Source organism: Callorhinchus milii, unplaced genomic scaffold (assembly GCF_018977255.1).
Source record: "Callorhinchus milii isolate IMCB2004 unplaced genomic scaffold, IMCB_Cmil_1.0 Scaffold4, whole genome shotgun sequence".
Classification (NCBI taxonomy): Eukaryota; Metazoa; Chordata; class Chondrichthyes; order Chimaeriformes; family Callorhinchidae; genus Callorhinchus; species Callorhinchus milii.
In genome coordinates this window covers 15,466,770-15,602,932 of record NW_024704745.1, presented here as the reverse complement: position 1 = coordinate 15,602,932, position 136,163 = coordinate 15,466,770, and the positions used below count along the sequence as shown (strand labels likewise).

General features: G+C 42.3%; 6 protein-coding genes across 8 annotated transcripts; 4 read left to right on the top strand and 2 right to left on the bottom strand.

Annotated features, from left to right (window-relative positions):
• The first annotated feature begins 1,565 nt into the window (after nucleotides 1-1,565).
• arl11 (ADP-ribosylation factor-like 11) lies at nucleotides 1,566-3,144 on the top strand. Its single transcript, XM_007884877.1, has 2 exons — nucleotides 1,566-1,584; nucleotides 2,170-3,144. The coding sequence occupies exon 2, from the start codon at nucleotides 2,171-2,173 to the stop codon at nucleotides 2,876-2,878; it is 708 nt and encodes a 235-aa protein (XP_007883068.1). The 5' UTR covers nucleotides 1,566-1,584; nucleotide 2,170; the 3' UTR covers nucleotides 2,879-3,144.
• Nucleotides 3,145-3,202: 58 nt separating this feature from the next.
• Nucleotides 3,203-11,208, bottom strand: ebpl (EBP like). The gene is made up of 4 exons (XM_042334742.1): nucleotides 10,986-11,208; nucleotides 7,630-7,699; nucleotides 6,420-6,558; nucleotides 3,203-5,323 (listed from the first exon to the last, which is right to left on the bottom strand). Exons 1-4 carry the CDS (start codon nucleotides 11,172-11,174, stop codon nucleotides 5,083-5,085), a joined length of 639 nt encoding a protein of 212 aa, XP_042190676.1. The 5' UTR covers nucleotides 11,175-11,208; the 3' UTR covers nucleotides 3,203-5,082.
• A 5,324-nt stretch (nucleotides 11,209-16,532) lies between these two features.
• Nucleotides 16,533-46,408, top strand: kpna3 (karyopherin alpha 3 (importin alpha 4)). The gene is made up of 17 exons (XM_042334299.1): nucleotides 16,533-16,676; nucleotides 20,139-20,183; nucleotides 24,238-24,327; nucleotides 26,103-26,132; nucleotides 28,026-28,078; nucleotides 28,809-28,904; nucleotides 29,756-29,841; nucleotides 34,393-34,479; nucleotides 34,677-34,846; nucleotides 36,884-36,928; nucleotides 39,366-39,497; nucleotides 40,761-40,889; nucleotides 41,256-41,360; nucleotides 41,674-41,745; nucleotides 42,521-42,683; nucleotides 43,928-44,022; nucleotides 44,361-46,408. Exons 1-17 carry the CDS (start codon nucleotides 16,608-16,610, stop codon nucleotides 44,457-44,459), a joined length of 1,566 nt encoding a protein of 521 aa, XP_042190233.1. The 5' UTR covers nucleotides 16,533-16,607; the 3' UTR covers nucleotides 44,460-46,408.
• Nucleotides 46,409-55,344: 8,936 nt separating this feature from the next.
• On the bottom strand, nucleotides 55,345-62,242 carry LOC103190104 (SPRY domain-containing protein 7). Its single transcript, XM_042334334.1, has 5 exons — nucleotides 62,091-62,242; nucleotides 58,978-59,094; nucleotides 58,298-58,464; nucleotides 57,766-57,868; nucleotides 55,345-56,186 (listed from the first exon to the last, which is right to left on the bottom strand). Exons 1-5 carry the CDS (start codon nucleotides 62,194-62,196, stop codon nucleotides 56,089-56,091), a joined length of 591 nt encoding a protein of 196 aa, XP_042190268.1. The 5' UTR covers nucleotides 62,197-62,242; the 3' UTR covers nucleotides 55,345-56,088.
• Nucleotides 62,243-64,754: 2,512 nt separating this feature from the next.
• trim13 (tripartite motif containing 13) lies at nucleotides 64,755-82,447 on the top strand. Of its 3 annotated transcripts, XM_042334358.1 has the most exons (3): nucleotides 64,755-64,842; nucleotides 72,729-72,855; nucleotides 79,451-82,447. In XM_042334358.1, exon 3 carries the CDS (start codon nucleotides 79,460-79,462, stop codon nucleotides 80,681-80,683), a length of 1,224 nt encoding a protein of 407 aa, XP_042190292.1. In that variant the 5' UTR covers nucleotides 64,755-64,842; nucleotides 72,729-72,855; nucleotides 79,451-79,459; the 3' UTR covers nucleotides 80,684-82,447. The 3 variants fall into 3 exon arrangements, with proteins under 3 accessions (XP_042190292.1, XP_042190291.1, XP_042190293.1); XM_042334357.1 differs by lacking the exon at nucleotides 72,729-72,855; XM_042334359.1 differs by lacking the exons at nucleotides 64,755-64,842; nucleotides 72,729-72,855 and adding an exon at nucleotides 64,899-65,062.
• A 4,026-nt stretch (nucleotides 82,448-86,473) lies between these two features.
• Nucleotides 86,474-91,092, top strand: LOC103190105 (putative potassium channel regulatory protein). Its single transcript, XM_007910759.2, is given in 3 exon segments — nucleotides 86,474-86,834; nucleotides 86,836-87,059; nucleotides 90,582-91,092. Coding segments are annotated over 3 exon segments (825 nt in total). The 5' UTR covers nucleotides 86,474-86,489; the 3' UTR covers nucleotides 90,838-91,092.
• Nucleotides 91,093-136,163: the final 45,071 nt, after the last annotated feature.

The following is a 136,163-nucleotide window of genomic DNA, read 5'->3' as shown; positions in this document are numbered from 1 at the left end:
TGGGGGCCAGTGTTTTGGGGCCAGTGTTTTGGGGCCAGTGTTTTGGGGGGCCATGTTTTGGGGGGCCAGTGTTTTGGGGGGCCAGTGTTTGGGGAGCCAGTGTTTTGGGGGCCGTGTTTTGGGGCCAGTGTTTGGGGGCCAGTGTTTTGGTGGGCCAGTGTTTTGGGGCCAGTGTTTTGGTGGGCCAGTGTTTTGGTGGCCAGTGTTTTGGGGGCCAGTGTTTTGAGGGGGCCAGTGTTTTGGGGCCAGTGTTTGGGGGCCAGTGTTTTGGGGGGCCAGTGTTTGGGGGGCCAGTGTTTGGGGGCCAGTGTTTTGGGGGCCATGTTTTGGGGGCCAGTGTTTTGGGGGCTAGTGTTTGGGGCTAGTGTTTTGGGGGCCAGTGTTTGGGGGCCAGTGTTTGGGGCTCGTGTTTTGGGGGCTCGTGTTTTGGGGGCCAGTGTTTTGGGGGCCAGTGTTTTGGGGGCCAGTGTTTGGGGGCCTGTTTGGGGCCAGTGTTTTGGGGGCCAGTGTTTTGGGTGCCAGTGTTTTGGGGGCCAGTGTTTTGGGGGGCCAGTGTTTTGGGGGGCCAGTGTTTTGGGGGGCCAGTGTTTTGGGGGACCAGTGTTTTGGGGGGCCAGTGTTTTGGTGGCCAGTGTTTTGGGGGCCAGTGTTTTGGGGGCCAGTGTTTTGGGGGCCAGTGTTTTGGGGGGCCAGTGTTTTGGGGGCCAGTGTTTTGGGGGCCAGTGTTTTGGGGGGCCAGTGTTTTGGGGGGCCAGTGTTTTGGGGGCCAGTGTTTGGGGGACCAGTGTTTTGGGGACCAGTGTTTTGGGGGACCAGTTTTTGGGGGACCAGTGTTTTGGGGGCCAGTTTTGGGGGGCCTGTGTTTTGGGGGGGGGCCAGTGTTTTGGGGGGCCAGTGTTTTGGGGGCCAGTGTTTTGGGGGCCAGTGTTTTGGGGGCCTGTGTTTTGGGGGCCTGTGTTTTGGGGGGCCAGTGTTTTGGGGGGCCAGTGTTTTGGGGGGGCCAGTGTTTTGGGGGGGCCAGTGTTTTGGGGGGGCCAGTGTTTTGGGGGGGCCAGTGTTTTGGTGGCCAATATTTTTGGGGCCAGTGTTGGGTTCGGTTTTGGCGACAAATATATTTTTTAATTTTTGGCAAAACGCTGTTTCCTGTCGATCAGAGGCACACAGCACCTGCTGTGCCGAGGCCAGGAGCTGGGGCTTTAGACTGGGGCCGTCTGAGAGATAAACAGATAATAATGATAATAATAATCCTTTGCATTTGATATAGCGCTTTTCACGTCGCGAGGACGTCCCAAAGCGCTTCACAGAACACACTGTAAAGTGAATTGACCGTATATTTGTGGGCGAACGCGGCAGCCAATTGCGCACAGCAATGTCCCACAAACTCTTGTAGATTGAAAATGACCAATTTGTTATTGGTTTTTTTTGGAGGGATTATTATTAGGCTCTGTGTGGAGTAAGGAAACTTGCCCAAGGTTTCGCCCTGTGCCTGGAATTGAACTCAGGTCCCTCACTTGCAAAGCGAGTGCTCTAACCACTGAGCTACAGGACTCGGTTTCACAGGGAGGGAGCAGCTGGAGGCTCAGAGTGAGTGTCTCAGGAACTCCCTTCCTCACTCCTTTCGCCTTGCCCACCCCCCCCACCCCCACCTCGCTTGTGGGAATGTCCTGTCGTGGCTCAGACAGGGTTTATGTGAATGTAGTGTCACTGATTGACTGACTGACTGACCGGAGCTGCACCAGTGAGCAACACTGTCCATCCATTCAACTGCAATGTTCAGCTGAATGCCATGAATGGAAAGGATCTTTCAGCAAACCATTCAACCTCCTTAAAAGACTTGGCGTCCTTTTGTTGTGCAAAGTCTCTGATTCCAATAAATTCGCCATTTCTGATCCCCCCCCCATTCCCCAATTCTGAGCGTTTTGTTTTCCACTGGAAATCGTAAATGGGTGGGTGTCCTGAATGACATCGCCGTATGTACCACAGTGTTAATACCGGGACAATGATCAGTCAAACTTCCTGCTTCTGCATAACATAACACTCCTGTGGTTAAAAAGAAATAAGTGGGAACCAGCGCCCAGACACGTAAGCCACGTCCTTCCAGGTAGAGAGGCTGCAGAGGGAGAAACAGGCTGCAGTGTTTTCCTCTCGTCTTAAAAGGATTCATTTCAGGATGGGATGTGTTGCTTTCAAAGCCCGTCCCCGAAGCCAATCCAGGATCCTGATGCTGGGACTGGATTACGCCGGGAAGTCCACACTTTTGTACAGGTTAAAGCTGAATGAGAGGATGCAAACTTCTCCCACGGTGGGGTTTAACGTGGAGACGATGGGGGCCGGGAAGAAGGACTCGGCCACTATCTGGGACGTGGGTGGCCAGGACCAGTTACGAGCTCATTGGAAGGATTACTTGGAGGGCACCGACGGTCTGATCTTCGTGGTGGACGGTTCAGATCGGACCCGCCTGGGGGTTGCCGGAAAGGAGCTCAGGCGCGTCCTGAACCACACGCACCTGACCGGTGTCCCCTTCCTGGTGATTGCCAACAAGCAGGACCTGCCCCGGACCGTGGCGCTGCAGGAGATCATGGACACACTGCGGCTGAAGCGCTGGCACGACAGGGAATGGGACATCAGAGCTTGCAGCGCTCACACCGGGGAGGGGATCGCACAGACCAGGCAGGCTGTAGCTGCACTTGTCAAGAGAGCGCAACTCAAGAAAAGGGGCCTCGGTTCTCCCAGTCTCGTAGGGACCGAACACAAGAGAGAGGCACCGGCAGGGGCTGACTGTCCATCTGGGAATGGATCACCATCTGCATCTGAAATACGCCCGTGTCCACCCACTGCCACTCACACACGACACCGGCAATGCTGCACTCAGGACTGAGTGGCGTTCAGCACATCCAGACTCGTGTCATTCAAGACTCGTTTCCTGCAATATGGGACAATCATGTCAATCGTTGCTTTTTGTTTTCTCTCTCACTCCTGCTTCACTGAAATGCTTCCCATACAATACCAGACTTGACGAAAATGCAAAAGGTTTAAGATTCGTTTGGACAAAAGTTCACCTCCGGCCTAATGCTTTCTTTACAGTGCGTACACCATATGCTGTGAAGGTACAGAAATGTTTCATTGCATATTGTTATTTGAAGCACGACTTTCCCAGCGAGCAATTAAAGAAATTCGAAATAATTAAAACGCCTCCACTTTCTGTTTTAGACGAATAAAGTTCATTAACATAATCCTTTAAGAGCCATCATGGAAGCATACTTCATTAGTTCAGCAATGAAAATGTATTTGATAAACATAAATGTTTTTTTGGCGTGGGCTGACACGTGTGGAAACCCATCACCGCTAAAGAGTGTCCACACCAGACTATATTACAGCATGTAGGCAAACACAGCAGCAATGTATGCACAGCAAGTTTCCACAAACAGTCATAAAATGAAGAACAAATTGCTACCAATCCTCTGGACTGCACTTCTCCACTGTACACCCAGGAACTCAGAGCAACGAAGAACTATTTGAACACACACGTAGAATGATTACAACAAAAAACAGACAATGTAAATCTGAGATTTCATGGGAAAAAGTCCTTTGCCATCAACACTGCATTTCTGGACCCAATCTGCAGAATTATTACGATACAATATTTACTATTATATTCAATTGCCTGTACACTCAAGACAAAGTGGTGGATTCTGTTCCTGGATCATCATGGTTCAGTGGCAATTCTGTGCAGCGAGTGAGTTCCACAATCTACCTGACCTCTGTGTGAAGTAGTTCCTCCTAAAATCTCTTTTAGATCCCACAGTTGCTAACTCATACTTCAGAATTTAATTGAACATCATATATTCTCAGATAACCATGTTATGAGATGTTTACATTGAGATGATATATGGAGACGCAACTCCCATGAAACCAGCAGAATTGTTAGAAGAATTAATTATTAACTTGAACAATCTGATTATTGCTTCATTATAAAATCACTGAACTCAATTGCACAATCAAAGAATACACGGGAAACATTACACAAAACCTTCAGTAATTTAGTTACAGATTTTATCACACCTCATACCCAAGATTAGTTAATACAGTAAAATTCACATAAGTCATATCAGTGGGAGCATAACATTTAATATGACTTACTATATGTCTGAGTTGCAGACAAACTGTATAAGTCATAGAAACGGTTTCTCCCTGGTTACCTTATCAAAACTCATAATTTTAAACATTTCATTAAGTTTTTACAATTTATAAATATTGTTATGGACTCAGCATCAACAGCCATTTGTGGCAATGCATTTCATATTCTGCTAATCCTGTGTGAAAAAAGTTTTCTAATGTCACCCTTAATGGCCTTAACGTACATTAAAGTCTTGCTTGGGATATTATCTATAATGCTAGACAAGTTCTGGAGAAAGTACTCACTCAGAAAGAGGCAACAGGCACTGCTTCCATGGGAGAGGGAGTGGAGGCACAAGTGAAAATATTAGTAAAATGGTGTATCATGAATCCACTCTGTGTACTATTTTAATTGAAGTGAATCATACAGGTTTAATCCTTGTGATATCCAAATGCTGGAAGTATTTAAGTGAATTTTACATCTAACTTACAATTAAAACAAACCACGAATGATAGCCTCCCACCTATTCTCTCCAGTTATTTACTTATTTAACAATAATTATTTGCTAATTTAATACAGAAAAATGTTGCAGCCCCATGTCATGATTGAGATGAGTACATCCCCTACCTTTGACATTTTGATTTTTCAAGATATTCAGTACTGCTTATAGATGAATCTAACTCTAATTATCTAATGTTAGATTTTTTTGAGTTGTAAGCTATAAAATGTTGTAGATATTTAGTTTAGTTTATTTTTTATTTTATTTAAATTAAATTACACAAGAAATCTAAGTGTTGGGAATGCATGATTGATCTCAAATGTTCAATCCTCTTTTTGGCCATTTCTATGAACTAGCAAATACGTTAGTCAAGTTTATTTTTCCCATTGGTCCTAATATTAAAGATGCACATCATCGCACAAATCATTCCTGGTAAAGATTCACTTGCTTTCCAGTATGCCATTCCTCAGTCTAATTTTTTCACTGCATCATTTTTCTTTTGGTGCATTTCCTTTAGGGCTAACCACGATTGCCACAGTAACAGCCCTGGCACTATTACCCAAACGCTGTTAAAGAAAACCAAGTAGACCCAGAGGTACAGCCAGTTGCTGGTGTTCAGGTTGGGGCTCCCAATGAGCCAATCAGGACAGAAGGTCATCCAGCCGCCATAGAGCTCACAAACACACAACGTGATCTGCACAAAGTGCCTAAAACATAAGAAAGGATTCATTGTGTTAATATGCAGAATTGAATGAGTTTGTCGGTCTTCAACAATTCATTTTGTTAATAATATTTCTGGTGCTACTCAAATTTTAACCATTATTAGCTGTGCGTAAAAAAAGTGCTTTGATGTGCCGTTTAATTACCTTTTTTTTTGCTGTCTCCTATCTGTGCTATCATTCTCTTTCGAAAAGACTCCTGATAACTCGTCACTCCAAGGGAAAAGGCCTCAGTGACAAGTTATCCAGAGTGGCAAGTTAGGCCGATGTATAAATGTTACATATGGCCAAGATGGTGATTTAAGTGACGGTGACAAATTAAGCCAGGGTTGAGTTATCAGGAGTTTGTGGTATTTTGCTTGGAGAACATGAAAAGAGAAATATTCAGGTAAGATTTTCCAGCACTAGCTTTGTGGGTCTGATGTGGCAATATTGTAAATTGTATAGTTCATACCTCAAGAGGAGGTAAACTTGTTTGATTAAAAAAAAATCCAGTCTCAAATAGGATTTGTAGAAGGAAAAATCCTTCTCTTGGGAATCAGAATGTGCCAGAATTAGCTCCTCACAGCTCTTCAAGAGTTTTCTGGCAGGGAATTGGATACATACTTGAAAAGACGGGGAAGGCTATGGGGTAAGAGCAGAAGAGTGGGCTCATTGGACAGCTAATTGGATAGCTCTTTCAAAGAGCATGATTAACCGAATAACCTCCTTCTGTGTTGCACGATTCTATATGAATCTATGTCTTGGTCACCCCACATCTGTTGGCAGTTTATCTAGTTTTGGTGAGTAGTTGAGGTCTCCATCTATTAACAATATGCCTTCCATTTGTGGAGCCAATGACTAGAGGATTGCTGTTGGGCAATTAGGAGTATCCGCATTCATTTCTTCTGCATTCATTGCACGTTAACATATACATTCTCTCCTACATTGATGAACAGAAAACATTTCCTTTGAAACTTTTTCTTTTTGCAGTGCAAATGATTGAAAAGCAAACTTATCCTAAGTACCAGATACTATTTCTTTTTATGAGTTTATACTCTGCTTAAAGGCGGAATTTCAATTAATAAAATTCCAGTCTGCTTACCTGTAATATTTATCTTTGACAATGGCATATATGAGAATCAATGCTAAAAACCCACACAACACAACAGTGAGGATTTCTAGTGATACAATTGTGGGATCGGAATAAAGCCATCTTGCATCTGCGTTTCCATACTCTTTCCCTGGAAAAATATAGATATTAAAAGGAACAAGATTGACGTCAGCCGGTTTCCCTTCCAATATTGGTGACATGGAATTTAAGTGTACCCATTTATCGTGCTCATTACAGTAATAATGAGGCATAACTGGACACATTTATTGAAAAGATAAAAATCAATTGATGAATTAATAAGAAATACAAAAGCTACATAAAAATCTGTACATTTAAGAAATATATCCAATTTAATTAACAGCTCCTTGGTCCTTACACTTCAGGAACCATTGATGTGCGAGCATTTCAGAGACAGCAGGATGTCTCTTTGTCATTCACTTGTGATAAATGGGCATTGCTGTCTGCAAAGTGGCTGCCACATACACCTAAACAATACATATTTACTACACTCAATAGTAAGTCTGTGAAGAGATCTCAAAGATGTGATGGGGCCACTATATCAAAACATTATTCTTTTAGTATTACAAACAAATAATAAAACAGCAATAACAAGTTTACATTTAAACTTGTTATTTAAGTTTACATTTAAACTTGTTATTTTGTGAAAAGTGTTTGTATAAATATAACATTGTTCACATAATAAGAAGTTTGGGATGACAATTCCGAGTGCTTTAAGTCAACTGAGCGTCTGAGATAGGGGTGGTGGGGGTTTGGGGAACTGAGGAATAAGAGGAAGGAACAATGAGTGACCAAAAGTGTGGTCAAAAGGCTCTTAAAGACAGACTTCAAAGGTGGAGAGGGAGAGGACAAGCCAAAGGGAATCTGAAATGGAGTTTCAGAGAGTGGGGCAGAATGGTTGAAGGCTTGTCCACTAATGGTGGGGCAGGTTAGACAGGGGACATGAAGTAGGTGGTGTTTACTGAACAGAAGGAGCAGCTGCAGCAGTTATCAGGAGGTCACAGAGTCAGGGTGGGACGAGGCCATAGTAGGAAATTTCTGAATATTAACTATAATAATTTAAGAGCTAGATGCTCAAATGATCACATTAACCCAGACTGAAGAACAAGATAATCTCACCATAAAAACAATAGTCATCATAGATGTGCAGCAGATTTATTACCGGAAAGTTTTCAAAACTTACATAGAACAGCAAGGATGTTATCATATTGTGCCACTGTCCCAAACAAGGACATACAAACAAACGGACCCTCCTGCAAAATAAAAATAATATTAATTAATTGTTAATTGTTGTTAATTAATTAACTGTCAAGTGCTCCGGGATGCTACCCTGCGTGAGGGGCGCTATACAAATGCAAGTTGTTGTATATGCATTCTTTCTTCCAGATGGTCCCTCTGATTGCACATCATCCATCTTTTGTGAATTAAATCATCAGGTTACAAAATTACTGGGGGGTGGGGGGGGGGGGGGGAAGGAAAGTTAAGAAATTCTCACCAGGAGCTTTTCTAGGAACACACTTTTCAAGGATATATTTAGCCTTCTTTTATGTAATATCTCAATTTGGTTGTTTGAATTTATGGATTTCAATAGAACTTGTTGTAATTAACTCTGCATGAGCCCTGACCAGCAGGGGAGGCCGAGGCTTGGTTTAGGAGGACCAAGCTCTTGACCCCCCCCATCGCGCCCCACCCCCCCCCTCCCACCCGGCCCCCAGACCAAAGGAGCACTGCAACTGGTGGACCTGGTAGGACTAACTCAGGACTGGGTAAGATGAAGGCAACCCAAGCACCTGGGAAGATTAACCAAAGATGTACCAAATAAAATGGTACCGTACACTAATGGGGAGAAATTACCACCTGCTGAGAAGCTTTCTGGATTTTTTGGTCAGGCATGTTTGACACATGCTGACACCCATCACCTTGCTTAACCCAGACTGAGAATACCATGTATCCCACCTCCACACAGAAATCCCAGAGATAGACTGTTGGAATGGAATGCATCTCTCCCTGGAGGGATGCATCCTGCTTACGTAATTCCGGAAAGGATTAGGCACAGGTTGGCAAGAACGAAGGCTCGGGGGACCCCAGAGCGTGCGTTGCCGGGGTACACTTCATTCTTGAATGCATTCTTTTCTTGAATGTCTCACATTCTTTAAGGTCTTGCCCCTCCCTACCTCCGTGACCGGATAAAGCTTACCCATCTTATCTACCCCACCCCTCCCACCACCATCCACTACCTTTAAAGCCTACTACAGTGAGCCAACAGTAAACCTGTGGAACAGGCTCCCTCGGGAGACGGGTGAAGCAGGAAGTGCTGATTCCTTCAAACACAGATCAGGGACGGTTTTCTTTTAGGGAAGTAACATTTACGGGACGTAGTGCATGGGTAGTTCGGGACATAGATGCACCCGACCACCAGGAAGGTGGAAGGCCAACGCGAATGGACGTTGTCTTTCACGTAGCATTTCTTACGTTCTTACGTTAAAGCCTCTTTTGTTCCTTCCTCGGTTCCCCCCCACCCCCCACCCCCCCACCCCTCCCAACTCCCAACCCCAACTCAGGGTCCCAGTCAGCCTTGGGACATCTTTCCAAAGCCTCCCATAAATAACCATCGACTCTTGCACAGCTTCATCCTCAAGGCTCTCACGCATCCTCTCAGTTGGACCCCCCATTGCACCGTCTGTTGCAGGTTTGGTTTCCCCCAAAGTCCGGGACGGTGATTGCATCCCTTTTACGGTGATAACGCGTTCACCGATTTCTGGGGCGATTCCCTCGGCTGTGTCCGAGGATTAAACTCCCGCAGCAAAGCAGCGTGAAATGTCAGCGTCCTCGGTGTTCAACCGGCGCCCCGGGGCAGGGCAGGGACTGGGGACAGGGCAGGGACTGGGGGCAGGGCAAGGACTGGGGGAGGGCAGGGACTGGGGGCAGGGACTGGGGGCAGAGACTGGGGGCAGAGACTGGGGCAGGGGCTGGGGGCAGGGCAGGGGGCAGGGCAGGGGCTGGGGCAGGGCAGGGGCTGGGGCAGGGCAGGGGCTGGGGGCAGGGGCTGGGGGCAGGGCAGGGACTGGGGGCAGGGGCTGGGGGCAGGGCAGGGGCTGGGGCAGGGCAGGGGCTGGGGGCAGGGGCTGGGGGCAGGGGCTGGGGCTGGGGGCAGGGGCTGGGGGCTGGGCTGGGGGCAGGGCAGGGGCTGGGGCAGGGCAGGGGCTGGGGGCAGGGGCTGGGGGCAGGGGCTGGGGGCAGGGGCTGGGGAGAGGGCAGGGGCTGGGGAGAGGGCAGGGGCTGGGGAGAGGGCAGGGACTGGGGGCAGGGGCTGGGGGCAGGGCAGGGGGGGAGGGCAGGGACTGGGGGCAGGGGCTGGGGGCAGGGCAGGGGCTGGGGCAGGGGCTGGGGAGAGGGCAGGGGCTGGGGCAGGGCAGGGGCTGGGGCAGGGCAGGGACTGGGGGCAGGGCAGGGGCTGGGGCAGGGCAGGGACTGGGGGCAGGGGCTGGGGCAGGGCAGGGACTGGGGGCAGGGGCTGGGGCAGGGACTGGGGGCAGGGACTGGGGGCAGGGGCTGGGGCAGGGCAGGGACTGGGGGCAGGGGCTGGGGCAGGGCAGGGACTGGGGGCAGGGGCTGGGGGCAGGGGCTGGGGCAGGGCAGGGGCTGGGGCAGGGGCTGGGGGCAGGGGCTGGGGCAGGGCAGGGACTGGGGGCAGGGGCTGGGGGCAGGGGCTGGGGGCAGGGGCTGGGGCAGGGGCTGGGGCAGGGCAGGGGCAGGGCAGGGGCTGGGGGCAGGGGCTGGGGGCAGGGCAGGGGCAGGGCAGGGACTGGGGGCAGGGGCAGGGACTGGGGGCAGGGACTGGGGGCAGGGGCTGGGGCAGGGCAGGGGCTGGGGCAGGGGCTGGGGAGAGGGCAGGGGCTGGGGCAGGGCAGGGACTGGGGGCAGGGACTGGGGCAGGGCAGGGGCTGGGGGCAGGGGCTGGGGCAGGGCAGGGGCTGGGGCAGGGCAGGGACTGGGGCAGGGGCTGGGGGCTGGGGCAGGGCAGGGGCTGGGGGCAGGGGCTGGGGCAGGGCAGGGGCAGGGCAGGGGCTGGGGGCAGGGGCTGGGGGCAGGGCAGGGGCAGGGCAGGGACTGGGGGCAGGGGCAGGGACTGGGGGCAGGGACTGGGGCAGGGGCTGGGGGCAGGGCAGGGGCTGGGGCAGGGGCTGGGGAGAGGCAGGGGCTGGGGCAGGGCAGGGACTGGGGGCAGGGGCTGGGGCTGGGGGCAGGGGCTGGGGGCAGGGCTGGGGCTGGGGCAGGGGCTGGGGCAGGGCAGGGGCTGGGGCAGGGGCTGGGGCTGGGGGCAGGGGCTGGGGGCAGGGCTGGGGCAGGGCAGGGGCTGGGGGCAGGGCTGGGGCAGGGCAGGGGCTGGGGGCAGGGACTGGGGGCAGGGCAGGGGCAGGGGCTGGGGCAGGGCTGGGGCTGGGGGCTGGGGCAGGGCAGGGGCTGGGGGCAGGGGCTGGGGGCAGGGGCAGGGCAGAGACTGGGGGGAGGGCAATGCACCGTCTGCAGGGAACTTACAAGGGTGAAGTGCACGATCGCATCGTAGCAGAGCCACACCAGGGCGGCCCTGTCCGGGGCTGAGCAGCGCCTCCCGACCCTCCGCGCCACAGCCGCACCGAGTAACAGCTGAGCAGCGCAGCCCAACAGCGGCCACACACACCCGGCACCCGGCACCGGCCCCGGCACCGGCCCCGCCGGGCTGCTCATCCCTGCCCACCGCACCGCACCGCACTGCACTGCCCACCGCACCGCACTGTACCGCACTGCACTGCCCACTGTACCGCACTGCACTGCCCACCGCACCGCACCGCACTGCACTGCCCACCGCACCGCACTGTACCGCACTGCACCGCACTGCCCACTGTACCGCACTGCACTGCACCGCACTGCCCACCGCACCGCACTGCACTGCACCGCACTGCCCACTGTACCGCACCGCACCGCACCGCACCGCACCGCACTGCCCACCGCACCGCACTGCCCACCGCACCGCACTGCCCACCGCACCGCACTGCCCACCGCACCGCACTGCCCACCGCACCGCACTGCCCACCGCACCGCACGGCCCACTGTACCGCACTGCACCGCACTGCCCACTGTACCGCACTGCACTGCACCGCACTGCACTGCCCACTGCACTGTACTACACTGCACTGCCCACTGTACCGCACTGCACTACACTGTACTACACTGTACTGCTCACTGTACTGCACTGCACTACACTGTACTACACTGTACTACACTGCACTGCCCACTGTACCGCACTGCACTACACTGTAATAATAATAATAATAATAATCCTTGCATTTGATATAGCGCTTTTCACGTCGGGAGGACGTCCCAAAGCGCTTCACAGAACACACTGTAATGACTGTATATTTGTGGGCGAACGCGGCAGCCAATTGCGCACAGCAATGTCCCACAAAGTGTCGTAGATTGAAAATGACCAATTTATTATTGTTTTTGGTTTTGGAGGGATTATTATTAGGCTCTGTGTGGAGTAAGGAAACTTGCCCAAGGTTTGGCCCTCTGCCTGGAATTGAACTCAGGTCTCTCACTTGCAAAGCGAGTGCTCTAACCACTGAGCTACAGGACTCCACACTGCACTGCTCACTGTACCGCACCGCACTGTACTGTACTGCACTGCCCACTGCACCACACTGCACTACACTGTACTGCTCACTGTACCGCACTGCACTACACTGTACTGCCCACTGTACCGCACTGCACCGCACTGCACTGTACTACATTGCCCACTGCACCTGCACTGCACTACACTCTACTACACTGCACTGCCCACTGCACCGCACTGCACTACACTGTACTGTACTACACTGCCTGCCCACTGCACTACACTGTACTGTACTACAATGCCCACTGCACCGCACTGCACTACTATACTACACTGCCCACTGTACTGTACTGCCCACTGTACTGTACTACACTGCACTGCCCACTGTACTGCACTGCCCACTACTGCACTGCCTACTGCACCGCACTGCACTGTACTGCACTGCCCACTGTATTGCACTGCACTACACTGCACTGCCCACTGCACTGCACTGTACTACACTGCACTGCTCACTGCACTGTACTACATTGTACTATACTACACTGTCCACTGTACTGCACTGCACTGTACTGTATTGTACTACACTGTACTACACTACCCACTGCATTGCAGTACACTGCCTATTGCACCGTACTGTACTACCTACATGGTACTGTACTACACTGCCCACTGTACTGCACTGTACTACACTGCTCACTGCACTGCACTACACTGTACTTCACTGCCCACTGTACTGCACTACACTGCCCACTGTACTGAACTACACTGCCCACTGTACTGAACTACACTGCCCACTGTACTGTACTGCACTGTACTACACTGCACTGCCCACTGTACCGCACTGCACCGCACTGTACTGTACCGCACTGCACCGCAATGTACTGTACTGTATTACGCTGCCCACTGCCCTGTACTACACTGCCCACTGCACTACACTGCCCACTGCACTACACTGTACTAAACTGCCCACTGCACTAAACTGTACTACACTGCCCACTGCTCCGCTGCACTGCCCAGCTCTCTACATTACACTGCCCACTGTACTGCACTGCTCTGCTGTACTGCATGTGCGCCAGACACCAACTGCTGTCTGCAATCAATTCCCTCAGTGGTCACTGAGCCAAACAACAGCCACACACTGTTGCATTGGTTGGGTTAGTGCATCTCTTGCCACATCATTGCCCACATCAACGCCCCTCTGAAAATACTTTAATATCGATGTGACCTGCATCAGGATCTCGCCCCTCTCTACCTCTGCGACCTGCTAAAAGCTAACCTACCTGGTCCCACACCTTTGAAGCCCGTCTTTTCAACTGCACCCGCCTTCCTCAGCTTCCCTCCCTCCCGCCCTCCCCCCCCACACCCACCTCAGGCTCCCCAGTCAGCTCTGTCAAGAGCTTTGATACATCCTTCCAAAGTGAAAGCCTTCATCTGGGGAAAGAGCGGCGGAGTTGGTAGATCTCTCAAAGAGCTGTCACGGGAAGGATGGGCCGAATGGCCTTCTTCTGTGCTGTAAGATTCTTTGATTTACATAAACGTGTTGTTATTACTATGTGCTTTCATTTTTAAAAAATTTAGCCTCCAATCTGGTATCTTGTCAAACTCTAAGGGGACTGGGAAAGGCAGAAGACATGAGACAAAGAATAATTTGTGCACCTTTTTTAAAGCAAAATTTACCACTGCCTTTCAGAGAGCTGGGGGCAGAAGCACAGGACGGAGGACAAAAAATAATAATACTTGCATTTGTTATAGCGCCTTATCACGTTCTTGTCACATCTCAAAGCGCTTCACAGCATATACTGGAGTCCTGCAGCTCAGTGGTTAGAGCACTCGCTTTGCAAGTGAGAGACCTGAGTTCAATTCCAGGCAGAGGGCCAAACCTTGGGCAAGTTTCCTTACTCCACACAGAGCCTAATAATAATCCCTCCAAAACCAAAAACAATAATAAATTGGTCATTTTTAATCCATGACTGTTTGTGGGACATTGCTGTGCGCAATTGGCTGCCGCGTTTGCCCACAAATATACAGTCAATTCACTTTACAGTATATTCTGTGAAGCGCTTTGGGACGTCTAGAAGACGTGAAAAGCGCTATATCAAATACAAGGATTATTATTATTATTATTATTATTACTGCAAAGTGAATTGACTGTATATTTTGTGGACAAAATGCAGCAGCCAGGTTGTGCCCAGCAGTGTCCCACAAACTGTCGTGGATTGAGTGAATTATTATTTTACTAATAGTAAGGTTATTTTTTCACAATAAATGAATTCCCTGGATTCAAACACTACTTCCTGTTACCACTCTCACACATAAAAAGAAGACAGTGTGGCGTGCAGCAGAAGCTTGTTTGAACTTCAAAACTGTCGAGGTGCAAGAATCGTGGAAGATGCAACAAAATCGGAGCTGCCCGATATTTGTGACTTTTTTTTGTCTTGTTGCATTACGAGGGAGAATGATTGGTTATTTTATCTATTGGATATTTATTGTTTATTGTTTATCTATCACAGAACAAGTCGATTTCAAGATCCTCTCACTGGTCTACAAATCGCTGACGGCTCCCTACCTTTCTTGACCTACTTTTTCCCCACTCCACTACCCGCTGTCTCCACTCGGCTGGCTCTGGCCTCCTGCTCCATGATCGACAGCCGACAGCGACTACACCTCAAAGCTCTGGAACTCTACCCCATCCCTCCACCCTGCCCCCCTTCTCCTTTCCTTTTAGATCACGACTGAAGACCTTACTCTTCGTCCGTGCTTACCGTCACCTCCTCCCTCCCCCCCCCTTCGGAGGGGTCAGGCTGCATCACTGTAAAGCGCTCCGCGTGAAGGGCGCTATATAAATGCAAGTTGTTGTTGTTTAACGCTACAACTTTCTTCCATCCAGCGACACTTGACATTTACCCTGTTGGGGAGTATAAGTCACTGCTGTGTCTGTTTCTGGCAGAGGGGAGTGATTCCTGGACCCTCTCATGTCGTTGATGTTTGAATAGATGATTCCCGTAAATATCTTCACTCCTGCGGATCTGAACTCCTCGAACTCCCTGGGCTCTCCCTCAGAATCACCGGACAAGTGCGCAATCTAGGCATCCGGTTTGACCCCCAGCTGTCCTTCCTCCCCCACGTCCAGTCCCTGACCAGCACCGCCTTCCTCCATCTCCGCCACATTGGCCGACTCCGACCGTACCTTACCCCAAATGCGGCCGAAACCCTCGTGTGTATGCGTTTGTCTCCTCCCGCTCGGGATGCTCCAACGCGCTCCTCGCCGATCTCCCCAGCTCCACTATTCAAAAGTCCCAGGTCATTCAGAGCTCGCACGCTGACCCGGATCAAACTCCGTGCCCACATCTCACCAGGGTTCTGGCCCAGGCTCCACCGGCTCCCCGTCACCAACCGGATCGACGTCACGGTCCTCACACTCGTGTTCAAATCCCTTCACTCCCTGGCGCCCCCCTACCTCTCCGACCTCCACCACGGCGTGGACTGGCACCGGCCGCCTGCTCGTCGCTCGTCCGCCATCCGAGGCCGCGCTTTCAGCCAGTGCACCCCGAAACCCCGTCCACTCCCACCCCCACACCCCACCCCGTCCACCCCCACCACCCCACCCCGTCCACCCCACCGCCCCACCCCGTCCACCCCCACCCCGTCCACCCCACCGCCCCACCCCGTCCACCCCACATCCCGTCCACCCCCACCGCCCTCCCCGTCCACCCCCACACCCGTCCACCCCCACCGCCCCACCCCGTCCACCCCACCGCCCCACCCCGTCCACCTCCACCCCCACCGTCCACCCCCACCCCTCCACCGCCACCCTGTCCACCCCACGCCCCACCCCGTCCACCCCACCGCCCACCCCGTCCACCTCCACCGCCCACCCCGTCCACCTCCACCGCCCACCCCGTCCACCTCCACCGCCCCACCCCGTCCACCCCCACACCCCGTCCACCTCCACCGCCCCCCCGTCCACCTCCACCGCCCACCCCGTCCACCTCCACCGCCCCACCCCGTCCACCCCGTCCACCTCCACCGCCCACCCCGTCCACCCCACCACCTCCACCGTCCACCCTGTCCACCCCACCGCCCCACCCGTCCACCCCACACCCGTCCACCCCACCGCCCCTCCCGTCCACCCCACACCCCGTCCACCCCCACCGCCCTCCCCGTCCACCCCACACCCCGTCCACCCCACCGCCCCACCCCGTCCACCCCCACCGCCCCACCCGTCCACCCCCACCACCTCCACCGGCCACCCTGTCCACCCCCACCGCCCCACCCCGTCCACCTCCACCGCCCCACCCCGTCCACCTGTTGGTGTTGTCGTCGTCGTCGTCGTCACCGTGGCTGGTTTGGTTACGGTGCACAGGTGCGGTCGGGGCGGTGCAGGAACGCCGCCTGACGGTCACATTCGGAATTGCAGCCGGTGATTGTCTGTGTGTCTGTGTGTGTGTGTCGCACCCCAGCGGGTGGGCGGTGGCACTGCAGTCCCCGTGACTACCGCTCGCCGCCTGGAGGCGGGCGGGTGGCGCTGCAGCCGGCGGTGCGCGGAACCTTCTCGGAGGCGGACGGACATGGCCGACAGTAGCGGCTCCGAGAATCATCGCATCAAAAGCTTCAAGAACAAGGGCCGCGATGTGGAGGTGAGTGAGTGAGTGAGCGAGTGAGTGAGTGAGCGGCGGCCGCCGGGAGGGGCCGGACCGGGAGGGGAGGGGAGGACTCGGGGTCGCGGCCCCCCCCACCCCCCGGGGCTGGAGTGAGTGAGTGAGTGAGTGAGGTCGGGGCCGGGATCGGAGCTGCTCCGCCCCGGACACGCGGCCCGGAGTCACCGCGGGCCCGAGGCTGCGGCTGGGCCTCGGCCTGTGACCCGCCCCCGGGGGGGGGGGCGGCGGCGGCGGTGTTTATTCAGTGGAAAAAAAGAGGGGCCGCCGGAACCACACAGACACAGACCAACCCCCCACCCCCCCCCCGGGTGTGTCAGGGGTGGGGGGGGGGGGGTGTCAGGGGTGGGGGGGGGGTGTCAGGGGTGGGGGGGGAGGGCTCTGGGGTGGGGGGGGTGTCAAGGGTGGGGGGGGAGGGCTCTGGGGTGGGGTGGGGGAGGGTGGGGGGGGGTCAGGGGTGGGGGGGGGTGTCAGGGGTGGGGGGGGGAGTGCTCTGGGGTGGGGTGGGGGGAGGGTGGGGGGGGTCAGGGGTGGGGGGGTGTGTCAGGGGTGGGGGGGAGGGCTCTGGGGTGGGGTGGGGGGGGGGTCAGGGGTGGGGGGGGGAGGGCTCTGGGGTGGGGTGGGGGGGATCAGGGGTGGGGGGGGAGGGCTCTGGGTGGGGTGGGGGAGGGTGGGGGGGGGTCAGGGGTGGGGGGGGTGTGTCAGGGGTGGGGCGGGGGAGGGCTCTGGGGTGGGGCGGGGGAGGGCTCTGGGGTGGGGGGGGGTGTCAGGGGTGGGGGGAGGGCTCTGGGGTGGGGGGGGGTGTCAGTGGTGGGGGAGGGCTCTGGGGTGGAGGAGGGTGTGCCCTGGGGTTGGGGGGTGGGCCCTGGGGTTGGGGGGTGTGCCCTGGGGTTGGGGGGTGGGCCCTGGGGTTGGGGGTGGGCCCTGGGGTTGGGGGTGGGCCCTGGGTTGGGGGTGGGCCCTGGGGTTGGGGGGTGGGCCCTGGGTTGGGGGTGGGCCCTGGGTTGGGGGGTGCTCTGGGGTGGTTCCCTAGGGATGGGGGAGGGGGGGCTGCTCTAGGATGGGGGGGTGTGTGTCGGGTGGGTGGGGGGGAGTGTGCTCTGGGGGGGGGGGTTTGCTTTAGGGTGGGGGTGGTTGCACCCTGGGGTGGGGGTGTTCTGTGGGGTGGAGGGGGTGCACTCTGGGGTGGGGGTGCGTGTGTGGCCTGGGGTGGGGGTGCGTGTGTGGCCTGGGGTGGGGGTGCGTGTGTGGCCTGGGGTGGGGGTGCGTGTGTGGCCTGGGGTGGGGGTGCGTGTGTGGCCTGGGGTGGGGGTGCGTGTGTGGCCTGGGTGGGGGTGCGTGTGTGGCCTGGGGTGGGGGTGCGTGTGTGGCCTGGGGTGGGGTGCTCTGGGGTGGGGTTGGTGGGCGCTCTGTGGGGGGTGTGGTCTGTGCGCTCAGGGGAGTGGTGGGGGGTGTGTGGTGCGCTCGGGTGGGGGCGGTTGAGTAGTGCGCTGGGATATGTGGTGCACTTGGGGGGGGGTTTGTGTGCGCTCGGGGCGGGGGATGTGCTGGGGGGGTTGTGTGATGCGCTCGGGGCGGGGGATGTGCTGGGGGGGGTTGTGTGTGGTCCTCTTGGGGGGGTGTGGTGCGCTTGTTGGGGAGCTGTTGCTCTGCGGTGAGGCTGTGTGCTCCGGGGTGTGTGCTCTAGGATAGGGGGAGGTGTGCTCTGGGGTGGGGGGGTTGGTGCTCTGGGGTGGGTGGGTTGGTGCTCTGGGGTGGGGGTGTTGGTGCTCTGGGGTGGGTGGGGGTGTGCTCTGGGGTGGGGGGGGGGTGTGCTCTGGGGTGGGGGGGGGTGTGCTCTGGGGTGGGGGGGGTTGGTGATCTGGGGTGGGGGGGGTTGGTGATCTGGGGTGGGGGGGTTTGGTGATCTGGGGTGGTGGGGGTGTGTGCTCTGGGGTGGGGGGTGGTGTGTGTTCTGGGGTGGTGGGGGTGTGCTCTGGGGTGGGGGGGGTTGGTGCTCTGGGGTGGGGGGGTGTGTGCTCTGGAGTGGGGGGTGGTGTGTGTTCTGGGGTGGTGGGGGTGTGCTCTGGGGTGGGGGGCTGTGTGCTCTGGGGTGGGGGGGGTGTGTGCTCTGGGGTAGCGGGGGTGTGCTCTGGGGTAGCGGGGGTGTGCTCGGTGGTGGGGGGGTGTCTGCTCTGGGGTGGGGGCTGTGCTCTGGTGGTGTGTGCCCTCCAGGTGGTGCTCTGGAGGGTGGTGGTGCTTGAGGGGGGGCGCGCGGGTTGGGCGCTCAGGTTTGTGTTGGGGCGTTCGGGAATGGGGTGGGGGGGCGCTCCTGGCTGGTGAGGCTCGGGGGATGGAGGGCCCTCAGGTGGACGGGGGTCGCCCCCCAGGAGAGGGGCGTGGTGTCCGGTGTGTGCTCGTGGAGGGTGGTGTCCGGTGTGTGCCCGTGGGGGGTGGTGTCCGGTGTGTGCTCGTGGAGGGTGGTGTCCGGTGTGTGCCCGTGGGGGGTGGTGTCCGGTGTGTGCTCGTGGAGGGTGGTGTCCGGTGTGTGCCCGGGGCAGGGGGGCACCTGGTGTGTGCCTGGAGGATTGGTGGGGGGGACGCGTGATGGTTGTCTGTCATGTGCCCTGGGGTGGGGTGGTGTCTGGTGTGTGCCGGGGGGGGGGAATGTTTGGTGTGGTGCGTACCCTGGGGGTGGGGGAGGTGTGCTCTGGTGGTGTGTTTGCTCGGGGGTGGGCCGGGGGGGTGTGGGGGGTGGGGGGTAGAGTGGGGATTGTGCCTGGGGTGTGTGCTCTGGGGGTGTACCTGGTGTGTGCTCGGTGGGGGTGGGGGACACCTATTATAGTAATTTTTACATTTGATCTAATCCCTGGTTAATGCTCTGGTGATCGTCACTCGGGTCGTCTCTGCTGATTGCTCCAGGGTTATGGCTGTGTGATTAGATATCGGCAGAGCTCAGTCAGTCACGCTCTTGCCTCTGAATCAGAAGGTTTCGAGTTCAAGCTACACGTTGGGATTTTGAATTCGGTTTAAGATGGCATTTGAAGTCACCGCTGGGGTGCACTGCACCGTCAGCGTTGCCGTCGTTTGGACGAGACTTTAAACCATCTGGCTGTTTACTTGGACCTTTAAGATCCCGTGGCACTCATCGAAAAGAGAAGGAGGTTTCTCCCGGTGTTCTGGCCAATAACCCCACAGATAAAACTGGTCATTCACTGTTTGTGGGACATGTAGCTTAGATTACCATCACTGTAGGGTGGAAGAGAGCATTGTTTTACCAATGCACTTCCATGGTTGATCAGATGATTTTGTAACGGTTCCTGTGAGGTTTATAGTATTGGAGGATTGGAGAGACCACTTCCCCAATGAGTATTAATGAGTATTTGGTGTCGTAGTGCATTACTGTAAGAACTGCTAGTTGACTGCAGCTGATTATTAATGCAGATGACGCCTGTTCTTTTTCAGACTATGAGAAGACACAGAAATGAAGTGACTGTTGAACTGAGAAAGGTAACGACAACTGTTTTTGCTCATGTTTGCTGCTGCATCACTGAGAGTTAAAATCATCGTAAAAGTGTGGTAACTAACTGGTGTAAATCAGACAGAGCGCTTTTAATATTTTTTGATGACATTTATCAGGTATCATGTGAATGTATATGGTTAGGAACTTATTCAGTACTCCGGAAATGTCAGTACTGGTTTTAGTGACAATTATTTCTGTTATGCCAATTACCTGAATTTTATAGCTCAAATGAATGTTATCGTACAATTCGAATGGGTGGTATTTGATTAAGTGCATGTCAAGCGATGTCCTCAGTACAACCGTTATAAATGGGGACCAGTAAAATGAGGAAAATAATCATTGGTTTCTGTTTGTCTTGGCGTGGCTTGAATTATTTTCCTATATCCCACTGCTGGCTTGTCAGCAGGTCCACATGCTTGATTAAACAATAAAAACATTTTTAGGTCATTCCATTTATTTTGCCGTCATTTCTCTCCCTCCCCTCTCCACATCCCCCTCCTCCGCCCCCACATGGCTCAATTGGTAACGATGGTTCAAAGTGTGAAACCGAGTCAGACAAAGGTTTGTGATTAGTTAGCAGATCTCAGCTTCGGTAGTTGTAGGGACCTTATAATTTGCCTCAGCTCCCTGGTCTATAGAGAGGAAAGTTGATCCACAAATTGTGCCTCTGTACACTATCCAGTGACTAATGTTGGAAAATGTATGCATGGATGTAGACTGAGGAAAGGATGAGCTTTTGCAATGCAGTGGAACAGTCTGTCAACATTTGCTCCTTTCTCCTTGGGGAAGTATCTGTCCTCTGCATGTTTCATCTCAGGAACTCTGTGATTTGGGGGCGAGAGGATTTCGGCTGCATCGGTACATAAACATGTTGTGCCAATGTATCACCAGAAACCGTTACACCAGTATTAAGTAATACCAGGTGTCTGACAGGTAAGTATCTGGTCTCCTCTTGACTCCTTATATTGGCACAACTGGGGTTCTATACTCTCTGTGTGGATGCTCACGGACCAGTAATCGCATCTTGCAGTGATGACGTGAACATATTGGGCTGCCAATGTGCTTAAGCAATTTGCAATTCTTCATTTTTTAACATAAAGATTTGTGTTCTTTATGTATGGGATGCACTTCGAATCACTTCAAGAACTCAAGACCAACTATGTTTCAGTTCTACTTCAATAACATACCCCAACCCCAGCTCAGACAGTAATGACTTATCAAGAGTGATAGTAATAATCTTTGCATTTAATATAGCACCTTATCAAGTCTTCGAGACGTCTCAAAACACTTCACAAAATATACTGTAAAGTGAATTGACTGTATATTTTTTGGTACTGAGAAGAAGATGGACTGAGATCCAAGAGTATCACATGTGGGGCTTTTACAACCAGCAGAAAGAGGGGATTCAAGTTAATCCTTGCCATAGGATGTATTTTTATTGCGCTCCCAACGTGTAGCTTGAACTCAATGTAATTTTTGAAGTTCTGCATATTGTTTGAAGGGAGAAACCTCTCTTTTCCCTTATTCGATTATGACCATAGGTGTAGTCAAAAAGGTAGGGTTTTTGCAATATAATACAAATTTACATTTAAATTGTGCCTTTCATTTTGGGAGGACATCCCAACGTGCTTAACAATCCTAGTTTAGCACTCAAGCTGTGGGTGGGGTTGGTGGGGAGGGAAAAGATGAGCAAAAGTCTGTTCAGAGGTAGTTCTTGAGACAGACGTTGAAAGAGGTGAGGGAGGGAGTGGGATGGAAGGACTCCTGGAAGGAGTTCCAGAGTGTGGGGTCAGAGAGTGGGGAAGCCCGAAAGCTACCTTTACCCACTCTCGTGCAAATTATAAATCCCCTGCCCTCTATTGACACTTCCCATTCCGCCCACCAAATACCTTATTATGGGGGTAGAACACAGAGCTGAATAATGGGGGGGAAAAACTGCACTTGGTCTTTGTTTCCCAACTCAATCCTTATTGCTTATTACCCTTAGCTTCAAAGAGCAAAGAACTCTCTGTCAACAGCAGGAAATGTGGCACATCAGTCAAGGCTAGGTTCTAACTCTTGACCCCTTTATTCAGATTTCCTGCATTTAACTACTGCAGCAGCTACCACAGATTTGTCTTGTTTGTCAGTTCCTTATTATTGCTTTGAATTCTTCGTTTTCCTAATGCGCTGTGATTCAGTTGGCTGGGGGGTGGGGGCTGGAGGGGTGGTAGAACAGGTTGCATGTGGATCTCACCAACTGCTGTTCAGTAATAGTGAATTCAATAATCATTAAAATGGAGCAATGTATCCACTTCATTTCTAGTTGCCCACTGTGAGCGTTGGATTCAAGGGAGACTGAGGCACAGCAGATGAATCTCATTATTTGTGTTCAAAGGGGATGTGTTATCACGAGTAGACTTTGAGATTGGCTTTTCTTTGCAACAAAATTAGATTAAACCTTCTATTAGTTAAGAGAACAAAGAGTCATGGCTTCAAAATAAGAAAGGCAAATAGAAGGGAATGTTCTGTAATGGGATGACAAGCATGTGGAGTAAACCACCAGCACTCGTAGTATAACAAGGAACCCTAGGTCGGACTTCATTATAACCTGGAGTCCCGTAGCTCAGTGGTTAGAGCCCTTGTCTCGCAGGCTAAACGACCTGGGTTCGATTCCTGGCAGGACAAAATGTTGGACAAGTTTCCTTACTACACCTACCTCTGTTTACAGTAAGTAAGAACCCGGTTGTTAGTCGATTGCGGATCGCTTTTCCAGGGGTAATAATCCCTCCAATAAAAAATAATAATTTGGTTACTCAATCCACGACCGTTTGTGATTCATTGCTGTGCACAATTGGCTGCCGTGTTTTGCCCACAAAATATTTAGTTTACAGTATATTCTGTGAAGTGTTTTGAGACGTCTCGGAGATGTGAGAGACGCAATATCAAATGCAAGGATTATTATTATGTTAGTAGGTGATTTAAGCCTGGAAATGTATCTTCTGTTTGATCTCTTCAGATGGAAGTATTATGGGTGGGGGTGGGCTCTGGAGGTTGGGGGTGTTCTCTGGGGAAGTATCTTCAGATAGCGGTATCATGTGTTTTGGTGTAGCACTGATCTATTTTAGTGTGGGAGCACCATGGACTGTCAGTACATTAGACTTGTGGTGGTTGCTAGGCTGACAGTTCAGTTTTGTGCGCATGCCAAGAAGGCCTCCTTGCATTAGTGGTATCCAAGTAATGTCTGAAACGCTTGCGAGAGCACTTGCCAGTTTTCTGTGCTCATGAGCAGGGTTATATATAAGGGCTCCAAAAAGGAAACTGACAAGTTCCTGGAAATTAAGGGTCATGAGATGGTCAAGGAATCTACAGAGACGTTTAATGCGTAAGCTAAATAACTTGTGCTATAGGGAGAAATCGTTTGGTGTGTGTGTATGTATTTCTCTATATATGTAGAGAACCCAATATCCACACTTAATTGGTAAGGCCTCAATGTGAATTTACAGACAGCGTGTGTATTGTCTACGTTGATACTCCAATGCGGTGCTGGGGACCGGGGGTTGTATTATCATCGTTCTGATGAGACGTTAAGCCGAGGTCCTATCTGCCTGTTGAGGAGGAATGTTAAAGATCCCATGGCACTATTTGAAAAGAGAAAGAGGTTTCTCCCGGTGTCCTGACCAACAATCCCCCAAATAAAATTGGTTATTCTCTTCATGGCTGTTTGTAGGCATTGCTGTGCACAAATTGACTGCAGCTTTTGCACCCAAATACAGCCACTCCACTTCACAGTAAATCCTGTGAAGCGCTTTGGGATGTCCTCCCGACATTAAAAGGTGCTGCACCAAATGCAAGGTTTATTATTTCTACACAGTGACTCTGTTGCTTTTAGTTGTCACAAGAAACAGATTATTGTGAAATACTGTGAATCTCACTCCGATGTTTTTATGTTGACATTTTCACCCCCACATGGGTAAATAAAAAATATCTGCTTTTAGCATCTTTTGCATAAGGACATTTTATATTACATGTGCCAGTTTAATTGCTATTCATTTCTTGCAGAACAAAAGAGATGAACACTTACTCAAGAAAAGAAATGTGCCACAGGAGGAAAGTTTAGAAGACTCTGATGCAGATGTTGATTTCAAAGCGGTAAGCAAAGCCCAGATCGTTCAATCAAAGGTATCACGGGTGGAACCAGGATAATAGTTATACTAGAAACAAACTATTGTTATCTGTTGCACACCCCAGCTCCAGCTTAGCAGAGATAGAGCATTATTGTCCACTGGTGTTTATTATTTACCCCCAATATATTTTAAATTATCCTAATTCACGAAACAGATCAGCAAGATGGTGTATTTAATGCACCTGCATTTCCAGCAAAGATTTGTATTTTTACTGTAATAAAATGCCAAGTTTCAAAAACAAAATACTTTCCAGTTTATTCATCCAGACATCTAGAAGATGTAAATTCTGCCACATAAAATTAGTTTTAATGTATGACGAGGATTTTTTTTCTGGTGAGCCTTATTCTGGCCATAATCCAAAATATATAAATAAGATCCCATGGCACTCTTCAAAAATAGTAGGGAGTTTCTTCTGCTGTCTTGGCCAACAATCCCCAGATAACATTGGTCAATCAGTTTATGGCTTTGCGGGACATTACTCTTTGCAAATTGGCTGTCACATCTGCCTACAAGTAGTCAGTAGTGCTGGCCAACCTGTGGCCCGCGGGCCGGAAGTGGCCTGTGGGCCATCATGAAATGCCCCCCCCCCCCCAAATATTCACAACAATCTAGGTAAATCCCTGTTCAATTGTTAGCGTATTTGCAGTTTTTCTTTCTTGATTGATTTATGGCATAAATCAAAAAACATTCAACGAAGAAGATTTGTTTTGTTGGCCGACCATGAAGTTTGTCTACCATTGCTTTACAGTGAAATTCTATGGGCTGTTTCAACTAATAACATCTTGCATTTATATAGCAAACTTTGTGGGGTTAATGTTTTGAAGTGCTGGATAAGGCACTATAAACATACAAATTTGATATAATGGATTACTATTTGCAATTTGTATGTAAGATTAGAGGTAAGGTTTTTTGGGGTGATTTAAAAATGAAGTGCTCAAATTGCACAAAGGGTGTTTTTCCTAAATCAATGATAAGTTTGTCATGGGAACCACAAGAGAAATGGTTCCTGTGAATGTCATGAATATTATCGCTGTGAATTGTGTGGCCAAGGCTTCCCGAAATTCTGCTCCCGCAATTGGACTTTTTGTGGGTGAATAGCGGGTGGCTCACTCGAAAACTAGACTGAGCCACACAAAGGGACTCACTGACAAAGAGAAAAACAAGACTGACAAGATTTCTGTGTCACCGTGGCTTAGTTGTAGCATTCTCACCTCCGAGTCACGTTTGGACTTTAATCTCATATAGTCGATGATCACACTCTGATGCAATGCTGGGGATGTGCAGCACTGTGGGAAGTGCCATCTTTGATGAGATATAAAACTGGGGTCCTGTCTGCATGTTCAGGTGGACCTCAAATATCCCATGGTGCTATTTGAAAAGTGAAGAGAGTTTCCTGGCCAATAATCCCCCAAATAAAATTGGTTATTCTCTTCCTGACTTGCCTAGAAATTACATTGTATATTCTGTGAGTCTAAGAGTCCCCCTGACATGGAAGACGAGCGTTGTTAAGTGGTCACTCTTGAAACTCGTTCAGTTGTATTAAGGGGGTTGAAGGATTTCGTCTAGAAGTGGGCTTAACATGCCTCTGGGCCATTTTCCGCTCTTTCCTATTTATGTTCCATGTATCAACTTTGTGAAACTTTCGTAATTCTGCAGAAACAAACACACTTCTTGAAAACTTAAGACATTGTTTTTTTTTACAAATTGAAAGTGTTTCAAATCTGTTTTCTTTTTCTCTAGCAAAATGTTACACTGGATTCTATCCTTCAGGTAAGGGATTTGAACTGTTTATTTTACATTCAAGATATTTGCCCTTACCATAGCAAAATAATTAAATAGTTGTAATTGTTTTTGTAAAATCAGTTATTTGGAGAATCAAGGCTGTAACATTGTTGCTGCTTTTAGACAACTATAACAGCAAGAAAGAGCTAACTCAACCATTCACCTGAACTGCAAAATTAGATTATTCATTGAAAACCAGTATTTTTAATACTATAAGATTACTAGAACTTTTATGATTTTAATATGGGGACATGTCTGAAGACATTGGTGAGACATTCCATACAGTTGATTGAACTCTAATCCTCATTTGCAGAACTGGACATTTCTTGGCCTTATCTCCTGCTTCAACCCGAATGCTATGCAGGTTTCTGAAAGGGCCAATCGTGTCCCATGTAAATACATTTCTGTTAGCTAATCTAGGAATGAGATTATTTGGGCTTTATTACTGACTAGGCCATCTTGGCTAGAATGGGAAGTGACTGTGTACTCACCTGGCTCAGGAGCTGGATTACTGACACCACCGCAAAAGATCAAATTGATTGTAATAATCCATTGCCAGGCACATCACTTTGGAGCCAGCTCAGCCCCATGGAGACCCAATTTATTCTCTCCTATCCCCCCCCAGCACATGAGTTTATGATTTCAGAGATGTAGTGGTGACTATTTAATACCTCCTATAAAACCATTTTTACATTTTTTTTTAAAAAAGGTTAATCTCTACTCATCTCTATACAACAGGCTTGTGATGTTACAATCTGAATTAGTATTATGTTCAAAATGTCGCTGATGGTCATTACTATTATAAATTTAGTACTGAAAGAAGTATTTTGTTTTTTTATGCTTAATCATCATACAGCTGTAAGTGATTATTATTTCTAAGCAAAGAGTTATCGCTTGAGTTCATGTTTTACTTTTGAGTTGGCCTTGGAACATTTTTGCAGCATTTATTTTGCTACTTTGAAGTGTGCTTGTTTCTGTGATTTTTCCTTTTAGTGTGCTTTTTGTTAAGACTGATTAATTTTCTTTACTACTTGATGTATTTTGGCCAACACATTGGGTACCAACCATAGTAAGCTCTGTATAAGACATTGATTAGACAAGCTGGTAATCCATTTTTATTGTAGAATAATATGAGCCATGGTGAAGTTTCAGTGTTTTTTCACTGGGGTGAATGATGATGATGATAATAATAATTTTGCCCACAAAACACAGTCAATTCACTTTACAGTATATTCTGTGAAGCCCATTGAGACACCTGGAAGACGTGATAAGGAGCTATATCAAATGCAAGGATTTTTATAATAATAAACCAGGGATAAGAGCATTTAGTTTTGATGAAAGGCTTAAACACCTGATACTGGAGCATAGAGGGTTAAGATGGGATCTAATATAAGTGTTTTAAATGATGAGAATTTGAAGGGATAAATAGAAAAGATTTTTTCCATTGGTTAATTAATTGGCAACAAGGAGGTAAAACCAAAGTTTTTTTTACTAGAACCATAAAAGGGAGGTCAAATGAATTGGTTTTACACAAAGGGTTACTAGAATGTGGAACTCCGTACCATATGTGGCTATTGAAGTTGAGTCAATACTGTCTTTTAAAAGGGAATTAGATAAACATTTACAGAATAAAGGAGTGTGTCCAGAAACCTAGGAAAAGGGTGCGTTCTGGTGGGGAGGAAGCAAATACAGGCTTGATGGGCCAAATTGCCTTCTGTGCTGAAATTTCTTATGAAGTTAGCTTCACTTGTGAGGGAATTTGTATCACATCATTGTTAAAATGCATAGTGTAGAAAGCCAACAAATAACAACTAAATTTCTGCATTATGGCAGTTAATATTTACTAAGCTTTATTTTTTACTTTTCCATTATTACTTGCAGAATGCAACTAACGAAAATCCAGTAATTCAACTAAGTGCTGTACAAGCTGCAAGGTAAGGCTTTTGTTTGTTTTGTATTGATTGTTGAATATGCAAACATTATTTTGTGAATTTGTGGTTGAATTAATATTTTACTTATATTGATTTAAACTCGTACCTAGAGTGGCTTAAGTCAGCTATTTCAGGAACCAGTCTGAGATCTATAATATTTATGCTACAGACATGGGGTGTTTTATATAAAAAAGATCAATTATGTAGACAGAGCAAGGATGCCTGTGTGGTGACATCAGGTCATCACTTTGCTATCATCTGTTGCCTCAGGATATGTGGAGAGATTAAAGTCTCAATTTTAGTCAGATGAGGCACAGCCTGAAAGGCCAAATGGCCTGTATATATCTATGGTTCTGTGAAGCACCAGTTTACATTGAGGGCACTTGTGAAACTTATTTCTTGGAGGGTTGAGTTTTCAATCTGACAATAGGGTGGGGTGGTGTATTGTCCAGATTGCAATGGAGTAAGCTTTCTTGTTTGGATAAGAGATTGTCTCAATAACTATTTTTATTTTATTTTCTTCAAATGTTTTTCAGTCCTCCAGCCTTCAGAGTAATATACAGTATGATTTAGATGAGATGTTAGTGCTATAAAGATCAATTTTCACACCTGAAATGAGCTATGCTAGGGTATGATCTATGCCACTAATTGAGATTGGCCCATTGTGGATCTGGAAACAGTATGGATAATTGGTTATATTGTAAAAAAAAATAATGTTTCTTAAATCATGCAGGAAGTTGTTATCAAGTGATAGAAATCCTCCAATTGATGAACTGATTAACTCTGGAATCCTGCCAGTCCTGGTACGTTGTCTGGAGAGAGATGGCAAGTAAGTGTTGCTGCGTAACAATCTTCATAATGGTCATTTCATCGACATAAGATGTGAAAAAAATTGGGTTAACTAGAGTGTTGCCTAGTCAATCTTTATTTTGCAGGAACTTTACGAAACGAAAACAGCATTTTACATGGTATACCAGTTATACTAACTATTCTAGCATGAAACTTTGCTTTCTTGTTACTCTTTCAGTTCACTGAAAAACATCATATTTTGGGATGTTAATTGATTTTGACTTTGAGATTCTGTAGTGTAATTTGACAGTCTGGCTCAGTTGGTAGCACTCTTGCCTCAGGGTCAGAGGTTGTGAGTTCAAGTACTATGTTGGGACTTTTAACGCACAGAGTCCACACTGACTCCAGTGCAATGCTTAGGCTATGCTGCACTGTTAGAGGTGCCATCCTTCGGATGAGAAGTTAAACCAAGGCCCCCTCTGTGTCTGTTAAAGATCCATTGCACTACTCAAAAATAAAATTGGTAATTTCATGGCTGTTTGTGGGACATTGCTTTGTGCAAATTGGCTGCCACATACGCCTACAAAATATACAGTTACTACATTTCACGGTGAATCCTGTGAAATGCTTTGAGACATCCTCCTGATGTGAAAGGTGGTATATCAAATGTAAAAATTGCATTGTAATACAATATTGTCCATTGAGTGAAGCCCTCAAGGCTAAATGTTAAATGTCTCAGCACATTACATCTGATTAATATAAGGATTTATGTTTTCACTGGAGTTATTGGTATGCAACATAATGAAAATGTGCCCAAATCCAATTTATGTTCTTTAGAGCTTGATTTTTTTGGTATATTGTATGATGCTAATATGTTTTGTTATGTTATAGTCCTTCTCTGCAGTTTGAAGCTGCCTGGGCATTGACTAATATAGCATCTGGAACTTCTGCACAAACTCAAGCTGTAGTTCAAGCAAGTAAGTGATGTAAACAATTTGCAAAAACAAATATAAATTACTTTCATGTTTTATATCTTGTAGTTCAGCACATGCTAATATATCCTTTGTTTAATGTAAAATATTACACATAATGTTTTTCTGTTAAACAGTATAACATAACACTATATAACTGCATATATTGGCTACCAATTATTCTGTTTATAAAACTAGATTCTCTCAGAGACTGAATATCTTTATGGAAATATAGCATTCTTTCTGTAGGTGTCAGTTGATAGCTGAGTCGGAAGATTATGGGTTCAAACATCATGTTGGGATTCTGAACTTGGAGTTTAGCTTGACACACCAGAGCACTGTTGGGGAAGTGTTGCATAGTTGGAGGTGCTGTTCTTTAGATTAGATGATAATCAGAGGTCCCATGTGCCTGTTTAGGTGGACATTAAAGCATCATGACACTATTTGAAAACACTAGGGCATTCAATGCCTATCAAAACAATCCACCCCAAATAAAAAAGTTCATTAATTTCTGTTGTTTCGGTTGTTTCGGGGATATTGCCATCCACAAATATGCAGTCACTACACTTTACAGGAAACATAGTGCTTTAGATGTTTCAACATAAGGCACTTTATCAAATGCAGGGATTCCTATATTCTTTAGTAATGTTCAACATGCATTAGTTGTAGAAAGTATTTATTTTATCAAGGAGTAAATCATGTTAGGCTTGATTTATTTTTGAATTGCCACGCTTTGCAGGAGTTTTTTTTTAATTTTGTACTGTTGTATACATTCCACATCCAATACAAACTTTGCACATCTGTTTTTTCTTGTGTAAAAGGAAATGCATAACTAGAGTTACAGAATTATTTGTATTTAATTTTAGAGACCTGTAGTTTTAACAGATTCTGGAATATTGGATGAAATGTGAAAGATGGGTATTAGTAGAAATAACAGGAAGTGTGGCAGCAGTAAAGTATGAAATCCAGTTCAGCTGTTTAAAAATCGTTTGACAGCTGTGGTAAGAAGAGTGAAAGGAAAAGACGGTTTTCTTTAATAGAAATCTGAAGTGCAACAAAAATGCTGGAAATGCCCAGCAATCTGCTTCCAAAAGTGAGAGTCAAGCCAGTGAGAGTCTCATTTCTCAACACTTCACAAACTTCCAATGACCCAGTCCAGCATTTTCTGCTTTTTTAAAAATACATGTGTTGGCAGTTAGATTGTATAGCAGTTTATGTATACAAGTTTGTTTTAATGAATAAAATGTCCACAAGTATAATATCCTTAAAACTTAGTTCTGGTTAAAATTACTGCACACAAGCATGCAAAGAGCCTTACGTAAACATTTTCTGTTTTAGTGCAAATTTGTATGTGCACACTTTCCAGTTAAGTTTGTTATGCATTTTGTTTATTGATTGTTGCATCAGTCTGGTCGAGGTTACTTTGCTGCTTATAGAATTGGTACCAGCGCTAAGTGTAGGTATTCTAGAGCATAGCTGAAAGTAACAACCTTGGCTGGAGGGAATTTCTTCCCATCAAGAAAAATAGTGGAGCCCCTTTATAACACGCTGGGTGGTATTCATAAAATCCCAACATATGAGAACTAAAATCATAATGTAAGAATGATGTGCAAAATCAGGATTTCTATATGGATTTGTAAGTATAGAATACAGCAGGTAATTGGATGTGTTTCATTACCCATTCTTGATGCTGGATCCATTCAAATTTTCAAGACTGAGGTGGATAGATATTTGTTAGGTCAGGGTATCAAGGGATATGGGGCTAAGGTAGGTAATTGAGGTGCAGATCAGCAGTGATCTTATAGAATGGCGGAACAGGCTTGAGGGGCTGAATGACCTACTGCTGTTCCTATGCCCTGTGGATGCCAATCTCATTTCCAACTCTCAAGGGAGGCATCCCACTCATTTGAGATCAGCATCTTAACAGAGCTCTGTGGGTCTACATGAAATATATTTGATTAAATTGCAGCATTTGATATTTTAGAATTCTGTTATAAATACCTGTATATTGGACCTCAGTGTACTATTGGCGTCAATTTTAAGCTTCTATCAATGGATTGATTCACCGTGTCTCTCAGTTGTTCACTTGGAGGGATTCCTTCCCAATAAAACATAGGTTATTGGATCACACTACTGGTCCAGTAGAAAGTGGGTGGCTAATGTGGTGAATTGAAGTAAAGAAGGAACCATGTTATCGAATGGTGGATGGGGTCTGTAAAATCCCAAATTGTGTTTATAATGGTTCCATAATAGCTGGTTTCATTGTGCATCAATGCAACCAGTTGGCTCGCCTCTTGCTTGCCAGCCGACTATCGTGGACTTAAAAAAAAAAAGTCTTTTGAGTAATGATGTTGCTTTCTGCACACATGCAAAATGAGTGGGGTTCACCCTATGTTGTAACTGGGTTCTTCAATAGTTTAGTGTATTAAAACCCCCATTTCCATTAACTACAGGAATGAAGTAGGGGTGCTTCAGTTTAGTTTCTATATCCAGCTCTTTCCTCCATAGGGTCAGTAGCTAACATATGTCCTCCTCTGTCAGCACGATCTTTAAAAAAACAAGTGTTTGCTGTACTTCTGTAGTTTCTAGAATCATGGACAAGAGTTTGCTGTGTGAGCACAGTGCAGCAAACGAGTGTTTGCATCTGAATGCATTCACTGATTAATAAGACAAGTCTCACTCCCATTGGAACACTGCAAAATGTGCTGATTTTTGTCCAGAAGCCCATTGTTAATTTTGTGACACTTTACTCTGGATAGATTGGGTAGTTGAGCTGAGAAGTGGCAAATGTCGTGTTCCATGGCTAAATATAAAGTGATGAGACTGGGGAGGAGGAATAAGCAACTGAAATATATGCTGAAGCCTACAGGACACAACTCCGGAGAAGCATCTGGGGCTATTGGTAGGTAGCTCATTGAAACCATTAACACAGTATACCGCAGTAGTAAGGAAATTGAATTAGGTTTTAGGGTGTGTAGCACGACTGATGGAGTGTGGAGGATAAGTGACAGAATGTGACGATGGTAGAGATTGGGGATTATGTTGATATTTTAAATAATGAGGTCACTAGATGGACGTAAGTGGTCCTTTCTGGTGCAGTGAGTTTCAACTCTATTGTTACGAATATAAGGCGAGATTTTTCCCGCCGAATTACTGTTTCAAAATTGCTAAATTGCTACTTGTCATATTCGCAGACTACCCACAACAGTAGAACATCCCAATATAGATACAGAAGTCACCATTCGACTCGCCAAGCTACTCCATCATTTTTTTTAGATTATGGCTGATTTGTAACACAGTATCACCAGCCTGACTCAATGGTAGCATTCTTACTTTTGAGTTGGAAGGTTTTGGGAACTTTGAAATCTGCTTATGTTGATACTCCATTGTGGTCCCGGGGAAGTGCATTGTCAGAGGTGCCATCCTCGTATGAAATGTTAAGCTGGGGTCCCGTCTGTGCTTGTTCAAGTGAACGTTAGTGATCCCATGGCAGTATTTGAAAAGAGAAGGGAGTTTCTCCTGGTGTCCTGACCTATAATACCCCAGATCCCCCAGTCATTCACTTCCTAACTTGTAGAGTATTGCGGTGCACAAATTGCTTGCTGCATTTAACTACAATTACATGACCTTAATGAATTAATAAGGTATTCCATGAAATGCAAGGATTAGAGAGAGAGGTGGAAAGTTAGATAGAGAAAGAATTGGAGAGAATCTGAGCAAGTCAACAAGAGGGAGGGAATGTTGCAATGTGATGCAATGACAGCCATGGTGAATAGGTAAATGCTATCACTATTAGGGTAATTTTAATGTACTGTAATATTGTTCTCAAATTATACAAAATCTCTTTTTGACTGCTCTACAATTACTGTATTCCACTTTTTACCCTAAATATAACTATGAAAATTGGAGTTGCTTTATATTTGGAGCAATACAGTATATTCCCAATCAGTTAGCAATTCAGTGAGTTTCAGGTTAGGACTAAACCATTGGCCCATCTACAACAACAAAATTACATTTGTATAGTGCCTTTCACGTCGGGAAGACGTCTAGCCTATCCATCTTGTGTTTGAGCCTTGGCAGTGACTTTGAAAGATGCAGTGGACGAAAAATCAAATCAGTGACTTGAATAATAATGGGAAACGTGTGGAACGAAACCAAAGTATTTCTTTTAATGAGCTGATCTTAAAGGAATTGACTTTCAGTTTCATCCTTCAGAGCAACCTCAATTCTTCATTTCTTTCATTTATTGAATGATATTAGCCTGGGGACTTTGAGTCCCAAGTCAGAGGAGGCAAAACAATTGGCTAGTAGGATTCCTAATCCATTTTATTACTGAGAAGATCTTATTGGAAATCTATTTGTGTGAATGTATTAACAGGATCAGGCTTGTTTGTATTGGCTTCCGCAGTGATTAGCATGCCAATGCACATAGGCTGGAGTTGCAAATGGAGAGTGAATGCATTTTTTTTACTAGTTTCTGCTTTGCTTGTATATGAGAGGAGAGTATTGCTAATGGACTAATATGAATGAAGATAACATTTTATGTTTTGGTTATAGGTGCTGTACCTCTTTTTCTGAGATTACTTCACTCCCCACATCAAAATGTTTGTGAGCAAGCAGTCTGGGCACTTGGAAACATCATAGGTTTGCATCACTTCAGCATTTAGTATTTAAATGTACCAACAATATAATTTTGCTGTTTTTTTTGAAAACCGAGATGTTACGTCAACATTTTCATTAAACTGTTGTGAATACAACAGACACATTTATGGTAGAGCATTAATCATTTCATGAAACTTTCCAGATTTTCATCTCTAATGTAAACACTTTCATTTCTTTAGGTGATGGTCCTCTGTGTAGAGACTACGTCATCTCACTGGGAGTTGTCAAACCTCTTCTGTCCTTCATCAATCCCTCCATCCCCATCACTTTCCTCCGTAACGTCACATGGGTCATAGTTAACCTATGCAGGAATAAGGATCCACCACCACCAATGGAAACTGTTCAGGAGGTAAAGAGATTGGACAAGCTTTGTGTGTCTGATATTTACAAGTGAAATTACCTTATGCTTTTGGCTACACTGCATATATTTTAAATTGGCTCGAGATCAAATGGAAATTCCATTTCCCTTGCACTCTTAATAGTTTGTTTAAAAAAAATGAATTTTCAAACATTTTGTCTAGGAATTGTGCTTAAAAATAATTCAGTAGCTTAAAACTATTGCCAATGGTGAAAATGTTTTAGGTTGTACAGTTTTGAATTCATAGTTTTAAGACATAGTCATAGTTTTTTCTCTCAAACACAATCAGTTGTGTGCAATGTTTGAGAAGGGCACATGCTATTTCAACCTTAAGGATTCCTTATAGTACCTATGCATTCAAAGCCTGCAAAGAAGAGAAATTAATATCTATCCGATGCTTTTCAAACAGTTATATTGATTACCTGTCCGCTTTTGTTAACTGGTACAGATTGAGGTTACTCTTTTTTTGTGCAATTTTATTCTTATGTTTCATGAAAGTGGCCTTGTAATAAGTGGTGCTATGGGAACAAAACAGACAATTTGCACTATTCAATATCAGATTTCACTTGCCACACTAGAGGTAATTGGAAAAGTGTCTTTGTACATGCTCAAGGTGTTCAGACTATTTTTTCTGTTGACAAAATAATGGGATCGGAATTGGGAAGAAAAAAAGCCAGAACAAAGTCACTGTTCCCAGCCTCTGCTACTATTACTTCAATATTAGTTGATTGGAAAACCTGGTAGAAAAATCTCGTGATTGTACAGACTAGACTGTATCACACAAATGTCTGGAGCAAAAAATTGCATCTGAAAGTGGCAGCTTTGATATAGAATGACACTCAAGTGTTGGTTGAAGCCTTGGTCCTGGAATCGAGAAGAGATAGAGTTGTGTGTCTTCCGCATACATATGGAAGTTGACCGTATGTCTGCTGATTATGTCACCAAATGTATCCACAAAATACAGTCACACCACTTTACACTTTATGCTTTGAGATGTCCATCTGACATGAAAGGTGCTGTATCAAATATTAAGTATTAAGTGGGAGCAAATTGATGATAAAAAGGTGAGAATAAAGGATCGAGCCCTGAAGAATGCCTCATGTAACTGTGTGTGTCAGAGGAGACAAAGTAAAGATGCTGGGATAGTAGGAATGAAACCAGAGAGTAGGAAATGGTGGAGAAGGATGCACTGTGTTGAAGGTGCCAGAGAGTTAATGAGAATAAGGATTAGAGAGAGCAGAGGTATCTTACTGGACTGGCACAATGATAATATATGTAGTCTTCATAACAGAGAGTCTACCTGCTGTACTCAATACCAGATTCCACAGTAATAGGTGATTAACAATGCCACATACCCACTATCGTGCAGTTTCTCTATTGATGCAAAGCAGTTTTCATGTTGCATTTCTGCAGAAACTGGTTTCCAATTGCAGTCTGAATTTTGGCAAGCTGGTTACTGCCACACTACAGCTTCCAGTGTTACTGGAATATTAACCAAAAAAACAAATCTTTCTTCATATAGGTTTACAATATAGCCACCACAGTTAACTGTTTTTATTAGTTTTTCCATGTACTATATCTGTAAAATAACTTTTGGGTTATAAAATGGTTTCATGTTCTGATAATGAATCGGTCAAACTTCAAACTCACAGTGTGATGTCATTTCAACCCCGCAATTGAATTACAGTCAGGTAATTTTCTCCTGAGTGTTCATAATTTCTCACACATCTTTCATCTCTTTATGTCATGAATAGCCACTTGGTTATTGCCAACTATTTGTTAATACAATTCCAGATATGCTTATGTGGTTGTGTGGGAACTGGCTAATGGTATGAAAAGTGTAATTAGCTAGTGGTAATAACTGGTCTGTATAACTCCAATGATGAGTATACAAACTATGGATTTATTAAATGTTTTTAATACTTGTTATAAATGTGTCAGTTGTGGCTGCTTCCTGATCAGATATTTTTAGTTTGTGCTTATTTTTCAGTCTAAGACTTACCATATAACATTTTCCTTGTCCCATAGATCCTGCCAGCATTGTGTGTACTCATATATCACACGGACATAAATGTAAGTACTCTACTATATGTGCTCATATCAATAAAATCATGTTATGTTTTGGAGCCTGAATTTTGTTTTCTTTGATTAGAAGTTATAATTGAAGCAGGAATTAGTGTCTTGGGTACAGTGCAATTTCTTTGTGGTTTGTCATTGTCTTCTAAAATAGTACAGTTTTGAACAGACAATATTTTAGTAGAAATGTGTATTCAAAACTATTCAACACATTAGCCACTAATCAATTCCACTATTCTGCTCATACCCTTTAATATTTTTTTTAACCCTGGCTCAGTTGGTGGCACTTATCTCTTGAGTCAGAAAGTTGTGGGCTAAAGCCCCAGATCGGACTTTGAGCTTGTAGGCTAACACTCTGATGCAGGGCTGAGGCAGCATAGCATTGGCAGAGGTGCCTTTGTGTTAGATTATACCAAATGCAAGGATTATTATTACTATCTTAAACTGAGATTCCAGCTGTCCCTACTAGTGAATATTAAGGATCCCTTTGTACCACACGAAAAGAGAAGTTTCACGAAGTCTTCTCACCAACAATCTCGGAATAATAGTTGTCATTCATTTGTCACAGTTGCTTGTGGGACATTGTGGGACGTCTCAAGCGCTTTGAGAAGTCTCAAAGAGGTTATGAGGCGCTATATCAAATCCAAGGGTTATTACTATTGTTTGGGGTAAATTGGTTGCATATTCATCTACAAAATACACCGTCACTTCACTTTGCAGTGAGATGTTTCCAACTGAACTAGGGTGACACACAAAGAGCCACTTATAATGATTTCACACCCAGTTTGCTATGTTTGAATTTCTGCAAATTTATCCCTCTAATTTACTTGTGTATCCTAGAACTCTGAACCCCACACTCCTACACATCTCCATCCATGTAATGACCTTCCTAATCTGCCTGCTCTGTGCGGATCAGTGACTGGCACTGGTAGCAGATCTGCAATTACAATTGTTGAGGTCCTACTCTTCTGCTCCTTAGTTTATCTCTTGGTTCCTTAATCGCTGACCCTAATCCTCATTGGAACAGTTTAGAATACATACTTCTATTCTCAAGTCGATTGGTGCATTGCTTTCCGGGTTAATAATCCCTTCAAAAATAAAATAATAAATTGGTCACTCAATTCCTGACTGTTTGTGTGACACTGCTGTGCGCATTGGACTGCTGCGTTTTTCCCACAAAATACAGTCAATTCACTTTAAAGTATATTCTGTGAAGTGCTATGAGATGTCTCAAAGATGTGATAAGGCGCTATATCAAATTAAAGGATTATTAAGATTAAGGCAAGACCTTAATCTTCCCTACATCATTGGTTCTGACATGAAATACTTCTGAGTAATCCCATCATATTTCAAGAGTGCCCGAATGCATTTCGGTGCACACATTACTCTAGCACCCGGGAGATAGATAATAAATCACAGTATTCAGGTCTTGTGTTGATGGTTACAGAAGTAATTGCCTATTCCCCTCAGTATTGAATCTTTCAATATTGCTGTGTTTCTGCATTTCATTCTCCTCTATTGGGCAATGCTTTTTTCTTTGTTGACGTTGCTGCCCTCTCCTGAGTTATTGCTTTTATTCGACTCTTACCACCTTGACAACAATTACCCTTTCTATTCCTTATCCTCTAACTGTGTGACTGTGGGGTGACCACCGCTTGGAATGTGCATTCCAGAAACCTCTCTTACCTTGGTTTCTTAAGATAAGCATCTACAACCTTAAGTGGTACAGCCAGCCACACCCATTTGCAAATTTGGGTGATCTGGATATGAAGAACTGTCCAGAGTGTTGGACTTTTAGATATGTCTGTCCTCCTTGTATGGTGTTAAACCGTTGTGCATCTCAAGATTTAAATGCCTGTCTTTGCCTGTGCTTTCTGCCAAGATCCTCATACCCCCCTCTTCTCACCTTGCTCAGTGATCAACCATAGCTATAATAGCAAGTATAAACTGAGGACACTTTGTTTGCGAAGTGATATCAGTGATGACATGAACATCGACCATTTTTCTGTATGAGAAGCCAGCTGTTCATCTCTGGAAGCTGGCTGTTAGCACGGGTCCATAGGAGGCCAATGGTATAAGCAAAGGCACACTATACTGGGGAGTGTTATGGTATAGTTGATCTACAGTTAGTTTCATTGGAAGAGCTGGATTAATGGGCTAAAGAGGCTCCTTCACTATAATTTCTATGATTCTAGCCAGTCTTTACCAATAGGTTAGGAAAAAAACGTATTGTTTTATCTTAATGAAAGCATTATAAAGCATTATTACCTTGTACTAGGCTAATTTCCATTGCCCCACATTTGGTGTGTGTGGAGGTGTGCAGGTTGGGGATGCGCATATGATACTATACAAACTCTTAATGTTACTTAGATGTTTGTGTGAGAAGGGTTGGTTTGAGATTCGATTTTCATTATATTCGTAAACTTTTTAAAAGATTCTTGTGGACACAGTCTGGGCCTTGTCCTACCTGACGGATGGAGGCAACGAACAAATACAGATGGTGATTGACTCTGGAGTGGTACCGTTCCTGGTTCCCCTTCTAAGCCACCAAGAGGTCAAGGTTCAGGTGAGGAGATATATATCTTTGTACCCATATTTAGGATGTTCCATTCCAGAGTGAATTATTATGTAGCCGTGCTCATTCTTTGCCATTTCTGTGATGGCCTTGATTTTGTTAACAGTGATCTTGACTTTTCTATAATGAGTTTAAATAGGTTCTGTGGACAGTGTCTGGTTTGATGTGTATGTTGCCCATGGGAAGGGCTTGAATAGGGCAGGCTAACTTTCCTGTCTAATATGAAGATTCCACCATTACTGCTCCACATTTTTTTAACTTTTTTACTTTTCACATTTTCCCCCCATTAACAAATCCACCTTTACTCCTGGTCTGGCCTTGTCTTGCCTGGATGGGGTTTCACGGGTGCTGGTTGCCCTAAGGTACCCTGCCCAAGAAGCCGTTATTCATGTGTGAGTCCTGCCAGTGAGTGTTGGCAAATGACTCAACTATAGAGGACATCACAGCTAAACCGGAACTCTCCCTACTAGCTGCCGCATGTATGCCCAACCATTAGAAGGTGCTGTGGAGAGACCAGGAGCTGGAAAACTGGATGATTTTCCTCTCCCTAAAAGCGGGATGGATGGGGCCAATTTAGTCTCCCCATGCAGCCCCAGCAAAGACCAACAAACTCAGCCCAGCTCAGCCTAGTGAGTTTCTGGTCCGTAACATGCCACTGTATCATTGGGATAGCCCCCAATGTGGTGATTTCTAATAAAATTCCTTCATAACTCCGAGTTGAAAATTGAGGATTTCTTCTGATAACCGGATGACCTTAGGCCAACTCACGGGAACTCTACTCTGACGGGTTCTCCTTCTGCATTGATGTTTTCATGGAATGATGTGGCATTTGAGACTCATTAAGGAATTGCGTTAGAAATGTTGCATTTTAGATCCAAATATATAATAGGTTAGCACAAGGGCTAAGATACTATGACAGAGAATAGTGCGGGGGAGGAGAAGGATGCAACACCCTTTCAGAATGGCCATTCTGGCCAGTTGACATTGGGAGCTGTTTGCCTGATTGCAGTGGAGGGAATAATGAAAATAAAGTAAATAAAGCTGTGATTTGTGTTCTCATTAAATATATAATGGTCTCTGTCTACACTTAAATGTCAGTGACTCAGCTTATTGTGTATTCTTGCAGAAGCCATTGTATAAACAGGATTAAACTGCAAGTGAACCCATGCTTATGCTTACTGAATTTTTTCAATAAGGATTTTTAGAAATGCATCACAAGAATAAGTAAATTCCCTCTTTTTTTCTTCTTTACAGACAGCTGCACTGAGAGCGGTAGGAAATATTGTGACTGGTACTGATGAGCAAACACAGGTTGTTCTTAACTGTGATGTGCTGTCACACTTCCCCAATCTCCTGACTCATCCAAAAGAAAAGATCAACAAGGTAAAAGTTGGTGACCTGCTATACTGATGTAGGACCTACAGATTTGTTCTACTGATGCCATTAAGTAATCTTATGTCAGTAACTTCCCGATGAAATGCATACTGTTTGCCTAATCCTGGAAAGTATTAGGCACAGGTTGGTAAGAGCTAAGACTTGGGGAACCAACAGTTTGTTGGGGGTGCCACTGGCCTTCAGAGTGAGCATCAGTTTGATCCCAGGCAGATCCATTTGCTTAAAATAGTAGTTTAAATAGTTCAGACTGTTTTATAACTGTTTTATACATACTTGACCTGTAAGAACTATTTAATTCAATAGTGACCAGATTCCATAATTTGTATTGATGTTTTGCTTGAATTCTTTTTGCAGGAAGCAGTGTGGTTCCTCTCTAACATTACAGCAGGAAACCAGCTGCAGGTCCAGGCTGTGATAGATGCCAGTTTGATTCCCATGATTATTCATCAACTGGCTAAAGTAAGCTGAATTCAATTAGAATTTATGTATAGCTAAATAGCTCAATGTCAACGTTTTTAAAAGGAATAAGGCCGCATTGTAGTCAGTTCAGTTAAACTGTTACTATGGGTTTGAAGTTATAATAATAATCATTGTGCTAGATGTAGCACCTCTGTGCTGAAAATTTCTATATGCTATGTTCCCACAGTATATGGCAGTCTGATAAAATGGGAGCTCTCACAGTCTGAAATAGTTGCTTCTTAAGTTGCATGTTCTATAGTTCTTTTCACTCTTGACAAATCAACTGACTGATGCTTTTCCTTTTTTCTGTTAGGGAGATTTTGGAACTCAAAAAGAAGCTGCATGGGCAATCAGTAACTTGACAATTAGTGGCAAAAAGGAACAAGTAAGTGAAAGTTGTTATGGTTCTGGAACGCAAAGATTATTTGTAGGAGGCAGCGCGTGTTTCAACTGAGAAGTGAAGCGAAGTGAAGCGTAAATTGAAAATCCTTTTAGATGTTTTATCTTCGCTGTTTTGTGTATGAAATGAAATATTAATTATGTAATACAATCATTCAACTGTGTGTTGCTGTGTGTAAATTATCTGCTCCATTCAGCCACAGAATACACTTAATGCACGTTATAGTATATCCTGTGAAGTGCTTTGAGATGTCTCGGTGATATGATAAGGATTATTATTATCATTATCAAATGCTTCCCTAAATGTTCAGTGGGGAACTATATAGAAGAGGAAGGTCCAATGAATTTGAAGTCAGCCCTGTTCTGTACTAAATTAGGTGATCTCAATAGGGGCAGCAGTTGAGTTCATTACAATCGGCTTTAATATCCCGGAATTAAGGAGTGAGGGATGAGTCAGCCAGAGTTTCTGCTCCTGAATGGTATCCAATGCCCCCTCTTGTGTGGGTGTGCGGGGAAATGGTGTATGCCTAGAAGTGAGAGAGGGCAAAATAATTCTTAGCTATAAATTAATCTATACATTCACCTTCTATGGATGGCATTCAAACAATGCTCCAAATAAAACAACATTCTGTCAGTTAAACTGAGCACCTTTGCAGTTTGTCTGTCGGCCTCCTCAGCCGCTGTTCATGTTGGAAACCCTCTTATGTTGGTTTGTGTAAAAGAATGTAACATCGATCATTATTATTCCTGATTTACTTTAGGTTGATTACCTTGTACAGCAGAATGTGATCGCACCTTTCTGTAACTTACTGGGAGTGAAAGATGCACAGGTGGTGCAAGTTGTACTTGACGGTCTTAATAATATTTTGAAAATGGCTGGTGAAGAAGCCAGCACAATAGCAGAAATGATAGAGGAATGTGGAGGTAAGCTTACCAAACATTAAACTTTTTTTTCATTTAGAATTTTCAAAAATGCACAGTGTGATTGAAAATGTGAAAAACCAGAAGTGGCTATGCTGTTTGTGACTTCTGTGATCATGGCTGGCATTTCCTTTCAGGTCACACTATAAAATGCCGGCTGTCAAAATGACCTTAGCCTGCTTTCAGGGTTGTCATTTTGTTTGAATTCTGGAATTTCAAGACAGGCTTTGATTTGCAAGCACTGCATTTTCAATCCTAATGTATTGAAGTGCACAATATATGGAATGTACCAATATTCCTAAACCGGGGCCATCAATATAAAATAGTCACAAATAGATCAAATAGGGAAGTTAGAAGAAATTTCTTCACACAGAGTAGTGGGAATGTGGAACATACAACAACAACAACAAGATTCCATTTATTGAGCGCCTTTCACGTCGGGAGGACGTCCCAAGGCGCTGTACAGTTGGGTCCGGACCCGAGCATTGGGGGGAAATGGTCAGGGTGAAGGGAGGGAAGGGAGGGAGCGAGGAGGGGGTAGAGAGTCGAGAGGGGAGCTGAAGGCACGGTCAAAGAGAAAGGTCTTGAGACCGGCCTTGAAGGAGGAAAGGGAGGAGGCGGCGAAGGCACTGGGGGATAGAGTTCCAGAGTCAACATACTACCACAAGGAGTTGTTGAGGCAAATAGCATAGATATATTTACGGGGAAGCTAGATAGGTACATGTGGAGTCCTGTAGCTCAGTGGTTAGAGCACTTGCCTTCCAAGCGAGACACCTGCGTTCAATTCCAGACAGGGCGAAACCTTGGGCAAGTTTCTTTATTCCACACGCCTGATAATAATCCCTCCAAAACAAAACAATAATAAATCGGTCATTTTCAATCGACGACTGTGGGACACTGCTGTGCGCAATTGGCTGCCCCATTTCGCCCACAAATATACAGTCAATTCACTTTACAGTCTATTCTGTGAAGCGCTTTGAGATGTTGAGAAGACGTGAAAAGCGCTATATCAAATTCAAGGATTATTATTACATGAGGGAGAAAGGGATAGAAGGTTATGTTTGAAGGCTTAGTTGAGGAAGGGCAGGAGGAGGCTTATGTGAAGCATAGACCAATTGGGCCAAATGGCCTGTTTCTGTGCCGTATATTCTAATGTATTCTAAACTGTTCCATTATTATGTCAAAAAGTCAGATTCATTGGAGCATGCACATTTTTAACAAATATTTTGGTAACTTCTTCCTTGTAGGTTTGGAAAAAATAGAAGCTCTTCAGCAACATGAAAACGAAGAAATCTATAAGCTAGCTTATGAAATCATAGATCAATACTTCTCTGGTGATGATGTAAGTAAATAGTGTTTACAGTAGTTCTTAATACATTTCTTAATTAAGAAATACCAAACTTGTGGTAACATTGTTCCAACTTGATTTAATTTTGAGCTGGGTTCCCTGAAGTCTGAATGATAAATGGTGTTTCCCATTTAGATTACTTAATTTAAAAAAATCTTAAGAAATGCTACAAACCTAATTCCTCAAGTATATTATTTTATTGTTTCTTACAAAAAATCATTTCAATTTATGTTGTTTTAAAACCATGTAAAATGCACTATAAATGTAAGTTCTTTGCTGCTTAAGATTCAGTAGTTTTTATGGTGCTGATTAATTCCATCACTTTCCAATAGATTGACGAAGATCCAAGTCTCCTTCCTGAAGCTACTCAAGCAGGAACTTTCAGTTTTGACCCCACAGCAAACCTTCAAACAAAGGAGTTCAATTTCTAAGCTAAAACTTTGCTGCAGCTTCCCTGTCCCTTTCAAACCCCAAACACAAAAACTTCACCAATCAGAAGTGTGATGAAGGCTCAGAGACATCCGCGTATCTACATTTGATGCTTTTGAACAGCCGAATAATTGATCACTCAGCAATTGCCAAATTTGCTACCACACGGATCGTTGGCACGTGTGCATGATTCTTGTGATCTCATGAATAACGTATCATATCAACAAAACAAGAATAATACCCAACATCACCTATGATTCTACCTTTCCCTCCCTGGTGTGACTTCTGTGACAATAGTAGCAGCTTCACTTATAATGTTGCATATTAGAGGCACAAAATTAATAGCTCTCTATATGGAACAGAATGATTAGGTATTTATTAACGGAAAGAGACTTGGCTTTGACATGTGAAATAGGCTTTTAGAAGACTATACACTGGGGCTTACGTGTAGGAGGATTTGGAAATACAGTTGAATCCGCAATTGCCATGGTTAGCCCATGGATGCAAGGAAAACATAATTTTAATTCTTTGGCTCTGGTGACTGCAAAAAGACTTTTGTTCTAAGGAGATAAAATGACCCTGCTTGAATTTGTGTTAGATTGTTGGGCTTGCACTGCCTCACAGACCAGGATTAGAAACTAAATTTCCTGATTGAAGCCAAGTTTAACCACGACCTCTGACAGTTTGCGCAAGTTCTGTGGAAATATCCCTGCTGATTACTATGACCACTACTTGGAACCTGTGTTTTAATTTTGTTTTGCTCTTTGAAGTACTTCAATGCTGTGCATGGTGTTTTACCTGAGCTGCAATTATTATATCAATGTGATTTGAGCCTCTGCTTTAAGCTGAAAGCAAGATTCGCCCACATATTCTCATTCAGTTTCTGAACCCAATAATGTTAATCTGTACAAAAAAACAAAGTAAACATTTTACCTAATCAGAATCTTGCTTCCAACTGTTAGTTGAATCAGTATTCCTTTCAGCTTAAGCCAATCCAGTAGTAAAATTAAGTTGTTGGACTTTTAGTGGGTTTAAACTGTGGAGCTTCCATGTTTGCGGTGATACAGTCAGACTCATCAACATCATAAACTGACCTTTTTTTTTACTGTGGATACTGCTGATGGCTGTCAACCAACCGCTATAAATTTGTTCATGGACTTGAGCGTTATTGACCAGGTTCTAAAGTCACATTTTTCAAATGAACTAGAAGTAAATTGATTTTAAAAGAATGTTCAAAAAGAAGTGTAAATCTTATGGGGGAAATGTAATGTAAGCATTGTATAAGGTTGTACAGAAGCTGCAGTTACTTTGATCAATCAAATGTACATCCAGTCCATAATGTTGATTAGACTTGCTGTATTTAAGATACAAGGGGAGATTTTTGTAGGTAATGGGTTAGGTGACAACCATATAGGGATGGGCTTTATAGTTGTTGTGACTGGATGTAAACTTCCCCTGATATTTGTAAAGGGACAAAGGATTGCATTTGAACTAATGTAGTTATCAAGTGTTGGCAGTATCTACTGTAATTGAATTCAGAAACAAAATGCAATCAAAGCTCTTTGACAAGCTGTTTCTCATTGATGAACAAAATTGTGCAGGTTTATGTCCATCAAAATACCTTGCCACCAAAACTGAGCCACTTTAAAGATTATGATATCTTGTATCTTGAAAAGATACAAGCTTATATATAAAATTGCAAGATTTTACTTGCCGACGAAACTGTTTTAATAATGCAAATAGTGTTTTGGCCTCGGTTATTTATATCCTTTTTATAAATTTTAAATTAAAATTTCTCTTTAAGGTGGCTCATTTATTTCAACTCTTCTGCATTCAGAAGGAGTTGAATTTCATTGTGCCTTTGTTTTTTTTCCTATATATTTTTGTTGTAAAATCTGCTGCATATGGTAACTACATAATATCCATTCGCACAATATAGAATATAAAACATTTTGTGTGTGATTTACTATGTAAAAAGAGAAGTGTTTGAAATCTTACTATGGAATATAGATCTCAAGCTTAATTTGCGGGTCAAAATGAAAATTTTTAGTTCAGTCATTTATTAGCATATTGATAAATTTCAGCAAACAAATTTAGAATCTAAAATTATCAACTATAATGTCTTTGAGATGAAGGCCTGATTCAGTTGGTAGCACTCTCGTCTGAGTCAAAGGTTGTGGGTTCAAACCCCACATTGGGACTTTGAACTAATTCGAGGCTGACACTCCCAACACAGTGCTGGAGGTGGGAGGGGGGTTGAATTGTTAGAGGTGCCATCCTTCATATGAAATGTCTTCTCTGCCTGGTCAGATCAATGTTTAAGATCACATCCATTATTTGAAACGAGAAGAGTTTCTCCCAGTGTCCTCTCCAACAGTCCCCAAAATAAAAGCCACTTTGTGGCTATTTGTGAGACAGTACGACTGCATTGAAAGTTCAGATGACCAACACCCCTTTTACCTCCGTCTGATTTCATATTCCACAGCACCTACCATCTATTCATTATGGCGTCATGCTAAATTAGTCAAATATTCTGGCCACCACTATCTATTTTGGCGACCTGTTTCAGTCGTTTATTATCTTTATGAAAACGATTTCCTGTTTGTCATAAACTTAACCGTCACAACTTTCAAGAATAATAAGATGCTGGCACAGAAATAGACCCATTTATGCTGGTGTTTTCCTCCTCATGAGACACCTCATCCAGTTCTACTCTTCTGTTTGCTCTGTGTTTAATACCCTTTAATTTCTTGTCTATTGTTTAGATTCCAAATGCAAGACTATTGAGGCTTATCCTCAATTGAGTTCCCCTATTACCTCATTTAGTACTTATCCATACATACAACAATAATTAATATTTATATAGCCCTTTTCATGTCTCGTTTTCACGTAGCTGACTGGCAGTCCAAGCTGAGGAGAGGGGGAAAATGGCCAAAATAGTACCCAAAGGGATTGTGTTAAATTTTTTTACACAACGAGCTGTTTGGATCTAGAATGCATTGCATGAAAGGGTGGCGGAAACCGATTCGATAACAACTTTTAACAACAACAACAAAATTACATTTGTATAGCGCCTTTCATGTCGGGAGGACGTCCCAAGGTACTGAACAGACAGAGTTACGGGCCCGAGCTGAGGGTCGGGGTGGGGGAGGGCAGGGGGGGAAGAGAAGGGTCTTGAGGTGGGTCTTGAAGGTTGCAAGGGAGGGGGCGAGACGGAGGGACTGCGGGATGGAGTTTGAGGGTGGGTGCTGAGTGGCAGAAGGCCTGGCCGCCGATAGTGGGGCAAGCAAGGCAGGAGACGTGAACAGGGTGGTAGGGGGTTAGGAGGTCGGAGAGGTGGGGAGCAAGACCGTGGAGGGCTTTGAAAGTGAGGGTCAGGATCTTGAACTGTATCCTCCGTGTGATGGGAAGCCAGTGGAGTTGGGCAAGGATGGGGGTGATAGGGTCGCGGAGCCTAGTGCGGGAGAGGACATGGGCTGCAGAGTTCCGGATGATCTGCAGCCTGTGGAGGGAGGAGTTGGGAAGGCCGACAAGCAGTGAGTTTGCATAGTCGAGCCTCAATGTTATGAATGTTATGATGTTATGAGGTTTTCGACAGCCTGTAGTGTGAGACGGTGTCGGAGCTGGGCGACGTTGCGGAGGTGGGGGAAGGCAGAGCGGGTCATAGCACAGATGTGGAGTAGAACTGATAGTTGAGGGTCAAATAAGAAGACCAGGTTCTGGACTGGCTTAGAAAGGTGGAGTGTGCAACCATGGATGGTGATGCTGTCAGCACCTGAGGTGAGGAGGCTCTGACGGGAGCCAATCAGGAGAGCCTCGGTTTTGTTGACGTTCAACTGAAAAAAGTTAGCTCTCACAGCAGTGGTCCTGGAGTCAAGGGTGGAGGCAAGAGAGATAGAGTTGGGTGTCATCTGCATACATATGGAAGTTGACCCCATGTCTGCGGATGATGTCACCAAGAGGGAGCATATAGATGTTGAAGAGGAGGGGACCATGGACAGCCCTAAGGAATGCCACACCAGATGGTCCAGGGGCTAGAGGAGAAGCCGTTTGAGGAGATGAAGTGTAGGCAGTGTGAGAGGTATGATCTGAACCAATCAAGGACAGTGCCGTGGAGGTTGAGGTGGGAGGAGAGGCGGCGGATGAAGATAGAGTGATTAACGGTGTCGAAAGCAGCAGAAAGGTCAAGGAGGATGAGGAGGCAGAGGGAGCCCTGGTCACAGATGGACAGAATGTCATTTGTCACTTTGACCAGGGCGGTTTTTGCGCTGTGGGTGGCACGGAAGCCCAATTGGAGAGGTTCGAGAAGGAAGTGGTGGGAGAGGAAGAAGCGAAGCTGAGAAGCAACAACTCATTCCAGGACCTTGGAGAGGAAGGGGAGGTTGGAGATGGGGCCATAGTTAGGAAATATAGAAGGATCCAGGGAAGGTTTTTTAAGGATAGGAGTGATGACAGTGGTTTTAAAAGGGGTGGGAATAGTACCAGAGGACAGGGAGAAGTTAATAATGTCAGTGAGTAGAGGAGCAAGGAGGTGGAGCTGGGAGATAAGGAGGCAAGTAGGGATGGGGTCGAGGTAGCAGGTGGTGGGTTTCATATGGGTTATGGTGGTGATGAGAGAGGAGGGGGAGACGGGTTCAAAGGTGTGGAGGGTGGGGTGGGTAGGGACTGGGGTGGGAGGAGGAGATGGGGATTCCCTCGACTTTGGATTTGAGGAAGTCCAGCATCGCCTCGCAGTTGGCATTTGAGGTGACGATGGGTGAAGCATGATAGGGTATGTGGAGGAGTCAGTTCGTGATGAAGAGGAGCCTGGGGTTGTCCTTGGCCTCCAAGATTGTCTTGGAGTAGAACGATGATTCAGTGGAGGCGAGGGCGGAGCGGTAGGATTGGACATGGTCCAGCCAAATCTGCCGGTGGACAGTTAGGTTTGATTTAAGCCAGGTGTGCTCAGCTTTAGCGAGTGGAGGTGGCTGTTCAGGAAGAGGGGGGAGTGAGGGAATCAAGAGTGGAGGAGAGGGAGCTGTGGAGAAGGGTGACTGAGCATAGGTCATTGTGGGAGGACGCCCATCGGGGAAGGAGTTCAGATGACTCCAAGGCAGCCGAGGGGGGGAGGGAAGAATTTTTTCCAGGGGCAGTAGGAGATGGAGGTGGGTTGGGAGAGAGATTGAGGAGTTAAGGGAGATGAAGTGATGGTCTGAGATCGCTTTGTCGATGATGGTGAGGTCCGAGACGGTGAGGCCCCGAGTGATCACCAGGTCGAGGGGGTGACCGCGGATGTGAGTGGCGGAGTGGATGTGGAGGGAGAGATTGAGGGAGGAGATAAGGGAGGAAAAGTCAGCAGAAGTAGAGCAGGAGGGGGTGAAGTTTGAAATCGCCGAGGATGAGGAGGCGTTCAGAGCAAAGGGAGAGGGAAAATGGGAGGGTGGAGATGTCAGGGATGAAGGTGGGGGAGGGCTTGGGGTGGGGGGCGGTAGATAAGAAGAATTTTTGAGGGAAAGGTTGGAGGAGTGACAGAGGGTAAGGTGCTCAAAAGAGGGGCAAGTTCCAGAGGAGTAAGGGGTTAGGCCGAGCAGGGACCGGGAGATGAGAGCCACCCCACCACCACGGCGGTTAGGTCGAGGGGTGTGATGGAAGGTGTAATCGGGCGGTGTGGCATAAGTCAGGGTGAAGGTTTCAGTGAGGGCGAGGATGTTGATGTGTTCATCGACGATGAGGTCTTGGATGGTGCGTGTTTTGTTGGAGAGGGAATAGACATTTTGTAGACCGATGCGAAGGGGACAGTTGGTGGCGGAAAGTGGGGGGGGGGGGGGGGGGGCGAGGGACTGATAGAGAGGGTAGGGATGTGGATCAGGGAGGAGAGGTTGGCCCTGTGGTCGGGGACCGGTGAGCATTGCGGCGAGAGTAGGGGACAGGGCAGTCAAAGTGACTGCAGTCAGACTCCCACGATGGGCCCGACGGAGGATTCGCAGGCAGGAGCAGAGGGAGACGTGGGACGCTCGAGCAGGGATAGGAGTCGGGGAGGGCGGTGGGAGAGGAGGACCGAGCGGGAGTAAGTGAGGGTAGAGGACAGGGGTGGGGGCATTGTGGGGAAGCAGTTCGGGTCGCTGGCGGCAGCCATAACACGCACGCCGAGACTAAAAGCAAGCGGTTGGGATGGGGTCAGCGAGACATGGCCGTGCCGGCTAATTCCTCGATGGCCCGTGGATCGGGTAGGTGGGCCTTGGTCCCCGGGTTGAATCACGGCGCCGATTGGGGCATCGGACTCCACACCAGTGCTGCCCTCGAGTCGTGTTCGGCCTCGCTCGTGTGTAGGCCAGGGGCTGCTCCAGGCGTCGAAAACGGCCACGCTCCATGCGTCGCTCATGTGGAACTCGTTTTAAGAGAGAAGTAGATAATTATTTGGGGAGGACAAGTTTGCAGGGCTATGGGGAGTGGGATTGAAATGGATAGCTCTTTACAAAGAGCAGGCACAGACGATGGGCAGGATGGGCTCCTTCTGTGCTGTATAACCCTATGTCACCACACTCTGGAACTCCATCCCAGTCCCTTCGCCTCGCTTCCTCCCTTGCCTCCTTCAAGGCCGGTCTCAAGACCCTCCTCTTCGATCGTGCCTTCGGTCGCCCTCCCACCTCTCTGCCTTCTCTACCCCACCCCTCCTCCATGCTCGGGTCCTGACCCCTGACTGTCCAGCGCCTTGGGATGTCCTCCCGACATGAAAGGCGCTCTATAAATGTAATTTTGTTGTTGTTGTATAATTCTATGATTCTATGAAGGTGGGTGTTTAAAGCTAAGTGAGGGAGGGGTGGGGGCAAGGCAAAGGGACTCTGGGATAGTTCCAATATCCCAGCCTCATCCTTCCTTCCTGCCAATTACTCTTGAGTAAAGAAAAACAACCTAGCCTTTGAGCTTAAGGTTTCAATTTGGGACCTGACCCCTTGGAGTACAATCAACTGAGCCAAGTACTTACTTACTGACAAGTAAATCTCAAAATAATATTTTTATCCATTTCAAGTAAACAAAGTCATTTTAAAGACAAACAGCTTTTTATTCTGAATGAATCAAACAAACCTGATACAAATTTGACAATGCAAACAAATGACTGCAAAATAACTCTTACAAGATTGATATCTTAAAATGAAAAAGGAACATTTGATCATACAGTACTATAGTTTTACTACTGAAAGCTTATACTGTACAATGACGTACAGGGCATTATGCACATTGGAAGTACTGTACAAAGCTCATTTGCACAAGCTATCACAGCGGGTTGATCACATTCATGCAGATGATTTTAAAATGTTTATGTAACAGTATAAGTTGGTAAAACCATATTCCAAGTTCATACATCTAATTTAGTTGGAACAATGATTTAAAATCTTTAATTTATCCATTTATATTTACTAATCATACATGTTATTGGAAAGATTGCCCTAAACAGTTACCATTATTTAAAATTAGGTGCCACTACAGCATTTTAAAATTAATTCTATATTGAACAGGTTATGTATAAAAAGTTGAAGAACACTGTATGGTTCAGAATTTGAGTGTTAAATGTAATTTGAAACTTCAGAACCCCATCATCTTATGCTTAATTTAAAACCGTACTGTATAGCTGAAATAAACTCAAATGTATTGAAATAGAATTTTAATTTTCAGACAGGTTAGCCAAAAAGGTAAGTAAATCCATTTCATGCAATTTTCCATGAAATCATTTGATGTAAACATCTCAGACCAGTTTACCAATTCCTCATTTTTCAGTCACACTTACATCCAGGACTTAATTAACTTGTTCCCCCTCTTAAATGTTCAGACTTTTAACTGATAACTTTTTCCTGACTTTTTTAAAAAAAGTCCTTCTATACTGTACTTCCCCACGCAGTAGCAATAGTATTTGTATAGGCGAGGAAGAAGCCAGTTACAGTCTCTACATCACCATAAAATAGGAAAATCACACAGCTTTAAGCAAGCACACCCAGCCACATTGAGGTCTGCTTTGCAGCGAGAGACTTGTTGTTTGTGAAGGACAGAATAATCTGCAACAATTTAAACGATGGGTGCAAAGTTAGGCCGTTTGCTTACCATTTTCTGGAAACATTAATATTGCCAACATTGGTGGTCTGTTTTATGGTGATGCCAAAGCATTAAACACTACACTTTGCCACAAGAAATAAATGTGCCCAATATACATTGCATAAAGAACAAATTCTCAGATAGGGGCTACTTTTTGCCCATAAGAATAAATACTTTGCTCACAAATAAAATATATTTCTTCATTGGGATCCAAATCTCAGATGCACCAAATGATTTGTAAATCGCAAATTTGAGGCAGCAAATGTAACCATTTGCTGAGTTCCTTCCAAAATCTGCAAATCAAAAACTGTTCCCTGTTTGAGCAGAGCTTCAGAGAGACATATTTGGGTATGTGCAGGATTCTACTTAAAAAATCATTTTTTGAATCTCTCAATTTAGACCCCATTGTTGCAAGAAAAATGTATAAAATTTACATAATGTTTAAAATTAGATTTTTGAAAAATATTGTAAATACTTGATTTTAAAGTTTTTTTTAAATCACCAAAATAGCTCAAAGTTTCACCCAGTGAGTTACATAAAAGCAGAGTGATGCTTATGTAGGTGTATGTTCTGTTAATCAACAATTCATTTGGTTTCATTGAATTTGGATGAGAGAATTGATGGCCTAAACACATATTTATACATATGAAAAAAATTAGAACACTGCCTAACAGAGCTTATTGTACTTGCAGCTTCCAATTGCTGCTTTTATTGAAGAGTAAATTCACTTTGAATACAGTTGAATTAATCTAGTGTCATTTGCATTCATTTAATGTACTTTAAGCTCTTTGCACAGTGTGCCTGGGAGATATAAAATAATAATAATAATCCTTGCATTTGATACAGCGCTTTTCATGTCTTCTAGACGTCTCAAAGCACTTCACAGAATATACTGTAAAGTGAATTGACCGTATATTTGTGGACAAAACGCGGCAGCCAATTGCACACAGCAGTGTCCCAAAAACAGTCGTGGATTGAAAATGACCAATTTATTATTGTTTTTTGTTTTGGTGGGATTATTATTAGACGTGTGGAGTAAGGAAACTTGCCCAAGGTTTTGCCCTGCTTACACAACATACACAGAAAAAAGGAAATTATACATTCGACCAGCAAACTGCCCACATTACATTGAGAATGATTACACTGATAGAGGAACATAGCAACAGGTACTATGGACACCACCAGCACAACACTGCAGAGATTTGAAGCAATGTCAACAGGATTTATGTCACATATTGCTCAGTATAAAAATATGAAACAGCTCTGTGGTACAGACATGTAAATAACTAAATTTCAAAACTGGAGTTGGACAGTGAAGCCGCCCAAGTATCCTACGCTAGCAAAAATTCTTAATTTGGAAAACTGACAAGATTTATATTGTGGGAAAGCCTGGAAAACAATACATTTCACTCCTGCCGACTTGACTTCCATTTGTCACTACAAACAAGGTGTCATTAATAGAAAACCACCTCAAAAAAAGAAAGTGAAGTAAGTCATACTGTATATTAATTTCACAGATCTTGCTGTCAACTTGGGAGAATCTTTCTATTTGGCTCCAAACCATTTAGGATAAAAAAAATTCAGTTTTACATACTTTTTAGAGAACTAAGCCTTTAGACCTTTGTTTTCAACAATTTTTCCATTGTATATTTTTCCTAAAATAGAACTATTTTGTGCTGAAGGAATATAATGAAAATAATAAAAAGTAGTGTCAGCAGAGACCTAGTTTCTCACAATTGAAAAAATCCAATAAAATTGGATTCACTGTGTGTTTATTTATACACCCCAAAGAAAAGTGAATTTTTAAATAAACTGCTTAATTAGTAAATCCAGGGTTGAAGAGGCTAGATACTATGTAGAAGACTCAATCATTCCCCTTCAAAATAGTATTAGTTTCCAGGTCAACTTACATTACCACATATTTACATTCAAGTGCAAGGTATAAAGTATAACTTTTTTTAAAGCCTCATTCAATTCTTTTCCACTTAAACAATTTTGCTGCATTGCTTTTCTCTTCGGTTATATACAGTGAGCTCTAGGAAACCCTAAATTAATATACAAGCAAACAGACTTTTTTACACGAAAAACACAGTTTACAACATTAAATATTCGGTTTGCAGAAGTAACTCCATCTGTAGATTCAGTATTTTGAACATTTGTGAGATAACCATTTCAGACAGAACACAAGATTAAAACCCACTAACTATTTTTATCGACAAATTATGGGCAACACCAATTCCTGAAACACTCAACAATGAAACTGCATGTTCAAGCTTGTTAGTATAATAGACGTTATGGACAATCCCAACGCTGTCATGTTGCTGTATGAGTAATGATTTTAAATAATTTCAATCAATTGCTAGGGATGGGGCTCAGTCGTTTGTTCAAATTTGTGAAGCAAATCATTTTAAATGGAATAATCAACAGTAGAAATACCTGGTAATACTTGAAATAGGAGAAATCAGAAAAAGGTCTAATTCTCATTTTCTTCCCTTGACTCACTGAACTCTGGAATTCAGATGGGATGGCAACAAGAGATGATGTCGCCAGGATTTCTCAAATGTGCTCTGCTGTTACTGAGGCACAGCCAAAGCTGGAACTCCTTGTGCTCGGTGTTGAACTCAGTAACTCAATGAGACAAATGAGTCGAATTCTCAGAAGGGAAAGTCATCTGAATACATTCATCAACCAGGGCATTAAATCTTAGGTTTCTTCATATAAAACATAAGATGATATTAGCTGGAGTTAGATTAGAAGATCAGCCACGATTGAATGGCGGGGCAGGCTCGGAGGTCCGAATTACCTACTCCTGCTCCTACATGTTATGTTATGATAATCAACGGGTATTTCATTTTGCATTTTGATGTTTGTTCAAACTGGTGTATATTTTAATCTCTGAATTAGTTAACATTTTGAGTGTTAGAATATGTAAACCTCCGATTTAAACTATACTAATGACAGTCGCAACAAGGTTTTGAGGAGACAAGAGACCAAGAAACATGAAAAAGAGAAAGGACATTGATAAGGAAAGTTGACAACTGTGTGCTGCGAGAGAGATAAAAAGAAACCATTCAAAAGAAAAAAATGCAAGTCCCTGTAAAGGAAAAGAGTACACTGCCAAAAACAAAAACATAATGGGGCTAAGAACTAAAACACAGAAATTATACAACATAGTATTCAGATATGAAATATTTTTCTTTTGACAGTAATTTTAAAGGAGTGATTTCTCAATTCCTCTTTGTGATGAACAGAAAACATATGATTACGTGGGGTAGGCCACCGATACAATAGTTGAGCCCTCATCCTTTTAGCTTCTAAGGAAAACTACATGCATAATGTCCATTACTTCATATTTGTAAGTCATTGCTTGTTTTCAAAATACTGCTCATTGCTTTACAACATAAAACAATTTAAAATGATAAATTTGTGACAAACCTGGGTTTCAGAATGCTGCATTTTCATTGAAATTTATTCTTATGATGAAGTTTAGAAGAGAAATTAAAATATCTAAACAGAATGAAGCTAGGTAACAGTGCAGAGATGCTTATGGTTTTGTAGTGCAAATCAGAAGATCTGTTGTTCAAACAAAATCTTTTCAAATCCGGGAGGGGGTGGACTATAGAATTCACTGAACTGACAGTCCAAAATAGCACTGTCATCAACTGCAAAATAAAAAGAAATACATTAATCAGTTTAGTTTGTAGGCAGCATTCTTACTGGAACTACAATAAAAAGATTGTTTCAAATTGAAGCATTGTTATTGTTTATCAATTTGTATATACTGAATTGTCAGATAAAAACAGCTCCAGCTGTTCAAAAACAACGGTCTACTAAAATCACAAACGTGTCCTCCAGTTAATATAGTGGAACCCATTCGAAATGTTTCCAAGTTTACAGCAATGAGACTTTTTTGCTTGTTTTTCTTCTAATCCTGGAATTCTCAAAACTGAAGCTCAACTCCAGAAGGAGCTTCCCACCCACCCACCCAACCACACACAGTTCAGTTGCCGACCATGAAGAATATATATTTACTTGAGCAAAGTACCAGAGTGCTGCAACTCTCTAATATCATAATTTACCATTTTTAAATTAAACAAATAATATCATTCTAATATCAATTTACATTAAATATTTTTGAAATGTTTTAAAAGTTATTGAATTTTTTTTAAAAAAAAGCCTTGGCGCCCTGATCTAGTAAACAAGGCACAGTATGATGTTGCTGTAACTTAATGTGAAACACAAGACTCTGAGTCAGCTTGACATCTATAAACTTATCCAAACACCCAAGATTGCAAAACTGTTGCGCCACCTACTGTTTAAAGCTTCATGCAGGTCTTATCAGCTTTAATTCCCACTCTATAATTCCAATGCAGTGGAGCCCTGGTAAGATCTCATTCCCTCTTTTTCTTTAAAATAATTTGTAGATCAAATTTCTCCGTAATTAGCAATAGATGTGTCTCAATATTGCCTAGCAGTAAAGCGTATAGGCTAGAGAGAAAGACAAACAGAACTCAGGCCAACCAGAGCTGGTTTTCCCCCATAATCATGCAGGTTTTAGAGGTGATCTCAGCAGTGTGAAGAGCAGAGGCTTTGGGCGTTGTAATAATTTGAGATGGAATGGATGAAGAATCATTTACTCTCTATAGAATATATTTTCAAGAATAAGTACAATATTGGTTAATGCGTAAGTTGATTGAGAGAACAATAATAATAATCCTTGCATTTGATATAGCGCCTTTTCACGTCTTCTTAGACTTCTCAAAGTGCTTCACAGAATAGACTGTATATTTGTGGGTGGAACATGGGAGCCAATTGCGCACAGCAGTGTTCCACAAACAGTCGTGGATTGAAATGACCAATTTTATTACTGTTTTTTTTGAAGGATTATTATCAGGCATATGGAGTAAGGAAACTTGCCCATGGTTTCGCCCTGCCGGGAATCAAACCCAGGTCACTGGCTTGCAAGGCGAGTACTCTAACCACTGAGCTATAGGACTCCATGGTGCCCTTGTGCCATACATGACTGATTACCAAATGGCAGTGAGCATCCAAACTCTTGCATGAAGATACCTAGATAAGGTGTCAGGCAGCAGTACTTAGAAAATCATATCTCACCATGCATCAGTATTGCTAGAAGACGTTTAAAAAAAGCCTCTGTTAAACAGGTGTTTTTTAAAGCCATGACAATACCAGTAAGCTCTTGCATACACTATTTATGGAGCTAAGAAATAATTCACTTACCATACACAACAGGATACACTGTACCCCTAATCCCAGATGCTGGACAATGCATATTTTTTCCATTCAAATAAATATTCAGCTCTACGTGGTCATAGGAAATGCCCTGTTATTTAAAGAAAAAATAAATCACGTGATTCTATACAGTAAAACTCACATAAATTGGGACCATAACATTTAATATGATTTACGCAAAGTCCGAGTTGCAGGCCAATTGTATAAATTATATAATATTCAATTTAATCAATAATCGACACTGATGGCACATTCAGATATAATCTTGCTAAATCACTTTGTAATTGGAGTATCCATTAAACAAAATCAGCAGGTCAAAAGCATTTTTCCTAAATTCTGGCCACAAAACTATACGAATGAAATCCAAATGGACAAATCTTACAACCAATATCCTTAGAGCACATTGTTGTTTTAATTGCTCCTCTCCCCTTTTAGTTTAACTTGAAAAGGCAGTCAAAATCATTTCAACTAAATGTTCAAATAAGAGAACAATGCGAAACTTCAATTTCTTCTTACATACCACAACATCTCCTTCCTGAGGAAGGCTGTTCGCAGGAAGCGTGTTTTTCTCTTCGTTGTTGTGATAAATGGTTCCATCATGCCTAAGTACTAAACTTTGTACATCTCGGCCAAGAGGAACCTGATTAAGGTTGACTTTTTGTGTAGCTACTCCAACTCCCCAGATGCCTGGAAAGGAATAAAGTTACAATTACACATATATAATTTCTATCAGTTTCCCAAAATATAAACTAACGTTACAATTGGTTTATTTTCTGAAAAGAATGGTGCCATATTTATAGGGAGTCTTGGTTGAATTAAAATCTTAACTTGTAACCCCTGGAATTATAATTGCAATCTCAACTGATATTTCACTTGTGAAGCAGACCACCAACATGATTGAGATGTGCCACTCTTATAACGTATTCTACACCACTTGTAATTTTTTACAGATCAGTCACGATTCAGAAAGAGAAGGGAGTTTCTCCTGGTGTCCTGACCAACAATGCCCCAAATAAAATTGGTCATTCACTTCATGGCTGTTTGTGGACACTGCTGTGCCCAATTGGCTTCCACCTCGCCCACAAATCACAAAGTTATTGCACTGTGCTTTGAGACGTTGTGACGTGAAAGGCGCTAAATTAAATGTAAGGATCATTATTATTAACAGAAAATAAAGTCTAATATTCCTTCTTCACTGACCTGTTGACTGAACTTTAAACTCAAAGTAGCTCTTGTTCTGATGCAAAGGTGCATTGGCTAAGCAGCCTCCTGTGCCACATATTCTTCTCCCATTTTTCACAATGACAACATCAGTTCCTGTTAAAACCAAAAGAATACATTAGAGGACTTTCCTTCAAACTCAACATGAAATCAGTTTTTAATAGTACAGCAAATTTCATTCCAATATTGACTGATGCACCTAATCCTACAGTAAGTCATCAGTCCAAATCTAATTGGCCTTTTTCTAATACATATCAAACAAATGTATTAGAAAAACATGAACATCAACTCTGCATTTTTGTCTAACTACAATAAATATTGTAAATTAAGTATAGGAAACTTAATTAAGCCAACATAGACTACATATTCAAAACAGATATCACCCTCTTTCACAAAAGGATACAAAACTAGCCCTTCATTTAAAACATTAAAAATGTTATTCTATCTTAACTCCATTAGATTCAGTCATTATATTGAATAACCTGCTCAGATATTTTCATAACTGAACAGCCAGCAATAAGAACAGGTTTATATTCAGCGGTACCAGTAGAGGAACAAACTGTTACTTCAATTTTCATTTACAAGGCAGAAATTAAATTAATTTAATATACATACAATCACATTTTTTGCCAGTTTTTATGCAATACTGAGGAAGCAGATACTGTGAATGTTTCTATTAAGATCCGCTGCCCTTTTAAGAAATGGAATTGTATGGATCTCTAGGGTAACATCATGACTACTAAATTGGTAATTGACTGTCTGCTGAATCTCTTGAATGGATTTTCCTATTACCTGAGCTATTGACTGCAATGATCTCTAATTCTCATAGGGAGAGCTGCTGCAAAATTTAAGTGAAGATACAGTACATTAAAATAAACAAAACTCCACCTAGCAGGGCCTCAAAGTGACTTGTCTGTACCAACTACTGACAATGCTCTGGGGAGAGGGTAGGCAAGAATGGTCTGTTTAGAGACAGGTTAGCACCAAGGTGACATGATTAGCAATAAAATATCAGAATTGAGTCCATACTCTGCAGGAGTCTCGTTAGTCTGGTTCTTCAGTCAGGCAAGTCTGCAGTGCTCCAAGCCACTGTTAATGATGGACTAACCAGTCTGGCTTGTTATCAAGATTCAAAGAACCAGTCCAACAACTGTGAGACGGAATTCTTCACTCTTGATTATTGTTAACCCTGCTACCCGAAGCTCAGTCTAGGTAGGGTGGTCTTTGCTGGACAAGCAGCGGGAAGCTTACCAGAGTCACTATGACAAGCTGTATGGTTTTAACTCATTAAATTCCAGCAATAAGCCCAATGCACATACTAAAATCCTCAAGCCTTAGTTTTCAACAACCTTTACCTAAACTCACTGTGATTAGGTAAGCAAGATAAAAATGCACAGTCCATACCAGACAATGTGAATTTTTCATAAATATATAGATCTGCAAGTAGTTTGCCTTAGATACGCTTTAAGAATGGAGTTGGCATGCATGTGTCAGACACCCAGCTGACCAAAAAAAAACCTGATCAGCAAGTCAATAAGAAAAATACATAATTTATCACCAGAAGAGGGGAGATTACAATTTTGTTAGATCATGGAATACCGTACCATAAATGGCCGTTGAAGCCGAGTCTATACAGTATTTAAAAGTCAATGGTGGAATTCTTGAGTAAACATATTTATAGAGAAAGAACAGAAGAATAAGATTAAAGTAGTCAGCACCAGTAGTAGAAATCCTACCAGCACAGACATAGTGGGCCAAATGGTGTGCAAACTTAATTGTCAAGGTTTGATTACTGAGTTTCTAATTCTCACTCCCCTCTCCCAAAATTCTTATGAAACTTCAAAGGCTCTCATTAAAGAGTTGCTGGAATTCATATTATTTGCAGTGTACCTGCTAATATGATAGGTTCACTCATATCTAACCTCCATTACTATACCTCACTCTTATTTCATCTGGTCAGGGAACTTCACTAGAAGGTGGAACAATCACAGATTCCTTCCAACACTACAATAACAATAACTTGTATCTTTATAGTACCCTCCATGCAGTGTAGCGTCTCGGAGTACGAGTCGATAACTACTGTACATAACAAAGAACAACATAAATGGCAATCAGTGACACCAGCCTTATTTTAAACTACACATAATGATATGGAACGGTTGGCCATTTAGCCTGTTCAGACTGTTCCACTGGTTTAACAGACAACAGGCAGATCATTTAATCCCATTTGCCATACTGACCAGTAAACTCTAGATTGGAATACTGTTCACTAATCTCAGTTAGGGGAAGCATGCTGGAATAAGGTAGAAGAAAGTCAGGGTCTTTGTAACCTTATCACAGTAAAAAGTCAAAATCTTCAGGAAAGGATTGGATAAAATAAAAAAAAGCCTCCTCAAAAGGGATAAGGCATGAGGGTATCCCATGAGTGGACTGGATATCCAGTCATGGAATTCACCAACAGGTGCAGTATTACATTTCCTGTTTAATCAATCCCAGGAATCCATAGCCATAAAACTTATATGATGTGAACACTGGATATTCCGCTATTTTTACATCTTATAATAATAATAATAATAATCCTTGCATTTGATAAAGCGCTTTTCGCGGCTTCTCGACGTCTCGAAGCCCTTCACAGAACAGAACAGACCGCAAAGTGAATCGGCCGTACACGTGTGGGCGAAGCGCGGGGGGGGGGGGGGGGGGGCAACCGCGCGCGGCAGCGTCGCCCCGCAGACAGGCGTGGATTGAAAATGACCAATTTATTACAGTTTGGTTTTGGAGGGATTATTATTATTATTATTATTATCATCATCTGGACATTCAAGTTCTGGAATTGAACTGCATTATTTTTTTTTCGGTTGGGGGGGGGGGGGGTTTCCCCGACACCCAGACACCCGGACACCAGACCGGCGGGGCCTCGGGGCTCCTCAAATCGCGGGACCCCCACCCCCGTCAAAAGCGGGAGCAGCGGAAGCGCTCGGGTCGCTGCTCCGTCGATCGCGGTTTAAACGGTCCAACCGACTCTTCCCCTCCGCCGAGGCCCCCCCCGGGGGGGGTTTCCGCCTATTCAGGCCTCGGGGCCCTTCGCTCACCCATGCGCTGCGTGTCGAGCTGGACTGCGGGCATTTCCTTCAGCTGAATGTGCCCGGAGCCGCCATCCGCGCAGCAGCCGAGGCACCACCAGATCGAGGACGCCATCTTCCTTCCCGGCAGCCTCTGCTCGCCTCTCCCCCCCCCTCCCCTCCCCCCCCCCGCGTGCGCCTGCGCGCAATCATCCAATCGCAGTTCGGGGGGGCAGCTCCTCGGTTTTCCAGGTCGGGCGGGTTCACGCCCAATCGGGCGGGTTTTTCTCGCGCTGTGTGCGTGAAACTCATCACCGCGATGATGATGCTGCCCAACTCACGACGATCCCGGCACTTTGATATACAGCGCCTTACATCGCGCCTCCGAGTCGCCTCCGAGCGCTTCGCGGAACACGCCCGCGACAGCGAATGGACCGCACGTTTTGCGGGCGAAACGGGGCGGCCGATCGATTGCACGCGGCAGCCTCCCCGCAAACAGCCGCGGGGACCGGGCGGCCAAATTTTTTCCTTTTGGAAGGAATCATCAGCCCCCGGAAAAGCGATCCGCCAGTTGACTAACAATCGGGTTCCTGCTTACCGCGAGGTCCTGCCTGGGAATCGAACCCGGGTCCTCTGGCTTGTGAGGCGAGCGCTCTAACCAATCCAATCGCCCACAAATATACAGTCAATTCACTTTACAGTGTGTTCTGTGAAGCGCTTTGGGACGTCCTCCCGACGTGAAAAGCGCTATATCAAATGCAAGGATTATTATTTATTAATCCGTGCCAGGACTCCACCAAAACAGCTTTGGGTGGGAGCCTCGTTTAAGAAACCTTAATCGAAACCCGTAAAACGTCCGTCCATCCGTCCCCCCCACCCACCCCCTCCCACCACCGAGGACCTTTTCTTATTGTTTCAAAATGACTGCATTTAAATTGGCCACTCCCAAGATTACTGGAGGCGACGCGGAATACTGGGTTCATTTCAGGCTGGTGTTGGGTTGACTTTTGGACTACAAGTGTATATTCATTTCTGGCAAAACTTCCCTGCTGGCGACCTAGCGAAAGCCCATTGTCAATCACCTCAATATCTGTACTTCTGGGTTGAAAGCCTTCCTCATTGACCACATATACAGTCACCTGTCAATGCTCCTCTGGAACAAGTTCAGATTACTGGGTTGCCAACATACTGCGTTTTCCTCTGCAGGAAATTTCTTGCTGACTCTGCCCTTAACCTTTCATCAGCAAACTCTAAAGCTGTATACTGTATTCACAGTCCATCCACCAAAATAAAATGCAAGTAAGGTATTGTATTTGTCTGAAACTGCTCTCTCAGGCTGCAACCCTACACACACGCCTTGGGCCAAAGCCCTGACAGCTGCTGACACCCGTGAACGCACTTTAAATTCCACCACTCTCCTACACGTCCTTGAAATTTTGCATCTTCTCTCATATGCACACACTCGCACACAAAACACAAAATTATAATGATAATAGTAATTTGGTTACTCAATCCACGACTGTTTGTGCGACACTGCTAGGCACAATTGGCTGCTGAGTTTCGCTCACAAAATACACAGTCAATTTACTTCACAGTATATTCTGTGAAATCTTTGAGACGTCTCGAAGACGTGATAAGGCGCTATATCAAATGCAAGGATTATTATTATCATATACTGGCAATTCACTTTACTTTATATTCTGTGAAGCGCTTTGAGACATGTCAAAGGCTGTATCAAATGCAAGGATTATTATTATTATGGTTTGTTACAAAGACAAATATTGTAATTTCACCACAACAATCTATCAACTTAAAACACATTTTAAAACGTATATGGATGGTAGAGTACACTGTACCTCAGCTTGTTCCCTGAAGGTTTGTCAGATTGGTCACTGTAACCCAGAAGGCAGACCACAAAGAAACGGGCTTAGTGGGTTTGGAATTAGACTTCTAACTTTATAGAAGCAAAATCATTAAAAAAAAAGTTTAAATATATTTTTTAAAAGCGGAACATGAAAATTACACTTAATTTCTTTAAAAACAGAAATATCTCTCCCTTAACATAAACTAATAACATAAAGAAAATAGAACCTAAGTGCAAGAGAAAATATGCATTTGAAGACGGAACTAATTGTTTTCGAATTAGCACTCATATGGTGATGCAACGTTATACAATACCACGACCACTAATAATCCTTGCATTTGATATGGTGCCTTGTCACATCGTTGAGACATCTCAAAACGCTTCACAGAATATACTGCAGAGCGGATTGAGTAAGTTCGACCGCACATTCGGTCACCCTCCTTTTCCCCGGACCCTCCCTTGCACTCCACCCCAACCCAACCCCCAGCTCGGGTCCGAACCCTCGACTGTCCGGTGCCTCCGTCCTCCTGACCCGAAAGGCGCCGTACGTACGAAGGTGATGTGTTGTTGTTGTCCATTTGTTTTTGTGTTTCGCAAAGTTGCAAACTGTATTTCGTGTGGGTTAACCGCCCAGGACTTAACGTCTCCTGTCCATTTGATGTCACCCGCGTCCCTTGGGAGGTAGGTAGCCCTATTGCCTGGAGACCACACTATGTATTGTAACTGCTGCTGTTCTGTTCAGTGGCGCTAGTGAGGGAATTTGACAGGATGACTCCCCCCCCACCCATCCCACCCCACCCCCCCCTCGACATGGAGCTGTTGCACACACACACACACACAGACATTGTGCTGGAATTGCATTGGGAAGGTTAAGAGAGACAGCGCCATGATGAGAGGGGATGTGTTGTGCTGCTGCAGGTGGGTGTGGAAGCTTTGCCTTTTTTTGGGTGGGGGGGGGGGGGGGGGTTGTGGTGGGTGTGTGGGGTTGGGGGGTAAAGACTGTAAGTGCAGACAGCGAGGACTTTGAGTTGATGGAGAAACAGCTGAAGGAAATCACTGCTCTGGACAGACAAGTCGGTCACCAGTCAGTCAATGACATGCATCGCCGCAAACAAAACACTTTGGATCTGGCAATCGGGTACGATGCAAACACACACCTATATATAATATATATATAGTATGCAATATAATACACATACACACGTATATTTTTTTTTGCAAAAAAGGACGCTCGAAAAGATGGCATATGTGTGTGTGTGTGTGCTTTTATTATTATTATTATTATTTACTGTATTTTTTTTGCAGATCCCCGCGGTGGGCGGTGGTTGTTAGTGTTATTATTATTATTATTATTAATAAGAGATGAATGCTGTGCCGGAATGCCTGCAATGCAATGCTTTTGCTGAGAGAGTGCAGGGCAGGGCAGGGAGGGTGCGGTGAGAGAGAGAGAGAGAGAGAGAGGGGGGGGGGGGGGTGGGAGAGGAGGGGGAGAGGAGTGGGTGCAAATGTCACAGCTGTATTTGGTGCTGGTGCAATTCGCTTACCCATTCGCTGTTATTATTAATTGACTGTTTATTTATGGTTACGTTATTACTATTGTTGCAACTCGCTCTCGTGATCGATGTGATGCGATGCGATGCAATTTTTTCGCTTTGCAATTCGTGCCATTTCCCCCCCACCCCCCCCCCCCCCAGGGAGAGACAGACGTTGTGCCTCCCAAAGGCTGGTGTTGAAACAAAAAAAACTCTGCGCTTTTCTCTCTTTTTTAAAAAAAATCATCTTTTTATTGCTCCTGTTGTACCTGTTTTTTACTCAGCTGATCCCCCCCCACCCCCCCCCCCCCCCACACACACACAGGATCAGCTCTCTCTTTCTCTCAGGATCAGTTCTCTCTCTCTCTCTTTCTATCTCTCTCTCTCTCTCTCTCTGTCTCTCTCAGGATCAGCTGTCTGTCTCTATCTCTGTCTCTCTCTCTCTCTGTCTCTCTCTCAGGATCAGCTGTCTGTCTCTATCTCTGTCACTCTCTCTATCTCTCTCTCAGGATCAGCTGTCTGTCTCTATCTCTGTCTCTATCTCTGTCTCTCTCTCTATCTCTCTCTCAGGATCAGCTGTCTGTCTCTATCTCTGTCTCTCTCTCAGGATCAGCTGTCTGTCTCTATCTCTATCTCTCTCTCTGTCTCACTCTCAGGATCAGCTGTCTGTCTCTATCTCTGTCTCTATCTCTGTCTCTCTCTCAGGATCAGCTGTCTGTCTCTATCTCTATCTCTCTCTCTGTCTCACTCTCAGGATCAGCTGTCTGTCTCTCTCTGTGTGTCTCTCTCTCAGGATCAGCTGGTTTGACAGCTACAGTGGGTGTGTGCCATCAGACCAGTGTGTGTCCCAGTCACTCCCACACACCTAGCTTTTCGATCAGGTCGGGCTGTGTTTGGGGGGACGCTTGCTGCCCCAGCCTTAACGTGTGAGATTGTCGGTCAGTGTGACACATCTATTTGGACAAGTCAACCGTAGGGTAACCTGAGCGCCCAGGCAATGACACCCTCACCCAACCATCATCCCGCATGCACTTCCAGGAGTCACGGTGATTAGGGTCAGCAAACTTCAGACGAATTCAACTCCACTCCACTTCAGCGGAGGTCAAGTTGACTGGCCAGAGACGAAGAATGGAACTCGGGCCCTTCCTATCTGTACGCCTCAATCTCACACTGTGTGGGGCATTTACAACTCCTATTTTGTTTAGTTTTATAAAACATTTTGGGGTGTCTTTTGTGCTCATGGAGAAAATGGATATAGAATCGTAGAATCTTACAGCACAGAAGGAGGCCATTTGGCCCATCGTGCCTGTGCCGGTTTTATTATATATATATAGTACTGTGAAACTGAGAAATTTGTTGGTGTCAAATAATATAAGACAAAGATCGGACCAACTAGGTATACAGCAGCAAGATATCCTGTGGTTCATATGTGAACAAGTCTAATCTGTGAAGTGGATTTGCATTGAAATAGAAATGAGACTACACTGAGAGGTGGCTTCAGCAAACCTGGTACTGGACTTGGATCTTTTGAACACCAAAATGGATGGTATATTGTAAGAAAGCTGGCAAAGATCCCCCTCCCACTCTGAAGATAGATTTTGGAAATTCTGAGGTATGGGATGACAGCTGCTGGAAAATGTTGCTGAACTGTGGCTTGTGAACACGTGCACTTAAATCTGGATTCCAGCTACCCTGGTTGCTGTGCAGAATCAAACTACAGTACTATTGAAAATTAACATCTTCAAATAGCAAAGACAGTCTTTGATAGGTTACTATGAGTTTTCTAGATCTAGGAGGAAGGTGCCGAAGTCACAAACACTTCTACGTGCAGCTGTGTTTTTTTAGGACTTTCCTGTATCACCTGTACATCTAGTGAGAACTCAGTTGTTTGATCAGTCGCTGGTGACAGTCTTTGTTGGGAGAGGTTTACAAGGGCAGAGGCAATAATGATAAAGGTCTTTGAGATCCTCAACTGGAATGATGGAGTAAATAAAATAAAACTATTTTCTTCAGTTGGAAACCAGTCACAGGTTTGTTAGCAAAAGTACCAGGGGAGAGGTTAAAAGGGAGTTCTTCATTCAGAGATATTGAAAATTGCCACCTGCATTTTGTTGTGGTGAATTTTGTGATCATCAAAGTGAGGGGTGTCAGTGCTGGGAATGGAATTTTATCATGAAGTACTGTATGAACCTCGATTAGTTGCAACTTTTTTTCTATGTAGCCAACATGGACTCATATCAATGTCTGTGTTTTACATGGAAACCATTAATGGACAAATTCCAAGGTTATCTTATTATGGCCTCATCATATTGTTTGTGACTGAATTATGCGTTAGTGTTTCTGCTTTTACTTATGTAACAGATGTCCAGGGATTCCAAAACAAATTTATTAATTTAAAATCTGTTGACAATTCAACAGTTGTTAATGAATAATTAGATTTATGTTTTCTTCATATTCCAGACTTTGTTAAGTTGATTCAAACAGACTAACAATATAAGTACATTTTGCATGTTTTTAATAATAATATAATTCTAGCATTTTGATATAGCGCTTTTCACATCTTCTAGACGTCTCAAAGTGCTTCACAGAATAAACTGTAAAGTGTGTATTTGTGGGCGAAACACGGCAGCCAATTGCGCACATCAGTGTCCCACAAGGAGTCATGGATTGAGTGACTAAATTATTATTGTTTTTTAAAGCTGTATGTTGGTAATATAAAGGTCAGAATTTAAATATTCTGAGTTTTTTAAAATGCCACACAAATGCACTTCCCTTTATAACTTTTAAAACATCAAGAACATTACTTTCTGTTTAGATTAATCTGAAAATATCAACATGTGAATGGAGTGTGATGAAATTATAATAAATATATTGAAATTAGCATAATATTTCAAGGGGGGATTACACAATAGAGCTACAGTACATATCTAATTTGGCATGTATATTTATGGTTGGTGTGCAGAAATACTCAATAAAATAGATGGCCTATTTTCTGTGTGAAATGAAAGCCTCACTGCTGGTGTAGGCCTTTAAATGGAACCGGTTTATACCAGTTATTTAGTTAGTGCCTGGGGGATGCTGTACTGAGCAATCTTTCTATGTGGCATTTAAAGTTATGGCTGTTCACATCTCATCTCCGGGTCCATCCATTCATTTTGCGTGTGTTTACTGTACATCTTTGTTATCAAAGTTGTTATTGACTATGTGCAATTCAAAACGTTATTGCTATTATAATTTTGGTTTTGAATGTTTGTAGCAATATTTGCTTGGTATAAGAGAGATCTCCTTAATTGGCAAGAAGTTTCATTCCTAGGACGTGATTAAACTCCCCTGTCTTATGATATCATCTGTAACCTTGACCATATCTGGACAAGCATGATACCCATCTGAAACACATTATTTATGAATTTGGTGATAACTTGCTTTCAAGAACAGTACCTTCCTTCACTTACACAAAGAATGTAAATTGATTACAATTAATTTTATAATGTAGCACAGGATAGATCATGGCCTTCAGATTTCTCTTGTTTTAATAACTTAATTTCATGTCTCAGGACATTTTTGCAATGAATGTTACTCATCATATTACATTGCGACAACAAGCTGATCTGAAAGCTTCTGCAATGGAGACAGATCAACAACAACTTGCATTATATAGCACCCTTCACATGGGGTAGCGTCCCAAAGAGCTTGATGTAGATCAATCATTTACATTGATGTTTGTCAGGTTCTCTCCAAAATGAAAACAGATCCATCATCTACCTTGATGTTCATCACGTTCTTTACAAAATGAAGATGGTAATGAAATGATGCAAAAGTTTTGTCTCGTTCTTAGAAACCTGGTACGGGATACGGTGTTCTTTGTGAATATCTGTAATGCAATGATATTTTGCACACTGGATTACATGTTATGGTGGAGTAAGAGGGCGAGGCATAAGGTTTTTTGGAAATTCCTAACTGTGAGTGCCCCTGACATCATAAAAGAGACATAATGTGCACTCACCCTTTCTACGTTGCTTGGCCTCAAGAGGTTGTTGAGTTTAATGACCTGCTGAGGAGGCCCTCCAAACTCACACAATTTGAATCTCAGAGCTACTGCTCTCCTTGTCTCCGTTCCATAAAGTTCAACCTGCATGGAATTCAGCCCCACACCACACACAGCACAAAAAAAATGTCTGTACTACCACTCACACTGATAATTCAGCAGCACTGCTATTTCAACTCCAGGGTGTATGAAATCTTTTTTCAATTACAGAGACGGACAGTTGATGCAGTTTAGTTTTAAAAGTATTTATTCACAATTTCCAGCTGAATTTTGTTATGGTGAATTTCGTGCTCACCAATGTAAGGGATGTTAGTATTGGAATGGTATATTTTCCAATGATTGGCTTGAAATTTCACAGCCTATGAAAAAGATCTAGCAGCAGAAAATAATCATCACAGGAAACTATGTTTGTTGTTTCTACAGCTGTTTTTTTGATCTTGTTTTGTAGATATGCTGAAAGCGACCATTACTGTAATTAAGTATTTAGCATGGGTAAATTGCCCCTCCAGTAGAAGTGCAGTTTGCTTTCCACAAAGCATTCCTGTGAAAGCCAATCATATGTAAAAGAAAGTTTCATCCATGTTATAGAATGTCTTTAAGCAGTCTGGTTGAAATTCCAGCCAATGTTATGCATAGTCCCTTTGATGGTGTCAGTTATAAAAGGGATTACCCCATTATGGAGTCCCATAGCATAGTGGTTAGAATGCTCGCCTTGCAAGCGAGCAGACCTAGGTTAGTTTCCCAATCAGGCAAAATCTTAAAGCAAGTTTCTTCACTCCACATGCCTCTGTTTACCTAGTAGTAAGTAGGAACCTGGTTGTTAGTCGTTTGGTGGATCACTTTCCATTGGAAATAATCCCTACAAAAAAACTATGGGTTCACTCAACCCGTGACTGTTTGTGGGACACCGCTGTGTGCAATTGGCTGCCGCATTTTGCCCACAAATACACAGTCAATTCACTTTGCAATATATTCAGTGAAGGGGTGGACAGATAGAGTTCAAGAGGATAGTGGCATAGTAGCTGAAGTCTCAGCCACCAATGGTGGGGCGGAGTGGGTGGAGGACCTGCAGCAGCCAAGTAGAGGGCGTGAGCAGAGGAGTGGGGTAGGGGAAGATCGCAGAGGTAGGGAGGTGCGAGGATGTGAAAGGATTTTTAGGTAACAGTGAGGACCTTGAATTTAATTAATTGGGAGACAGAGAGACAGTGGAGCCTGGCGTGGGCAAAGAAGAAAGTTTCAAGACGGACCTTGAAGGAGGCTCCCCCTTGGTGACATCATCCGCAGACATGGGGTTAACTTCCACATGTATGCGGATGACACCCAACTCTACCTTTCCTCCTCTACCTTTCAACTCCACGACCACCGATGTCCTGACAGCCTGCCTGTCTGACATTGAGTCCTGGACGAGCGACAACTTTCTCAACGTGCGCAAAACTGAGGCCCTCCTGATTGGCTCGTGACAGCGCCTCCGCACCTCAGGCGCTGACAGCATCAGCATCCAAGGCTGCACTCTCCACCTCTCAAAGCCAGTCAGGAACCTCGGGGTTCTGTTCGACCCTGAGCTGTCCTTTCTTCCTCATATCTGCGCCACAACTGGCACCGCCTTCCATCACCTCCGAAACATCGCCAGACTACGGCACTACCTCACCCCTCACGCTGCTGAAACTCTGGTCCACGCCTTTATCACCTCATATGGGAACTCTCTCCTCGCCGGCCTTCCCGGCACCTCCCTCCACAAGCTGCAGGTCATTCAGAACTCTGCAGCTCGTGTACTGTCCCGCACCAGGCTTCGGGACCACATCACTCCCACCCTCGCTCGCCTCCACTGGCTCTCCATCCCCCAGAGGATCAAATTCAAGATCCTCATCCTCACCTACAAGGCCATTCACGGCCTTGCTCCCTCCTGCCTCTCCGACCTACTATTTCCCTACTTACCTGCCCGTACCCTCCGTTCCTCTGGCTCCGGTCTGCTCCACATCCCCCGCCCCAACTGCCCTACCATCGGTGGCCGGGCCTTCAGCCTCTCAGCCCCTAGGCTCTGGAACTCCATCCCCCAATTCCTTCGCCTTGGTTTCTCCCTTTCCTCCTTCAAGGCCGGTCTCAAGACCTTTCTCTTTGACCGTGCCTTCAGCTCCCCCCTCGACTCTCTATCCCCTCCTCGCTCTCTCCCTTTCCTCCCCTCACCCTGACCATTTCGCCCCTGCTCGGGTCCTGACCCAATTGTCCAGCGCCTTGTGACGTTCTCCCGATGTGAAAGGTGCTCTATAAATGAAATCTTGTTGTTGTTGTTGTTGAGGCAAGGGAAGGAGTGAGTCAAATGACGTGAAGTAGGTCCGTTGCCCGCTGAGCAGAAGGAGTGGCCGGTTGGGTAGGGTTTGAGGAGGTCGCAGAGGTAAGATGGGCAAGACCATGGAGGGATTTAACGGTTAGGATGAGGATCTTGAACTTGATCTGCTGGAGGCTGGGGAGCCAGTGGGAAGGGCGAGGATGGGGACAATAGGCTCGTGGAACCTAGTGCGGGAAGAGCCATCTTTCAGCGGCATTTGGTGTGACAGGGAGTGTGGTGGAGGTGAAGAAAAGTAGTGTTGGTCACAGTCTACATATTTGTGCGCCAAACACATTAAATGCAATCAGGCAAGAATATATTGCATTTAGCCTGTACAGGAACCCTTTACATCCTAATAATGCTGTGGGAACTTGCCTATGCGAAAACACAGTTTGTGTAATGAACCAATCATGTGTAGCTTTTAATACTGTCTATCATATCTATCTAATTAACTATGCAAAATTTAAATCAAATCTGTTGAGGCCTTTGTAACTCGATCTTTACAGCTCTGCTTAATATAAACCTCTGTGCATTTATGACAAAGTTGGTAATTCAAGGAGAATTATAGAAATAATTGTTTTTAATGTACGCTTCACAACATTTTGCTTTAAGCTTAACTGCATGTTTTTTCCCCACCCACTTTTTTTTTGTTAAGTCATTCAGTTTCACTTCATGTTTGAATGAAGTTAGAGATTGAGAATCTCCGATGTTCTCGACAACACGCAGGGGAGCCACAATATTTGATGCAATTTCCCTGGAGGTCTCGGCAGTGGAATTCCCCAGCCAATTGATTTTTCTTCTAATCAATCTTCTTGTAGCCATACGTACTGGCAGCGTTGCTAGGAAGAGAGTGCTTTTTCTTTATTTTCAATAACTGTTTCGTCATTCTTCTCACCTACAGCAGCAATGATTGGTCAAAGCCACCTGCCGTACGCTGAGCTTTAGCTCAGTGGTAAAGGCTAAAAGGTATTGAAACAGGTTTGTGTCACAGGATTACAGGGCGGAGGCTGCCAGGGCTGTATGCGGAGGTGAGTACCAGTACAGATGTGCCCAGGGCTGCGAGCCTCAGAGTATTAGGGAAGAGGCAGGGGAAGAAGCTATCTTGTGCAAGGTCAGAGCACTACTCCCTCCATGGTGGATTTCACATGGAAATGTTTGTGTGCAGATGTGTACAAAGTATCCATTTTAAACACGTGGTAAGTCCATGTGTAGATGTCATACATGGAAATCTCATTCTGGTTTGAATACTCTTAAGCATGATGATAAGCTTCTGCGTGTGTCAGATGCCCAGCTGATGTGCTGTGGTGAGTTTTACCTGATTATATGTTTCAGGTTGATTTTAGGTAATAACTGTACAGGAGCCATTCATTAATTCTATAGAGGCTATACCCAAACCTGCCACAATAGAGATTTTTGTTCATGCGGCTTTTTGCATTTTTAATGTAAAGAAAGTGGGATTTCAGGTCCTTGGTGTCATCATGAAGGTCACCCTGGTGACTGCATAAGTCAGAATGTGTTTCTATCTTTACGGGGGAATGGGGGTGTGGGGTGTATTCCTGTATTTTTTTAGTTACCCCATAAATGCTAAATTATGGACAGCATTGGGCTGTGCTCTTGTATCCACAGGGAGCCAAATGCCAAACTCATTTCATGTAAGTCCCTTATCAGCTCTGAAAGAGCAACCGGGTTTGAAGGTTAAGGCTAGATTCAAATCCTTGAGTTGAAATAAAAACAATATTCTAATCCACTGAGCCATCTATTGTGGAGTCCTGTAGCTCAGTGGTTAGAGCACTCGCTTTGCAAGTGAGAGACCCGAGTTCAATTCCAGGCAGAGGGCGAAACCTTGGGCGAGTTTCCTTACTCCACACAGAGCCTAATAATAATCCCTCCAAAACCAAAAACAATAATAAATTGGTCATTTTCAATCTACGACTGTTTGTGGGACATTGCTGTGCGCAATTGGCTGCCGCGTTCGCCCACAAATATACAGTCAATTCACTTTACAGTGTGTTCTGTGAAGCGCTTTGAGACGTCCTCCCGACGTGAAAAGCGCTATATCAAATGCAAGGATTATTATTATTATATTTCCCCGTGGAATTATATTTTGACGCATAAACAACATTGTGTCATGACATATCACTCGGTATCTAAGCCGTTTCTAGTTAAGCACATGACATCTCTGTGGCATGTTGTTTGCTCCTTTCACAAACCCTACTTTTGTGGAATGTTGAGAGTTGCTGTGGGAACACTTTGTATTCTCCTTTCATGTATTACATCTTTGATATATTGTAATGATTGTTAATTCTATTGATAAATATAATCTGTTTTGCCTACTTATGTTGTGTACGAAATTTCCTGTCTCAGAGATGTACTTACAAAAATATTTAGATACCAGCAACAACTTGGTCACTGGTTAGAATAATAATAATAATAATAATTGGATTGTTATCTTGATGAAGTTGGTGACGTGTTCCTTGGGTATGAGAAATAACACGATAAAGGAAACCCAATCTCCCTGTCAGTGAGAAAAGGACTGGTATTCAATTCTGTATTTTTATTTACAGTTTAACTGGCCAGTGAGAAGGAAGCACTGTACTCCAACCTCAAAGGAGAAAGGTGTTTAACTACCAATGAGGTGACTAAAATAGTCAGGCTTGGTACTTTCTAAAGTGAAGGTAGAATTTACTATATTTTTGTTTTCTCTTCCACTCAAACTATCCATGTCTGTGTCTGCAAAAGATATTCTGCCTCCTGAAAAAGATAAATTCTCAATCCACATTATGTTGCTTCTATGCTAAAGGAAGAAGGCGTAGCCCTGATCTTTGTTAATCATGCATGACAAGCTTGTGGAAACAAGTTGGTCAAGATCCGTTTCAGAAAGCTGAGTTCCTTTTGAGCTGAAGTACAGTGCTCATTTCCTACAGACAAACTCAGCTGTAACTGAATCGTACATTATTTAACACTAGTCCCTTACAATGAGAGATGGGGTTTCACTTGTGTCATTTCTCATACTTAGGGAATACCTATGTAGGGTTATGGACATCCAATTATTTGTGTTCTTAACCTTCTTTTAACATATATTTGTGTCTATGTATTGTTGAGAGCTTCAGTAAGCCTGTGTGCTATTGAAGGACCTCCTGACTGGCTCCTGTCAGCGCCTGCACACCTCAGGCGCTGACAGCATCACCATCCAAGGTTGCACTCTCCACCTTACTAAGCCAGTCCGGAACCTTGGCGTCTTGTTTGACCCTCAACTATCCTTTCTACACCACATCCATACCATGACCCGTTCTGCCTTCCCCCACCTCTGCAACATTGCCCGGCTCCACCAATGACTCACACCGCAGGCAGCCGAAACCCTCATTAATAAGCATTAATAACAACCAGGCTTGACTATGCAAACTTCCTGCTTGTTGGCATCCCCACCTCTTCCCTCCATAGGCTACAGATCATCCAGAACTCTGCAGTCTGTGGCCTCTCACGCACTAGGCTCCGTGACCTTATCAACCCCCCATCCTTGCCCAACTCCACTGGCTTCCCATCACACAGAGGATATAATTCAAGATCTTGGTCCTCACCTTCAAAGCCCTCCATGGCCTTGCTCCCCCCTACCTCTGTGACCTCCTAACCCCCTACCAACATGGCCGCTACCTCCGCGCAGCGGGCTTCAGCCTGCTTCGTGCCCCCCACCCCACCATTGGCAGGTGGGCCTTCAGCCACTCTGCCTCCACCCTCTGGAACTCCATCCCGCAATCCCTCTGCCTCGCCCCCACCTCTTGCCTCCTTCAAGAGCCATCTCAAGACCCTCTTCTTCGACTGTGCCTTCGATCACCCTCCTTCCCTTCCTGCCCTCCACGCTCCCCAATCCCAACCCCCAGCTTGGGTCCGAAACACTGATGTCCAGCGCCTTGGGATGTCCTCCCGACGTGAAAGGCTCTATACAAATGTAATTTTGTTGTTGAAGGCTTGAACCACATCCAATTACACAACATACGCTATATAGCTTTAAGAGCGATTTAAAGTCTATAGCCAGTATTTTAATTTTAACTGTAAATACCACTTTGGCAACATCAAGTTTGGATTTGGCAACAATTTGGTGGGGAAAAAGAGGATCGGAAGGATCCAGAGGTCAGAGCTACTGCGATACATTGCAATTTTGGCAGGGAAAAAGTATCAATAGATACTTTCTAAAAGAGGATGGGCTTAATGCCCTTAAAAGGAGCGAGCCCAAATGACTCGTGGTCGCTATTCATCTTGTTTTCTCATCAAAGAGGTATGTGTCTGACTTGAGGAGGAGTCCTTCAGGTCATGATTGTTTTATCCTATGTTTATTAACGATGGATAAGGCTGCTAGTTGTATAGTTATAGTGTGTTAGGGTTTCTATTTCCAAGGTTGGGAACGTTTTCATATTTAATGGGCAGTTTAAGTAAGGCATAGGGTTTGTGAATAACCATTAAAGTGTCATTGAGCTTTCTTAATCATGCTTCTCGAGTCTCTGTTTAAATCAGGAAGGAGGAGATTTACATACACAGGTTGAACCTACGTCACAGTCCATTAGTGCAAACGACTCTGACGAAAGCCTCCCTTTGCTATAATTATAAAGCACTGGTGGAACCTGTCGTCGTATTGACTCTCATTAGTGAAGTTACACATTAGAATAGGGAACTTGCACACACAGAGAAGGATTAAACAGAGATCACCTGGTTCACTATGTGGGAAACACTTTGCACGTTTACATTAGGGGTAAGAACTGTCGCAGTAGGGATATCCTGAGATAATAATAATAATCCTTGGATTTAATGGAGTTCCTTATCATATTGTCGTAACATCTCAAAGTGCAGGATTTTTTTAGTGTTAACTGTATTTGCAGGTGATGCAACAGCCAATTTGTGCCCATTTGTGTGCCACAAACAGCCATCAATTTAACGACCAATCTTATCTGGGAGGTTGTTTGGCAGGGCAAACTCCATTCTCTTTTCAAATAATGCAATGAGATCTTTAATGTGCAGATAGAACCTTGATTTAAAGTCTCATTGGAATGATGGAACCTCCAACAAGCCAGTGCTCCCAGGACTACACACGAGTGTTAGCCTAGAAGACTATAAATATACTCATAATTATATACAATATGAATATACTCAACTATTCAATCCATACTGTGAAGCAGTCTGGATCGCCTCCCTGCATGAGGGGCATTATATAAAAGCAAGTTGTTGTTGTGGTTGACATGAGCTCAAATTCCAAACCTAGGGCTCAAACCCACAACTTCTGAGTTGAGTGGTAAGAATTGCTACCGACAGTGATTGTTCTGTCCAAGCCAGATGTCCAATTAATGTCACTTTGAAGCCAGCTCAGCTCCAAGAAGACCCTGCTTAGCTCTGTTTCTGCCTACCACCCTCCACGGAGGACAGTACCTAGTCATCCATTCGCTATCTGTCCAGTGCAAGTTTGAGCCCTCACTAAGTGGATAATAGGGACATGAAACTCCCTATGAGCTGCCTAGGGAGCACCGTGGCTCAGCATGGAATGAATGAAGTTTGTTGTAGGCAGAATCTAAGCTATAGGTAGAAGTTCAATGAAAGATAGAACCCAAGATGTGTCTTTTAAGTATATTTTGCTGCTACCCACCGTTCGTGTAAAATTTTCATTCAATTCAGGAAATGAATTGTGATACAGGTAATAGGGATTTGGTAAGAGTATGTGAATGTAATATATCATCAGCTGAAAGGACAAACATTCAAACTGCACCAATACCTCTGCCAGTGCCTTTCTGTGGGGTAGTTAGTGCTTTATGTATCTGACTTTACCTCCCTTGTCTGGTGCCTGATCACCACTAAGTAACTCATTCAATGTTGTACATGGAGTTAGACCTCCAATGTGTCTAACACTATGCAGCTCCAAAATGTGTTTCTTTTTGTTATCTCCAAGTGCATTTTGCTGATAATGACCCAATTTTTTTTTCAAAACTTAGGCTGAAGGGATCCAAGGCATCTATCCTCCAGGAATCTTTTCACTTCTTTATAGAGATGCTGAACATTGTAGAGCAGTAAAATGGAATGGAAGATCCATACATGTGTCAGTGCTTTGTTATGATAACCAGTTTCCAACCTGGAGGCAAATTACTCTATTTTGTTTGGACATATTAAGCATGGTGATAGGTTTCCGCTTGTGTCAGGCTGACCATAAAAAAAATTGCTTGCACATTTATTTTCCAAAATGTGTCTACTGTCAGCATTTGGTCATACCTCTCATTGCCTTCTCTATATGTTTGATGTTGCAAATTGTAGTGCAGTTTTCTTGCTTGTATTTGGTTTCCAGTATTTCATGCTGTTTTAATCTACTCAATTTTCTTCCTTACACTCTCTGCATTTTTTTCTCTTATATTTTGTTCAAGTACTGTACTTTTGAAAAAGTAAAAATACCCCAAATCATAAAAGTCAGGAAATGGGAGAGTGAGTGTTGCCATGAGTCAATACATTTTCTTTTCACCTCTGGGATCTCTTGGATCCAGTCCAATCAGTTAGATGAAAGTCTCCTCTCTCTGCTGCTGAAAATGCTTAAGTGAATTTTGGGTCAGTCCCAATTCAGTTCTTAGTGGATACAAATCTTAGATCCTAATTTGGTACTAATTTGAGCTAAATTATCATTCTCATTTGGAGAGACTGTGAGAATGGTGTGCTGGTAATTACAATGGAAGCGTAGAGGGACTTCTATTTGTTTGTTTATCTGATGGAATGCATGATACTGACGGAACCCAAAATTCAGAAAATATATGTCCCAACAGTGACATTTCTCACCTTGAACATACACACATACACATGCATGCACACACACATGCATGTTCACATGTGCACCAAACACACAATTACAATTAGAAGGCCTTAATTCTTTTGTAATTAGTTAGGATATCATATGACATAGGTTATAAAGCTCTATTACATCTTATCTACCATTATAATTAAATTGCATTCCTCAATTAACTAAAAATCCACTGGAGCAGATGTACACTAAGCTTATAAAGATTTGTGTTCCGATAATAACAAGAAAGGAAAGATCACCCACCCACCTTGTTGGGCCTTTTTTCTTCTTCAAATCAAAGACATCTCCCACACACCACTGTAGTGAGGCTGCACCCATGATTCTGACTTCTGCCTTGTTAGCCAGAGATAATTAGTAACCTTTAGAATGGGATGTTCTCAGAGAACCTCCCATTAGTTATATCACCTCTAAGAGTAAATGGTTCAATAGGTGACCTCCAAGCAGTTTGTGGAGTATATCCTCCACTGATTCCATCTTACTAGGAGGAAACTTTGGGACTATTCTGTTGAGAGCTCTTAAAATGTGGCCTGGCTCGTGTGTGTGTTTGTGTTCCTGGATTCCCTCTCCTTTCTTGCAAGATTGTGCACCATGTCTAATGGTCTGACTGTTATCAGCTATGCATCAAGTGAGGAATCGTGAAGATTAAGTTTAATATATGTTTGAATATAAAAGCTTTATCCATTTGCTTTTAACTTTATCATTCAACTTTGTATAGCTTTTTTGTGGTGTTACATAAATTGTATACTTTGTATAGATGTTTCTCAAGAAATTTTAAATTGTTAATTATGTTTTTTTTATTAAAGTGATATGCAATGGAGTTGTTTGAAGAGGAGCTCACCTGCCCCATTTGTTGCTGCTTATTTGAAGATCCACGAGTTCTTCCCTGCTCACATAATTTCTGCAAGAAATGTTTAGAAGGTATCCTGGAAGGAAGTGGCAGGTCAATGCCGTGGAGAGTCCCTTTCAAATGTCCAACCTGCCGTAAAGAAACTCCTGCTGCGGGAATTAACAACTTGCAAGTAAACTATTCACTACGAGGAATAGTAGAGAAGTACAACAAAATTCGGATTATACCTAAAATGCCAATCTGCAGACAGCACAGTGGACAACCTCTGAATATCTTTTGCTCAACCGATCTTCTACTAATTTGCGGGTTTTGTGCGACAATGGGAGATCATGAAGGTCATTCCTTCTGTGCTATTAAAGATGCCTATGTGGAGGAGAGAGAAGCTTTTGTTGGGCTTTTCCGTGGATTGGAAACCTGGCATTCTGCTGATGTATGGTCTTGTTTAGAGACTTTAGAAAGCAACAAGAAAAAATCCCTACAATCGATAAGTAAGGATGCAGATAAGGTTATGGAATATTTTACAAAGCTGCAGCACACTCTGGAGCAGAAGAAGAATGAAATTCTTTCAGATTTTGAAACCATGAAGCTTGTGGTGATGCAGGCATATGATCCAGAGATAAATAAATTGAAGTTGATCCTTGAAGAACAGAAAAGGGCTTTTGCTATTGCAGAAACCTTTCGAGATGTCACTGATCCAGTCTTATTTCTGCAGCAGATGCAGGAGTTCCGCAATAAAGTCAAAGTCATCAAAGAAACTCCATTGCCTTCCTATATGGTTGCTGAAGTGCATCCAGTAATGAAAAACTTCAACACTTGCCAATGGGATAATGTGAGACTGAAGGATGTTGATAAAGTCACTTTACCCACAGAGAATTATACATTCAGATTCAAGCCCACTAGTAGCAACTCACATACATTCCTTGCAATTTCATTTGTCTGTCTCCTCATATTTTCTATTGTGGCATTTTATCATAGTGATCTAGTGATTCAGATGTTTGTATCTCTGAAAACTCATCTGTACACATGTGCTAGTTCATTGTATGATAAAATGGAACCAACCTACTTCACAGGCTTCTTTTGGGGTGAGATTGTTGATGTAGTTTCACTTGTATATCAAGCCTGTAAAAATAAGTTTCAGTGGCTTTTGGAAAACATGGAATATTTGGAGACCAAATGCAAACTCTTTTAGACAAAGCAAAATATCACTTCTACAAAATCACAGCTATAGTGTATACCATCAAAGAGTTGGATTTATATTGGATATCCAGGCTTATTTTTCTTTTAGAAATGTGTATGAGAAATTACAATGTTCCCATATTTTGAACGAATTAGCATCTCACTGATAAGTAGAAATTCAAGTAGAATAGGAAAATCTATATGATGTACGGTTGTTGTAAGATCCACCATATTAACAAATATGCAACATTTTAATGTTCTTTACTAGTGAGCCCACAGGACCAGGGAAGATTGAACATAGATAGCAGTTTCCCTGCTCAGACTTCATTTTTTTCCCCTTTTACTTGGAGATTTATAAAAAGCTGTTCTAAAACAGAATGCCTGCTGTGAATATTAATTGTCATTCACCTACTGCTTTTGCCTGCGTCATATAATACAGAACTTGCACCAGTGAAGTAAATGCTCACATTTAGTAAATAAAGAAGATCAGTGCAGTTTTCCTCAAATTTTGGTTCTCACTACTATAGGTTCTTGCCTCAGATATGATTTTATATCCAAAATATTAAAGAGGTTAAATTGCTATTAATTTCTAGAAAAACAATACGTCCATTTATTTTTTAAGTAGTATAGACTGGAGGTAGTTGCCACTCTATGGTAAATTTACCTACCTTGGAAATGTGTATTTATTATAGGAGGTTATAAGCATATGCTCCAAATTCAGTATGATGAATTGAACGAGATAAAATAACTTTATGTTTTATTTAGTAGTTGTGCTCACAGGTCCCATGTGTTGATGTTTTTTCCTACTGGAATGCTATCCCCCATCTGCTGCTGTCATAATAATAATAATCCTTGCATTTGATATAGCGCCTCATCACATTGTTGAGATGTCGCAAAGCGTTTCACAGAATATACTGCAAAGTGAATTGATTGTATATTTAGTCAGCGAAAGTGGCAGCCAATTGTGCATAAAATAAGTTCATAAAGTTTTGGAAGCCAAGCAGACTGATTCCTTCATGAAAGCCCAGTCTTAGGACCTTCAAGAGTGCCTCACAGATCTGAGGGAGAAGATTCATTAGATACCAGCATCTTTCACAATGTGTTTAAACTTCAGGAAAATTATGTAAGGCTCCAAAGACGGAGAAATCTCCCAAATTTGATTTGAAAAAAATAACAAATGTGACATCTCAGAATCAGGGGTTCTGCACCCTTGTATGAAACTGCCTGAAACCAGATGTGCCAAGGGGAAGATCAGAAGTGTGTGCAACCTCCTTGATGCTGGAAATGTTCCTACCAGCATGCTTCCCACTGAAAAGCAATGGATTGCCTTAGAGAACTGCCTACAGCAGATAGAGTCGTCTCCATTTCTTCAAGATTGTTCTTACACTGGCAGTCTTCAAACAAACCATCAGTGATGGGAGGCCAAAGACTGGATTGAAACCAATGGATTGCCACGAAAATGTGGACCACAAACAAGCAGCACTCCAGCCAGTAATATAGTGTGAGGGGCACTTAAAAATATGACTCAATTTAAGAATGATTTCTCAAACTTCAATAGAACTGAAACACTGTGCCATGGAGTACTATGCCATTGCAATGGTCTGCTTACATTCGAGCAGGCCCTGGGTGTCATAAGGACAACTAATGTCTATGTTTGACCAAAATGAATCCAGTAGCATTTCCTGTTTATGTGTGAATAAATGTGTGAGTAAACTAGAATACAGTTATGTAGGGAACATTTCTGTTTGATTGTGAATAAATGTTTTGTCACTGCTTACCACTGACTCTCTCAATACATTATTTCAGGAGTTAATGCAGGAATAATCAGTGATTTCATACCTCCCAGAGCAGTTGTGTTTTAGGTCCTCTGATATGAGGGTGTCATGAGCATAAACTCTGGACTTCACATCGTAAACTTTTCCCTGTCCTCTGGTATTGTTCCCACTCCATTAAAAAACGGTGTTATTACTCCTATCCTTAAAAAACCCTCCCTGACTCTTTCTCTACTCCCAACCTATGGCCCCATCTCCAACCTCCCCTTCTTCTCCAAGGTCCTAGAATGAGTTGTTGCTTCTCAGTATCACTCCTTCCTTTCCCGCCACTCCCTTCTCGAACCCCTCCCATTGGGCTTCCATGCCACCCACAGCACAGAAACCGCCCTGGTCAAAATGACAAATGACATTTTGTCCATCTGCAACCAGGGCTCTCTCTGCCTCCTCATCCTCCTTGACCTCTCTGCTTCTTTCGACACCGTCGACCACTCTATCCTCATCCACTGCCTCTCTTCCTACGTCAACCTCCACGATGCTGTCCTTGACTGGTTCGAATTGTACCTCTCATACCGCCTGAACTTCATCTCCTCAAACGGCTTCTCCTCTAGCCCCCAGATCATCTCGTGTGGCATTCCACAGGACTCTGTCCGTAGTCCCCTTCTCTTCAACATCTATATGCTCCCTCTTGGTGACATCATGCGCAGACATGGGGTCAACTTCCACATGTATGCGGATGACACCCAACTCTACCTCTCTGTCTCCACCCTTGACTCCAGGACCACTGCTGTCCTGACAGAATGTCTGTCAGACATCAAGTCCTGGATGAGAGCTAACTTTCTTCAGTTGAACGTCAACAAGACCGAGGCTCTACTGATTGGCTCCCATCAGCGCCTCCTCACCTCAGGCGCTGACAGCATCACCATCCATGGTTGCACACTCCAACTTGCGAAGCCAGTCCGGAACCTTGGCATCTTGTTTGACCTCAACTATCCTTTCTACCCCACATCTGTGCCATGATCGGCTCTGCCTTCCCTCGCCTCCACAACAGTGCCTGGCTCCAACACTGTCTCACACCGCAGGCCACCAAAACCCTCATACACACCTTCATTACATCGAGGCTCGACTATGCAAACTCACTGCTTGTCGGCCTCCCCAACTCCTCCCTCCACAGGCTGCAGATCATTCAGAACTCTGCAGCCTGTGTCCTCTCCCGCACTAGGCTCCGTGCCCCTATCACCCCATCCTTGCCCAACTCCACTGGCTTCCCATCACACAGAGGATACAGTTCAAGATCCTGGTCTTCACCTTCAAAGCCCTCCACTGTCTTGCTCCCCCCTACCTCTCCGACCTCTTAATCCCCTACCATCCTGTTCACTCCCTCCACTCAGCGGGCTCCGGCCTGCTTCACGTCCCCCGCCTTGCTCGCCCCACTATTGGCAGGCGTGGCTTCCGCCATTCTGCCCCCACCCTCTGGAACTCCATCCCGCAGTCCCTGTATAATTTATCTGGTAAATGTGGAGTCAATGTCAGAAGTAAAATGCATACCCTCTGTTTAAAAGAATTGCAAGTTTTGTATTCACAAGAGGTTCTGATGAAAAAAGGTTCTTTGGCCCATTTCATCTCATTCTTCCAGAACAGTGTCTATGCTGTCTTCCATTTGAGCGTCAAGTATTTATTAACTGAAACACAATACTACCGATGTTGTAAATGAATCCATTGTCCTAACCATTACCTGTAACTTGTTCCAGGATTCCCCTCTGTGTATGTCCTAAACCTGCCCTGCACAATCCATCATTCATGAAATATTACTAACTTTTGTTAGTCAAATACAATAACCCAGAATCATGAGTTGCATCAAGTATTTGCATAAAAATATCAGATTATTATATTTTATTTTGGTAATGGACTTTATTCCTACTTCTCTTCTATAGTAATGGTATATACAAAAAATCAGAGAATTAAATTCTTCAGATGATTTTCTGTTTTTTGTACATCAAAATAAATGATAACCACTTAAGTATTTATTGTTCCTTCCCAGCGTCTTGGGAGGGCCTCCCGAGATGAAGGGCACTATACAATGTAATTTTGTGTTGTAGTATATGTAAGTTTTTATTTTATCCTCAGATTATGTTTATAATGGCATATTTTAACATTGTAAAACTGTCTAAAATATTTTATTGTTGAAAATTAAATTAAATGTGATGGAATATATTGTGCCTCCATGCCCTGGGACATAATTATAAACTCCTTCTTATAATATAAGAAGGACTGAGTTAGCACACTGTCCTTTCATCGCTGACAACTATGAATTAGATTAATTAACTGCAAGATAAATTATCTTTCTATGTAGAACTGAATAATTTGATCATTATCAGTCATTGCAGCTCATAAGAGCTCCTATAATAATATTAATCCTCGCATTTGATATAGCGCTTTTCACATCTTCTAGACATCCCAAAGCGCTTCACAGAATATATACTGTAAAGTGAATTGACTGTATATTTTTGTGAGCAAAACACAGCAGCCAATTGCACACAGCAGTGTACCACAAACAATGATAGAGTGAATGACCAAATTATTATTGTTTCTTCTTTCTTTCTCTGTTTGTTATGAAATGACTGGAGGACAAAATTACAGTATTCCTAAACACATTTTATGCCTTAATTGAGGAACAGAATGCATTTAGCGCACTTTTGTCTCCTAAGGGTGGTTTGAATCCAGTTCCTTCAGAGTGTCATTAAATACTGACATTTTACCAAATGTAGCAATCGCACTCAGGTCTTAGGTTTGTATATTAGGTTAGTAATTCCACCTAGTCTGACCCTATACCATTGTGTTTTAAAAAGTTTTATTTTTGTTTAAATTGTGTTTTTATCTATTTTTGGTGTGTTTGTGTCAGGTGTAATAAAAAGAAGGTAAAGTCATGGTGAAAACTCAATGTACAGATATGCATATGTGAAAGGGAACTTTTTTTCTACTGCCATATAATTTCACTAGTTACTCTGTATATAGATAACATAATATAGTTTATTCTACTGCATATATTCTGTTGTACGTCTTTGTTTTCAGGGAAATAGAGCATTATAATAATATAATAATAATCCTTGCATTTTATATATGCCTTATGACTGTATTTTTTTGGCAAAACGCAGCAGCCAATTGCGCACAGCAGTGTCCCACAAACAGTCGTGGATTGAGTGACCAAATTATTATTATTATTATTTTTGAAGGGATTATTACCCCTGGAAAAACAATCTGCCAATCGAATAACAACCGGGTTCCTACTTACTCTTAGGTAAACAGAGGCATGTGGAGTAAGGAAACTTGCCTAGTGTTTCTCCCTGCCCAGATCCTCTTGCATGCGAGACAAGTGGTCTAACCACTATGCTACAGCATTGGGATAGGAATAAGCTATTTGGCTCTTCAATTCACAAGCCACCTAATTTAATCATGATCTCTAGCTTAAACTCCAGACCCTTTAATATTTCGTTAAGCAATCATCTAATTTATTTTTGAAAGAATTTATGAATTCCGCCTCATTAAGATGGACCCCTACTCTGTGTTTATCTGACCTACTGCTTCCCCATTTAGAAAGTATATTCCACCTGGTGTTACCGCAGACTGTTCTCAATGAATTGTGTCTGTGAACTTCCAACTATTATTCTTTATGCTAAATTGTATCAGCCATGGTATTTACAAAGAGTAATAATACATCTTAAAATTAATCATAAATGTAAAATTCCTGTAAAATCTCCAGCAAGTTTTCTGCTCAAACTCCAATCGATTTTTGTGAGTCACGTTTAGCTTCTAAAATGTGTTCACCAATAACATGATCAGAAACGCAAGCAGTTTGCAAGGCTGTTGAAAACCCTTCCATAACATTTCCTTGACAGCACTCTCAGTTGTTTATGTTTACAGTTGAGTTGCTTGGAAACAAACCAAATAACTAGTGATGTTTTTGTTAGCTCTTGGGTTTGCCCTTGGGTACAACTAAGAAACGGCATAATATCAATTTGAAGAAAATAAAAGGGTTCAACTTGATACAAAATGAACAAATCTGAGGTTATAATTTTGAATGTTGGTGGGACAAAGTTTGCTACCTCTCCTGCTACCCTCAGGAAATGGCGAGATTCTAAGCTCGCACGGATGTTGGAAGGAGGTGACCCTGATATCCGACCAGTCAATGGACAGTTTTTCGTCAACAGGGATGGTAGTTTATTCCGTTATATCCTGGACTTTCTGAGGACTTGTGAACTCACCCTTCCTCCTGACTTCTCTGATTTTAACAGATTGGCAAGGGAAGCAGATTTCTACGATCTCCCATCTTTGGTTGACCTTCTCAACCAGAACCGTTTCAAACAAAGACCTGAGATCTTGGAGGTAAGATTCTCCCTCCAGGAAACATTACTCTTTTTTCAGACTTTTCTGTTCCTGTAACAGTACCATCGAAACATTGGCTGATCGGATTGTAGTCTATGCAGAACAGCCTGGCGAGAACTGGAACCACTCATTCTCAGCCCAGAAATTGATGGCTCCAGTATCATTACAGAGGCCTTCTCATCACGATCTAGTCTTTCACTGTGGAACTGACTACTCAACTGGGGATGAGCTGTCAAGGTAAGCTAGCTTCTATTATACAAATTCTTTTCTAATTTTTTTTGTATATATGTTTATTCACAATGTATTGTTTGAGGTAATCGTATTAGTGGGATTCTTCTACATGTAATAATCAGCAACCTATTTATTTTCAATTCTGTAATAGAACTGTACAGTGTTGAACTTACATCTCCCTTTCCTGAGGATTGTAATTCTCTCAAGTGATTTGGTAGGATAAAGTAAAAGCTATTTGGTGCAACTATTTGATACATTGGTAACATTTATTCAAAATTGTCCTTTGAGTACACAGGATTTTTTAAAATGATGATGCATTTATACGACTTGGAAGCATACAGTGGGAAACTCTTCATGGCATCATATTGGGGACTATTAATTCATTCAATTTTGGAGTCTTTTTTTGTGAGAACTAAGTGCATGCATACAATTCCCAAATTGTGTGTGAGACTTTTGATATTATTTTTTAAAAATCTATCGCTACTAAATTTTGAAGAGTTTAAAAGTGGTCTTTCGAAATACTCTAGAATTTTCAAGAGTGTGAATTAAACTATTCTTCAAAATAGCTCCCCCAGGCGATGTCTCAGAGCACCGCAAGACATTATCCCATGTGAAAGGTGCTGTTGTTGTCAGGAGTGAAAATCAAGCCAACGTACTGGCTCAACCTGTGAAAAGTGAAGTACAAATTAAAAGTGAAGTACAAATTAAAAAGGCATTAGTCTAATTTGTGATATTTCTTAATAGAATTCCATGATCCGGGTTCTGCAATGACAGTTTCTTTCAATAACCTCAAGTAGCTAAGCGCCATGGGATGTCCACCTGATGTGAAAGATGCTAATATAGATGGAAACAGAACCACAGTAATTTAAAGAACAGGAGGCCATTCGACCCGTCCTGTCTGTGGGATGGCTCTTTCAATCCATTTATCTGCCCTTCCCCCATACTCTAAAGTTTACTCATCACTTTATCTCCCTCAACACCTCCGTACCTCTTCCCCTTTCTCAACCCTCCACCATCACATACCATCCATAGGAAAAAAATTCCTCCCTCTCCCTCGCTACTCCCCTTTAGTCATCTGAACTCCTACACCTCTGGCCCTCACTGACCGATCTCCCCTCTCTTTTCTCCACAACTCCCTCTCCTCCATTCTGGACTCCCTTGCCCCCCTTACCTCCCGAACTGCCTCATACTCCCGTAAAGCCCCCTGGTGCACCAGCCATCTCCGTTCCCTCAAGGCACAAATGCGAGCTACCAAACGTGCCTGGACCAAATCCAGACTAACGGTCCATCGGCAGATTTGGCTTCACCACACCAAGACCTACCGCTGTGCTCTTGCCTCTGCCAAATTCTGCTTCTACTCCAAGCTTATCTTGGAGGCAAAGTACAACCCCAGGCTTCTCTTTTCCACTACAAACCGTCCCCTCCGTCCACCCCATGCCTTGCCCATCCTCTCCTCAAACTGTGAGATGCTGGACTTCCTCGAATCCAAAATCGAGGGGATACATTCAGCCACCTCTGCCCCGTCCACAGCCACCCCCAGATCACCTCTCCCTCATGACCCACTCCCCACCCATTCCCCCCTTTACTTCTTCGACCCTATCTCTCTCTCCTCCCTCACCATGACTGTCCGCAAACTGAAACCCACCACCTGCTCCCTCGATCCCATCCCCACCTCTCTCCTCATCTCCCAGCTCCATCTTCTGACCCCTTTCCTGTCCGACGTCTTCAACCTCTCCTTGTCCACTGGTTCAGTTTCTACCCCCCTAAAAACAGCCACCATCACCCCCATCTTGGAAAAACCTTTTCTACTGTCCAGCTACCGCCCCATCTCTAACCTCCCATTCCTCTCCAAGGTCCTGGAACGAGTTGTCACATCCCAGCTACGCTCCTCTTTTTTCGCCGTTCCCTCTTTGAACTCCTCCAATCCGGCTTCGCGCTGCCCACAGCACGGAAACAGCCCTGGTCAAAGTCACTGACAATGACATTCTAAACATCTGTGATCAGGGCTCCCTCTGCCTCCTTGTCCCCCTCGACCTCTCTGCTGCCTTCAACACGGTGGACTACTCCATCCTCATACACCACCTCTCCTCTTTACTTAATCTTTGCGGACCTGCCCTTGCCTGGTTCGATTCCTATCTCTCTCACCGTCTCCACTTTGTTGCCTCTAATAGTTTCTCCTCCAGCCCCCGCATTGTCACATCTGGCATCCCCCAGAGCTCTGTCCTTGACCCTCTCCTCTTTAATATCTACGTGCTCCCCCTTGGTGACATCATCCGTAGACATGAAGTCAACTTCCATAGATATGCCGATGACACCCAACTATCTTTCTACCTCCACTCTCAACTCCAGGACCACTGCTGTCCTGACAGACTGTCTGTCGGACATCAAGTCCTGGATGAAGGCAAATTTCCTATAGTTGAATGTGAACAAGACTGAGGCCCTTCTGATTGGCTCACCCCAGCGCCTCAGCACCTCAGGCTCTGGCATCAACCTCCATGGTTGCACACTACAACTCACCAAGCCAGTCAGGAACCTAAGTGTCTTGTTCGACCCTCAACTGCCTTTTCTTCCCCACATCCAAGCCATGACCCGCTCTGCCTTCCCTCATCTCCGTAACATCGCCCGACTCCGTCACTACCTCACCCCTCAGGCCGCTGAAACTCTTGTTCATGTCTTCATCACATCCAGGGTCGACTATGCAAATGCCCTGCTTGTCGGCCTTCCCAACTCCTCCCTCCGCAGGCTGCAGATAATCCAGAACTCTGCAGCCCGTGTCCTCTCCTGCACCAAACTCCATGACCCCATCTCCCCCATTCTCGCCCAACTCCATTGACTCCCTATTCTTCAGAGGATCCAGTTCAAGATCCTGGTCCTCACTTACAAAGTCCTCCATGGCCTCGCCCCACCCTACCTCCATGAAATCCTAACCCCCTACCAACCCGCCCATTCCCTCCCCTCAGCTGGCTCTGGCCTGCTCCTCATCCCCCTACCCACCCACCCCACCATTGGCGGGAGAACCTTCAGCCACTGGTTAAGAACCCCAACTTCTGGAATTGCATCCCCCAATCACTCCGCCTCACCCCCTCCTTAGCCTCCTTCAGGTCCCACCTCAAACCCAAGCAAGTCTGTCTCAAGCAGAATTTCCAGCAGGGCAGTCCTATCTGTGTGTGAAAAAAATTCTTCTAACCTAATTTCTCTTTATTGATTCTATCAAAACTCCTCAGAATTGTAATTGTTTCATTGACCAAAGTCACAGTTCCTCCAGTCTCTGCTCATAGGCCAAATTTGCATTGTAGGTTACGCCAACCCATACATTTTCAGAGTTCCCACTGGTTGATTTTAACTTTATTCCTTTCTAAGCAATCCCATTAAGAAATACAGAAAATTAGACTCTATTATTCCAGGACTGTGTCATCAAATTATGTTCATGATGAGTATTTGGAAGAATGTTTTATACTTCAATAATCTCCATTCCAATTGGATATATAGAATGATTATTTTATTGTGATTGCTACTTGATTGTTTCAGGTATGTGTCGATTCATCCCGATCAAAGAAAGCTTATCAATGGCAACAATGTCCTGGGTCTACTTGTTGACATTTTATTGAGGGAAGGATTCCGTCTCATCAGCACCAGGACAATTTCTCCAAAGGAAAAAGTGGAATGTTATACGTTCGAGCGAACCAGGAGAAGTGAGCTTCTTACTATTTCTGAGCAGCAGGGAGGCGAAAGTGTGAATGCAGTATATTTAAAATCAGGAAAATCACAGTCCAAAAGGAAATGATAAACTGCACCATGTCAGAACTGTCAACAGGTTCTGCGTTGTGGCACATTTTGATTAAAAGCATATGGATATGTTTAAGAACATTTACCACATATGTATTGATTCAAATTTCATTTTGTATTGTATCATGTTGTAGAGAAGACATCTACCCAGCATGGAACCATGGAACACCCCTGATTTCTTGCGGGGAGATGTAATGTAGTTGTCAAGAATATTTTGGTAAATCCATTCAAATAAAAATTAATGTTACTTGGATATTTCATGTGTAAATTTGTTGTGAAAAAGAATATTATTCAGCAATAGGTCATTCTTTCCTCTTTTATTAGTCTTTAATTTTACAAAGTCCACAATATATTCTCAACACACTTAATTTCAACTGTTACAATATATATGCTCCATCTGTATAGACATATTTCATCCTGAGAAATAAACAACTTGCATTTATATAGCGCCCTTCACTTGGTGAGGTGTCCCAGAGCACTTAAACAGTTCAGTATGACATTAGCACAGACTAGTTTCTATTCTATAATATTCTATGTAAATCAATGTCATTATTCTCTCTTCATACATTCTCTGGATTATCAATAATAATCTTTGCATTTGATATAGCGCCTTATCATGTCTTGATTTATCAAGACGCAGGGAGGTCAGGGCAGGGTTACATGGAGCAGGCCAGTGTCTATCAAGCAGAAGGAGCAGGAAGGTACTAGTAGGCTGCAGAGGTAGGGAGCAAGACCGTGGACAGCTTTGAAAGCGAGGACAAGGATCTTGAATTCGATTCTGAGTGGTTACAGAGCCAGTGATGCTGGGTGAGGATAGGGGTGATCTGCTCACAGACTTGGGTGCTGGAGAGGTCATGAGCTGCAGATTTCTGAATAATTTGTAGTCTGTGGAGATAAAAGTTGGGAAATCTGCCGAGCAGGCAGTTAGCATAGTTCAAGCCTGGATGTGTTGAAAGCATAGCTAAGGGTCTCGGCGACTAGAGGGGAGAGTTCAATTCCATAATCATTAAAATGCATTTCACAGTCTGCAGTGTCTTGGCCAACAATCCTTTTTCTTGGTTCTTTGTGCAGCGGGTGTTAACTCTGACTGCATTTATTTATTTATTTGTCCTATTTTGTAAATAAAGTTTCTGAGTGTGATTGAGAGAAGACACAGGAAGAAACTTCCTTTTTTTTCAGAGTGTCATGGAATCTTTAATGCTTATCTAGAATCCATCCAGCTTTTTAATGACATCTAAATCTGAACATATGTACCAAACATTTTTACATTATACAGTACGTATCAAGTGATATTGGTGCTCCCTGAAATCAGTCATCATTTGCATTTAAAATGTGGGAACAGGAAATGGCAGATTAGAATGGATAATACATGTTATATGAAAGGAGTAGGTTAAAAAAAATCTACATACACGTTAATAAAATATCCTTTAAGAGCTCAATATTCCTAGAGGTAATTTTCCCTTGTAGATTTGTGCAGTCAGGGTAGACAACAGTCAATTCACTTTGCAGTATATTCTGCGAAGTGCTTTGAGACGACTGACATAAGGCGCTATATCATCTGCAAGGATTATTATTTTATTATAACCTTCTGTGCCTGAGACAAAACTATTACCAACTGAGCCAGGTCGATACAACTATCTTGGTCCTTCTCCAGTTATTTAGCTAGAATTGGGAATACATTAGTTTGTGAAAAGGAGTAGGAACAATGTTGGGCTTGAGCTCACAACCCAGCATCACATAATACTGCATACCAAGACATCACATATTTACAAATGTTGATGGAGAAACCTTGCATGATTATAAATTGACTTCAAAGACTACACCAAAAGGAATAGTTTTTCTTTTTAAAACAGGTAGATCATATTGCCTCACTGACTTGGCAAAAGCAGGACCAAGAAATAATCAAAGAATATACCAACCAATTCATTTTTGGGGCCCACTTCTCATTCAGTTCAGTAAATGAATCAGTACTACAATGGGGGTATTTGAGAAAGATATTCCAGTTGGCTTGAATTTTCATTGATCCAAAACATATGTCGCTAATAACTTTATCAGAAAGTATGATTTCTCAAAGGAATTTATTCACAAAGATCTGTTGGAAAGGTTCTTTTTCAACAAAGAGACATGTAATGATAGGCAGAAAATATCAGATTTGTTTTCTATGTTGGGGTATGAAGGGAGCTTGAATTAAAACACATTTGTATAGTATATCAGTTTTACAAAGAATTAGAGAGTAATATTTGTGGTAGTTTAAGGGTTGCTTGTGTTATTTAAGGAACGTTCAATAACTACCAGCAGATAAAGAACTCATCTAAGGGTAAGTGTTCATTTTCTGGTCTAAGTGACAGCATTTTGTTTTAACCCAGAAGTGATTGTTCTTGTATTTAAAATTTAGGCCCTACATTTGACTCTACCTTAAATTGTTGTTTTCATTGTTGATCTGCTGAGGACCTCAATGTGTTCTCTCCTTTGCCAAAAAAATAGTTCTGTGATCATGCAGGTTTGTGTTACTTAATGAATGTTCAATAACTATCACCAGATGGAGCACCCCTAAAACAGGTAAGTGACCCATGAGCAATCACTGAAAGTTATTTTCTTGGAATAAATTCAAAGACCATTGGAAATAATCCCCAATCTTGAATCCAAAATAGCAGCACCCAGGGGTTTTCAACTAATTTTGAGTGCTATCATTATTCATAAGTGGAGGGAGGGGGTCATTTTTAAACATATTCTAACAGAACAGAATGCGTTTAGGAAAACCATAATTTTGAGGTTCAATCATCATGATGACTCTAAAATGCTTACAAGTGCTCTTAAGTTACAAATATTCAGTTCTTTGGTTTGGTAATCAAAACCTGATCTAGACTGGGGAAGATGAATCCTACAGACTATTACAGCACATAAACAGATAATTCATTCTATGATATCTGCCCTGGTAACGGAGAATGCCGAGGCATCACCTGCCAACATGGGGTCAAGTTCCACACGCATGCCAATGATACTTAACTAGTTACCTTTGCCTACATCCTAGATTCCAGGCCCATTGCTGTCCTGAGTGACTGTGAGTCATTTATACAATAAAACGACAATGTCTGTCTGTCAGTGCATCTGACAATCAAACAATAACTGATTGACAGACATGATTTATACCTCATCAGAAAAGTCATGCACCTGGCAGTGTCATGGGCATATTTTTTGGGGGAATCTCCTATCATTCATGAACTATGGTAAAACTTAAGCCTCACAATATGAGGTATCCTTAATCATGCTGCCACGTCACTCGGTTGTGACATTATCCATTGTGACATACAGAATATAATGGCTTGCAGACAAAAAAAATCTGCGACTGTGAGAGTTGTCATGTGAGCTACAGTCCTCCCATGTGGGACAGACAGAGCGAGAGACTGAGATAGTGAGAGAGCCAGAGAAACTGAGAGAGAAAATATATTATAAAGTGTAGTGACTGTGTGTTTTATGGGAGAGACTGGGATAGAGACAGAGAGAAACTGAGATAGTGAGAGAGAGGGAGACTGGAAGAGTCAGAGAGATTGTGAGAAAATATACTGAAGAAGTCCTCCCACAGGAGTCCTTTCAGCTGAGTATAATGTCTAAACAAAATGTCTGTCTGTGTGTCAATCTACATTCCATATTGGATCCTTTGGTTGCAAGCGAAGCTGCAACTGGTACAGCTAGTATATTATAAAGTGTAGTGACTATTTTGTGGGAGAGATACTGAGAGAAAGACAGAGAGATTGAGATAGTGAGAGTGACAGAGAGAGATTGAGAAAGAGACCAAGAGAGAAAGAGTTAGAGAGAGAAACTGAGAAAGAGAGACAGAGATAGAGAGAGAGACTGAGAGTGAGAGAAACCGAGAGAGAGTCTGAGAAAGACAGTGAGACTGTGAAAAAAAATATTAAAGGAGTCCTTCCAACTGAGTATAAATAAAGACGAAATGTCTGTCTGTGTGTCAATCTACATTCCATATTGGATCCTTTGGTTGCAAGTGAAGCTGCAACGGGCACAGCTTGTAAATTCTAAATCAGCATCACTTGCTTTCAGCGGAATATCAACAAAACCAAAACCTTGGATCTCAATTCATCAACCATCCTGGTTGTTAACTATACTTCACTTTAGGTGTAACCTCAATGTTTTTGAACAACTCTTATCTCTCCTTTAAGACATATTAGCTAGGCTGTGATCAAGGAAAGTTTTTTCCACCTCGAAAACATTGCCTGCCTACATACCATCTTACGCCTGCCACCACTGAAATTCTCATCCAGCTGTATCATCTTCAGACTGGATTTTACCAACCAACTCACCTTCAAAATTCCTCTTTGATCATGCCTTCAGTCATATTCCTCATTCTCATACTTCATGTGAAGCACTTTGACATTCTCCTACATGAAAGTCTTTGTATAAATGTAATTTGTATTTTGATTGGATCACAACAGCGGGATTAGGTCTCTTTGGTGTATTGATATACACTGCCATGTAGTTTTTCAAGACAGGTTTTATTCACAAGAAACCATAGACTCATCAGATGATGTTCTACTTTATATCCAATTGTTTGACAGTTTGCTCCCTGAACACTGAAAGGCATTGTTCTTGAACATAAGCAATAAAGGGGCTTGGCACAGTAGGACTCTTTTTGGAAATCCTGGATTTGTAGTTGATACTGCCAAGTATCCTTGGGAGTTCACAATTGTCTGAAGAGAAACTTCAAATGTAGTCTGGTACAGGGACCTGTGAAAATGGCTACTGCCATGATAAAAAAATGTAGTGTTCCGTGATCAGAAACTTCTAATCAAATTGCAAACACCAGTCCTTCCTCGTATGTGCAAGTTTTTAAAAAATGTCAGTTTTTAAAATAACCATTTTATTGTTCCAAGATTTTACATACAAAACCGTACGGTGTGGAACCTTCTAAATCTTCGTTAAAACTTTGTTTATTCCTATTTTTGTGTAGAATATAATTTGTAGAAAGATACCACGCTAAGGATTAACGGAGAAGAATGTGGTGCCAGAGAGAAAAAAAAATATTCAGGACCCCGGGACATCCTCCCGACACGAAAGACGTTATACAAATGTAATTCGTTGTTGTAGTATGGGATTAAGTGTACTTTTCCAGTCTAATCTTTGCTTTTTTGCTTTCAAACTAAGAAGATAGTTAAGAGCAGGCTTCAAGGGAATAGACGGTCTTGATTCAATGCAGAGGTTTTGGCCATTCAGAGTTCTGACCAAAAATGTTTTAATGGTCAGTCAGGGTTTGATACATGCAGAAACCAATCAGTGTATGTATACTAAACTAGACAGAGTTCCATATATGCATGCCATTTACACGTGAGAATTTCCCATTGTCTGGAATGGAAATATCTCAGATACATATCTTTACTCATCAAGTGACAGTTCCACAATTGGAAGTAAAGAGCTTCAGTCTTCAAATATACAGTCAATTCACTTTACAGTGTGTTCTGTGATGCGCTTTGGGACGTCCTCCCGACGTGAAAAGCGCTATATCAAATGTAAGGATTATTATTATTATCATCAACCTTATTGCTGTTTAAGCAGAAAACATCAATAGATTTAAGAGAAAACTTGATGCATACCTAAAGGAAAGGGAAATAAGGGGATATGTGGGAAAGAGCATTTGGAAGGACGGGGACTCGTGTGGAGTATAAAGAATAGCAATGGACTAGTTCGGCTGAATGGCATATTTATGCAATTAAGTTTTAAAAACACGTTACTTCATTATGAATAAGTTTGTAATTTGATCAAAAATCAACATAGTGAAGACCTGAATCTAGGTCATGTTCCCAAAGAAATTAAAGTATTAATTCTGTTGGATTCAAAGAACCTGCTTAGTCCAAAAAGGCATATTTTTCATTCAAGGCAAGAATCAATAGTACGGACCAATTATTCTAATGTAAGTATAGATATATTTAGATATTAGGTATTACATAAATACATACAAGAGAATTATTTAATAATGGAATGCATTTTATTTAATATTAGGTATTACATAAATACATACAAGAGAATTATTTAATAATGGAATTCATTTTATTTAATCTTTCTGCCTCTCAGTATATTTGAAAAATTCTTTCACACACATTTCTTAAAATGGCAAATTATTCTTCTGAAACTTTGTTCAGTTTAATTCATTACAAAATGCTGTCAAACCTCATCTTACCTGTAGCACCCCTTGTAGACCGAGGGCTCCTTTGTGACCTCTGGTAGCAGCAGAAACAGTCAGCCTTACTCCAGCAGCACAATTAATACTGGGGGCATTGGAAAAAGCGTAACTCCAATATTTACGTGCTGCTAAAGCACTGCTGACATCAATAATTGGGCTCACTTTCAAAGTATAATACGCCCATGTACTAGGTCAAGGTGTTTAGAATTAAACCCACGATATAAATTGACATTTTAATGGAAATAAACAGATTAAACTCTTGTGTTCATATGGCAGCACAACATGGCCTGTATCTCCATACAACTCACAAACCATTATGTGCTGCTACATCACCACAAAGTCTTCACAGTTGGATAAGCAAGTCTTACCACTTTCCCATTTGTTACAAATATAGCACAACAAAAAACAAAATAATCAATACAAACCTAGTTAAGCAATTTTTTTTAAATTGAAAAACACAGGTATAGTCAAAACCCAATAAGTAGCAGACTAACCAGGTTAATAAAATCAAGACAGTACAGTAATTACACTTTTAAAAAAAACTGTAGATTGCAGAAAGGATGAAGTCCAAGAGAAGTAACGAGTAGCCATCTTGAGGTCCTGGGAAACAATGAGTTAGAGTAGGCCATTAGTAGTGCCTTTAACCAGTAAGCCATTAGGAAAGCTTAAAACTGTTCATTACACACCACCATCAGATCTAAATGCATTTCATAAATACATACTCCATATGGAAGATGTCATCTGCAGTCACACTCCAGAAGTCTTCTAAGTAGAGACAGACATGAAGCTTCTGTGAGGTACAAATTGAGTTGTGATAACCAAGAGATACTTTATGAACATACTTTCCTGGGCTGAAAATATAAAGCTATGTGGAAGATTGCTGTATTGGAGTCCGATGCACTTCATTACTTTAATTTCTACCAGGCATTCTGTTTGAATCCAGGGGAAATACTGGAACAGATGGAAAATCCACAAAACATGATGTCATATCTCGGCATCAAGCATTGGATCCATCTGTCATGGCTATCTTCGGCAGCAAATTACTTAGTCAGCTTGGTGCAGATTTTGAAACTGCTTAGGGAATCCGTAGTGGCATGGGTTTAAGCTGTTACGATTGTTTTCAGGTAATGGAGTATTTTGGTGCGGAGCTAATCCTCTGATTTGGAAGTTAATTGTTCTTTATTTACGCTGCAACTCAAACTCATTTACACCAGTTTGGGAAGCACGTTTTACTGAATAAGCTAATCGATTTGCTTCCCAAGATAACTTGTTCAATGATCAATATTTGGCCATAAACATCAGTACTGGGAATACTAGGGGTCAATACACCAATTGGAATTTGCAGTGCTGCAATGTTATTGGTACAGCTTGGAGTAAACAATATTCACATTAATGGAGAACAATTTGGATGCAATCTTAATATGGTTTAACATCTGAAAAATTATTTTATTTTCAAATCTAATTAAATTCAGTCAAAAAAAGTAAAGTGGATTCAACAAAGTTAGGTACCAAGACAAAGGAAATTTGTCAGCAGGAATTTGAAAACAGTGAAGTACAAGAAAATAAAACTTTCCAGAATTTTTCAGTGCTCAGACAAATGAGTAAAAGTTAAAACCTGCAAAGGCCTGCAGAATTGAAGAGGAGGTTAAAATAAAGTCCCCCTAATTTAAAAATATTAACTAAAGGAAGACTGAGACAGCTATATAATACCGGTACCAGAAAATAACAGGTATTCTTAAAGTGTAGGGGTCATTTAGAATTGTCTGTGATTAGACCTCATAAAGTAAAGTAGTGGAACTTGCTGCCTGAAGCAGTGGTTGAAGTAATGGAGATGCATTTTTAAGAGAAAGCTAAGACATACTCAATGGAGAAGGGAATATAAGGGTAAGGAGTGAGAGGAGACTCCTGTGGACTAGTTGGGCTGAATGGCCCATTTTCATGCTGTACATACAGCCCATTTAAAACCTGAATGAGGCCATTGTTATTGGATACAAAAATAAAAAGAGGTAATGGTGAAGAACAAATAAAATGAATACCTGATATAAAGGAACAAGTCGCTGCAAATCAACTTTGCTCACACCTCTCCCTCCATTCCCTACTCGAACACCTCCAGTTTGGTTTTCGCCTTGCCCACAGCACAGAGACAGAGCTAGTCAAAGTAACAAATGACGTCCTCCCTCTCTGTGATCAGGCTCCCTCTGCCTCCTTATTCTCCTGGACCTCTCCGTCGAGTTCGACAGTCGATCATCCTCCTCAAGTCCTACTTAACAAACCGCCAACAATACATCTCAGCAAATAGTTTTTCCTCCCACCTCCGCCCGGTCACCTGCGGGGTAGACATACATATTTCTCATACAGAAACTTCAGGGAGCTCATACTTCCAGGTTGTCTTTTAGTGTTCAGGTCTAAATCAAATAATATTAATCCTTGAATTTGATATAGCGCTTTTCACGTCTTTTAGACGTCTCAAAGCACTTCACAGAATATACTGTAAAGTGAATTGACTGCATTTTTTTTTGTGGGTGAAATGCGGCAGCCAATTGCGCACAGCAGTGTCCCACAAACAGTCGTGGATTGAAGTGACCAAATTATTATTTTTTTTAATCTTGAGGGATTATTATCAGGTGTGTGGAGTAAGGAAACTTGCCCAAGGTTTTGCCCTGCCGGGAATCAAACCCAGGTGTGAGGCAAGTGCTCTAACTACTGAGCTACAGGACTTCACAACATGGATATGGATGACACCCAAATCTACTTTTCCTCCTCCAGCTGTGACTCCCAGTTTGCTGATGTCCTGTCAGCTTGTTTGACAGACATCAAGGCCTTGATGAGTGCACATTTCCTGCAGCCGAATGTATGCAAGACAGAAGCCATACACTTTGGCTCCCGTCAATGTCTTATCTCCTGTGGGAGATAAGACGCCCACAACCTCGAGTTCTCCCTCAGACTCACCAAACTTATGTGCAAATTCGGCGTCAGGTTCCATCCCCAGCTTTCCTTTCTACCCTACGACGATTCCCTTACCAGGACCGCTTTTTTCCTCCTACGTCACATTTCCCACCTCTGTCCGTACATCAAAACCAACACGGCCGAAACCCTCATCCACGCTTCGTCACATCCCAGCTGGTTCTCCCTACCTATCCAAATTACCCCCTACTCAACCACACACTGCCTCCGCTCGTTTGACTCCGGCCTACTATTTGTCCCTTGTCTCCTCTGCTCCACCAACGGTGGCCGGCTGTGCCTTCATCCACTACCCCCTGAAACTCTGTAACTTTCTCCCTCAATCCCTCCACCTTGCCCCCTCCTTCCCACCTTCAAATCCTGCCTAAAGACCCTTCATTTTAATCATGCTTACGATCACCTCCTCCCTCTCCCCATGGCTTGGCGTCAGACTCTGCCTCTGTCAAGCGCTCCAGGACGCTGCATGAAGGGCCCTATATAAACACAAGTTATTGTTGATAAAAACAGAGTCCAAGCAAGAAAAAGTAAAATGAAACATTGGTAAACTAATGCTTAAAATAGATTGTGGACAGGAAGAAAACTGGAGTGAGTTGGACAGAAGAATACATTAGGAGTCTCATACAGTGACTGTGAAACTGGAACACAAATTTAGTCTAGATTGAACGTACCACAGCCACCAGTGAGGTAGATGTTTGATAAGAAAGGGGTATCGGCAGGGAAGGAGGGCTCTGGCCTATTCTGACCTGTTGCTTAACATCTGGAGGTGGAGACAGTTTCACGGCGGGCACTTTACCTGAAGTCTGGATTTGTGAATACATGTTTGTATATGCAGTGCTTGGTATCCACCTTGATTTGTAAACAGTTGCTGTTGAAGCTCTGAACCTCCAATTGGGGACTATCCTGTTGAGGGTGGAAGGCTGTGGATAAACAGGGTCTCCTGTTCTAATTCAATGCGTTTGGGCATCTGTGGTGGTCTCAGTCTTCCAAGTTCCTGAGCTAAATGGGTCTGCAGTACTCCAGGGCACTGCTAATCACAAAGCAGTCACCCTGGCTCACCGGCAGGACTTAAGACAGACAAACATGGGAGCAGGGGTTCTTCCCACTGACTCAAAAAAAAATCTAACATGAGGCTTGGTAAGCTAGAGTCAATGTTTGAGCATAAAATATTCATGTAACCTTACATAACACTAAACATGGGACGAGTAAACATTTTAATTAGTGAAGTTTGCAACTTGCACGGTTTAAACATGTGTTAGCACGAGTCATTTCAACATAATATTCTGTGTTAGGTGTTTAAGTTCAGATACCTATGAATATATTTACTGAATTCTGGGACATACCATAGCAAACATATTAGAAGAAAAGAATGCCCAAATTTAAATATTGTTTTAGCTGATTTCAAGATTTTTAAAAATATATATTTTATAACTGTACTGAGCCCAATGAAAGCACTTGTGTGGGGAACCTGTAAATCAATTATGAAAGTACAAGCTGCAATGTTTCTCAACTCCACTGAAGTGCTGCTTAAAATCATGTGTGTTTAAGCAAGTTATTAGGATTTAAATCAATTTGATAAAAAATAGCTTAAAAACTACTTGGATCTCAACTTAGTGGAGAAAAAATATACAGAGAAAAAGTTCCAAGTCGTGAAAGCCATGCCTTTTAACCATGAAAAAAGGCAATGGAGGAGATGGGACATGCCTGTTGTGCTGAAGAGAACTACAACAATAGTTTTCTACGTTTAACCTAGATCCATTACATCCCAAAAATATTTTTAAGCACCTTATGTGTGTGCAGGGATTCTTATCAGTTAGGTACGATTATAAAATATATTTTTTTTTAGTATTGAGGCCTTGGTATAGATTGGCAACATTTTCAAAACAAACAAAATTTGGCCAAGATTATATCTTGCAAGATATACTAGTTGTATCTGTTTTTATATTTCCACCACTTAAAAAGTTGAGTATATTTTCCTACCTCCCTAATCAAATGATGGCAGTTTATCACACAATCATCCAGGCAAATGTGGCAGCCAACTTTTCACAATGCAATGTCCCACCAACAGCCATGAAGGGAATGACCAATTTTATTTGGGAGAATTGTTTAACACTCGCCTGAAAATGAATCTCGGTATATCGTCTCATTCGAAAGATGGATGAGGCAAACCTTTTGCTCATTTTGATTGCTCATTTCGGTTATTTTACTGCCGAAAGAAATAGTACTTCCAAGTTAATTCATTAGAAGTTGATGTTTAGCTTATGTGAGAACTAAACAAATAGATCTAAAACCCAACAAGCATCTTTTTTCCACAATTCAATTACACATTTAATCTTGTTGCAATTTTTAAAAAATGGTCAACATATAATACTTTCTGCAATGCATTTAATTTAACACCACCGAAATGAGGCATCACCTCAATATGCCTCATTTGGGTTTCACAAAGAGAGGTATTAATAGGGTTGTACAAATAGATCACCAGGCGATAATTTAAAACTATTTTTTCCCTTTCAGTTTTTGAAATCAAAACGTGAAGTACAGAAACTTTTCTTTTTACTTCAATAATTGATGTTAAAAGGTGGATTATGTTTGTTTGAAAATAGTTAATTAAAAGTTTCCCCACATAGAGCAAGGAATGCTGGGAAATATAGTTCAATAAACCTCTGACAGAAACCACGTCAAGATTACAACAATCTAATAATAATTGCATTTCATATATCACCTATAACATTTAAAATATTTCATAGACACAGGAAATTGCTGTCAGGTGTAGCGCTTGCATTTGTAGGCAACCCTGCTCTTATACAGTGCTCAATCTTGCAGTCCAGTTAAGAAGTAGAAGTGCAATGGGCACAAGCAGCCCCAAGACAAATTATGAGCTCCCAAATGCCCACTTGAAGCTCATGGATACAAACACAAGTCTCACAACAAATCCAACCTGTTCTCTCAACCAGCAAAGGTGAGATTCTATGGAAGTTCAAAGATGTAAAGTTTGAGGCAAACATTACATTGGACCAAAGTACATTTTACTGAATCATAACAGAATTCTAAATGTTATGACATAAGATATCTACGTACTTATCTATTAATCATCTATTAACCAATAATAATTTGGTCACTTCAATCCACAACTGTTTGTGGAACACTGCTGTGCGCAATTGGCTGCTGTATTTCACCCACAAAAAAATGCAGTCAATTCACTTTACAGTATATTCTGTGAAGTGCTTCGAGACGTCTAAAAGGCGTGAAAAGCGCTATATCAAATTCAAGGATTAATATTAATATTATTTGATTTAGACCTGAATACTAAAAGACAACCTGGAAGTATGAGCTCCCTGAAGTTTCTGTATGAGCTCCCTGAAGTTTTACTTCAAGGAATAATAATACTTGCAATTGATATAGCGCCTTATCCTATCTTCGAGCGCTTAACAGAATATACTGTAAAGTGCATATTTTGTGGACGAAATGCGGCAGCCAATTGCGCACAGCAGTGTACCACAAACAGGCGTGGATTGAGTGACCAATTTATTTATGATAGTCAGAATAGGAATTGCAGACATTGAAGGCACTGTTCATTGAATATTAGTACTTGGATGAGGTCTGGGAGCTAATTTCTCCTTTAAATGATAGCCAAAGTATAGATATTTCTCTCTTTGAATTTCGTTCTACAATTCAATACTTGAGAACTCTGAGGTTTTTCCATTTTCAATACAAGTCCTTTCCAATGATCCTTTCATCTTCTCAAATATTCTATGCTTTATATTAAGGGTTTGAATTAATGTACACATGATCAATATTTCACACATTTTGTTTAGTTTTGTTGCCTGATTAATATGCTGCAAGAGAAATTGTATGAACAGCTTAGTTGTATGAATAGCTAGCTTGATACATTTGGTCAAACTAGAATTTTAGCTATCATGTTAATATCTAAAACTGATTCTTAATTTTAAAAGTTATGTTTTTTACTCTTGTGCTCGTCATTGGCAGGGAGGTAGCATGAGCATTCAGAACAACTTGAAGGTGGTTTAGTTCTGTTTTGCTCCTCATTATTGTTAGTGTGATTTTACTCCCAACTCAGAATTTTATTTATTTATAAGTGACTACTGTGAAAACTGTAAATATGTTAATACAAATTCTTCCCTCCAACTCTATACAGTGCTTACAGAGGAAGTACGTTAATTCGTAATATACAAATATTGCCTGTAATCTACACTAGTTCCATACAGCACTTCAAGCAGTTCCTTATATTTGCAGATCACAATAAATGAATTCATTTATTTGCATTCGATTCATGTCATGTGGATTTTTATTTTTTTCCAGACATATGTTTCAATAAACACTTAAGGTAATACTTATGAAAATACTTTACAGCAGGTACTTCAAAGTAATTACACTTCAATAATACTTTTGTAAATATATTCTTCAAAAGTATGATAAGGTACCATATTACAACTTTCTTCAAAAAAAGAAAAGTAACTATTCAAAGAACAATGTGCATCAAAACTTCAAAATATGCTAAGTACCTGCTTCACATTAGAAGCAACAAGGCTACAAATCTTACATTAAAACTAATCAGTAAATAGTAATTCTAGCAGTAGAAAACAACTGGAATGTTGAGTTATTCAGCCTTTCACAATGCATAATTTCCGTTCACTGTTTAAACTGGCATATAAAAGTCATCATTTATAAAGTGTGCAATTAGGACTAAAATATATTGCCTTTATTAGCAACTCAAATTTTCCAACTTTAACTGACGTTTTGTAGTTATTTGTTTTAAGTAGTACGAATAAGCCACATACAAGTCTATGAAATGTTTTCTATCACAAGTACCCATGACATGGTATTTTCATCTTGTATTTTACAGGCTGATAACTGTATCAAGTAGCTCCAATCCTTTTGGATGCGTACAAATACCATTTTAAGATAAATGGAATAAAGAATGATTATGGACCAAATAAGAAATCGTTTTGAATCTACAAAAATAGACTGCTGATTGCTTAATCTTTGTAATGCTCCCCAGAACAGAAAAGCAGCATTAAACAATACGTTCTTATTTACTGTCCGTTTTTATTAAAAAGAAACACTAGTATGAGTAGCCATTTTCACCTTACCTTGTGGAATATCCTGCTTTAATAAGATACAAACAGATTGATTTGCCAAGCCTATCTGACCAGGCCATGCCAGCTGCCTACTGATATGCTGTATTTCATGTTATTTTCACCCACACCCGATGCTTTCATTAATTAAGTATTTTTAATAAAAAATATCAACAATTCAGAAACAAACATAATTAAAGCAAGTTATATTATAAAACCTGAGTTCTAAGGAGATTGTTAGGTGGCAGTTTGCCAAAAGGCGTAGGTTCTTTCGCATACAAAATAAAGTGTGTGTGTGTGTGTGTGTGTGCGTGGGGGGGGTGGAGGGAGGAGAAAGTAAAGAAGTTTAAAACGTTTCATTCAATATTTCTGGTTTACAAGAATTAAATAGTATATGTTTTATAAATATATTTTTGAAACGGAATTAAAAAATGAATGTTTCCTAAAATTGTGAAACTGCTCAATGTACAACTGTTTTGAAGTGTTTTGATTTACACGATTCTTAGATATCCTGCTAAATAATTACAAACTGCATTACTGTCTATGTCAGGCAGTTAAACATTCTGTTCTACTTAAAACGCATACTGAAATAGATCTAAAAGCTTGTCAAACCTATGTGAATTTTTTCAACAAAGATGAAGAAACATTTTGCACAAACCCAAGCAAAAATCCTCTGCACTGCTGACAAGACGCATGTGAAAACTCAAGGGGGTGTCTTTATGCCACAAAATAGTTTATATACGCATAATTTTTGTGTCCATTACAGGTGCATTTTTTTGGTTTAAAAAATTAAAACCATCTGCGTGCAATTGTTTTTAAAGAAGCATCACGCTAGCACAATTAGCAATACTCATCTTTGAATCGAAGGTTGTGTATTGAAGCCCATGTCGGGAAATTGAACTTTAATAGTCTTAAGTTGTCACTCCAGAAACTACTGAGGATGTGTTGAATTGTTGGATGAGTCATTAAATTACAAGTCACTACACTTGACAGTAAAGTACTTTAGCACGTTTCAATATTATAAGCTCTATAAAAACACAAGTCTTCATTTTAAAAGTTTTCACCTCAATTATGTCCTGGCATCATGACAAAAAAACCTTTAAAAGGTACTGCATCACTCAAGTTCCTCCATTGACAGCCTTGATGTTCTCCAAAGGAGGCCTTTTTCAATCATTGTAATGTCTCTGATTCTAATGTAATTTGCATATAATTAAGGAATGCAGGATTGGTTTCAGTAGAGCGAGAAGATAAATTTTTAACTTATTTTACAGAATAAACACGAGATGGCAATACTATCTCATTTTCAATTTACCAAATTCTCTCCCCAACAAAATTTAGGCAAACAGTTACAGTGTATGACAGAAATGCATTTAAAATTTTGTCTTTGATGATCACCTTATTTAAATTCTTTTTTAAAAAAATGTTGCCAATAGATTTCCAACTACTCTGCACTATAATGTGTACATACATAAAATAGTACATTTTTATTTTCCCTTCATAGCCATTAAAATTTCACATGAAAAAAGTTTTCAATGTGGACATGGTGTAAATAAAATATTATACTTTGAATTATTGTAGATGACTTCCAAATTCAACTAAGCATGCTAGAATAAACTATCTGTGCAAATGTTCATGATAGTTTAATGTCAGTTTCTAACAAGTAGTTCAAGTAGAAAAATTAAAGAGGATCTGATGTGACGTACTAACTGACATCAAACATAACTTCCATTTCACATCCAGCCTAGGAAAACAAGAGATGCAGTACAACCAATAAACTTTGTGCTGCAATTACCACAAATGACTTCTTTTCAGACATAAAAAGAAAAGGTCAGACTTTTTTTAAAATACAAAAATCGGCAAATTATACTTTGTTTTTAATCACGGATCAATCTCTCAATCTATTCCATCATATATTTTTTAAAAATGTATTGAACCATTTCAAAGGAAAATCTGCTCAGTACAAGGAAAAGCTTTACAGAAAAAAAATTGTTTAATTTCTTCCATAAAATCCACCACTCTAAAACTCATAAATAAGAATTAAAACTAAGATTATCACCAAGAACAATTTAAAATACATTTCTGTCCTACTTTGTATTTGTTTGCCTAGGTGTTTGCCTAATTTTAAATGTATGTTGTTGGGGGATAGAATTAGCTTTTTCCCCCAAAATTCTTAAGAAAATGAAAACTGCAGCTGTAGTTTAACCTAAACTTTTCATAGGAATTCAAATAAAGCCATAACTAATTAACATTCAAGTAATTATGACTAACTAATACAGTACTCTTAACTATCAACAGCATTTAAACACATTAGACCTAACCTGTCAGAAGACCAGACAGAGGTAACAATATTCTATGTACTTTTTATTACAAATACCAACTCAGGTTCAAAGCGCAATAAATAGTCATTTGAATTCAATGTTTTTTTTCAAAGAGTAACTCAACTAAGACTTCTGCACAAATCACATGGACAATATGAGTATTAAGTGTTAAAGTATCCTTTGTTGTTCCTGGTTAATCATATCGAAAAACCGTGTCACATCAATCACAACCACACATGAATGAATTACTGATTGATTGTAACCCAGATAGTCAAACACTAAATTTTGTGTAATTCATAATAAAGTAGATTTCAAACTTGAAATCACTCAAAACGGCAATGTTTATTTTAAGCATGAAAACTGATTAAATTAAAATGTGGGTATATGTGACTAAATTAGAGAGTGAAGACAAATTAAAAGAAAAACAGAAAAAAATCTAGCTTGAAAATTGATAAATCAGAATTCTCTCATGATCTAAAGTGGATACTACCACTTTGATCGGTGAATTCATAAAAGGGGTGAGAATAAACAATAGTACAGCATCAAAAAGTTCTTCAATATGCAACATAATTTTTCTCAGAATATGTATACACTAAATAATGAAAATTTAGTGTAGTAGCATAATATTTTCAATTGTATGCAAGTACAAACTCACTATTTTTATATTAAAAAATACATTTAAAGTCAAGAGAAATGCCACTGTTTGATAGAAATATAAGACCACCCAGCTCTACCATTTTCTGGATTTCAGGCAACAGTTGGGCAGTTTCTTCCTCTTCTGGACAATTTGAAATCTTAAGAAAACTCCCCAGAAATAGTATTTTGTTGTATTCTGTATTTAGTCAATTTTATTTATTTCATTAGTATTCAATATTATGTATTTAAAACCATACACATAAAATGTGTCCGATAGCAATTCAGATAGCTTTCTCCAAAGTAACCGCTCCTCTTTTGGGCAATCTTGCCACATTTCAAATAGAACTTTCAAAACATTACTTTTTTGACCCCACAAAAGTTGTGACCTTGAAATTCAAATTAGTCTCAATACAAATTTGAATCAACTGAAGTCTCTGAAGAACTCGGTAGCATCCCAGGAAAAAAAAAGCTAATTGAAACATCGCTATTTGGTTTAGAGCTCAATGACATTCTGTATGCATTCTATAGGCAAAAGCAGCAGCCAATTTGTGCACAGTATTGTCCCATAAAACATCCAATAAAGCAAATGACCAATTTTATTTGGGGTATTGCTGGCCAAGGTGCTGGGAGAATCTCCCATCTCTTTCAAAATAGTGTCACAGGATCTTTAACATCCACCTGAATAGGTGGACGGGAACCCGTTTTAACATGTCTCTGAAGGATAACATCTCTGATAATGCAGTGCACCCAGCCATTTCATTGGAGTGTTAGCCTATGTGGAGCCCTGCAGCTCAGTGGTTTAAAGCACTCACCCCGCAAGTGAGAAAAGTGGGTTCAATTCCCGGCAGGGCGAAATGTTGGGCAAGTTTCCTTACGCCACACGCCTGTTTAACTAGCAGTAATTCGGAATCCGGTTGTTAATCGATTGGTTTTTCTTGAGGTAATAGTTCCTTTTAAAAAAATAATAAATTGGTCACTTCAATCCACGACTGTTTGTGGGACACTGCTGTGCGCAATTGGTTGCCGCAATTCACTCACAAAATACAGTCAATTCACTTTGCAGTATATTCTGTGAAGCGCTTTGGGACATGTTGAAGACGTGATAACAACAACAACAACAACAAGATTCCATTTATAAAGCGCCTTTCACGTCAGGAGGACGTCCCAAGGCGCTGCACAGTTGGGTCATGACCCGAGCAGGGGAAATGGTCAGGGTGAGGGGAGGGAAGGGAGGGAGCGAGGAGGGGGAAGAGAGTCGAGAGGGGAGCTGAAGGCACGGTCAAAGAGAAAGGTTTTGAGACCGGCCTTGAAGGAGGAAAGGGAGGAAGCAAGGCGAAGGCACTGGGGGATGGAGTTCCAGAGCCTGGGGGCTGAAGGCCCGACCACCGATGGTAGGGCGGTTGGGGCGGGGGACGTGGAGCAGACCGGAGCCAGAGGAACGGAGGGTACGGGCAGGTAGGTAGGGGGATAGTAGGTTGGAGAGGTAGGAGGGAGCAAGGCCGTGAATGATAAGGAGTTATATCAAATGAAAGGAATATTATTATGTATTATTATTAAATTATTCTGAGCTCAAAGTCCTGACATGTTCACAACAAAGTCCCAATAACAAACATAAAGTGAATAACCAATTTATCTGGAATAAAATACCAATTAGTTCAAAGCATGATGTCCTTACAAGGTTCCTGCAATGGTATGGATCTTCACATTGTTTTTTCTGCAACCGGGGGATGGAAATTAATGATCTCCCTACATTTGGGTCAGCAATTTCAATGTGACAGAGATTTACATTAAATAAATTCTCATGAAACATTCACAATTTTTAAGCAAACCATAAGAAACATCCCAAATCCCCTCTAGCTCCTACCTAAAAACAAATAAGTTAATTGAAAATAAAAGGAATCATCCACACTCTGGAGTCCCAAGCCTTGACTTTTGCAAGCCTGCTCCTAAACTTCCTGGGATTAGGTAAGCAGGGGGCATTCCTCTGGGGAGTATGGACTCCATTCCAGACAAATGGAAATTTCCATGCATGTTAACCCATACAGAAAATACTATTTTCATCAAGGCATTATTGGGCTTTGACAGCACATTTGTCAACACAGTCTCTTTTAACTTTGATACTTATTTAACAAAGATTGATAGGCTTACATATTTGATGTAACTCTACATTTCCAATTGGCTTTAATGTCCATTTTCAGTTAATCAATCACTTTTTTTAAAACTCTATGGGCGGAAGGAGAAACCAAAGTTAAGAGATTAGGTTGAAAAACTTTTAAAAAATATTAAAATAGGATATGATAAGAAAATGGAAAGAGAATAGGGTAAGGATAGGTCTATTTCACAAAAAACTTACACTGTGTTTTATGTGCTTATTTTAATACAGGAATTCAGAGTTCTTACAGTAGAAAGACTAGTCCTGCCAATTGAATAGGTTTAGTATTGTATTAATGTTTGTGCACCAGTATGTAATCTTGGCATTCTGCTTGACCCCCAGCTGTGCTTCAAACCTCACAATCCCATTCCTAAGACTAAAGGCTTTATCCATTTTCAGAACTTACATATGTATCTCACCTCCTTTGTTGCTGAAATCTTCAATTCGTGCCTTGGTTACATCAAGGATAGACTTCACCAAAGTTCTGCTCGCCAGCCTCCTTAGCTCCACCCTCCACAATTCATCCAAAATTCTGCAGCTTCTATTCTCTTCCATATCAGGCTCTGCACACCCATCATTCCTAATTTTGCCTGGCTCCAACATCCCCCAGCACCCCAGTGGACTGACTTTAAGATCCTTATTCAGACCTTCAGTCTGGCCCTCCTTATCTATGCACTCTCCTCCTTGCTTCCTCCATTCTGGCTATTGCTGATTTGTTACTCCCTCTGTCCTACTATTTATGACCCTTCAGCCACTACATCCCTGGTCCCTCTGCCAAAACTTCTTTGCTTTGCTTTCTCTCTCACTAATGTCAAAGACAATTTTCACTGCACTTCTAGTTAACATCCTTAATTTTCCATTCTTTATATCTTAATTGTTAAGCAGTTTGAGATCATTATTTTACTTGCAAATTATTTCAGTGTCATGTGAGTGAGCTGAAAAGTTTTTCAAATAAAACAATTGGAAGAATTTTTTTTAAAAAGGGCATCTGAAAAGGATGTCTATACATTTCCTACATAGGCTGGAAAACCTATACATTAAGGGCAAACTTAAGCTTTTATTCATATTCGTTACCTATACAACTTATACTAATCAAGATGAAGTGTCTGTGTTTCCGCCAGTAACACAATAACCGATTGACGTAGAGACACGTTTTATACCAAATCGGAAAGGTCTTGCCTGCAAGAGTGTCATAGGCATTTTTTTTCAGGGATCTCCTATCGTTGCTGAGGTATATTTAAAATATGCTTTAATTAAGCCCCAAAATATGAGGTGCGCATGGTATTCTGCGACAAAGTAGCGACAGAGGAAAGCACACACCCTTCTAAGGTGATATGCCTATACTAATATATTCTGCAACAAATGTATGGCAGTTTTTTCAGGTTGTCATGGGAGCTACAGTCCTCCCAATAGGAGTCCTTCCAACAAGAGTCCACCCAAACAGGAGTCCACCCAAACAGGAGTCCTCCCAAACAGGAGTCCTACTAACAGGATTCCTCCCACTGAGTCTTCCCACAGGAGTATTCTCAATAGCATATTTTCTAAGCCAAAATCAAGACTTTCAAGGACAAATAAAATTGTCAGACAAAAGAAAGAAGGCTGATTAAATGAAACTGAAGAAGAACAGCACGGCTGGACTTCAAAGCTCAATGGACTGCAAGAGCAAGGTAAAGTGAGTTGCCTGCTCAAAGAACAGCCCGGCAGGACTTGATGCTGAAAGGCATGCAAGAACACAGCAAAATGAATTGTCCACTCAAACAACAGCAAGGCTGGACTTCGACGCAGAAAGGCATGCAAGGTGTATACACAGTGTTTATGGCATGTTAAATGGTTTGTGAGTGGTATCACTGAAATCTACATTCCATAGTGGATTCTTTGGTTGCAAGCGTAGTTGCAACGGGTACAGCTAATTTACTATAAATACACAATCACTATACTTCACAGTAAAAACTTGTGAAGCACTTTGAGATATCGTGACAACGTGATAAGGTGCTTAATTGCAGGGATTATTATTCAATATCAACAGAATTTCATTAGATCATACTGTAAGTACACTTTTTAAATTTAGAATGTCCAATTTTTTTTAACTCTCTCACAAATGGCAAATTAAACTGCTCCTAGTCGAGTTTTCTCTTCCTGGGGTGCAGTTCCACAGGCAATGGTTGCCCTTCAGTACCCTGCCCCAAGTTCATGTGCGTGTCTTGTCAGGTCAATCGACTGCAGAGGGAATCACATCTAAACCCCAAATCTCCCCCCACCTAGCTGCCACACATGTTCAAACCAGTAGAGGGTGTTGCAGATGGATCAGAAGCAGCAGGTACTTAGCTAGTTTTCCCTTCCTAACCCTGGGAGGCTGGGCAAATGTAGCCTCCACTGGCTGAGACTAGCAATCTCGGCAAGGACCAGGATTCAAACCACCAGGTTTCACATGTGGCTTGAACCCACAATCTTCTGACTCAGATAGAGGCTTCCAACTTCCAGATAGATACCAACAAAAATACATAATTAGACAGAAAGAAAGTGAATTAGAGAGAAATAAAGTCAGAGAAAGATGACAGCAAGTCACTTGATAGGGGGATTAAAAAAGGGCATTATGTATACTACAGTGACAGTATAACTATTGGAAGGCTTCTATTAATGTGCTATATTTCATGTGCTGATCTAATATGGCTCTATTTTCCTATCTATGGTGGGGCTGGTGCCAATTAGTACAGATAGCAGGCTCTAATAATAATAATAATAATCCTTGCATTTGATATAGCGCTTTTCACGTCGGGAGGACGTCCCAAAGCGCTTCACAGAACACACTGTAAAGTGAATTGACTGTATATTTGTGGGCGAACGCGGCAGCCAATTGCGCACAGCAATGTCCCACAAACAGTCGTAGATTGAAAATGACCAATTTAATTATTGTTTTTAGTTTTGGAGGGATTATTATTAGGCGTGTGGAGTAAGGAAACTTGCCCAAGGTTTCGCCCTGACTGGAATTGAACTCAGGTCTCTCACTTGCAAAGCGAGTGCTCTAACCACTGAGCTACAGGACTCTATTCCATACATTGAAGCAAAATGGTCAAATCAAATGAATAAAAACAGACGCATTGGCGACTTGAGGTTTCTGCTTTAGTGACCAATTAATCCCAATTTCTACAACAGCTATGGTTGTTTTGTTTAAAAATGTTATATCATTTGTAAATTGCAACAGCACACTAACAAACTAGCTGTTGTCCACAATCCCATACAATAGTAGACAATAGATAATTTATCAAATAATGCCCGATATGTGGTCAGGGAAGTGAAAGAATCCAGGCCCAGATGAATAACTCAAATTATTAACCACTGTATAAACTGTCAAATCATATTTACAACATACACTCATAGTACATGTCACATAGGATGAATGTCTTGGAAGTGTTTCACAGACACAGGGATCAGTTAGCAGAAAGGTAGTAATTCTATTAATCAAAGTGAAACAATTTAAACTTCTATATTGCCTTTCATGTCAAGATATCCCAAATCGCTTGATAATTAACAAACCTTGCATTTGATAGAATACCTATAACAACAACAAAATTACACTTGTAAAGCACCTTTTATGTCGGGAGGACGTTCCAGGGCGCTGAACAGTCAGGGACCAGGACCCGAGCATGGGGTGGGGGGGGGTGGGGAGGGTTGGGATGAGTGAGGGCAGAGAGGTAGCAGGGCGGCTGAAGGCCTGGTTGAAAAGGAGCGCCTTGAGTCGTGCCTTGAAAGAGGCAAGAGAGGGAGCAAAGCGAAGGGATTGTGGGATGGAGTTCCGAAGTGTCTCAAAGAGCATCCCCAAGTAAATGCTGTCAAGTAGTGCAGTGACTAGTGTAGTACGTCAGTCAGTGTCAAAAATTTGTGGGTTCAAGTTGGGACTTGGAACTCATAAGAAGTGCTGTCCTTCGGATAAGAGGTTAAACTGAGGTCTTGTCTACCTATCCATGTGGACGTTAAAGATCCCATGGCATTATTTGAAAAGAGAAGGGAGTTTTTACTGGTGTTCTGGCCTGCAATTCCCCAGAAAAAAAATGTTCAGTCACTTCATGGCAGTTTGTAGGACATTGTTATTTGTAAATTGGCTGTCACATTTACTTAGATACTACAATATACAGTAAACCCTGAGTGCTTTGAGAACATCCTCTTGACATGACAAGCGCTATATCATATGCAAAGCTTATTGTTGTAGTGACGTCCACTCAATGTTAAAAGCAATATATCAATGTAAAAAATTGTTGTTGCTGCAGCCTAATTTGATGGCTATTTTGAGTATAGTAGATCCAACAAAGAGCTATGAATGGCCAATTTAAATGGAGGATTATTAGCCAAGACAGAATTAAATTGTATTGCTTAACAAAACTGCGCCATATTTACATTTCAGTAAACAGAAAGATTGATTCAATTCAAAATTGAAGTTATATTCAAGGTTTCACTCTCATCAGAAGCCTGTATAAATCCAGCTCAAACAACTTGACAAACATCTTCTTTCTTTGACAGCTGCAATGGATTTTTGCAGCCTTAAGATGATTCTCAATAGGTTTTAATTCAAATCACATAATGGAATACAACTCAGCAGTAAACTAAAAGATTATAATTTTCGTAGAAATATAACTATGCTGCAGTACTGGGTGAAAAAGAGTTCTCTTTTACAGCTGATTATTTGCAGCCGAGGAAATTCATTCTGCATCTAATCCATCCTATACCTTACTTTCGGGTATATCTGATGCGACACCAACTACAAAATATTTCCTACGTAAGAGCATTTAATTAGCATTTTCCAAATTACATAATTGAAACAGTAATTTACAATGCTTAATTAGAAATTTACCCCAATGCTTTTCCAATGGCTGATTTTTTTTGAAAGACTGATTTTCAAATACTGAAAGGGTTAAACAGCTTCCATGTGTTTTAAAAATACTGTAGTCTCTTAAAATGTATTAATCCACACTTTTCTACCAATTTCTTCCCCCAGGATCCAAGAAATCATAGACTTAGAAGAGAATGAAGAAAGTTTTGAAAAATGTACATTAGAATAAGAAAACCTTAGGCTTGAATTAGGCCCTACTAGCAAACATTAAACAGTTTCCACGAGGTCCTAATGCTCTCTACTATATTGAATGCAATTCACTGTAGAAAATTCAAGGCAAATAAAGCTCAATTCTTGAATTAGATTCTTATGTCTACATTTTTTAAAAATTGTGCAGACCAGCCAATGTATTAATGGTCACCACAAACATCTTAGGGAATTGGCCATATTTTCTCTTATAGAGAAATTCAAAATCTGTCCTGTTCCAACTCTGAAGGATTTTTAAAATAATTTTGAATTAAATGAGCCTTTCAATTGCTCTGCAAATATTACATTTCAACCATTGTGGTTTTTGTACCTTAGTTTCAGTCTACTTTGCCTGTATCATTTTCAAACCATTACAATTGGTAAGGTTTATTCAACATAACCTTTAAAATGCTTCAGAAGAAATTGCTATTTAACCCCATCATGTAGTGTTCCGGTGGAGCACTGGGACAGTTGAAAGGTTAGGTACTAAATTTAAACAAATGAATAGGTTTGTGGCACTCAGCCATCCTGGTCCAGAGGAATACCAAAAACTGCATGACCACAGGTCAAAATAGTTGCAGATAAGAATGAGTTATGTTCACAAAGATAAAAATCAGAATTGAATTGCAGTTACGGATATCAATACAGAGTCAACCGTAAGTGATCTTTTACAGCAAAAAAGCTTTGATGTTGCATTTCTCTTTTGATCCTGTGAGCAAACAAGACTCAGCTATGCATTAACCCCTTCATTACAAAATCTGTGATAAGATCTGTGGATATTCTCTATTCATTTTTTTTCAAAATTAATGCATTCTTCATTTTGATTCACATATGCAATACATTTTTTCAAAAATAAAGAGTTTCTGATTAGAATTTCTTTTTAAATTACAAGTAAATATCAAGAATGAAAAATAATGTACTTGTTCAATTGGAAACTACGCTGTAATATCCTGTACTCATTACATTGTCAGTCCTTCAGTTCAATAAAATCTTCAAAGACTGCTGTAAGGTATAAAAGAACCTTTTAAAACATTAACGCACAAGTACCTCTTCATACAAAACAGAATTTTAATCTGACTAAAATTTTGCTGCAGAGTACAATCCATCCAAATAGGGTCAACTCTGGAATACTAAAAAAATGTCCTTTGGATTGCCCAAACCAATTTATTCCTCACAAAAAGTCCTATCGAAACAATAAATGAATTTGTTGAATTGTGAATGTTTTCAGAAAACAATAGACCCACACCATTTTTAATCACTTTTAGTTTGAAATCTGAAACTAAAAATTGTCTGCAAACAAACTGGAGGAATGACAAGCAAAAATAAGAAACATTAATTTGAAGTTGCTATTTAATTTTTTAAAAATTATGAGATCATAACTCATGCTATTCCCCCAAATATTATATATATTATAGTTGAAAATCGACTGTAGCAGACATGCATACATACTATTAACCATCACATGTATTGCTTATAATTCTCTTCTCTTTGCAATATAAAGTATTGTGTCAGCTTTGCTCAATTGTAGCACTCTGGGTTAGATGGTCGTAGGCATATATCCCACATGAGGATTTTGAACTCATATTCCAGTGCTTTACTGTAGGATGGCAATGCCGGATGCCTGTTCAGTTGGATGTTAGATATCTAAGTACACTATTTGAAAAGAAAAGGGTTTTTCTATTGGTACCCTGATAAATAATCCTCTATGTATTATATTTTATTTACCACATGGCTATTTGTGGGATATTGTTGATATTGTTGATATTCCCCAGAAATAGCCACCAAACTTGACAGTTATTTGTGAAATACATAATGGCATTTTGACGTTATCGGTACGATATCAAAAGCAAGCATTATTATTGGAACAGAACTCCTTCATTGCACACCAGTGTACCATTCTTATCACATTTTCATCTTCTTGCAAGTTATTTTCTCTGTTCTTTGAATTAGGACATCATGCACCCCGTCCCCCGGAAGGGCTAAAGGAGAAAGAATCCTGGGCAGTACCCAGCAATACCCTACTCTCTCAGTCTGTGATCAGGTGCTTATGATCTGGTAAATCTTGGAGAAAGACCTTCCACCATCACTCCATCCTATTACTACAATCCATAGGCAAGTTAACGGAAAATTTCTAATTGAAAATGGCATATGTGGAACTCGGCCGGTTTAAGCACTGAGAAAATGTTATACTATGTAAAGGGTGCTATATAAATGCAAGCTATTTTTGTTGGTGTGGTGATGTTTCATACAGATGCCAAAAAACATGTTAAGGTTTTAATACTGGGTCCCCCTGAGCATATTGAAGTATTAGAGTTTTATATAATAGTTATTTTGGTAAAATATTTAATCTGTGACAGTGTGTACATTTTCCACAAAGCATTTTCAGGGCTGCATGTTTTGCACAGAAGCTCTTGTGAAAATTCATCAATGTCAAACAACACAGTTTTGAAAAAGGAACAGAGAAGATGAGTGGGTGAGACCAGCCCCAACCCTGCTATTACAGTGTCTATTTTAAAGTTTATTACTTTCCTCCTAACTTGCATCAATTTAACTCTGTTGTTGCACAGTTGTTTTCAGGCCTTGATCTTGGGATGTTTGGGAATCTGCTGAACCCACATAGGTCATGGACTACAAAGTCACTCAGGTAGCTGGGAATTGCTGGACCTAACGTTCTGCTGCTGTTTTCCCTTGTATGTTGCAGATTTTCAAATTACTTTACCAAACCTTTAAAAGAGTAAGCAAACTATAAATTTAGTTTGGATCAAATAGCAGATGTGACTGTGGTGAGACCAATTCTTCACTTGACTTCATACAAATCACATTTTTTTCACAATTAATAAAATTAACTCGACTTGAATCTTATTTTTAAATGAAGCTATGAATTATGATATGTAGCATAAGTTCCAAAATTACTGCCCATTTGTCTTAAATGAAGAGAATATTCACATATTTGTGGCATTGCCAAAGTGCATTTTCATATGTCCCCTTTATTGAGGCAGAGAAAACAAACTGTATTGTCAGCAGCAATTGCTATATATAACTATAGGTTTTCCCTGAGATTTGTATGCACTGTATCTACGTCAAGAAACTGCATAATCCATGGAATACAATCTTTTGGAACATGTAAAAAAAATCATTAAAATTTAATTGATTAAGATATGGGTAAACATATAGTGCTAATCAGCATTACTTGACATATACTGTACATTACATGGGTCATTCGAAACTGCATGCCCCACAAAACATTTGCACTACCGTTTGAACATACATAGTGCTAAGCCACTCAAATTTGTAGCTTTATTGGTAATAAGCCTACAAATTTGCTATTCTTAATTTAGTCATCACAAACAGTCTTGTTTTGATTCAGAACAGTCTTGCTCTAGGAATTTGATCTGGTAATAACCATTTCAAAACAATTGTAATATCTTGGAAAAATTAAATCCAACTCCAAAACTATTACATTGTAGGTGGTAGGAAATTTAAAGCAAAAGTTTAGAGATTAAATAATTACACTACTGGAGCAAAATATGTATGTTTAGAAATTAATAATAATTACATAAAGATAATGAGAAATACTCTACATACATTAAAGATTTTACTATTAAATCAATAAGATAATACAAACTAAAAATGAATATTTATAACTTAATTCCTCAAATGTGCCGTCTTGGTGTTCTGAAATATGCACTGTAAGCAATTATCATTATGTATTATGAATGGTGTACGTGATAGAGGTTCAGCAAGTGCACAAAACCCCTCATTTATGCAAAGTATTTTACAACTGGTATATAAGTGGCTGATTTTTTTTAAAAAAATTGCTTATTCTACTATAATATCAACAAAAATAAGCTAGGCAACCTGAGTGTTTGCATAAAGCCTTTGGAATTTTAAGAGCAAACTAGACACAGGAACAGAAAAACAAAACCTGTAACAATGACAATTGTTTTAAGTTGAAATCGTGTGTGCATACAGGTGTCAATTACAAATTTTAGATTTCTCAAGTTATTAATATTGACCTTTTAAATCCCTAGATTTTAACACCACACCTTTTCCATCAGTGACCTACGCCTACTGGAATTTAAAAAAAATCTGTTGGTCTCATCATCTAAACTGTAGGAGGAATTTCAATTCAAGTTTATTTATACCCAAGAATTAGCTTACAAGGCATTTCACAAAGTCAAAACGTACCCTAAAGAATTGTTATACCAAATACAAGGAATATTATTTCCATCAATGAATATAGTCAAAGACCATTTTTTAAAAAAAAATGTAAAATGTTTTATCCTGATATAAGTTTAAGTTCCCACCCAGTCTACTCAACTCTATAAAAATTTCAGTATAGCCTAAATGTAATTTATGCTCCATAGCTGGGACATCCATCAGAATGGGATATCAAAGAGTCAGATCTAATCAAGGCACTTAAAACGTGCCACATATTACTTAACTAAGAGAAACTACGCAGAAATAGTACTTTAGTTTCAATATAATTAACATTTCAAACCAAAATTTGTAATTTTGATATGTTTGGGGCATCGGCATTCAATGTAGGTTTGCCGTAATTTCACAAGTTCGATTTTTTTTCTGTCCTGAATTTCATTCCCTTAAACCTATCCTAATCCATCTCAGACATGAGCCAATAACGGTTTTTGAGATTCAAAGATTTCTTACGTACACACTCTCATGTGCGCCCAAGCCAACTAGGAAGGAGAAAAAAAAACTACAAGCTTAAATTTTCTCCAGCGATTTACAAGCCACGAAAGGGCTGAAATTAATTCAAATAAATGACAGAAATTTCAACTTTATTCATGAAAACGTTATCGGTGAATATAGTTACGAGAATTCAAAGTTGAGACAGGAGAGAAACCTGCTTGTGGAGACCATTACAAAATAATAGTACTAGAATCACACTGTAATGCAAATTAAGTCACATTTCTGACTGACATATACAGTAATAACGAGAATAAGTTAATGTAGAAAGCGGAGGCGATAAAAGCGGAATCGTGACCGTCTCCCACATTGAGAGCCACTCTCATTCTCCCAGGCAGTTTGAAAATGCAATGAGCAGTAGGTGATTTGAAATTCAGTTGCAGTTTTCGGAACGATTTATTAAAAGAACTGAATTGTTCAAGTAATTAAGGCGAAGTTGCGACCTGGAGTGAAACCCGTGACTGGCACCGACTGCTTGTAACCCCAATGGCCGGAGCCACTCATTACTGTACTTACTGTACCGGGAAGGTCTGGATTCAGTCCCCCGCCTGTTACACAGCATTGGAATTGATTAAACAAATTCAAAAAAAAAATACAATAAACACCACTAAAAAGTCCTGCGCCTTCGTTTAAAAATGGGATCCGCCGCGAAACGAAGAGGGGCTGAAGTGTTTTTTTTTAAAAAAAAACTTACACACGCGACCGAGAGATGTTAACAGTTCCGAAACCGTCCAACTGAAAAAAAAAGACTCTCACCAAACAAGTCGAAGGATTTTCCAGTGAAACAGCAGAACACTTGCACTGCCGCGGGCATATGGGGAACACGGTATCTATCTTTCTGGAGCCTCTTCACTCGGAGCCCGCGTTCTCCCCGCACTCTAACCCCCTTTCGGAAAAAGGCTGCTCTGCTTTTTCATCCGAGTTTTACTTTGGCATTTCAGATTAAAAACTCAGCGCCACCGTTTGCCGCTGCGCTCGAGGCAGGCGGTCAGGCTATGGTTTAAGTTCAAGTTCTCGTTACTTCCTCGTTTTCGGGGGGGAAAAAAAACCGTTTCCCTCTTTTTTTTCCTCTCTCTCTCTCTCTCTCTCTCTCTCCTCGGGGCACGACTGCGTTAAACACCGTTTATACCGTTGCCATAAGACGAGCCCGTCCCGCTCAAATTATTTAAAATAATGGCATAACGTCGCGGGGAGGGCAGGGAATCCTCAGGCTGCCCCCTCCAACCACCCACCCACCCACCCACGCTCAGCCCGTACCTCCTTCTGATCCTGTCGCGATCGCTGCTTTTGCTGAGTTGTACAGTATGTTGGGAGTCTGAGTGAGGTGCCGCTGCTTGTAAATGGAGTCATCGGTATCCAACTCTTACCTGGGACTGTCTCTTTCACTTTGCCCCCTCTCCTCTCCCTCTCTCTCCGTTTCTACCCCCCACCCTTTCCTCTCCTTTCCCCTCCCTCCTTCCTTTTTTTTTTCTTCCTTCTCCCTTCTCTTTGGCCAGCTGCTGTGCCGGTCTCCCCCCCCCTCCCTTCCCTCCCTCCCTCACTGCGCTCGCTGTTTCTCCTCAGCCCTCACTCCTTCTCCCCTCTCGCCTGTTCCTTTGCCGCAGTCGAAAATGGCGCCGAAAGCCGAGACTCGACTCAAATTCGTTAGCGCGGCGCGCGGCATGATGGGTAAGGAACTCCTCGCTGACAGTTTGAAAATCGGCTCCACGCTCGAGCGGCGGCCACGAGCTGCTGCCAACTGACACACAGACCAACCGCTCCAACAGCTCCCAACAGCCAGTCACGTCGCAGCTCTGCCCGCCTGCCCTGCCCTGCCCTGCCTTGCCTGCCTTGCCTTGCCCTGCCCGGCCACCACCACCATCATCATCATCACCATCATCATCATCATCAGGGTACAACAGCGTCGGCCAACGAGCCACACACTTTTTTTTCCCCCCCAAAAAGGCACCCGCCACATACCTACCTCGTCACGTTCAGCAACACTTGGGACAATTCTGTTCGGCCGACCGCTAAAGATATCGATTTTTTTAAGGCTAAATTAATGCCAGGTTCCCGGTCTTCAGGTCTGTTGGTTCATTTGTTTTCGATAATAGCGTTCGTTCCCCCCCCCCCCCCCCCCCCCAACCCCGTCCCGTCCCCCCGTCCCCGTCCCCCGTCCCCCCACCCACCTCTCGATCCGTACAGTCCTGGAATAAATTGTCTGTCTCAGTTGACAGCTTTTAACAGTGCAAAGTTTAAAAGAAAAGGTGGCCTTAGATGCGGGAATTGAGGTAGTGGGTTTTCATGGAGTTTGTCGTTTCTGTCAGAGAGTTTTTGGCCACTGGTGGATTGGAAGGTACTTTTCAATCTGGAATGGGTTTGGATCTCACAACTAAGCTTTCCTCTTGTATCTGTGCTTACCATAGAAATTATCCCCCACCCCCACCCCACTTGCTCTTTCTGTGTAATTGCTGCAATTCACAGTTTTTTTTAAAAAAAATGCAAAAGATATTTGAAAGGCAAACTTTGAATTGCAAAGCGCCTCCCATTTTGAGATACGAGCAATGATTAGACAAACTTAGGTTCTTCTGGCTTGAAATAATGTCTCAGAGGCAACATCGTATAGTTACGCGAAAGTTTAAATCGGGCAATACCTTTTGGACAACAATAGCAAATCGCAAGGCACTGGACAGTCGAGCAAGTTGGACCGAGTCAGCAGAACAAGAGGACATAGGTTGCAACAGGCAATTTCAGGGCAGGCATCAGAATGTACCTCTTTATTTCTTTGCCCAGGAAATGAATAAAAGGAAATTAATATTCAACAACAACTTGCATTTATGTAGCGCCCTTCACGAAGGGTGGTGTCTCAGAGCACTTAATAGTGGCGCAGCTTGAAGCTGAGCTGGGCAAGTCGAAGGGATTGAGGCACAGAGTTCCAGTTTCAGGGTAGAGGGGCTGAAACATGGTTGCTGATAGTGGAGCTCACGGGACGAAGGACATAATAAAACAAAATTATGAGGCGGACATTAGAAAAATCAAGGGAGGATGTGACAAAAGCTATAATACTGAGACTGCCTGGTCAGTCTCACCAACCAACATTCTCTCCATCTGTGACCAGGCCTCTCTCTGCCTTCTTGATTTCACATCCGCCTTCGAAACTCTATCGTGGAGTCTGTGCCTCCACCTTGCCTCTACCTCCCTGCCTTCAAAATCTGCATTGACCTATCTTTTCAGCCATCCCTTTGAGACCTTCCCTTTGCCTGTGTTTTTAATCACATTTTCCTCCTCTTCCTCCCCCCCCCCCCCCCTACACACACACACATGCACACGACTTGGACTCCCAGTCAACTGTGTGAAACACTTAGAAAAGTCCTGACTTAAATACAGAAATTTTACTTCCGATTAAAAGAAATCAGACAAGTAATTCGCTAACTGGCGATTGATATCATTCTTGGAAGACTTGATGTTGGAGTAATTACAAAAAAAATTATAGTTAGAACCATAAAAAATTACGGCCATTCAGCCTATTGTATCTGTGCTGGCTTTTTTAAATGGCAATCCTTTCAGTTCCATTTACCTGCCCTTTCCCCATACTCTGTAGATTACTTCTTGATAATTGAAACAGTCAATTTTAGTAATATTGAAGATGATTCCAACGTGCACTTATAATAACCCTTTTAATGTAGGGGAATGTCTCAAAATGCTTCATAGAATTGAAGTGGGGTGTGTGGGTTGGAAGATTGCAATAGGAGGTTGAGGACTTACAGACATAGATTTTTAGAAGGGTTTTGAAAGCAGAGGACTGAAAGGTGGAGAGATTTTGGGAGAAGTTTCTAGAAGTGATTGTGATGGAGGATAAAACTTGTTTGGCAATTAAAGTAAGAAGAAGGCCATTCGGCCTACCTTGTGGGCACTTGCTTTTTGAATGAGGAAACCATTTAGTCCCATTTATCTCGCTTTTCTCCATACCTCTGTCGATTATTTTTTTTGGATATCTAATGGGGCAAGCCTGAGTTAGCAGACTACAGGGAGTGGGCACTGAAGTGGGACTGCACAAGGTCACAGAAGAAGGATGAGCAAGGGTTTGGAGCCATTTGAAAAAAGGAGGATCTCAAAGCTGATCCACTGGATCCTGGTGAGGTTGGGGGTTGGGGGGGGAGTATTGATAGATTCATGAATCCTAGTGCAAGAAATTATACAGGTTGCAATCTGGATAAGATGGAGCTCGTGAAGGGTCAAGCAAGGAGAGCATTGGAATAATCAAATTTGGAGGTGAAGGTGTTCGGAGGTGTAAGAATTTTGATTTTATTTGGGTGAGGTATATTGTTCAACTGATCAAGCAACATGGGATGTATTATTGATACCAAGGATGTCAAATTGCTCTGCGGATTCCAAATATGTTAATCTGGAGGATCTCTGTTTCCATAAACAACAATGCTATCAGAAGTAAAGCTGCATGTAAAATAAGTTTTATTCATCTTAAAGATGGATGAAAAAAAGATCAGAGCTTATCAAACAAGATTTTAAGCAGGATCTAGTTAACTAAAATTTGTCAAAAACAATACAAGGCAAATGCTAAATGGCAATTTTCTGGCACATTTAGCAGTTTAGAAGCAGTTTAAATGTTTTTAAAATTCTCAAATATTTCAACATAACTCTGAGAAATTCAGACAAGCAAGGAAAATTGGCATTAGCCAATCTAGTGCACAATAACTGAAAGTATTTTTTAACAATTTCTTGTTAAGTAACTTTTCATGGTTGGCACATTTAACAGATTGATAGCTCGATCGCTGGATACTTACATTTGATATAGCACCTTTCATGTTAAGGAGACATCCCAAAACACTTCACAGGATTTACTGTTAAGTGTAGTGTTTGTATTTATAAGTGAACGAGGCAGCCAATTTGCACACAGGAAACAGCCATGAAACAAATGACCAATTTTTATTTGGGAGATTTTTGACCAGGGCAGCGAAACTGAATCATATATCACAAATAATCTGGATTCGATCATCCTCAACCTGGTTCTTTGAATGCGTATATAGCAGAGCTACAGCGGTTCTGTTCTGAAAGATGAACAATTTTGAACAGACCAATGGGAGGTGGGATTTCCCTTCAGAACAATCAATAAGTGCCTCCCCTTCTAAGAGGGAGGACATAAGAAAAAATTCACTGTACAAACAAGAATTTTTACTTGGTCCATCCAAGCAGTGCTTACGTTAAAGTACTGTCCCTGGATATTCAAACGTTAACTGACCAAATCAGACACCCAGATTGGCACATCATTGCTGACAGCTATTACTGGATAACTGAAACGTTCTTTTTATTAAAAGAAATCCAAACGAATACGCTGCACTTCACATGAAAAAAAACAACTTTCTATTTTGATCATACGATGGTAACATGCAATGAATACACTATCGTTTTTTTTAAAAAAAATGGATACTCCTGATCAGTTTATCGGTGTGTTTTTATAATAGTCCTGATTTGAAATGACGGACAGTACTTTTAAATTTTCACACAACCGGTTTGACTTATTGAATGTTTTAGTACGATTCGAATCCGTTGAAATATTACAGCATTTGTAGCACTAAATTTGGTGCGTCCCCATACTGTACATTGTTATGGATTTCATCCCTGTGAGTTCAAAATCGAATCCATTTGCAAACCAGAGCGAAAAGGATTGCTGCTGAGCCAACATTTTGAAATCTTTTAGATTTGTGAGCATAGTTGCCTCAGTCCACGGCACATTTGCTCGTGTCATGCTTTTTGAATCTGTCAGCACAGAAACAGCACAAACCGCTTTCCTCTTCAGTCGACAGTACTGTAAATAGCTTATTGTTTGCAACAAAGTACTGTTCTACCGGAAATTCCGCCCCCTGAGCCACTCCAGCCTCCGATTGGTCTTAGTGACATTGTGAGTTGTTCTCATCAGGAATTTTTCTAATCTCAGGCTGTGTGTTGTTTGGCAGCCGAGGATGTCAATCCCAATGCGCTAATGTACCACTGTGTATTAATGTAAAATAGTATATTGTATTATTGCTGCCATACAAGGCTCTTGGAACTCTCTTACATTACCTTTGCCGAGAGGTATTGGCTCTATTTAAACACCTCAATCTAGAGTGACAAACAACTAATAGTGGCCAATCACAAAAAAGGTGGCTTTTTGAATACTGCCTCTCTTCTCACTTTTTTTAAAATAGTTTCAGTTCAGAGCAAAAATAAATATCCTACTGCGTGTTTCTTTGGCAATTCCAAAAATTCTTACATCAAATTGCAAGCATTGTTAACGATTTACGCTGTGCAAGGCTAAGATACAACATTGCACAAGAATAACAAGATTACATTTATATAGCGCCTTTCACGTTGGAAGGACGTCCCAAGGCGCTGGACAGTGTACAGCATTTCAGACCCGAGCTGGAGCTCAGTGGGGGAAAAAGGGAGGGGAGGGGAAGGGGGGTGGCTGATGGCATGGTTGAAGAGGAGTGTCTTGAGGCGGGACTTGAAGGAGGCTAAGGAGGGGGTGAGGCGGAGTGATTGGGGGATGGAATTCCAGAGGTTGAGGGCAGAGTGGCTGAAAGTTCTCCCGCCAATGGTGGGGCGGGTGGGTTGGGGGACGTGGAGCAGGCCAGAGCCGGCTGAGGGGAGGGAGCGGGCGGGTTGGTGGGGGGTTATGAGGTTGCAGAGGTAGGGTGGGGCGAGGCCATGGAGGGCTTTGTAGGTGAAGACCAGGATCTTGAACTAGATCCTCTGAAGGATAGGGAGCCAATGGAGTCGGGCGAGAATGGAGGAGATGGGGTCACGGAGTTTGGTGCGGGAGAGGACACGGGCTGCAGAGTTCTGGATTATCTGCAGCCTGTGGAGGGAGGAGTTGGGAAGCCCGACATAAAATAAAAAACAACTTGCATTTATATAGTGCTCTTCTTGCAGGATAACATCTGGAAAGTGGCAAGATTGGAATCCCAGCAAGGAAGAAGGGAGAGGTGACAATAGTTGTGGTCAAAGAGCTAGGTCTTCACATGGAATGGAATGATAAGGAGGGGACAAGGCAGAGGGATTGACGCAGGGAGTTCAGAAGATCAGGGGCTGTACTGGTTGAAATCATGGCCACTGATGGTGACACAGAGGGGTTGGGAGCGCACAGTAGGCCTGTGTCAGCTGAGCGCAGGGAAGTGGAGTATGAGCAGGTCAGAGGTAGGGAGGTGCTTGTGTGTTAAGAGTGGGGTGAGGATCCTAAAGTCAGTGCTTTTTGAACCAGTAGAGCCTGGCGAGGATTTGGGTGTAATGGATGTGAAGAGTTTGGTGTGGGTGAAAATACTGGTCCTGGAGTAAACAAGCTGGGGTAGTGCATATGACTGCCCAGTTTCTATATATCAATTTTGAAACCATAATTGTAAAAAAATTAAATCTATTATTACATTGCTTAGGTGTCAGAGATTTCATTGTATTCATCTTAATACCGATTGCAGCCATTCTGCCATTGTTTGGAACTCCATCTCATGCTTAGCCATCTTTCTCCTCCCCAATCCCTCGGCTCCCATCCCCAGCTCGGGTGCCAAACCAGGATTATTAAACAGCTTAGCACATCCTCCACACGTAAAAGGTACTATATAAATGTGTACATATTCTAATGCTCTTGGAGGTTTTATTTGAAGCATGTTCAGGCTAAGCAATAGGCAGGATATCCTTACCAAGATCTTTATCTGACTGAAAGTAGACCTGGAATGGACTTTTTTTTTTGTCAAACAAAATCATTAAACTATGTACTCTTAGGGCCAATGGTGTGCTTTCTTCAAAATGTTAATTTTAGAGCCTTTATCAAGTTTGTTTCAGTTACAGTGCTGTTTTTGGGTGGGACTTAGAAACAGTGCAGCTAGTGGCCATTATTCTGCATTAAACTGCTAATGTCATCATGAATAGGAAGCAAGCTGAACTACAGAGCAAGCGGGAGAAGAGGCGAGGGAAATGGTGAAGGAGTGGGAGGAAGAGGGGACAGAGAGGAGACAGACAGAGACACAGAAGGGGAGAAACATTTTGTCTCCCTCCTCTTCTGCTCTCTCTCTGTCTCCCTGTCATTGTCCCTGTCACCTCTGTCTGCCCCCCCACCCCCCCACCGCCTCATGTTTTACATGGACCCAGACAATTTAAAGGTTTGCTCAGAATATACTAATAAATACATAATTGAAAATTGCATTAATGTTCTGTAAATTTAGCTGCAACTTTAAGTGCACTTCATGTTAGCATTCTATAGTACTTTCAGTCTTTGTCTGCACACTGGTCATTGTTAAAGCGTTGCCCAGCAAAAAGATGCATGTAAGAATAATTGGAATCCCCTTTAAAGGCCCTGTTAGTAAGGATTGGACAAACACAAACATCATTTCCTCATCTTCAACTTCTGAGAAAAGATGTCGAGGTGTTCAAAAAACGGCGTAAAAAGGCCAGCTATAAGTGCATTGACTGCTGAGAGTTAGATTTTTTTTAATATAGTTTTGTCTGCTTGCACTCTCATTTTTAAAGTCTTATGTATCTGTTTTCCTTGGTCTCTTTGTTCTTCCATTCTGTTAAGAAGGATACCATTTAGGATGTATTTCTTTTTTTTGTTCTTCCTTTAAAAATGAACAACTTCACATTTGTTGCAAACATTTTCTCCCATTTATAGTTGAGAGCCCAATTGCTGCACTAAAAAATGGGTATACAGCCAATGTGGATATCAGATCATCAAGTAAGATACAATGCACTGTAATCATCTTTAATTCAACCAAAAACATTGTAGTACATACATAAGTTTACTAAAGTAGAAATATGTGTAATACATTAAACTAAAAGTGTACTTAACATTGAATATGGTATGTGTAGATACTTGCTGAAGCTTTTCCTGTTTCTCCATCTCTGACCAATTTGCTGTTCTTCACCTCTGCCACATCACTGACTCCACCCCTACCTCCATCTTAATGCTGCCAAAACTCTTAACCAACCCTTCATCATCTCCCCACTGACTTTTCTAATACACTTCCCCCTGGTTTTCCTAGCTCCACCATACATGAACATCAGCTTGTGCAAAACTCCACCACCCGCATCCTCATCTGCAACAAACTCCATATGTCCATCGCTCATCTCCTTTCCAGGCTCCACTGGCATCCTACCTTTCAGCAGATCGATTTCAAGGTCCTCACCCTCACTTAGGGAAGTTCTAGGCTGTGAGATTTCTATCTCTACAATCTTTTCCTACCCCACTCCTCTGCTCACCCCTGCTAACTTCGGCTTGCTGCATGCCACCCCCACCCCCCCACAACCTACGGCACAATCAGTGACCAAACTTTACAATTCTATGGCTTAACCTCTCGAACCTCCTCCTAAACCCCACCATCTTGCCCCCTCTCTATCTGTCTTGAAGTCCTACTTGAAGACCTACCTCTTTGACTGTGCTCATGGTGGCCTCCCTCTCCCCTCTTCCCCTGCAAAAGGCTTCCAGACATTATTATATAATTATGCAAGTTGTTGTTGCAGAATGCCACCACCAGATTGCTCTGTGTATATGCACAATAAAAATTCCCGATACTAAATTATTAGCACTAATAAATGCTGTACTTAAAGTTTTACAGTCGTTTATTTAGCTGATCAGCAACTTTACCTTTCAACTACTTTAAAACTGAATTTTTGGAGGCTAGGTGTTTCAAAACGACACTTTCACGAACTCAACTCAGCCGCATTGTGGTTGCGTGGACACATGGTTTTCCATCAGACCCTCCATCAGACCCTCTGCTTGCCTATCAGTCACCTCAATATTTTTAGTGTAATTGTAATGGCATTCCTCATCAGATTAAACCATTTGTTTATCCCATGTCTTTTTCTCACTTGTATGGGTGGGATCTAGCCAGGATTGAACAACAACATCAAATTGCATTTATATTGGACTTTTCATGTCAGAAGGACATCCCAAGGCGCAGATTCCAAAATAAATCTTTCTTATTTGCCCACACCATCCTCCAATATTCTTTCATGGACATCTCACTTTTGTGCACTTTATAGTTGTATTATTATGAATTATTATTGTATTGTATTATTACATCTCATATCCTCTCCCATAAGCCTTTCATCCCCATCGTTGCTCGGCTCCACTAACTCCCCAACCTCCAGCGATCGAGTTCAAGATCCTCATTTTCGCATTTAGATCACTCCATTGTCCATCCTACCTCTGGTACCTCCTTCACCCACAATAATCTGGCCATTTCGTTCATACAGCTGATAGTGGCTTACTCTATGTTCCCCAATCTAGTGGGGAGGACTTTAAGTGCCTTGAACTCTCTTGAACTCCATTCTCAGGTCCCTCCAACTTGTTCCCTCCCTCCCTTTTTTCAAGCTATGCCTCAAGACATTTTAATCATGCTTTCGGTCATCTTTCCTCTCTCACCCTCTTAGCTCCCTCCCGCAGCTCTGGTACCCATCCAGAATTTTCAAGGATTTGGGGCATCCTCCTGACGTGAAAGTGTAAACTGTATTGTATTATTGTATCGTATTGCTGGCCCATGAGGTATTTATCTAATAATGAGATTGCTGAGCTCATTGTAACATTTATCAATGCTCATTATTGCCTCGCTTTTCTATTGATTCCTACTTTACTACTAAATATGTTTGTGGCAAACACAATATATTAGAAGGAATACCATTCCACTCAGTAGGTGGCGCTGACATGTTTAGACTGTAGTAATGTACTTACAAATCCGTAAGCACACCTAGTTGAACTGCAGCAGAAATTCACACCTTAGCCATCAATATTCAGATGTACAGTGTTAGTAAAGTGAATCCTGATATAATTGCTTATTAGAACACATTTCAGGCACAATATTGTTGCTTGACAAAATTACTTGAAAAAAGTAAAGACTGCTAAGATTCGATACATTAGACAAAGTAATATATCTTTCAATCTATAATTGACACTTATATCTGGAATTTCTTGGATTCAGGGAATTCACCCAAGTCATTGTGCTCTAGTTATTCTGTCTATATGACTGTTTGGTCAAAAATTAGCCTCATACAGCAGACTGCCCATCCAAGCTGTGTGTGTGTGGGGGGAGGGGGGAGAGATAAGAAATGTATTTTAGATGTATGAATAGATTTTTTTTGTTAACCTTCTTGCTTTTATTTTGCAGCCTTGACAGCACCAGAAGATGATATCGCTGTACTGTAATTGTATAGCAGCAATGAATACTATAGTGATAACTGACATTGGGCAAGCAATAGATGGTAATGGAAGCAAAAAACGGATCAGCCCAGATCGTTTTGTTTAGGCCTTGAATCTTTGAGGTCTCTTAAATGTTCAATAGAAAGCTTCCATAAATATGAAAAGGGAATTACAGCAGACTGTTAACACAATTGCAGAGCATATCTTAGTTCTCTACAAAATCATAGAGTATGTCTTCATTTGAAAATCATATTCTGTACATTGTTTAAATAAATAAATAAAAAAATTGTTGATAGCTGTAATACAATCTTTAAATTCTGCTCTACCAATTTATAACCTTATATGATTCATTCAAATAAATTGCAGCCTTATAAATCTTGTCCACATTTCCATTCATTCCAATTCATGTGATGAAAGTTTTTTTTCAAAATAAAATGAATTTAAGTTGATTTTGATCCAAGTTTTATAATCTTTGGTTTTTTTTACTAAATTTTAGTTGAGGAAAGGCATTTTTCCTTATGATCTAGTGCAACTTGTTTGGGCATTTGATGACTATGCTAAAAGACTAGGAGATGATATATTCTAAACAGTGTAAATAGGCTGCATAAAATAAAACCCACATGTCAATAGATACTGGTGATATATTATATCATAATAATCCTTACATTTGGTATAGGGCCCTTTCACATTAGGAGGACATCCCAAAGCACTCTGCAGAATATACTGTAAAGTGCAGTGGCAGTCTTCTGAAGCTGTGCTAGCTGGCTTTGTCTCCTTTATCCTGTGAAATTTGCCACAAGAACACATTAGCCTTGTCAATCTACTGCATGGTAACTCTGAACATTGCACAATTCAGTAGTTTGAAAAACCTACAGTTCATAGTGGCAAAAATAGTTTATTACATGTCGGACCACAGTACATAGTGATCTGTTTAAGACACAACGTTTCAGTAAATGTTTTCTTTTTAGTCAGCTGGGACACATGAGGAAACCAATCGGATGCTTAAGGAAAGCCAAACTAGATCACTTTCATATATACATATTCAGCAAATGTCATTAGTGAAAGTACACTTTTTAAAGTGTACTGTATATAAATAGGTATATTTATAACATACATAAATATCTTTATTATAAAGGCACTGAACTTAACAGATAGTCGCAATGATAATGGTATGTTGGTTAAATAAAAGTAGAGTAAATGGTGTTACTACCGTTGCATATGTCATAAACAAAGTATATTTCACACAGATTTATAAACTTATGCATCAAACTCACAGAAATGTGCTAGTAATCTTCAGCATTTCTTTAAAGGTGATGTTTATTTGTCTTCACGAACAACAAACAAGCTAACAGCTGTGGTTTACCAACTACACAGTGTATTATCTTTGTGGAAGATCAGAAATAATTAACACTTTGATTTCAGATCACTGGTTAGCTTTTTAGATCAGCCTAAAATTATGGCCGGGTTAGTAAATTGGAGCTCCATAATTTACTGAAACTATTCAAATCCACAGAGAGAACTCCATTACTCCATATTTACTTTATATTTATTAAAATATAAACAGTAAACGTATGTAAAATACTGATATGCAATATTAGTATTACCTATAACAGTGAGAAACATGATGGATATTTTCATATTCAATTCTATGGTGTATGTATCGACTATAATAATAATGCATGGATTTGATATAGATTTGATATATCACAGAATATACTGTAAAGTGAATTGACCTTATACTTGTGAGTGACACGCGACAGCCAATTGCGCACAGCAAACAGTTGTGGATTGAGTGACCAAATAATTATTGCTTTTTTTTAAGGATTATTATCCCTCAAAAAGTGATCTGCAGATCGACTAACAACCGGGTTCCTACTTACTGCTAGCTAAACAGAGTAAGGAAACTTGCCCAACATTTTGCCCTGCTGGGAATCGAACTCGGTTTCTCACTTGCGAGGCGAGTGCTCTAACCACTGAGCTACAGGACTCCACTATAGTATCAACTCCTGTCTCAACTGAATGTCCTTGTCACATAATCACCTGCAAGACTGGTGCATTTTCACGTAGGGAAGATTATCATTAATGATCTCTTATTTTAAATGTACATGTCTGTTCAAGCCATGCTTAATGCGAATCACACAGTTATAGAGCCAATAATATGCCATGAGAGCAATCACATTGCCTTTCCACCACTTCCCAGTTTTCTCTTTCAGCAGTACATCTCAGGACGTTTCTTTGCAATCTGCTTGACATCATAGCACTTTTGTGGCCTTTTTTTTGATTCTATGAAGGTATTTGATTTGAATCATGATATCGCAAGAATCTGATATTGGTTTGGATGAAAAGGCCCTTTGGGCATTTGGTCTCAGCCTTCCATAACACACAGCCGACCATCTTCCCATTAGAGCATCAAACATTTTTTTAAAATGAGGCCTATGTCCTAACTCCACCCACCTTTTTTGGTAACCTATTACAGTCATTAATTATCCTCTGGGTAAAGAAGCCAGAAAAAAGCTTGTGTGACATTGCTGTGTGCAAGTTGAATGCCAGATTTGCCTACAAAACACCCAGTCACTACATTTTAGAGTAAATCCAGTTTAGTAAACTAGTAATATATGTAGCTATGACCCCATTTGGAAATCAAAAGTATCAGAAATCTAATAAAGGTTTTAGGCAACAACAACAACAACAACAAGATTTCATTTATAGAGCGCCTTTCACGTCGGGAGGACGTCCCAAGGCGCTGGACAATTGGGTCAGGACCCGAGCAGGGGGGACATGGTCAGGGTGAGGGGAGGGAAGGGAGGGAGGGAGCGAGGAGGGGGGTAGAGTCGAGAGCGGAGCTGAAGGCACGGTCGAAGAGAAAGGTCTTGAGACCGGTCTTGAAGGAGGAAAGGGAGGAAGCAAGGCGAAGGCACTGGGGGATGGAGTTCCAGAGCCTAGGGGCTGAGAGGCTGAAGGCCCCGCCACCAATGGTAGGGCGGTTGGGGCGGGGGACATGGAGCAGACCGGAGCCAGGGGAACGGAGGGTACAGGCAGGTAGGTAGGGGGATAGTAGGTCGGAGAAGCAGGAGGGAGCAAGGCCATGAATGGCCTTGTAGGTGAGGATGAGGATCTTGAATTTGATCCTCTGGGGGATGGGGAGCCAGTGGAGGCGAGCGAGGGTGGGAGTGATGTGGTCCCGAAGCCTGGTGAGGGACAGTACACGAGCTGCAGAGTTTTGAATGACCTGCAGCTTGTGGAGGGATGAGTCCGGGAAGGCCGGCGAGGAGAAAGTTCCCATAGTCCAGCCTTGAGGTGATAAAGGCGTGGACCAGAGTTTCAGCGGCGTGAGGGGCGAGGTAGTGCCGTAGTCTGGCGATGTTTCGGAGGTGATGGAAGGCGGTGCCAGTTGTGGCGCGGATATGAGGAAGAAAGGACATCTCAGGGTCGAACAGAACACAGAGGTTCCTGACCGGCTTTGAGAGGTGGAGAGTGCAGCCTTGGATGCTGATGCTGTCAGCGCCTGAGGTGCGGAGGCGCTGACGCGAGCCAATCAGGAGGGCCTCAGTTTTGCGCACGTTGAGCTGAAGAAAGTTGTCTCTCATCCAGGACTCAATGTCAGACAGGCAGCTGTCAGGACATTGGTGGTCGTGGAGTTGAGGGTAGAGGAGGAAAGGTAGAGTTGGGTGTCATCTGCATACATATGGAAGTTGACCCCATGTCTACGGATGACGTCACCACGGGTGAGCATATAGAGGGTGAAGAGGAGGGGACCGTGGACAGAGCCGTGAGGGACACCGCACGAGACAGTGCGGGGGCTGAAGGAAAAGCCGTTTGTGGAAACAAAATGAAGACGGTGGGAGAGGTACGACCTAAACCACTCAAAGACAGGGCCTTGAAGGTTGAGTGGGAGGACAAGCGGTGGAGGAGGATAACGTGGTCGACCGTATCAAGGAGGACGAGGAGGCAGAGGGAGCCCTGGTCGCAGATGGTCAAGATGTCATCAGTGACCTTGACCAGGGCGGTTTCTGTGCTATGGGCAGCACGGAAACCCGACTGAAGGGGATCGAATAATGAATGGGTGGAGAGGAAAGAGCGCAGCTGGGAGGCGACAACTCTTTCAAGGACCTTGGACAGGAAGGGGAGGTTGGAGATGGCCCGGTAGCTTGATAGCTGCTTGATACTTGATAACTTGATAACAAGTCACAATACGCATATTTACAAATATTTTTAAAAAATGCAAAAGCTAGATTTACTTAACACACAAGCACAAATACAGCATATGAGGAAAATTAAGGATCTTACTTTTTCAAAAAGTCCAAAACATTGAGATTAACTGGAAGACACTCAAAATGGTAAAAGCTTATTTGTGGATGGTGGAAACAGAAATTTCACGTTTTCAGCAATCAGACCTAGAAAATGAACTTAAGCAAAACAAATGAATTAAATTGAAAGCCAACCCAGCGGTTAGAAAGTGAAATAAAAGAAATCTAAGATGGGAGCTGATTATCTGCGAAAGTGGAGGTTGGAGACACCATTTTGTGGAAGGTTTATGTTGCCACCAAACAGTCCATTAGTGTTAAAACACTAAAATACCACGAAATCTGCCTTGTAATAATTAGCACCAGACATGGTTTATCACCAATGATAATTATCAAATTAAACACTTAAAAAAACCACACATTTACCCCTATAATTTTCATTGGAGCATAAATTAGAAATGTGGCATAAGTTTTATTGCTGTTGCCATGTTTTAACCCATAGTTACAGCTGAATCACCAGTTTCAGTGTTGCACCCAGTGCGCACAATTATTTGTTCAGCTGGAGGTCTTACCACGCAATTGATACAAATCAATGACAAGGGCATGCAATGGTCGATCAATCGAATTATACACCTATTATTTTACAAATGAAAGCCAGAAAGTTCTCCAGACCGCTTCGTAACATTTCTTCTTCTTGAGGAACAGAGAAAAGAGCGCAGTGGCGCAAAATGCAGTTGAACAAGATTGCTGTCAGTCATGATGCTCCCTGGGCCACACTGCAGTCTGTC

Bases quoted from the DNA above. Each gene is read 5' to 3' on its own strand.
- arl11 (XM_007884877.1), top strand. From the start codon at position 2,171: ATGGGATGTGTTGCTTTCAAAGCCCGTCCCCGAAGCCAATCCAGGATC.
- ebpl (XM_042334742.1), bottom strand. From the start codon at position 11,174: ATGAGCAGCCCGGCGGGGCCGGTGCCGGGGCCGGTGCCGGGTGCCGGG. The intron at 6,559-7,629 runs GTAAGTTTTGAA...ATATTTTTCCAG, and splicing joins TAACATCCTTGCTGTTCTAT to GGAAAGAGTATGGAAACGCA. The intron at 5,324-6,419 runs GTAAGCAGACTG...CTTATGTTTTAG, and splicing joins GTCAAAGATAAATATTACAG to GCACTTTGTGCAGATCACGT.
- kpna3 (XM_042334299.1), top strand. From the start codon at position 16,608: ATGGCCGACAGTAGCGGCTCCGAGAATCATCGCATCAAAAGCTTCAAG. The intron at 16,677-20,138 runs GTGAGTGAGTGA...GTTCTTTTTCAG, and splicing joins ACAAGGGCCGCGATGTGGAG to ACTATGAGAAGACACAGAAA. The intron at 41,746-42,520 runs GTAAGTGAAAGT...GATTTACTTTAG, and splicing joins TTAGTGGCAAAAAGGAACAA to GTTGATTACCTTGTACAGCA.
- LOC103190104 (XM_042334334.1), bottom strand. From the start codon at position 62,196: ATGGCGTCCTCGATCTGGTGGTGCCTCGGCTGCTGCGCGGATGGCGGC. The intron at 59,095-62,090 runs GTGAGCGAAGGG...TGGTTTTAACAG, and splicing joins GCTCGACACGCAGCGCATGG to GAACTGATGTTGTCATTGTG. The intron at 58,465-58,977 runs GTCAGTGAAGAA...ATTCCTTTCCAG, and splicing joins GTTTAAAGTTCAGTCAACAG to GCATCTGGGGAGTTGGAGTA.
- trim13 (XM_042334357.1), top strand. From the start codon at position 79,460: ATGGAGTTGTTTGAAGAGGAGCTCACCTGCCCCATTTGTTGCTGCTTA.